Here is a 144179-nt window from a genome sequence, read left to right on the forward strand (position 1 = left end):
CCACACGGCATTGGCAAAATATTTGATTTAAAAGCCTGACGGTATCTGTTAGTATTTGTTTCTGTTTCTGTTATTACAAATAAAAACTGAAGGTGTGAAAAACATGTACATTTAGAGGGCAGAGAAGGTCTAATGAAAGATGCCCTTGAGTTGCATTATGGGAATTGTAGGATCCAGTGTTTTTGGAACTTGACCTATTTGAAGTCAGGATATCTCGTCCTCAGATGAATGATTGTGTTCGTTCTTTTTTTATCTGTCTCCTGAGTCTTTGGTTGTCACTCTAATTGATTTCTGTCACTTCTACGCTGTTGTTTTTTTTAGTGCTAAGCTATTGTCAATGAACTCATTTCCTGCTGATGTTTCACATTAAAAGCCAACCATATACGGGAGGGAGTATGCCCTTTGAGCTACAGTAAGACTTGTTTTGTTACCTGGGTAAGTAACCATGAGTCAAGTCCCTTTCATTAGCGGGTGAGAAGAGGAATACTTATGTTATGGCATGACTCTGTTGTTGTACTGACTGAAGTGATGCACAATAAATAGCTCAACCCAAACTGGGTTTTTGAGACTATATGAGCGTCAATACTCAGTTATAAAGTTTAAAAAATCTGAGAAAGATTCCTCTTTTCTAATGTGAACACATAACACAAAGATGTTGGGAAGTATTTATTTATTATTGTGACTTGTTGAGTTTGCACTAACAGCAAAGTGGAGCAGATCAAAAAAAATCTGTTTACTAAATGTTTTGCAAATATACTTCAATGTCTTCAAATACTTTAACAATCAAATACATTTTAATTAGGATTAAGACATTAAGACATTTCTTCAATATAACGCTGTTTCAGATAAAGGCCTAATTCTATCTCCAGTTTCTTCTTTTTTAACCAAACAAACATGCAGTGGCTGTTATGTGTTGCATACAACACACAAGAACAAATATCAACAGACCATAAATACACTGTCGCACATTAGAAGTCTGGCAGTAGGCAGCCGCTCCTAGTTGTCACTGGGAACACCTTAGATTGAGACATAGAGCTCCTCCAGAAGATGTTCACACAGGCTCCAACACACTCATCCATCCAAACTGGATGGAGGATCCATCTCTCTGGCTGTTTAACTGCAAATGAGTCTGAGAGGCCCTGGCGTGACAATTGGCTGATACTCGACAAGACACAGCTGAGGAAACTAAGATGTGATCGTCAGTATGTCAATTATTTGCCAGTAATTTGCCTCTAGTGGAATCCCCCTCATTTATTTCAGTCACATTTGTTTTCTGCCGTATTGCTGCTCAGAGAGGTACAGTAGTGCTGCGCCGTCGCCCCCTCTTCATTTTTAATTCTGAGCACTTGCTTGTTGAAGCAAGCTTGTTGTGTTTGTCATGTTGTGTTTGGTCTATTTGTGTGTTAGCAATTACTAATAGCTTGGGGCGAGGAACAAGTTGGAAACAGAATGGTGTCATCTCCCACTCTCAATTTCACAACCATCAAACTAATAATGTCTGTCACCGGAGAGGTCACTGGAGGGAAAATGCCGCCATAGTTTATCTGCCATCGACTTTCAGATTCAACATACATATTTTCAGGTTCATAGTAAGACATAATTAATGGATACCGGGAATGAAAAATGGACATTGCTGGAACAAAAGAAAAAAGACACATCCTCCTCAGCAGTGTTTACACATGCATACATACATGTGTGTAGTATATTATATATGCATGCATGTAGCTCATTGTTATGGATCAAGGGGTTAGGAACAAAAATGGGTTTGCCATTAAATATTTTTGTTTTAGTTTTGGAAATTGAATGATTTGATGTAAAGCCATTTTAGAGCCACAATTAATTTTTCACCATTTTAAAAATACCTTTAATTTTATTTTCATAGATGATTTTCAGCAGGCGTGCAACATGTTGCATATGTTTATGATAAAAGATACAAAACAGAAATGTAATTAATAAGTATATAGTATATACATCATGAATACTCTGGGTACTTTGCAGTCTCCAAATTTGCAAAACACCTAGACATACCATTAGAAAAACATGTGTAAAATATTCATTTTCTGTAGTATTGTTATCTGCTTTTTACTCGCTATGATCCCATTGTGTTTTCCAGTTCATAAATCCCAGCTATACTCATTTGCAGGGTTCTATTTGTAAAAGAAATTTCAGGCGGAAATAAAAACCTTATACTTTAATGTGTTCAAACTTATATAACTCAGTGTCAGCAGCACTTAAAGTGATTCTGACTATTGAGGGGGGAAAGCTTCAGAGGGTTACCTTTCAAAAGAGACCAAAACCATGCGTTTACTCCAAATGGTTCAATTACAGCTTGCAATTTACTTTGAGTATGCCTTGGATAGGCGTTTTTGGCAAATTTGACAGGAACGCCAACAGGTTAAACCTCTACAATGACCCTGTATATATGAAACTAGTGAGCTTACATCATTTTAAGCAGCGTTTTAGAAAGGAGAGGTCCAGAACCCTCCCCCTTCCCAGTAAATGTTTTCAATTTCATTTTTCTAAATATGTTTGGATTGCAAAAATTGGATAATAGTAGCTTTGAAACCATGTCAGCGGGCAGTAGAATAAATGGGCTGTCAAGCAGTAATACATGAGAATTAGATTACATTTGGCAATGAATGATCCACACAAGGTAAAAGCAAATTCACACAACTCTTCTCTACCACCCTCTGTATTATAGCTTGACACTTAAGCTGGACAGGCAATGCGTCCGGTCCGTTCTCGTGAACGCATTATCTCAACGTCCCCTCGGACTCAAGGAACTGATTCGATTTGGGTTGTCAAAGTGGGCCCACAACGTATCGACATACTGACAAACATATCAGGATGTCATTGCTTTTCCTTGGTGTGCCGTAGAGCTTGTTGAACTCGTCTACGGCAAGAGTAGTCTGCTACACGGGTCTTTTCTCACACGTCGGTCCAGGACTAACACACATGCTGTACCAAATATCTAACAGCACCCTAATTCTGTCACCCTGCATCTCTGTGTCCGTCACTCCTGTTGCCCCTGCTGCTCTTTATGCTCTCTCTCTCTCTCTCTCTCTCTCTCTCTCTCTCTCTCTCTCTCTCTCTCTCTCTCTCTCTCTCTCCCCTACCATTCTTTTCTTCATTTGCCCAATTTCCTCTCTCGTACTCACAGGCCCAGCACCTTTGCCGTCTCTTCCTGCTTCTCCATTTTCTCTTTCCTCGCTCGTTGTCATATAACACTCCAAACCAAAAGAGAAAGAAGGAGATGCTTAGACCATCTTTAAGCTGATAGGAAGGAGGCAGAGTTTCTGGGTTGGGTTCTTGTCAGCACACAGACCCTTATTCACCGCCTGAGGAAAAGCTTGTCACTCTTAATCTCATATTATGTTAGGCCGTGTGACTCCGTGTGTGTGTGTGTGTGTGTGTGTGTGTGTGTGTGTGTGTGTGTCTTTTAACTTTGGGTTCATGCGTCTGTGTGTTTGCATTTGGAGATACAGTATGTGATCGCTGCATCACCCTGTGGCCATCTGCGTGGTTTCAGGGACATCCTGTCATTTGGAGACGCAGCTGCGCTACAATATTTTCTTTTGTATCCATCCATTTTATGTATTTTTTAAATTGACGTAAGACAAATGAATTCCTTGATTTGGACATGTTTTTAACATGTTTGAGGAATTCAGTTTGTTAAATGCCAAAATTGTAAAAAGCAACAACAGTTGAAAAATGAATCACAATATCAAATAAATCATACCAATTGGCTCTTAAAGAATGAGATGCACTTTTCTCAAAATGGACAGTTGGTGTTCCCGTACTCCAAGATAATGAGAGGTTTCAGCTCAGAAACTGTTTTCAAAACATATCGGTAAGCCTGCGCGATATGAGGAAAATCTGCATGTGCTATGACATTGTTCAATATTGCGATATGAGTCGCAATAGAGAAACAAATATTGAAATGTGCATATTAGCGACACATTTCCAATGTCAGCCTGGTTGTCTTTAAACTCGCAACCAAAATAGAATTGAATGTTTTAAATATAACTCAGCTGCATATTTTTCATAGCGCAGCAACAGTTATGTTCACAACAGCAAAGTCACTATCTAAACTCATTCACATTTCACTGGAAACAAATCTAAAATGTTAATAAAATAAATCGCATTCCTGACATCAAAATACCGAGTAAAGTTTGTAAAGGATGAAGAACATAGACAACATATCTGTCTCAGTCCTCCTCCCTCTGCAGATGTGATTCACTACAATATCTAACTCACTCGGGTGGCCGTTTAATCCCAGATATCGTTAACCATTCATAAATAAAATAATTTTCATGCAAAGTCAGTTTGTTAAAAGTAGCTTGTTTGTGTGACATTGTATTGAGTTTCATACTTCACCTTAAGATACATGCTGTGTTTTCTGAGGTGTTCCTTTTCAAAGTGTGAACAGTGTAACCATCGTCTGAACAAAAGGGCCTAACATGCAGAACATCTTGTAACGTGATGTCAGTGAACCTTACACAACACGCAGTTTGTTCCAAAGTTCTGAAACCTTTATTTTGTTGATTTGGGCAAATAGGGCAAATCAGTGTGTGAATAGGAGGATAGTGCTTGATGTGTACTTGATGTGAAGCCATGCATTCTGTGCAGCTTGGTGCGGGCAGGTCTCGCTGACTTCAGGCATTCATACTGCAGCGGATTGCGTTTCGTAATACATTTTAGTTTTGGTTTGCAAATCCTTTGTGAGCGAGCCTTTGCTTTTGTTTTCTATATGGGTGATTCAATAGTTACATTAACTCTATGGGTGGAGAAAATACATTGTGGAAGAGTTGGATGAGGAGTAGGAGCTCCTGTATCTAGAATGAATCAGGTGGATGTTTCGAATGTAACAATCTGCAGCTTTCTGTGAGCTCCTCACACCATCTCTGCAGCTCTGCGAAAGCTTTTCTGCAGAAGTATAAATAACGCACAAGGTAGTTAGTTGTCGTTCTGTAGTTTTACATAATCATTTGAACTGCGTTTTCTAAGATTATTGTCTTTATTGGTGCAATTAAGAAGAGAGAAAGGGGGAGAGAGAGAGAGAGAGAGAGAGAGAGAGAGAGAGAGAGAGAGAGAGAGAGAGAGGATGACACGCAGCAAAGGGCCTTGGGTTGGAATCAACGTGGGCCGCTGACAAGGACTCAGCCTACGTAACGCACACACTCTGCCGGGAGGGCTCCCCCCAGTTACCGCACTTTAAATAGAGAAGCAAGCCCAAACCGTCACTGGCACCAGCTAATCGATTGAGGCATCAATGATAGCAGCGTGTGGCACAGTGAGAGCAAACGTTAAATTCCTCATCCCACATTTAGCGAATGTACAGGAGAGTTGAACAAAATTGAATATTAAACAACTCGCAGCTTGTGTCGTTGCCAGATGAATGCTTTCGCCCTCTAGATTCCTATCAGAGTCTACTGCACAGAAGGAGGACAATCAAACCGGGCTCCTGTGACATTATTGTTTTACATCAAAAGAGAAACAGCCATTCCTGTCTGTTCACTGCTGATGTTTATTCACCAACATTCACTTATTGTAGGTGATTCTGCTTTGGCATGCGTAGTGAAGAAGGAAATAAAGGAAAGTCACAGCATCTTGAGCTCATTAAAATATGACAGCAGGTTTTAAAGATGACTCTGAACCTGTCACTTCTCTGTGTTTCCATAGGTCGGTATCGACTTCACGGCGTCTAACGGGAACCCTCGAGAGCCGTCCTCCCTCCACTACATTAACCCGTTGGGCAGCAACGAGTATCTATCTGCCATCTTAGCTGTGGGACAAATCATACAGGACTATGATACGTGAGTATCTTCTTCTTTGTTATCAGATAGGACTTGAGTTATCTTAAATGTAAACAAAAAGAAATTAAGACATTTGGACACTGGTATATACATATTACAAAGCAGAGAGAAGCTTAGATTACAACACACACTCAACTCAACACCATTACTCAACCATATCTTCACAAAGTAAATACTTGTCTGCTGCCATATTAATGCTCTGAATCTGTAATGTAGCACCTTTAAGTGAGTTAGCTTCACTTTAATGTTGTAATCTGCATTCTAGGGGGAAGGGGCTGATTGAATACAAAGTTGGATATTTCCACTGAGATGGATCATTTGAGAGAAGAAAAAAAAACACGATGATACAGAAGGTCTTTGCAAACAAACAAGTGACAGATTTTTATCAGGTTAACAGTGACATTAATTCTTTCCTGCCATTTCTATGCAATGTGGGCTTTGCAGTAGTACTTAAAGTGGTTTATCAGTTCTTTAATATCCATCTGAATCCTTTCACACACAAGACAAGGCTTTAGAATGTGTGTCAGCCAAAGTTGAATATTTTATTGTCAGCCTTGATTCTTTATCTTAGTGAGGGTTGCACAAGTCATAATCTATGCATGGCCACAACTATGTTTCTGGTCAGTACATTTCAGTTTTGTCATAAACTGAGGTCAGTCTTTCATCCCTCAGCTCAACTAGAGACTGAAGACTAGTCGTGTCAACAACACTGAATTGCAGCAGAAACAAATGCAAAGAACTGCTGTTGCTCCAGCTTCTCTGCTAATGTGCTAACATGCTAACAGACAAACACACACACGGTTCCATCAATGTTGCTGCTGTTCAAAGTAAAACAATTATAAAACGTGGCACCACCCGAGTACGTTCCCACTACTACAGTTATGATTGGCATGTCTGAACCCAGGACAAATTAGGGTCATAGGCTTTATTAGCTTGGTCATAAACCGGGCCACACGGCCATGACAGAAGACACACAAATAAGTGGGTTAACAGAAAAGGGTTTATTGAATTTGCAAAATTCAGAGACAAACCATAGTCTTGAACACCAACCCAACTGGTGTCTCTGGGCAGAGAGAGAGAGAGCTGCAGCTCAGACCAGAGGCCTTTTAAGTGAGTGCTGCCAATCAACACAGGTGTCCCCACTCCTGAGGCCCTCTGCCCCGCCCACCTGCAGGCACAATGGCCAGTGGCAGAGAGGGTCGTCACAGCGGCGTGAGACCACCAATAAAAGCATTGCCTGCTGACCACAACCATCTATTTCTTGACTGTTTTACAGAGTAAAGGCCAAATTTTGTGTCACTGAGAAATTACTGACGGCCACCAATAATTCATAGATTTAGATGGCGTTTGTAAGATAATGTAAATGTATTCTTTTGTCTGAACAGGTAGTTTGAAGAGTGAGACAATCCGTCAAATTAAAAAAGATAACAGAATGTTTGCGTGTCCTTCCCTTCAGTAAGAAGGTGCTTCTATAGTGAGAAGCCATTTTACAACATTGCTTCATTTTCCTGCCAGCTCTCAGCTAGTTTTTCTGGAAGTGTCTTTGAATTTGTTTCTTTGAGCGGAAGGTAACAGGATTTCCTCTGCTGTCTAAATCCAGTTTGTTGAATTTAGATGAAAAAAAAAAGGTTTAACTAACAGTCCAATCTGTTGTCATGGTTTCCTCCTCAGCGACAAAATGTTTCCTGCTCTGGGATTTGGAGCTCAACTCCCACCAGACTGGAAGGTATGTGTGTGTTTGTCTGTGTTGTTGTTGTTATTGTTGTTTGTGTATATGCATGTGTCCTAGACACATATATGAGTGATACATATATGTATGTGTGTGTGTGTGTGTGTGACAGAGAGGAGGGCTTGTTATATGCAAACTCTGACACACACACACACACACACACACACACACAGATAAAACTGTAAGCAATATACATGCATATTCACGTGATTACGCAACTGTCAACCCATCTGTGTTGCCATGGCACTGAGCTGATGAAAAGGACAAAGGAGAGAGAGCGTTACAGAGAGAGAGAGAGAGAGAGAGAGAGAGATGGGAGGGTGTGGGAGAATTGTATTGTAATAGTATTTCTCAACAATATTCTACAGTATAGTGAAGGAAGAATATCAAGTTTGTCGTGTGGGTTTCTTGTCTCCTCAGGTGTCACACGAATTTGCCATCAACTTTAACCCCACAAACCCGTTCTGTTCAGGTGAGTTACTGTCACCGATACCATCCATGACCTTGCTGCTACATTTGAAAATATCAATGTATATACATGTTCACTGTATATGCAGATACAGATACCAAAAACATAATATTGTCCACTAGAGTGCTGCAGGAATGAGTCCCAAAACCCTGAAATAAGTTGACATTTGCACTTCCGTTAATTGTTTTCTTGTTTTCTTTTGGGGCAAATAAGACTTCTGGGGTTGCAGGGACATTAAACGGTATCACGCCGAACACGAGTCTGCTTTCAGCTTTGTGACAGTGACATTGAAGTCCTGCAACAGCGGTGTCGTTTGCTTCAGCACAGTGGTTCTCAAACTTTTTTTTGTCACGACCCACTTTGGAGGAAAAACATTTTTCATGCCCCATCGTCCCAACTAAATTGTGACAAAATGGTCCATGCTGAATTTTTATTCAAATAACTTTTTTGTGACTCCTCCATCTGTGTTTTTTCAAATAATAGAATACAGAAAATTGAAATCACTTTCAAGTAAACCGGATTGCTCCATCAGAGAAAAATGTATGTGCAATCACTTTGTTAGAACAAAGCAAATAAAGTTGTATCTGTGCAAAAAACAACAAATATTTTTAAAACAGGGTTGTAGATTGTAGATTTGATGCGACCACTCTCAATCTGTAATCGGCTTTGAGAGACGCAAAAGCAGAAAAGATGATGTCACGGAGATCTCACTGAGCTTTTGGCAAAACGCCAAGAATCGGCGAGCCGCGCATGCGCAAGTGTAACCTGTTAACGATGTAACGTACACATTTCCACGAAAGTACAGGCATTTCGCCATATATTTATAATGACGTTTTATGTCACTGTACTTTTGTAATATGTGTAGTTCTCAATTAAGGTCTTGAAATAAAGCAATTCTGCATTCCCCCTATTGACTTGTTTTCTGTTTTCAACTCTATTCCATTTATAATAGCACAAGCTGAAAACACTCTCCCTTATCTAAACATATAGGTTGATGGCTTCTTTGTGGCCCAGAGCTACATCTTCCCCGAGCAAGCTGCGTTAACAGATAGAAGTTACTAAGCTGTTCTTTCCCTATGAAGATGTAAAACATTGTCTTATTTGTCTACAAACATCCTGTCAGGCCCGTATTTAAATACGACTACACTAGTATTGCAACAGCAACAAGGTTGCCAGCACTGTTTGAGAGACTGAAACAGAATTAATGTTCTCTACATATATTCACATAGAAGGCTGCAATGCAAATGTGACTTTGTGGATATAAATACAACACGACAGAGAAAGAGATAACACATCTCTGCAAGAATATTCTTCGGTTTTACAGCAATGCAGCACACCTTGTTGAAAAAAAATAAAAAATCTCAAGATCATGTGACAGCAGAGTTGGCAATTTGTTAATTTCTAAGAGAAGAGTGATCTGTATTTTAGATTGTCCAGTACTTTTTTTATGAGCAAATACCTGCATCAGTAATGACATTCCCATCAGCCTGAGCTGAACCTTCTGTTTAGCGATCGAGCAAATGAGGATGTTAACATGCTTAACTCGTGTGGCGGACGTGGTAAACATTGTACTTGCATGTCACCTGTGTTATGATGAGCAGCCTCACAAAGCTGCTAGCAGTCAAACGTTTACTCAGCAAATACACACTGGAACTAATATTCCCTCAGTATCTTGCACCTTGTTGTGAAGAACAGTGCATCAGTTAACGCACCATTAGCATTTGAAACGTGCAAATGTGTTAATTGCCAAACGCATGACTTGAGTACCGACTGCTGAGAGCCCAACTGTGCGACCCAGAAGGAAATTGTGCAACGCCTATTTTAGCAGGAACTTCTGTGTGTTTCTTTAAAATAGATGCACAGCATGTAGTTATTAAAACATGTGCCTCCACAAACGCCCTTTCTTTTTCAGGCTAGCTGGTGAACTGCTCCTCTACAAGCTACGTAAGAGAGCATCAGCTCAGCTTTTCTTGGAAAGGTCAATTCAGCCTCCAGTGCACTCTAAAATTAAAAGTTCCGGCAAAAACAATAAAACCTGATTTTGAAAGACTGCAGTCTCAAAGTGCTGCTATAGCTGCCATATAAAACAGTGTTATATATAGAGAGATATAACTGAAGAGAACACAACTTTTAAATCAAGAAATAACCGGTGGAACCAGTGTTTTAAGCTGGAATGTTGACTTCCCAGTTCCCAAAATAAAAATAAAAAGATGCAGGTGACCAATGAAGTCATTCACACATTCAATTGTCTGGTTGTTTAAGCTGATTGGAGTCTGGCACCGCTGATGAGAAACAGTGATTTTCATTAGAAAATGTCTCACTTGAGATGTGACAAAGACATTTTTTCCACGTGTCCCATCACAAACGTCTCTTCCTCCCCCACTCACTGTCTCTCTCCTGCCTTCTTCATCTGTCTTAAATTTAAGGTTTGTTGGAATTTAAATTATTCCTGTCTCTTTCTCTGTGCAGGTGTGGAGGGTATTGCCCAGGCCTACTCTGCCTGTCTCCCTCACATCCGCTTCTACGGCCCAACAAACTTTTCTCCAATCATCAGCCACGTGGCACGTTTCGCTGCCCAGGCACTTCAACAAGAGAACGCAGCGGTAGGTGGACACACCCTACTTATTTATCTTCCTTTCCATGTTTTAATTATTCTTCAGTTGCCATGCCATGGGAATGTCACTATTCCACTTTCCATTTAGCTTCACATTGGACTCTTTGGTTTTGTACTGCTGCTTTTTAAGAGGTATATCTACTTTTTTGATATTCCTTTGGGATGATAATAAAGTCGAAGTTAAAGTTTCTGTGGATTAATTGGCGGAGACTAAACCGTTGGATGAATGTGCTGTTTCAGTTATGTCCCTGAGAGCCTTTAGGCTGCAGTTATCTGTAAGAGGGTTAACTTATTTCAGGAGCTTTCTGTCCTGTACCATCAGCCTCTCCTGCTAAACTGCCTATTTTCTTCCTTTGGTTGGAGCAGGCACCATTGTGGTCATATCTTTTGTTTTTAGCCACAAAATGGTGGTGATGTCAGGTCTGTCTTTTGATTGGTATGAAATATCGGATATGTTGATGAATTTTATGGAGACATGCATGTTCCCAAGAGGATGCATCCTGATGATTTGGAGGACCTTTCCTCTAACTCCACCAGGAAGTTGACCTTTTTGTTTTCATTATGAAATGGCTCAACAACTGCAGCGTGGAACGCCATGCAATTTGATTCCGGTATACATACATGCCCCCCTCCGGATGAATTGTAATCATTTTGCCGATCCCCTGACTTTTCTTCTCACATGTGGTTAGTTATTACTGTAACAGAGTAATCATTTAGTTGTTTGGTCTATTAAATGTCAAAAAACTGAAATATCTTGATCAGTTTTGTCCACAGCCCAGAGATGTTCAGGAGCAAAGAAACCAGAAAATATTCACATTCAAGCAGCTGGAATCAAATCATTCTGACAAAAAAATGGACACAAACCAATTAATCAATAATCTAAATAGTTGCAGATTAATGTATTAGTCGACAACGTATTGATTAATAGTTGCAGCTCTAATACGGTGTGCCTTATTGTAATCATTTCTCACAAAGTCTTGGGTTTTAACTAAAATTAAAGGTGTATTTGCTACTTTTGAGAGTGGCTGCTACCTGACTCCATTGAAACCGATGAATTAATTAATGCATCTTTTAAATGCACACAGAACAGTACAGTTGTTCTGACTGTGGATACTTGTAGTAGGATTCATCATGTTCTTTACACATTTCTTAACAGTATCTCAAACTCTTCTTTTTCTCTTCAACGTTATTTTTTCTCTCCCGCTCTCGTTGCTCAAAGACTACTGCTGCGCTCCTCGGTGAACGATGATTTGACAGCTAACAGATTGTACAATGCTCCACTACCTTCTTCTATTTCATCTCTTCACAGGATTCTCCGCCCTTCTCAATCCTATCAAACAACTATTATAGGTCTACCTGGCACCTCCACTTACATCCTCTTATTATTTTGCTTTCTTTGTGATCAGCTTTTTCCTTTAGCCTGTCTAGAGGCCACTTTCAAATCAGTATTTGGGGATTCCCATCATTCTCTCACTGGCACCCAGCATTTCCCTTGAGGATTCTGTCCAGTGATGTTTTCCTTTGTTGCTTCATCCCTGCTCTCTACGGCTGTTTGTTGTCCAGACTCCTGTGTTTCTGTGTTATGAGCGGTTATGAACTATGAGCTACTGTAAAGTCATACTTTGACCTCCGATGCAGTATCAGGACACCAACCTCTCTTCTTCTTGGCCTTTGTAGACATCCTTTGTCTCTGTAATCCTTCACATGACCAAGGTTTGATCATATTCATTTTATTGATAATTCAACACACACATGACACTAAATAGTTATATTTACTCACCAATAGAGAAGCAGTAGTGAGCAGTGAGTGCCTGTCAGTGTCTGTCTGTACTCGTAATTTATCCAGTCTGATGGCTGACTGGACAAATAAGTGTGTGCATCTGTTGGCTCCGAGTCCTGTCATATTGACCAGAATGCAAGGGACGAGGGTGACAGACTGGAGTGACAACTTCTGTCCTCTCTTCTTCTACATCACACCTCTTTTCAGCTGAGACACTGACCAGGCATTTCACACATTGTCGGGTTAAGCAGCACGATAGTAGAGCGTCCTCCATCTCATTTTCTCTATTTTTATGTCCGTTTATCTGTAGTTTCCCTCCTCTCCTCTCCAACCTCTCATGCGGTTGACACTTCCCTGCTAGTGGCGTATTGCTCTACGGAGGGTAATGCCCATCAACCTGTCCACTACCTGATCACATTCATCACTGGATGGGTTGTCATGAACATGTTAGCATTGACACATACTAAACTAAGACGAGGAACATGTTAAACAGCATAGCACTGCCACTGTGAGCCTGTTGGCATGCTTATGTTAGCATTTAGCACTGTTGTGGCTAAATATTGCCTCGCAGAGACACCGGCGTGACTGTGGACTCTTAAGATGCCTTCCCATGATAAGAAATTCTTGCAGAGGCAAAGAGCAGGTACAATATGTCATGGAAAAGTACGCAGGGAGGCTATTCACAGTTTCTAGGCAACAACAACATTTGCAGTTGTTATCTCTTTGGTTGTACTTTGAAAAAGGTCAGCGGCATCCATGGTCCTCATTGAAATAATTTGAACTTTGAGCACGGCAAACCGCTGGCAATTTCTCCCTTCAGGAAAACAACGGCACAGCCAGCGCAGAGTGATTTTACCGCTGATCATATGTGGGTGGCTTTAGTCTTGTTTTGACGACCTGCAGTTATGACTAAATATGACTTGTTTCTGATTCTTGCAGCATTGTAATCCTTGTTGCTTTCACCTTCAGAGCCATGTTGTGGTCCTTTTGCATTGCTGTGATTTGTGTTTCCAGCTATACACGTCTGACATCAAATTAGTGGCACACCTGTCATCTCTTCTCTTCTGAAGACCTTTTTGGAAAAAGAAGAGCAAATCACAGCTCAGCCTGTTGGATCTGAGTAGTTTTAGTTAAATGGATTTCAGCATGATGTGCTTCCATTTGCTGGGCCCTTGTGTTATGTATCTGAGGCTGTTACACATAAAAATACAAATCGAGAACAAGCCTAAGGCGCTGTCTCACACCCAAGAAGGCTTTCTATTTGTGTAGCATTTCTTGGTAAGAAGTCAGTTTTCCTCGGGCTGTGCCCTATGCAACGTTTTCAATGAAATGAAGTCTCAAATGAGCAATAGGCCCTTCACTCAGCAGCCCTTTTGACAGGTCATAGCAGGGTGACCACAGGGGTAAATGAGAAAATTAATTACGGTCCCGTTATGGTCTACTTAGTGAGCCAGCATGCACAATACCAGGGCCCTCGCCCACCTAAATGGATCAGGGCCATAATTAATGTTAATAATTACACTGGTGTTTACCCTGCAATGACATGTTAAGAAAGGCCTGTCTAGTTTGTAGCGCCAGCTAATGTGCTAGTCTCTCCCAGTTCAACCAGCCTGGACCAGTCCACCGGCTAGCAGTGGCTTATCTAAACCATATATTTACATTTATATGGTTGGTAATTGTGTGTGTTCTAATTGAGTAGTGACGATCAATTTTTCCCCTCTTTGAAACCTCATACGTTTTGTGTGTAGATTGGAACACACATTCGTGAATAACGTAAATTACGCACAAATCGTTGTACACACTTGAAAATCTTATTTTTTGTTCATAGATCCTGGAAAACACATTTGTGACTATTTTTAAGTCTCACTGATGCAGAATCAAGTCAAGCCAGTTTATCTATTTAAATTTCCAATTGCATGTTTCTATTTCAGAGCTAGCAATGCAAAAACAAACAGAAGTAGCGGCCTCATATTGTGTTGCTGACGTTTATAAGGCAGGAAGACTCCGGTTAAATTACCTGTGAAGCTCAAAACCATGTTACCACTTTGGTTTTTCATTTTTTTTTTTTTTAAAACACAGATGTGTGACACTGGCAGGCGCTTCGGATCTCCAAACTGTCAGCAAATGGTCCATTTTGCCTTCTTGTACTGTATCCAGTCTCCTGCTTAAATCTGTAGAGAGTGCAGTGTCTGAGTATCATTATACTCCCACGGTGCTTTTTGTCCCTAATTGTATCCTGTCACCCTGTGGAGAACAAATACAAGAGCAAAATACACAAAGGATTGTACGCGTCTGTGTTGTGTGCCAGAATCCTTTTGTTTCTGTAAGGAAATGATTGCAGGCCCTTTTCTTGTTTTATATTACAGTGAGTTCAAACAGGGGGGGAACATAGGAGTGACACACAATGAGATCTGACAGCCACGGCAGAAATGTATGTGGACCACATACTGGGGTGGTGGTTAGACAGGTGTGTGTGTGTGTGTGTGTGTGTGTGTGTGTGTGTGTGTGTGTGTGTGTGTGTGTGTGTGTGTGTGTGTGTGTGTGTGTGTGTTGGGCTAAGGGGTTGGGTAGGTAGGCCGCACAAATCGGCTGCTGCTCTGCCTCAATCTTCCTGTTCCTCAAATAATGAGAGAACCTGCGACGGAAGACTGTGTAACTGTGTACAAACACACTGCCGTTACTAACACACTCACACACCGGCTGCAGGCCAGTGCAGTTTGTGCGTGTCCCAGTGTGTGAGAGACCCTGTCGATCTGTGTCATAATGATTCTCTAATGAGCGCTGCTGTTAGCACATTAAAGAGACAGGCTTCAGAGCCCTCCCTGTGTGTGTTTGTGTGTGTGTTTGTGTGTGTGTGTGTGTGTGTGTGTTTGTGTTTGTATGTGTGTGTGTGTGTGTGTATGTGTTTGTAACATAAAAGTGTGATTTTTTCCGGTTTAATGTCAGTGTGTGTCTTCATGTTTGTTGTTGTTATCAGAGGATACAAATTTGCATTCTAGTACGCAGAACCGATGCACGTATGTGTGTGTGTGTGTGTGTGTGTGTGTGTGTGTGTGTGTGTGTGTGTGTGTGCGCGCGTGCCTACATATGATATCAGACAATATGAGAACTCAAAACTAGTTATTTTTCAACAAATGTAACTTTATAACCATTTTCTAGAAATGGTCAATTCATTGGTATAAGTAGGGACTCTGGCTGATCAATATCAATATGCTGTACAATGATTGGCTCATTCACACCTGTGTGGCCAGTATATGGAATACCATATTCTTGGAGGTTTTTGGAGATTATAACCCAACAATATCTCTGTTTACTCTGATGATCACACGTATGCCTCCACACAACCTCCACCTCATGTGGCAGTTTGTGTCGTTTCACAAAGATTGAATGTTCTCTTATTCTTCACGCTTGGCGGGTGTATTGCAGAGGACCCATAGAAGTGCCGGGTCATCATCATTTTATTAGTATAAAAACCTATGGAAGCATATTCTGGTTCTTTTCCCTGTTGTTAGTGCATCCCACCACAAGGCAGCATTATTATGTTGTTTGTGAGCAGAAAAAAGTGACAAAGAGTCACCTTCACACAATGCAAAGTCAATGGAGTCAATGGATTAATTGTTATCCCTCCGGTGTGGGCGGGACTTATTCACACTGTCTTTATACTGGAAGATAGCTGGCTAGCCCACTCACTTCAGGCCTCTGGTGTTGGGGATGAAATTGGTTTCCAATGGCTCAGAATTAAACACACACTGTACCCTTGTTTGTACTGTGTGTGTGTTTGTGTGTTTGTGCAGTCAGATGATAAAGAAAACTGTATTATACGCATTACAACTATAGCTTTCTTGAATTGTGGTCGATGAGTTGTTATTGATGATGTTAGATAGTATATTCTGATTCTGATTCTATAAGGCTCTAAGCACAGTGTTTAAACTTGTCACCTCACCAAAAATCTGTACATCCTCCCCTCTCACGCTGTGCTAATTTCCTCATCAGTATTTCGGCACTGGGTTTAGTTTGCTTTCTTAATACTCCAGAGCTTGTTTGCTTAATATGCCTCATAATTTATTGAAGCACTGCTTTTTAGAATAGAATTTGGTTTACGGCCGGTGACTTTTCAATTTGGTTCCCTCTCGTCAACGCTGTTTCAAGCAGGCATTTGTTTTCATCTAAAAGCCTCTGATAAACCAGCTGTATGCTTCCTGTCCAGCACCAAATGACACATGCAGAGTTATAGACTCGCTGATGAACACATTGAAGCGTTTACCCGCTAAAGAGCTCAGGAGTTGTTGGAGACCAAAACAGAGCCAGAAAGAGAGTTAATATTGGACTTACATTTTTCAGCTGTCCAGAAACACAACTCATGACTGATGTTAATGCTGCTCTATGCCGATTGGATACATAATAGGAATAGTGTTTGGCAAAAAGCAAACCGTAACAACTTTAAAATGATATGTAACCTTTGTAGCTTGTAGCTTTTTGCTGCACAAAAGTGGACAAAAAAGTAAATTAAACAATCGTACTTTACTTCTGTGTGTCGGTATGTCCTTAGTACATCTCAATTATCTGAACTAATTTACTTCACACTTGCCGGGTGTGGATGGGGATCCAATGAGTGGGCGTTCAATATTAACACTGCGGACTGAGTCGAGTCAATGTCTGAATGCAAAAACACATAATGATAATTGTTTCCTAAAGAAAAAAGATCCTTCTATTTTATGCAATCATTCATGTATGTATTTATGGTGTATTTTATAGAAATGGTCTCCTGAAAGGGCTTTATTTATCATTTGTGTATGTTTGTTTATTGTAAATAAGAGACAGGATGAGTGACATCTGTGTGCACAGTCCATCTCCAGACTTGTGAATGAAACACATTTTTCTAGTTTAAACAGACGTAAATATATGCATGCCCTTTATGCATTCATGATGTGCCACTCATTTATTCAGGTTCGTCCTGACAGAAAAAAATCATCCAATGATAAACTTTAACACGTATGGATTGGAGCGTGATGCAGGATATTTCCGTCTGATGCTGAAGCATAATCCCTTTCGCTTCTGATTCATTGCAAATGATTTGCTATTTGAGCCTCCTTTTTTTTTTCATCTCGTCCCCTTGTTCATCTGTCGATTATGTTTTTCCCAGGAGCAGATGGTGTTATAAGAATGTAGCCCAACTTGCTGTAATGCAGAAAAGCTTTCATTCTGGTTTCTATATTTTCTCTCTCTCCCTCGTGCAGTGTCTTCAAGCTCTCTCTTCCTCTTGAATGCTTTCTTGTCTCTTCTTCACCGTCACTCCCAACAATCTACATTTTGTTTTGTATCACTTCTCCGCCTCCACAACACTGTGTCACCCTGCTCACCATTATTGACAGCATAATCATAATGATTTCATCTTATTGTGCCAGTCTATTTTCCTCATGCAGATTTCTCTTCAAGTGACTTTAGAGGAGATTCAAGATGTAGTAGTGCCATCACATTCAGAGTGTTTCTCATTCAGCTTTGTGTCTTCTCTCCTTAATTTCTCCCTCCACAATCTTCCCTTCCACCACCCCTCTTTCCCCCGTGCAGCAGTACTTCACTCTCCTCATTATAACAGACGGCGTCATCAGCGATATGGACGAGACGCGTCACGCCATCGTCCAGGCGTCGAAGCTTCCCATGTCCATCATCATCATCGGTGTGGGCAACGCGGACTTTGTTGCCATGGAGTTCTTGGATGGAGACGCCAGCGTTTTAAGGTCCAACACGGGAGAGGAGGCTGTTCGCGACATTGTGCAGTTTGTCCCTTTCAGAGATTTCCGAAATGTGAGTACCGGTCTCCGAAAACCAGCAGGGCGACATGGAACCTGCCTTTTGAAATAAATATATATATATATATATATATATATATATATATATATATATATATATATATATATATATATATATATATATAACGGCTGCAAGTCATGGTCAATGTTTGCTGTAACAGAACAATTAAGAATTTGAATTGTCCTCAAGTTGGTCAAGTCTTTGCCTTCCAACTACTTTTTTCAATGTGATGTGTCACAAAGTCTAGTTTGACAAAAAAACATAAAAGCTATACTGTAATACACATATACAGACACAAAGCTAAAGTCCAGTCTGAGGTGTATTGTATCCTAAATGGTTGATGCTCTCCTCAAATCTGATGTAGTCAGGTCATCAGTTCCATCAGGACTGTGTGGGTGTGGTTTGATCAGATTTGATTGACAGTTGCCTCACAACTTAATCAAACAACCACAAATATTTGGAATAAAATACAGCAACCCAACAGCTCTTAGCAAAGTTTGACATCTTTCGGTCAACATTTGCCGAGATGCCACTTCAGCAAATGTTTCGCCTTTCTGCTGGGATTTACAGCGTCTCTTTGACTCCATCTTAGTTCTGCGTTAGAGGCTTCACCTAATGACACGATGCCATGCTGTCTGAGTGTGAACGTGTCACCAAATGGCAGCCTGTCGCTACTCAGATTGTAACTGCTCACACACTCCACACGTGCAGGGTCTGCGAGATGATGAGAGCTGCCTGGTTATCTCAGACTCGACAGAGACACTGTGAGCGTGTGTGTGTGTGAGTGTGTGTGTGTGTGTGTGTGTGTGTGTGTGTTGATGAGAGCATACATACAGCACATTTAAGACGCTGTAGTGTGAGTGTCCAAACATGTGTGCTATAGATAAGCCCATGGGTTATAGTGTGTGCACATTTGTAGTCAGCACAGCAGAGGACTCACTTTGCATTTTTTTTTCATTTTAGTAAATATTTTGTGTGTGTGTGTGTGGGCGCGAGTGGTGGGCGAGCTAACTTCCTTTGTAGTGGGAGGAACACAGTGTTTGCTGGCTCCATTCCAGTTTATCGGTGGAAGGGTGAGAGACAGCAACAGCCATAATGGACAGGGAGAAATTAAGCTGAGACCGAGAGGAAACGTAACAATGGCAGTGTCCTGAAATGATGAGCTGATGTGTTGGCAGTGTCTGGTCGCTATATATTTATTATCTTCATAGAGTTGGTGGTGATTAGAGACTTAGCAAGTTGGCCGTAATTATTGTGAGAGAGTTTATTAGCGCAAATCACGACAAGATGGGATCAATAATTAGCAAATACGTAAAGAGTGTCCATAAACTACACTTCTACAGTAGAGACCACACCACCATCGGTAAGCACTGATGCACTGGACCTGCAAATACCAGCTATAGTCAGGAAAAGTCACAGGAAGCAGAACCAAAATAGACCACAATCACCAGTATTCTAACCGATTTTCTTCAGCCTTCCTTTTACTTTACTTTTTGTGTTTTTGTTTTTTTGTTGAAATGAAAGTGCTCTCTTGCTCTTTTTCTCTCGCAGGCGCCCAAGGAGACCCTCGCCAAGTCAGTCCTAGCAGAACTGCCTCAGCAGGTCACCCAGTACTTTAAACAGCGGAATCTACCGCCCACCAACACAGCGGCGAAGTGAGACGCCCCGAACACCAGAGCCCACACGCTGTACAATAGCTCAACAAAACTTCTCTTCTCATTAACGGCAAATGATACAGAATGAAAATGTGTATATTGGCTGTGAACAAAAAAAATCTAACATTGAAAGACATCCCTGCCATTATATTTACAAGGTTGTTAGTGGATGTTTGGTCAGTATCCATCAGTAGCGATATTCTCTGTTTCTTAAAGCTTTCCAGCACACAGAACCATGAAAAATAACATTTAATAAAGGACCTCGCAGGTCTATAGTGATGACAGGTGTCTCCAAATGATATGGATGTTTATGAATATGCAGGTAAAACACTGGCGTTTTTGTAAGATAAATGAAAAATATCTTGATTTATCAGGATGTCATTTTTGCATGTGTCTGTTGTAATTGATACCATGTGATAGATACAACTTCTTGGTGTAGAGTCCCTTCTCGGCTGAAATATATCAGTGGTTGAATCCCCTCCCATTGTCTTATGGATCCTTTTCAGGTAGCGGATGAGACGAAGGCGGTTTGCTTTTGTGCTCACGTGTGGCCGACTCACAGACTGAGCCTGAACAGGCCCCTATTTCTTCACCCCGACTCGGTCGTTGGGGCGGGGAAGGCATTTAATTTGAAGTTTTATTGGCCAGTTGTCTAAAGGGCGAGTTTTAATGCTCCACTATGCTTGTTTGAGTCAAGAGGACAGACTCAGAGGAGTTTGAGGCCGTAGTGGCAGCTGTAGCACTAACGCAGGATAGATGTGGGATACTTTGTGAACTCATTAGGCTTTTAAATATGGGGCCATTTTGCTAGCTTCTGCAAAATCCTTGTATTTCTTATGACTTCAGTTTATCCTGCATGATGCCAATATCTACGCACTGTTTACAAACTGATGCTGATGATCACCAATGCATGTTTGTTAATATGTTTTCTTTTTTCCAAATGATGTATTTATCAGATTTTGTAAATATTTTATTGAGATTCTGTGGAAAGGGAAGGAAGTATATCACATGGCAAACACAGATGTGTAAGAGAAGGCTGTTACTTTCAGAGTTTTAATGATGGGAATTAAAAGAGTTTCTGATATGCATATATATCGAATGTATATTTATATGATGCTGTTCATGTTCTGATAAGCCAATGTTTCTGACATGTTTTTAATGTACTTTTTATGCAGTGCTGAATTGTGTACCTACTTCTCTGTGTATTGCCGTGCATCTTTGTACTAAATGTGTTGCTCTTAATTTTCTAAAGTTGTGTCTACGTCCTCACTCAGGTTAATAAACTGAAGGAACCATCGTGTCCTCTTTGTGTCTGTGGATATAAGAGCAGCACACCACAAAAACACGCACACAAATACACAACCGCAAGAGACGCAAAAAAAACAAAGAAAATCTGGAAAAGTTTGTTGTCTGTTGAAAATTGATGGAAATGTCTTTGTTTTGGCGTTGCTCACACAGGTGCACATAGAATGTGTTTTTGTGTTTCTACACACAGGAGCCCCGTCTCATAATGGTCGTGAATAATGACACATAACGGCATCACGACGTCATTGAGCAACCAATCGACCTGCGTGGAGCAACTTCCCCTGAAAATGAGTTGTTAACAGCGGACAGACTGTCAGACACTGCGTGAGACACCGTAGGGAGAGGACCTAACTTAGGACCTAAGAGAATGAAAACACAATATAATGTTGTTAAATGTGAATCTTAAAACCTGTTGAGCCCCTAATTAGGGGAGCCTGTTATATCAGGTCACAAGGTACAAATCAAGAAAAAAACATGGTATAAATCACCCCCCCACAAAAAAAAATAAAAAGAACATGTTAGGTATCAAATTAAACATAAAGGTCAGGGCTACAATAATATATATTCCCCATATACAACCTCTAAACACAACTTAAACAATAAATATGATTAGGGTTATATACTTTATTTAGTGCCACCCCTGTTTGAAAAGGTGAGCCACTGGCTCACTGAATAAGTAACACTATGCGAATGCAATGCTAAGTCAGTGAGTTAAAGTGAATAGGACTGAAGTTAACAAAGTATGCATTAAGTGATGAGCAGTGCAATTAGCTGACTGCAGTGGTGGGCTACTTGCCTCAAAGCTTAAATCTGTGTATAATCATCTGGTGAAGAGGGCACGGCCCTTAGTGTGTGGTCTTGTTTCCCTCATCACGATGTATCTCACTGAGTAGCTTCACGCTGTGGTAAGGCATTTGGCTCATGTGGTTCAACATGATGCTGGTTGTTCATTTTGTGTCTATTTGCAGCTTTTCCACTTGTTGTGGGAGGGTACAGTCAGCCATGGGAACGCATATGATTCGTTTACCTAATTATTGCATGAAGATATTTAGTTTATAGCATAATAGTGAGTGCGGGCCTCCGTGTTGTCCATCTCTAATCTTGCATTCCGCAGCAGCAGACTGCATCATATTTTGGGTTTCCAGTTATGGCTGCATGCTCAAGGACCACTTGTGATTAGGTACCAGCTGTGCCACAATTACACATATTGGAGAGGTGTGTGCCAATGCAACAGAATAAAAAACTATCAAACAAAGACTATCAAAACAAAGTCACACACACATCTCTTTAGTAAGATCCTCTATCACTCCAGGGACAACATATTTTGTGACTGATTGTTTACAAAACAGATAAATGGCTGATTGATTGAGTAATTCCACCACTGTATCTGACAGGAACATAGTTAAAATTCTGTTTTTAATTTGATACAAAGACTGACTATTATTTAAAAACATTTGTGCAGATGCCAGATCCCAATGTCACATGAATAATTAATTTAGTTTCCTAAAAACACACTTTCATCCAAGCTTATGTGTACTTCAATTATTAATAACTGAGCTACAAAATAAATAGAAATTAATGTTTAGTTTGAATGTGTGCAGCATGGTTCAACTTAATTTAATGTAACAAATTTCTGTTGACTTTACTTATTTTTTCACGTGTTTTACTGTATATAATAGATGGTTGCTGGTGGGGCGTTTACTGGTCTTCAGGTTTGTCCATGTCCTGCGTATCTTTGTCATTTCATTCATGACCATCATGAACTTCCCCATATGTAGTAATAATCATAGGATATGGTCCGTAATAGACATGGACATTCAGACATCATTCCATGCGATTGAATTCAAATACATTTTATTTGTATGGACCATTATCACAAATCATACATTTGCCTCAGGAGGCCTTACAATCTCTACAACATACGACGTCCTCCGTCTTTAGATCCTCACATCGATGAAGGAAAAACTCATAGCATCCCTAAAACAATAATGATCGGAAAAGAAAGAAAGGAAGATACATCAGGGAGAACAATTAAAGAGGGCTCCCTCTTCCAGGATATGATATTCGTATAGATTAAAACAGCGTAATCAAATTGTGGGTGTCAGGCAGGACCACGGCAGCAGGTACGACACACGAGGTGAGCGAGCACGAAGCCAGGTTAGTACATGCGTTAATGGGACACGGAGCGAGAATCATAAAGTCCCCCTGCATTTGAGGCCGTGAGCTACATATCTAACCACAAGAACTATCGAAGAAAGAAGTCTTGAGCCTGCTCTTTAATGCAGAGAGGTTGTCTTCCATTTGTATTAAGGATAAGAGTACAACAAGTAACAAAGGCTGTATAACATGCCATGTTCCTTCTCACAATAAGATTTAAATTCAAGTGAATTGGATCGATGGGTGGTGTTTTATTCTCCCCAGTCAAAGACGTTAGTGTAAGTTAACATTGACTTTGTTTGCTTGGCCGTCTAGCCTCTGACTGACCTCATGATTCACAAGAAACCTGTTGTGTATCTCCAGGTTCTCTCCTCTTACAACACCTCTTTATAAAGAAGGTTCATGGGGCAGCTGTTCCTGCCGTGTAGCTTGAGCGGGGGCAATTTCCTCGTGGTCCAAAGTGTTTTGTGGTCCGTTTCTTTTGCACTTCTTCTTCATGTTTTACGTAACGCTCTGTGAATCCCTTTGTTGCTGAAACGTGCTGTATAAATAAACTGGCCTTGCTTCAGAAAGAGACGCAGAACAACCACAAAGAGAAGCAACATGTTTAACTATTTATTCATATCAGAATATTTAAAGTTGTTTATTTTGCATTTGTTTATTACTCTGAATAAATTATGTAACTATAAATAATGTACAGTGTGTTGCTGCCCCCCGTTAATAAGTAAATACATGGATGTAGAGAAACAGACCAGCCTGAACACACTGTAATAATTGCCAGACGGATATTAATTTGGTTGTAAAACATTTGTTTGGTACACTTCAAAACACAAATCCTGGACTCATTTTCTTTGTGCAAGTTGGTAATAATATTTGTCGTCATAGCAACACTTTTCACAGCTACACCAGTGATACTGAGCTTCATCTGTCGGTTAAAGCGAGCAACCCACGGCTCTCTTGATGTCAGTGAACGGTCCTCAGACAAACTGAAACGCTCGTTACTGGCCTTGAACACCAGTCTCACCATCGCCGTGTTTACCAAAGGCTCATCGCTCTCATAAAGCACCTTTTCTCCACTAAAGATGATGACAAACATTGACACCGACAGACTTCAGTATAGTTTTGAGATCGTACCTTGAATGCCACCCTGGCTTTCTATCTCAATCAGCTACTGAACTCGGCTTCAGATGCAAATTTCCCCCTGCTACGGTTTTAATGAGGACTGAATAAACATCCCACAAATCAAATTACCCAAATCAATCTCAACCGAGTCCAATTTTACACTTAAAATGTGTGACCCACGTAGGTCTGGCTCTAAACCCCACCAACCTAGCGGTAGCCATCCACGTCTTTCTTATCAGTGAGAGCATAGACAGGTCATTTTACATTTCATCTTGCATATCTTTTCATCTTTCAAACCTGGTAAAACTACTTAATTTGTTGTTGCCTGGTTAATTTTTTTTTTTTCTTCTAGCGAAACACTGCATACTTTTACCTCCTCATGCCTCCATCCATTCAAATGAAACAACTTTGAGTCATTTCTTGGTGCTCGTTAAATCATAATTCATGTCCACATGCGATACCTGTGATGAGGTGTGAGATATACAGACTAAAGGAAAGTGGTTCCTCGTGAGTACTACACAAAGAAAGGCTGAATTCATGCAGCATCCAGTCCATAATGGGTAAAATAAATGTTTCCCCACTAGCTTGTACAAGCTATTTGATTCTCTATCTCTCTCTCACACACACAGGAATAAACAGAGCAAACACACAGCACAAGGGACAGCTCTTTATTTCACGCTGCTCAGACTTTGACCAACAAAACAAAGCTCCAACGTCTGAGACACCGGCCAAAAGTCCAGCATCTTTCCAGCACAACGCGACTTTAAAAACAAACTACTGATGACACACACAAAAAAAAAAAAACATTACACATACAAATAAAAAGATATTTTTTGTTTTCAGACCATTCAGACTTTGCATTCAACCCGAACAGAGAGCGAAGCGTGTCCTTCCTCGGCTCTCTCCTTTGCCGTAGATCGCTAAAAGGTGTGAAGTCATTTGACGCAGTCTAAAGTAGTCTCTTCGTGCTCCACAGCTGTCAATCACTGTTCCCTCAGCCAACAGCACAGCCTGCAGTCGCTGTGGCTCGGGTTGGGAGTAGGGTTGGGTGTAGGGGGGCAGGATGTCGTCGGGGTAGTCAGTGCGGGATTGGTCGCTCGGCTTAAACTGTGTGAGATGTGATTGAGGGAAGGAAGGGTGGAGGGGTCATGTTTGAGTGCCACAATAGCAAAAACAACAATTAGATACAAATATTAAGTTGAGTAGAGTTTAAACTGATCTCAATGTTACCATTTATGAACATAAACAACAACTCAGCTGTGAAAACGAACCGTAGACTAATAACGTCTGCTCGGTGTGTCCATGTTGCTAGTGTATGACTCTAACATGATATGAACTTGTGTGGCCTGCAGGTACTTTTATATCAGTGTGTGTGTGTGTGTGTGTGTGTGTGTGTGTGTGTGTTTGCCCTTTAAATCTGTCTATGTGTGTAGATACCTTTTCTGACTATTTGCTAGCCATTCTAAAGCTATACAGACTTACTTTGTGTGTGTGTGTGTTTTTGTGTGTGTGTGTGTGTGTGTGTGTGTGTGTGTGTGTGTGTGTGTGTGTGTCTGTCAGTCAGTCTATCTGTAGGCCCTGCTGTGCCGGGGGTACGGCAACATGATTGCGTCCACGCTACCTTCGCTGTCCGAGCTGCTGTCAGAGTCGCTGCTGCCGGAATAAACCCAGAGTCCCGGTAAAACCCCCACACACACGGCGGCCGACGGCAGGTGTAACACGCCTTGACCGGAGCTCGGGGGAGCCGAGGGGGTCTTCGCCGTCAGGCCGGGGACTGTTTGTTGATCTTTAGCTCCGCCTGCTGCCCCTGCTCCATCCTCCTGTTCTGAACAGCACAACATACAGTCAGATCCAGAGCCTGCACATGCAAACTGCCCATGAGTTAATATTTTTTTTTTTTAAAGGTCATTTGGAATCTGAATTATGTAACCAAGGACCAAGAGAACTGGAAAAACATAGTAGACATGTTTTTAACAACTGTGTGATGGGCTATTTTTTTTATTACTATAAAACTACTAAAAATAAGACACACTGATTATATAATCCGATTTCCTAAAACAACCTGGTAGACAGTTTAGACACAAGATACAAGATGGATGGAACTGGTTGTGAAGCGATGAAATCAGCTGTTTGTGAACAATTCCACTGACTTCATGAGTCCGATTAGAGACATACATAAACTGGTAGACCATCATTTACTAAATGAACATCATGTTATATTGAAAAAACCTTGACCATTAAGTCATGTTTACTGAATAATATATAATAAATCAACTGAGAAAGAAGGATGGGTATCGTAAGGATTTTATAAATATTAGTACTCTCATCGATACTGCTCATCGGCTCCTAATCAACACTCTTATTGGTTCTTTTTGATTATTTTGTGAGAAGAAACAAAAGCCAAATAATTTAGAAAGGAATCAACATTGCTTTATTATTATTAGTAAACAAATAATCTTTCTTGAGCAGCAGTACAACAAGTTATGAATCTGCTCAGTTTTGATTTTTCTGTTCTGCTTGTTCGCCAAATGTTGCGATAACTTGCTGGTTTTACCTCTCCTACTTGTGAGGGTTGTATTGTGTTTGTGACAACGAGAGTTCTCAGCATCTACTAGCCATCTCTGTAGCTACACTTCCGATCTTTTAGTTTTCTCTGCCATGACGTGTCTCATGAGCCGAAGACGTGGAGGAGGTTAGAGAAGCTGCTTTTTTTCCACGGAGATCTCACTCCGTCATTTTTAAAGTACCGATAGCAGAACCGTTAAGTCCGGGCCTCATCGATGTGGTTTTAGGGGTTTAGAGAAGTAGGGTCATTTTCTCAGACTCAGTTTAAGACGTTTCCACATTGTCTTCACTCGTCAGAACCTGAGGTTGCCGACTAGTCCGATACTGTTGTTCATTAAGCAATTCCAGAAAGCGTCAAAGAAGTGCAAAACTAAATATGTCGGACATTCCTACCTTTTAAGCCTCAGGCTGCCACCCACCTGTGTGTTTGTCTCCATTTCCCGTCGTTGCTGTTGTGGAGATTTCCACCTTCTGTTTCTTGCTGCTGTCCGAGGACTGGGAGGAACTGGGTCACAGAACAAAGAGAGACTCAAGATTTAAGTCTGCTCAAATCAAGATTGTCACAGTAACAACAGGTCTGATGGCAGAATCACCAACCGCACAACTTAATCATTCCTCAAGCTGTCTGCAGGTGGACCGGGGATGCGTCTGAAAGCTTCAGGAATACTTAAGTAAGCAGACTTTGAGTTTACATTTAAATCACCCACTTTCATCAGCAATGGTACCGGACAGTGTATGAGAACATACATAGTGGATAGAAGTGTATTTCTATCAGGAGTTGGTGAAGATTAAAACAGAACTAAAAGGAGAGCGACAGTTGGACTCCGCCCTTTGAATCCAAAGCAGTTTCCGGGGATTCTACGTCGCATTTTACTCACTGCGGCCTAACTTTTAAGATGAAATACACAAGTCCTGCACGTCTATAGAAACCGCCAAATCATGACTGGAAGTAGAAATACAAACACATGCTGTACATATTGAACCATTTACATTTTTACAACCTATACTTATGCCTTTTTGTGGAGTTCAGATAGTTCAATTTGCCGCAACAGACAACTTCAAATGAATGATAATGTTGCTTTGTGTCTTCTGGATATGCAAGTAGGCAACTGCTGTCTAACACATTATTGTTATCAGGCCAGTGCTGCATTGACAGCTTGTTCTGCTGACCCCATTCCAAAACAAAGTCAGCTAAATTTAAAAATGATATGTATCTGTGTGCCTACCTGCGTCTCTTGACGGCTCCAGCCAATAAATGGGCCTGAGACAGATGGCTGGTCTTTTGCTCCACCCCCGAGTGTTTCGGTGCCGCCTTCTTTTCGGGCTCTCGGCGGCTTTCCGTGGCCGCTTGCTTCACCACAGCGCTGTGGCAGTACAACGTTAAAGTGAATAAGCCATAATGGGTCATTGTGGAGGGAACAAAGAGTGTAGCTGCGGGGCAAGCAGAAGCAAACTATCCCTTTCAGCAGCAGTCCATTACACTAGTTAGTTCTCTTCCCCTTTGGGGAGGCATTATGTCTCTCCACCAGAGTGCTAGAAAAAGTGACACAGTTCTGAGAGGCTAAAAAAAGCACTCATGCAGAGAAGCAGAGAGAGGTGACACAGATATGAAGCCAAAAAGTACACCAGGAGATGGACAGAGCTCAGGAGACATGAAATTGGGTCGAGATGCAAAGACGGAGGGAAGTGGACAGAGAAACACACGAAGAGAAAACACACAGGGTGTAAAACAGTGTCAGATGAACGCTACAGATGAGGTACATCCAGACAGTCGGGAGTTTTCACTGCATTAACTAAGGTTTGCACCTGTGTGTGTGTGTGTGTGTGTCTGTGTTCACGTATTTTGTGTTCACAGCAACAGCTTTAAATGGTCACCGTAGTTACCAGCCTATGATACAGTTTCCACGACAACCCATTCTGTACTTCATCTGCAGACAAACCTGTCTGTCACAAACCTGTCTGTCCGCAAAGACAAAAGTGAGAGTTTACAGAGAGGAACAGAAGAAAAGCTGAGACCAACAACCAATTTCACACAGTGTGGCGTTCACACTCATGTAGGCATCACAGGAGCTCTGTCCATGAATTCGGTGGTCTGACCGAAGTACATACGTACACTATTCTCTTGCTTCTTTCACGGGTTAAAATTTGAGGTTATGTAATGCAGCGGAATGATCCAGATGGGATTAGGCAAACAAAATAGGCTGGTTCCTGACCTGTGACCCGCTGCCCACATCCAAGATTTGTTCAGCAATTGTGCCCACTCATATAGCTGCTTTCTCCAGTTGGAGAAACTGTCAGCCAATCATAGCTTAGGAGGCGCTGTTAAGAAGCCCGCCAGGCCGATATATTTCTTGGTATTAGCTTATTGCAGACATACAGATATAAGTATGTCCGTTTACAATTAACAATATATACAAGTACAGAAATGCCAAACTAAAAATTCAATCATTTAGAAACAGTGTCGCAATTACATCGTTTGTCCACCAGAGAGCACTGATGAGTCCTTCGTTCAGCGAACACATTTCAATCATGAAAGATAAACTTTCCGAGTGGCTGACACAGAAAGCCAAAACTATTTCAGGAGCCGCACACAGCCCAACGTCTCTTTACCAGGACGCCAAATACCGGACCCCAGGCATTCAGATTCTGAGGTAATGGCATAATTTTGCAGTCTTGTCCAGGTTGAAAAATACTAAACTTACTTAAATAAGTTCACTTTTGCATGAGATATAAAATGTGTATGAGGTTTAGGAAAGTTGGCGTTGGCTTTTTAAAAAAGGGATGTAGTTGATACATCTTTTTATTTTTTTGTATTAACTCTTTGCTCTGAAGGCCGTGTGAGTGTTTAATGTTTTGTTTGAATTTGTACTCGTTTTGATATATTGCAGATCGTGCTCAAGACTAATGAAGTATATTGACACTCTTCACCAATTCTCATTTCATGAACCAAATAAAATAGACACACTGTGACTTCAACTACATCTCGGTGCTTATTTTAAACCTGAAAAGTTTGTTATCGTTCACAGAAAAGGGGGATAACAGATTAATATAATCCCAAAAGTGATACTAGCTCATTTAAAATGTTATTTTTAGAAACCAAAACACGTTAAAAAAAAAAAAAAAGGATATTCTGTATTCCAACAGTTCCTGTTTCTCCTCATCTCTGCGTTGCTTCTCCACCAGGCACTGTTGCCGGGAGACCTCGTCCAGGAAGCTGGACTCCTCCTCGTCCAATCCCCTCACCATGTTGCCTGTCACCATGGAAACAAACATGCTCTCAACACATGGCCGTACATTGATTGCATTTTTCAGAAGTGGTTTCTGGTGAACCTGCAGGATTTTCGCCTGATTTCTCACGGAACCACGGTGGCAAAAATGACAAGAATAACCATATAGAAATAGCCCGTCTTCTCACTGACGGCCTGGTGTATTTACATGGGGTATGGGTATATATATATATATATATATATATATATATATATACATATATACACACACACACACACACACATCAGTATTTAAAGTATTATTTATGATGTATACTATAGTCTTACTGGTACTTTAAAGTGCCTCACAGTAACATTAGAGTACCATTAAGGCTATATAAAAATACTCCATTTGAGGGTCCTTCATTTAAAATCCTATTTCAGTAAAAGTACATAATGACATCATCATGTTAAGTTTGCCAGACCAGAAAGCTCCCTTGAGACATTTTACTGTTGTTTCTGCAGGCTGATGCTGGTAACTGTGAAGATTAAACACATCTTAATGTAAGAAATTGGTGGAGTTCCTCTTTAAATATGAGAACATTGTATAAAGTTAAGTAGCTACACATCCAAACTGGCTGAAACTTTGACATTAAGCATTTAAAAGTACTAACGGGTACGGCTGGAAATAAATCCTTGTATTTACGGTGGATCTTTACAGGACAGAGCGACTGGCTATATACACGGTAGAAGCCTCAATTCACAACTCGATGACAAAAGACGGTAAAAGTCATATCAACAGATACAACAAAGAAAGACAGAGAGACAAAACTCACTGAATTTAAATTGCTCGTCATATTCCTCTTGTTTCTTGTCCTTCTGCTCCTGCAATCGCTCAAAGAGGGAACGTGGGTCGTACTTCTCCTCGGGGGCCTCTGAGGAGTAATGAACACAAATGTGGATGTATGCACGGCGGTGTGTATTTAGAAGTTATGATGCGTCTGGAAAACGTGTGCCAGTGTGTGTGCTTTTCTTACCCTCTGGGTCGTCGGGTTTCCTGACTTTCTCCCATTCCTCCTGTCTCTTCTTCCTTAGCTCATCAAGCTCAGATTCCGACACAAACTTCCTGCTGAGGTCAACGCCCGTTGTTGCCCCTCCCTCTTCCATTACAACTGACCAAAAGAAAAAGAAAAACCTTAATGTGGGACTCCAAAAAACTGCTGCAATGCACTTTTTTGGGGGGTATAACTCAAGACGGCTCACAGTCGATTTCTGTTGAACTCTAGTTGAAGAAGTCAATGGCAGTGGTTTTCAATGGTTTTACTCTGGGGATCTGCACACATTATTAATATTCAATTGATTCATTATTTTTCTATGTATTCCAGCAAATGAATAAATCAGCCATCAATACGCAGTTTTGAACAAAACCCACATCTCGACTACTGCACTATAGCCGCTAGAACCTGCATATATGAATTAACCAAAACCGCCCGAGATGTGATGCATCTGTTGAATGAATGCAGCTAATGAAGTTTAAACATGCATGTGTAATCCCCTATGGAGAAGGCCATCGCATAATGCTACTATATATGTGAATATATGTATATATTCACTCTTATTCATATGTATTCTTTCTTCATATGCTTTTGTATTGGATTTCTGTAAAGGTGCGACTAACTGTGATTGATGTGGAAAATAGAGGTGAGGTGTATGTTGGTATTTATTTGTTTTATATTTTACGCGGTGAGAGACTGCTGCAATGTGATGACCCAACTGCATAACCACAGACTACATTAAATGTGTGTTTTTTATTCCGTTATTTCAATAGTGGCCTAAACTTGAGTCAACATGTGTTTTGGCTCCCCCCTGTGGTCATCTTTAATCATCACAGGTAACTGAGACGCTCGCATATTTTAAAGAACCTTTCGTCAAGGACGACTGCTGGAGGAAAACACACAATAATGGCACAACGGGTGTTCAATGGGAGGAACGCGTAATGGGCCGACGCGTTGCGTTTGGATCGGCGGGCCTGTTGATTCACCTGAGGCGGCGACAACCACGAGGAATCCTTTTAAGGACACACTCTGCGAACGACACGACGGTTTCTAATCAACGCAGCAACCGATCTGCAACACAACCGCCCGGCTCATTAGCTCAGGTTAGGCGCTCGAGCGGTGAAGCTGAGGCCGCGCAGGGGGCCGTGTGCGCTGCGCCTCCCCGGCTAGCGGTAGCTTCTTCGCCGTGTGAGCGAGCGGACGTCCCCGCTGACGTCTCGCTGTAAGACCAGAGCTTCTTGCTGCCGCAGGATCCGCCTATGACTAGTTATTACCGAGCGAGTTCATTTCTGTGGCACTTGAACTTACCAAGATCGTGTAGTTGATATGATGTTACTGCTCCAAAGCAATGACGTTTTGTGTCACAGTGAAAACACCCCGTCGCGCTTTCTTTCAACGTGCGACTTTGGTTCCGACCTCGTTTTCTGCCGCTGAAATCACACGCAAAGGCCTGCAAACAAAGGCAACAGTGCCATCGAGTGAAGACGACGGAAACAATTGCTATACAAAATAAAAGGTAAATGTAAATTTGCTTTAAAAAAATCAACGAAAACTATGTTTTTCTTGGTAAAAAAAGAAAAGACAATACATGTTAATTGATGAAATAAGAGGCCTTGTCTTTATGATGTAAAAGGAAATGGTACATGTTTTGCATTAAATCATTAGCTATGAAGGATTTTTGAGTTTATGTATTCATTGCAAGGTCCAGAATAAGTGAGAGACAGTTTCAGGTTGCAATTTACATAAATAATACGTTGATTAAAAAAAACATTTCACAGAATACAACTAAAACAGCTCAACCAACTAAAATAAATTGATTCCACCTAATAAGATATGAAAAACACAATTCCAATATGATACTACACAGCTGGCCTCAAAAGTCTTTTCATCTCAGTGTTCAGTATCATTATTCATTGTTGCCAGAAAGACACATCTTGCAAACCAGACAGTCCCCATGATCAGAAAGATACTCTTAAATCACAAGGCCATTACAATATAATAATCAAGACACTAATATTAGACCCCTTTGGAATGGGGATTTGTTTGATTAGAATATTGCAATTGTTCCAAGTTGTGAGGTGCAAATGTATATTCATAGATTAATGCCAAAGCAAATAAAACCTATTTGTGGAAATTAGAGAGTTTGATAAGGACTTAATTACATAATGAGACACATAAGAGATATGTAGATTCCCATGATAGACTTCTAATGTCATCTTTAATTCAAGGATCATAAATTGTTATGAGGATCTGTAATATATAATAAATAAATAAATAGAAAATGAACCACAAGACACACAAGGTCATTATTTCAGAAAGACCTGTGTCATTGTATTGTAGCTGAATTAAGACATGTTGGGAATGTTCCTCATTTGCCCATTGCGTTGACAGTTTGAGCATTTGCCAGTTCAGAATGAAAACAATGTCATTGTAATTATGGATTGTGTATATTTGCTGAAAAATAAAAACTACGTCATGTCTGCATTTGGACAAGTGAAACTGAAACCCAAAATATTTGAATCCATATCTCACCCAGCTAACAGCAAAACGTACTGAATATAGATTTCACGTAACATGAGTTAGGCTACATGTCGGCCTTTATGCCTTTAGTTAAATGCATGGGTTCTCACTGGCTATATATATATATATATATATATATATATATATATATATATATATATATATATATATATATATATATATATATATATACTACAAAAATAATGTTTGTGTGTACACATGTAAATAACTGGTAAATATGTGTTGCATCTATAGCACCTGTAGTACTACCTGTATTCAAAGACAGTATTGAGAAAGGAGGTATTCAGAGTACAACAGCAGATAACTTGTATTCTGTCTGTTGTAATAATTTCAATTTAGTTCATTTTGTATAGCCCCAACTCACACAAATTTGCCTTGGAGGGCTTTACAATCTGTACACACAACATCTGTCCCAGGACCTCACATCGGATCAGGAAAAACTCCCCAAATAAAGATAGTAAAAACCCTGTCACAGGGAAAACAGAGGAGGTTCACTCTCCCCAGATGGACAGAAGCAATAGTTGTCATGTGACCAGAATGAATAACGTAACATAACATGAATATGACAAAGTATTCATATAATGAGTAGGCATGTCACAGAGTCTTTGTTTTCTCTACTCATTATTTTACTTATCTTCATGTTATAATCAATGATTGAATGGGGGCATTTACAAAGGGTTGTTTTAATGCATTTCTAGTCTGTGGGAAGTCAACAAAATATGAAATCAAAGTAAACAAAACAATTATTTATGAGAAGAAAAACTATTCTAATCTTTGAAGCAGTTTCAGGCTATATTTCAGGTGATTTCCCTTTTACGTCATAAACGGACACGAGGTCTATGAACCTCGTGTCTGCTGAGACCCACGAGGCTGCATCCTGACTGAGGGCCTCTGGACACAAGTCGCAATGACGAAGGAAACATTTGTCTACGTCAGCGAACCATTATTTCCAGATGAATAAACTTTAATATATGCCATGTGTTCCCCCACATGACAAACACAATGCGAGAACTACATTTAATCTGATTATAAACACATGGCTTCTGTTTTTATGCCGTCAAATTATATTTTGTAGGATATTACGGATCTATTTACGGTAAAAGATGGCGTGAGGAAGGAGCTCTTCAGAGAGTGAGGTGGCTCTTAAAAGAGCCGTTGTGGGTCGTGGGTGAGCAGACGGTTTAAGCTCGCTCTCCGCGGATGCGACGGGCCAGCTGGATGTCTTTGGGCATGATGGTGACCCTCTTGGCGTGGATGGCGCACAGGTTGGTGTCCTCGAACAGGCCGACCAGGTAAGCCTCGCTGGACTCCTGCAGAGCCATAACAGCGGAGCTCTGGAAGCGCAGGTCGGTCTTGAAGTCCTGAGCGATTTCTCTCACGAGACGCTGGAAGGGCAGCTTGCGGATCAGCAGCTCCGTGGACTTCTGGTAGCGACGGATCTCCCTCAGGGCCACGGTACCGGGCCTGTAACGGTGAGGCTTCTTCACGCCGCCGGTGGCCGGGGCGCTCTTCCGGGCAGCCTTGGTGGCCAGCTGCTTCCTGGGGGCTTTGCCTCCGGTGGACTTACGAGCGGTCTGCTTGGTTCTTGCCATGACTTCTTCTTGTTTCTGTGATCAGGAGGAAGATGCAGCCGGAGAGGAGACGCGCTGCTCTTAAACTGTGGGACCGGCTGTGAAACGATGACGCGGCTTCAGAGCTCCGGCTCCTGATTGGTGAGGGTTTCCTCCTGGAGCTCAGCTCCGCCTCGAGCAGCGACCCGCCGCCCGAGTCTCGCTGCTCATTGGAGGAGAATTATTTCGAAATGTCCGCCAAAATATCAGAGTGGGCGGCTCCTGCTCCTCTACAAGGACTGGAGCAAAAGTGTAAAGACAAAGGACTTTTTATTAGTGGCCTATGTTACGCTTTACAAGGGTTTAAGTCAGCAACTATGAGCTGATCTAATAAAAGTATAGTAGAAGTGTTTTATTCAGTCATCACACACAATACAATGAGTAAAGCCTAATTACAATCGATATGACTGAAAAGGCATAGTCAGAAGCAAAATGCTTATATATTCCTGTCCTACATTCTTGTCAATTAGGTAACGATCAAGACAATTTGATATAAAAAGAAAAAATAACCTTGTAACTTTTAAAAGTAGCTTTATAAACAATAATTTTGAAAACCAAAAATGAGTTACACATTAATGTTGGTGTTGTTCTATAATTGAACAATAGAGATAAATCTCTTTATACAACACCTTTTAATCCCTTTTTTTAGGTTTTGTCCAGTAAACTTACAAACATCTTTCAAATCCTATTCACACGTGTGTATTGTACTGTATTTGTACACAGTCTGGTGTCTTGTTTGCATTATTGTATTATATACCAAATTATTAAATTTCATGAGATTTTACAAACAATGGATTTGTGTGCTCATAGTATCTTATTTGAGCCTTATTTATGATACGTATAGCTTGTTTGTGTAAAACGACTGTTGAGTTTATAAATGTTTTATAGGTTGACCTCCACACAGTAAGATGTGTAAGAAGTAAATGAGAAATACAGGATATGCACTTCCTGAGAAGTTTGTACATCTCTACAGTATTGCTATTGACTTTGACATTTTACCATTAATATAATCAATATGTTGTCTCCATGTCAATTGCATCAACACATATTTGTTATACAATATCCCCATCTAAATATATTTGATTTCCAAAAAACAAAAATTTTGTTGCCTTTATATTTAGAGTAATGTATTAACATCAAGCCAAGATCTGTTAATTTCTAGCTCCTTTTCAAGAGCAAACAAAAGTTCCTCTAAACGTTTTCCTGAGCAAAATAAGTTTGTATTGTCTGCATATAATAATAATTTTGTAAAATATTTGTAAAAATATTCTTTATGATCTCATAATGGAAGTCAGTTAATTATTATACAACTTATAATTTGCTTCACTTTCATTGGTTCTAAGTTATACATATTTATTGTGAAGTAAATGTTTCTTCATTTCCTTTGCATACTTTTAGTCATCCATGTTTTTCCTTCACCCAGCAGCTCCTAATAGGACAATGTTTATTGAATAACTCCAAGAATGCGAACACAAATGCATCATAGGCCTGATTAGGATCATCAACACCTTATCCAGCTGTTGTTGTGAAGTTCTTTCTTTAAAGCCTCAATCATCTGAGGGGTTCCTATCTTACAGGAAGACTCACTGCCTCTGCTCACATAATTAACCTTTAACTTATGTAGAATCAAAAATAGGACGATAATCACTGAATATTCTCTTAAAGAATTAGAATGAAATATAATTTTGAAACTCTCCATAGCATAATACAATATTGGTCTTACACTGGTTTACTGCTACTTTATAATGTCTACTCAAGGAGCGTTTGATTCATTTTTTATTTGCATTCACATGACAGATACAACACCAACATTGAACTCTGATTACTGCATTTCAAAGAGCAGCAGGCCTGAAAAGCAACTGCATCCAGCTAAATATTAGGCAACAAGATTATAACTTTGCCTTGAAATTAATTTAAGCCCGGGGTGCTACACACATTTCAAAAGCAAACATTGTAAGAACAAGTTAAAGGTTGTTATTTGTGATATGCACAACAATCCTGGTGAAGCTGTTGTTGGCAATTACATTCTGTGTCCTCAGGCTCCAGCAAAGCTCAAGACAAGGCAGAATTCACATAAATCCAGTTAATTGTTGTTGTCAGTCGATGAATCACTTCCAACGCCTTCTGAATTCATTTGAACCTGTTTGTTTTATTGGTTTGTATCAATGACATGAATCAAGTCACGCAGACAGCAGCTACTTCTGCTTAGAAGCGGTCTGTGCGACACATGCGCAGTCCCGCCAGGCAGACAACCAATCCTGTGCGAGCAACAGCACAGCCTCATTTGCATCAAGTGGATATAAATAGATCGTTTTGAAGCGTCGCCCCTTACCTTGGTCCGTGAACTCAGTTTACTAATCATGCCTGACGCCAGCACCGTGAAAGCGCCCAAGAAGGGCTCCAAGAAAGCCGTCTCTAAGACCGCCGCCAAGACCGGCAAGAAGAGGCGTAAGTCCAGGAAGGAGAGCTACGCCATCTACGTGTACAAGGTGATGAAGCAGGTCCACCCCGATACCGGCATCTCGTCCAAGGCCATGGGCATCATGAACTGCTTCGTGAGCGACATCTTTGAGCGCATCGCCGGTGAGGCCTCTCGTCTGGCTCACTACAACAAGCGCTCCACCATCACTTCCAGGGAGATCCAGACCGCTGTCCGCCTGCTGCTGCCCGGGGAGCTGGCGAAGCACGCCGTGTCTGAGGGAACCAAGGCCGTGACCAAGTACACCAGCTCCAAGTAGACCTGCTGGAGACAACAACACAACGGCTCTTTTAAGAGCCACCCACCTCTTCTAATGACAAATTCCTAATTCTCTTAAACTGATTCACTCTTGACTATAAACACCACATGGTGTCCAGGGCCCAGTTTCTCGTACCTGGCTTACTGAGTTAGCGGGCTAATTGCCAGGATAAGATGACGTAGGTCAGGGTTTCTCGAAGCAAGCTTAGATAAATCACCATAGCAACACAGCCAAAAATGTAAACCTGCTCCTGGGCAGGCTCATTGAAATTCACTGGATAAGATGGCCACTCCCACCGGACAAAAGACGGTGTTATTAGTACACCATACATATCATTATTGTAGAACATGATTAAGGTGATCGTGATAAGAATACAGAGCATCACACACGTATTTTCACTGCTTCAATTGATTTAATTTCTGATTATGAATAATGCATACGTACTGATCCGCCCATGCACATATTCAAACTCCTATATATCTATATAGATATATAGGAGTTTGAATATGTGCATACAGTACATATATCCTCATAAATATATATTAATTCGTAAATATAATCTGATTGATTTGGGTGATGAAGCACTTAACATTTGCCGATACATTTCTCAACACTGACGCATTTAACTTGTCTGATATATTTGCGACGCTTGTGTCTCGCAGCGGGGGCGGAGTTAAAGTTGCGTTCACGGCAACAACGTTGCAAAAACGTTGGAATATTCGCAATGCGTTTGCTGTGAATGACTACGGTATTGACTTCCTCATATGCCTTCATGATCATTTCCTGCTTCTCAGCAGATAATAAAAAAGAGGTTCCTCTGAGTTTATTTGCCATTGTACTGTTAGAACATCGTGGTGTCAGTGCTCGATTATTATCCCTTCTGAAGAGGAGCGGGCGCGCGCATTTATCCAGATGACTGACGTCTGGCTAGAATTAACGAGACCGTTTCAGCGCGGATCAGCCGTATATATATATATATATATATGTATATATATATATATATATATATATATATATATATATATATATATATATATATATATATACATATATATATATACATATATGTATATATATATATATATATATATATATATATATATATATATATATATACGTATATGTATATACGTATATATATATATATATATATATATATATATATATATATATATATATATACGTATATATATACGTATATATATATATAATTATATATATAAATATATATATATATATATATATATATATATATATATATAATTATATATATACGTATATGTATATATTTATCCAGATGACTGACGTCTGGCTAGAATTAACGAGACCGTTTCAGCGCGGATCAGCCGTATATATATATATATATATATATATATATATATATATATATATATATACGTATATATATACGTATGTATATATATATATATATATATATATATATATATATACGTATATGTATATACGTATATGTATATACGTATATATATATATATATATATATATATATATATATATATATATATATATATATATATACGTATATACATATACGTATATATATAATTATATATATATATATATATATATATATATATATATATATATACGTATATGTATATACGTATATATATATATATATATATATATATATATATATATATACGTATATATATATATAATTATATATATAAATATATATATATATATATATATATATATATATATATATATATATATATAATTATGTATATATATATATATATATAATTATGTATATATATATATATATATATATATATATATACATATATAATTATATATATATAATTATATATATATATATATAATTATATATATATATATATATATATAATTATTATTTTTTTCCCCACCATCCCGAAATATGTCAATTGTGGCACGTCCAACTGGTAGGAGACCCCGGGGAAGACCAAGGACACGGTGGAGGGATTACATCTCCCGGCTGGCCTTGGAACAACTCGGGATCCCCCAGAATGAGCTGGAAAGTGTTGCGGGTGAGAGGGAAGCCTGGGTCGGCCTGCTGAACCTGCTGCCACCGTGACCGTGATCTGAACATGGACTGGACTGGTTCTGCCAAGAAATATTTACACAAAAATAAATTAAAAATACAAATGGTGCCCTGGTGGAATTATAAATGTTTATCTGAGGTCTATAGATCAATAAAATACTGTTTAAAAACCTTTGTGACCCAGGTGGGTCTATGCAAGCTGATTTCCATAAACATACTTCCTGTCAGAGCGTTCGTTCACCGAAGCAGCTTGATCCTGACTGAAACGTGTTACAGGTGAATGATAAAACATTTTAGCATCTGCTGCTACAGAAATATAGAGACAACAAGGACAATTGCCTTTTGCTTTAACATCCAATCTGATATAAATCATGTATGGACTTTTTAAAGAGATATTCATGCACTCAAAAAAAGAACCAAAGTCATTATATAGACTTTAGTCTTCCAGACCTCTACCCTGGGAGTCTTTGGTCTCTGTACTGAGGTCCCACAATGTTTTATTTTTTGTTTGTGCTATGCATTATTGTTGACATATCATTTAATAAAGAGAGAGAGATAAAGTAATAATGTATAACTGCATTGGTCGTATAACTGATGTTATCGTAATGCTTTGGTAATGTTGTCTTTTTTAAACATTCATGCCAATAAAGCACTTTGAATTGAATTAATTGATAAAGTAGTACAACAGATATAATATTAACATATTATCGGCTTGTCTACATCATGATTGTCCTTTATACTTTACTTTAGTAACTTACATGTTAAGTACAATATTGATTACCAAACGTTTCACTCTCTTGTTTATAATAAAAAAGTCAGACACCACGTTGCTGATTAATGCTGTTGTCCAGCAGGTGGCGCTAAAGCACCAAAGAGTTTAATCGTCAACCTTCATGAAGCGAAGAAGAACAGCCTTCATGTCCTCTATCACGTCCTCAGACAGCATGTAAATATGCGTGAACTCCTCCTCGTTCTCCACTTCGTTGAATTACTTTGAGCAGTGAAGATGAGCGGAAGAGGCAAAGGAGGAAAAGGACTCGGTAAAGGAGGCGCTAAGCGTCACCGTAAAGTCCTCCGTGATAACATCCAGGGAATCACCAAGCCCGCTATCCGCCGTCTGGCTCGCCGCGGTGGAGTGAAGCGTATCTCCGGTCTGATCTACGAGGAGACCCGCGGAGTGCTGAAGGTCTTCCTGGAGAACGTGATCCGTGATGCCGTCACCTACACCGAGCACGCCAAGAGGAAGACGGTGACCGCCATGGATGTGGTGTATGCTCTGAAGAGACAGGGACGCACTCTCTACGGCTTCGGGGGTTAAACTCTGACTGACCAACATCAAACAACAACGGTCCTTTTAAGGACCACACACTTACTCAATATAAAGAGCTGAGTTCTGGATCACAATACTGAATAAATTCTCTAGCGATAAAAGTGTGTGTGCAATAACAAAGTGTACATTTCAAATGTAGCTTTTTGTCGCAACAGTTAGATTTCTTCAGGTTGTTAATGTATATCCATATCTTCTACTTTGACTCTGGTCTCATTTAGCTCTTTACTTGTATTCATGTGCACTATAATATAGAAATGCATTAAAGACAACAGATTTAATAAAGAGAAAATTAATGACTTCAGTAGTGCAGATTCTGGTTAATTCATTAGAGTGACGGCCAGAGGAAAGAAGCTGTTCCTGTCTGGTGTTGGCATACAGAGCTCTGTAGCGCCTCCCAGAGGGGAGGAGTTGGAACAGCTTGTCTCCAGGGTGTGAGGGTCTGCAGGGGTCTTTCCATCCCTTACCTTTTCATTTCAGTTGAATTAACTGTTATGAAACTGTTTCATAACATGGATTTAATTCATACAGCCACATCACAAATCAATGTTTTTAGGAGCACTAGATGGTAGTTTTGGACACTATCATTTCATAGTTGCTAATTATATAATATAATACACCACCATAAATTTAGGATTACATTGATTTGTGATTGAGCAAGGCCAGAGTGAGACTCTTTCCTCCCAGTGACATAACCAGGGTAGAAGTAGTGACTCAATGGGTCCAAAGCTCTGAAGTGAATCATTTGGGTTTGTCAAAAAAGTCAGTCAGTTTTATTGTCAATTATGTGCAAACGTGCAGAAGATTGATAGTATGTTTCTCTTCTGTCCAACATATAGAGAATTGTGCAATGTAATAATAATAATAAAGTGCAAAAAACAGTTTAAAAGTTTAAAAAAAAAAAACATAGACAACATAAATTAGGAACTACAAAAAAATGTTTAGACTGTGAAGGACTAACTTTAAAATAAATGACTGTGACTCTTTAGCAGCATCCAGACATGTGAGTCTAGAGAAGAGGACGGAGTGGGATGGTGGGGAGAGAGTTCAGCTTCCTGACAGCCTGGTGGTGCGAGCTCGGAGGCTCCGGTATCTCCTACCAGAGGGCAGGAGGCTGAAGAGACCGTGTGAGGGGTGACAGGGGTCGCTCACAATCAAGGTCACCTTGCGGGTGAGGCGGGTGTCGTATATATCCTGCGGGGAGGGAAGGGGGGGGGAGTGAGGCACCGATGATCCTTTCAGCTGCATTCACTATGCGCTGCAGGGCTTTCCTGTTGTAGTCTGTGCAGCTTCCGCCCCACACAGTGATGCAGTTGGTCAGGATGCTCTCGATGGTGCCACGGTAGAAGGTGCACATCATGGATGGGGGGCTTCCTGCTTTCCTCAGCTTGCGGAGGAAACCTCTGGGCTTTCTTTGCTAGCGATGTCGTGTTGGCTGTCCACGAGAGGTCCTCGCTGATGTCCACCCCCAGGAATTTGGTGCTGCCGACCTGCTCAATGTCCGCACCGTTGATGGTCAGCGGTGGGTGTTGAGTGTGGCCTTTCCGGAAGTCAACAACAATCTCCTTGGTCTTGTTGCTGTTTAGCAGGAGGTTGTTGTCTCCGCACCACGTGGTCAGAAGGTTGACCTCCTTCCTGTAGAGGGTCTCGTCATCCTTGGTGATGAGACCTATCAGTGTTGTGGCGTCTGCGAATTTGACCATGTGGTTGGTGCTGTAGCTGGTTCTGCAGTCGTGAGTCAGCAAGGTGAAGAGCAGAGGACTGAGCACACAGCCCTGAGGGGCCCCTGTACTCAGTGTGATGCTGCTCGAGGTGTTGTTGCCGACGCGTACTGCTTGTGGCCTCTCACTGAGAAAGTCCAGCAGCCAGTTACACAGCGAGGTGTTGAGCCCCAGCTGGTCAAGTTTGCAGACGAGTTGTTGTGGGATGATGGTGTTGAATGCTAAACTAAAGTAAAAACTAAAGTCAATGAACAGCATTCTCACATACGAGTCTTTTTTGTCCAGGTGGGTGAGGGCTGAGTGGAGAGCGGAGCAGATTGCATCCTCCGTGGACCGTTTGGCACGGCATGCAAACTGGAAAGGGTCCAAGGTGGGGGGGGAGAATGGATTTGATGTGTGACATGACTAGTTGTTCAAAGCACTTCATGATCATGGGGGTCAGTGCCACTGGACGGTAGTCATTGAAGCAGGACGGAGTGGGTTTCTTTGGCACAGGTATGATGGTGGTGGCCTTGAAGCATGGCGGAACAACAGCTTGTCTCAGAGATGTATTGAAGACATCCGTGAAGACGTCCTTAAGCTCTGCTGTCTTGAGAGTGACGGGTTATCTTATTTGTGTGGTCTTGTTTAGCTTTCCTGATCCCGTGGGACAGGTTGGCTCTCGCTGTTCTCAGGTCCGTTTTGTCCCCAACTCTGAAAGCCTTGTTTCTGGCCCTCAGCAGCCGATGAACTTCCCCTGTCAGCCACGGCTTCTGGTTAGCCCGAGTGGTGATGGTCTTTACGTGGGTCACATCATCAATGCACTTACTGATGTAAGAAGTAACAGTGTCTGTGTACTCCCCAATGTCTGTGTGGTTATTGTTTGTGGCTGCCTGCTTAAACATTCCCCAGTCTGTTGAGTCAAAGCAGTCTTGGAGAGCGGAGGAGGCCCCCCCCTGCGGCCACACCCGGACCTGCTTCAGAACCGGTCTGGAAACTTTCACCCTGGGTCTGTATGCTGGCAATAGCATGACGGTGATGTGGTCAGAGAGTCCTATGTGGGGGAGGGGAGAGGCCTTGTACGCTCCTTTGTGTGATGTGTAGACCAGATCCAAAATGTTGTCTCCTCTTGTTGGGAAATCAACATGCTGATGTAGTTTTGTAAGTTAATATACAATAAATAAACACAAAATGTGTGTTATTGTTTAACATATTTCAATACATTTCAAAATGACAGTCCTTCCTCACCTGAACCTCAACAGAATAATTGATCTTCTTCTGTATTTGAATGGATACATATCAACTTTAAAAGTGCATGCTGTGTACGGTACTGAGTGTAATGTCTCTATGACAAGGCTATTGTTCTCATTATAAAGAATATTAATGAAAATTTAATTAAAATAGCATGACTTTATAAATAAGTTATATCCTGTATATTTAACCTGTTTCATTAAAAAAATATATACTGTACTTTGTCTCCTTATCAGTCTTTAGATGCTCCACTCCCTCATATCTCCAACCTGCTCTCCAGTCTGTTTCTTCATGGTGTATAAAGGGCCATTGAGTCCTGTATGTCCAAACCATAATCCAAAAAAAGTTAAATCTAAATTTCTGCTCAGTGTCCTTATTCCCAATTTCCTGCCAATCTTTAATTTCACGGTGCTGTGTCATTTTACATTTTCCCCCTCGAAAATATTATCACTTTTGTTTAATGCACATCGATCCCAACATGAATCGGTATTGGAACAGAAATAAGCATCTATTCCTAATTTTTGTACATTTAATAATGACAATAATGACATAAACCTGAGTTATACGATCATCTGGAGCTGTTTGATCTGAATATATTGCTACTTTAATTGGTTTAACCTCCTCTACCCACTGAAGACTATTGGTGTCAGTTCTGCTGTGTACTGATCAGCTGTTTGCAATTATTTTAAAAGTTCCTTTGTCAAAAACTGCTGTTTGACACTTTTAATATTCAACACTGGTATATGTATCAATATTATAATAACTATTCATATGAAAAGTATTCATCAGCTGAGGACATGTTCACATCAAGCAGCTCTGATAGGAAGTCTGGCTGAACTGCACCATGAGCCTCGACCATCATCAGTGTGTTTGCTGCTCCCAGAATAACTTCAGTTTATTATGAAGTGATCAACACCAGACGGTTGTTTTTACATCGAGACCCTGAACAAACATGTGGACCAGTTGGAAAACGTGTTTTGATGGAGATCGGATACATTTTAAATCATTTAAAGAGAGAAATGAGTCGGAAAAGCCGCTGATCAGCGCTCTCCACGGCGGTGAGTAGGTGAGGTTTGGAGGCTCCTCAAACTAAATACAGAGATCATCGGAGCTCTACGTGACTTCAAGATGGAGAGAAACATTTCCTCTATCGGCTGCCTTCACCGCCAGCCTTCAGTACTTGTTCCACGTGTAGTTTTTAGTCTTTTATCAGTGAAGAGAAAACACAAGTGAGTCGGCTTTCAGGCTGCTCAGAGGAGTCTCGGGCTGGGTTGAGTCTCCACGGTTCTCATGTAGTGTTCAAGTACCGCCTCCTGCTCGGAAATCTCCATCAGTCAGACTCTCGTGTTTTCTCAGGACAGCGGATCAACGGAAGAAAATGGCAGAAGTAGCTCCAGCTCCAGCGGCCGCGCCGGCCAAAGCAGCCAAGAAGAAGGTGACCAAGCCGAAGAAGGCTGGTCCCAGCGTGGCCGAGCTCATCGTGAAAGCTGTGGCCGCATCCAAGGAGCGCAGCGGCGTGTCTGCTGCCGCCGTCAAGAAGGCTCTGACCGCCGGAGGATACGATGTGGACAAGAACAAGTCCCGCGTCAAGACCGCCATCAAGAGCCTGGTGACCAAGGGGACTCTGGTCCAGACCAAGGGGACCGGGGCCTCCGGCTCCTTCAGGATGAGCAAACAGGCGGCCGGCAAACCGGCAAAGAAAGTCGCTCCCAAAGCCAAGAAGCCCGCAGCGAAGAAACCTACAGCGGCCAAGAAGCCCAAAGCAGCGGCAGCAAGGAAACCTGCGGCCGCCGCAAAGAAGTCCCCGAAGAAGGCCAAGAAACCCAAAGCAGCGGCCAAGAAACCCGCCGCAGCGGCCAAGAGCCCCAAGAAGGCAGCCAAGAGCCCCAAGAAGGCAGCCAAGAGCCCCAAGAAGGCGCCGAGGAAGGCCCCCGCAGCCAGGAAGACCCCCGTCAAGAAGGTCGTCAAGCCCAAAGCCAAGAAAGCAGCACCCAAGAGGAAGTGAGCTGCTCTCCGGCTGAACCACCAACGCTCCTATAAAAGGCTCTTTTAAGAGCCACCCACTCCACCTTTAAGAGCTGTTTCCTCCTTTATTATTGGCATTAACAGCAGACATGACAGTTAAACTGGGGTTTTAATTTAGACAACAAAGTCGAAACTGTGGCTTATTCTGCTCCAGATAAACTGCCTCAAATAACTCGTGTAAAGTGTGATGAGGGACGGCAGTCTATAATGGACGTGCGTTTGTTTTTTTGGAAGAACAAATAACATGAGAAACATCCAAATTAGACACTAATTAATGTTTAACTTGGAAGTACAAATTAACTTTGGCTCAACAGACGTCCCATTGCTTAAATATAGTTCCAAGTACTTTAACAAATCTAAATGTGAATAAACACCTAATTTAAATAAAAGATGTAATACATAAATTACAAAAAGTAATCTAAGAGCATTAGAGATAAAACTCAAAACCAGTCAGGAGATCCAATGAAGTTCACCAAGCGCCTACATTAAGACCCTGATTATTTTTGATCTACATGTTAACTTCTTGCCCTTTTACATTTTATGTATTACATTATTTTTTATATATAATAATATATAAACACGTGTTTTGAATGTGTCATTATCAGTAATGACTCAAGTTGATTTTGTTTTGCAACTCAAATGCCTGGAGAAGTCAAACCCAGATATTTATTTAGAGCAAATTTAAGTGAGACAATTCTGTTTAGAGTCTAACAAGAAATGGAGTACATGTAATATACAGACCAGGTTTACATATTGATATATGGACATTAATGGTAAATACATATTTTACTATAGTATATGACTAACATACAGTGGTTGTGAATTGATTCTTTATCATTGGAAATTTAACCAATTGCCTTTAGATCTTATTTGTATACACATTAAATAGTTGCTGATATGTGCATTTCTTAATATCAATAATTGGCTTCAGAAACACTAGGAATGTATCCCTCCAGACTAACACTGGACACTATGTAGTGTTTATAGTCAGTGGATCAGATTGAGAGCATCAGGAATTGATCTTTAGAAGAGGTGGTGGCTCTTAAAAGAGCCGTTGAGTTGTTGTCTCCAGCAGGTCTACTTGGAGCTGGTGTACTTGGTCACGGCCTTGGTTCCCTCAGACACGGCGTGCTTCGCCAGCTCCCCGGGCAGCAGCAGGCGGACAGCGGTCTGGATCTCCCTGGAAGTGATGGTGGAGCGCTTGTTGTAGTGAGCCAGACGAGAGGCCTCACCGGCGATGCGCTCAAAGATGTCGCTCACGAAGCAGTTCATGATGCCCATGGCCTTGGACGAGATGCCGGTATCGGGGTGGACCTGCTTCATCACCTTGTACACGTAGATGGCGTAGCTCTCCTTCCTGGACTTACGCCTCTTCTTGCCGGTCTTGGCGGCGGTCTTAGAGACGGCTTTCTTGGAGCCCTTCTTGGGCGCTTTCACGGTGCTGGCGTCAGGCATGATTGTTGGACGATTTCTCCAGCAGCTCAGGACGGTGACTATTTATATCCAATGTGATGCAAATGTAGCTGTGCTGTTGCTCGCACAGGATTGGCTGGCTGCTGCTCGCACAGGATTGGCTGTCTGCTGAGCGAGAGAGCATGCGCATAGACGTAAACGTTCCTGTGAGCAGATGTATTTGAGTGACCAAACTGTTAGTAATACAAAGTTGTAAACCTGTATGTTTTATAACTTTTTATCAATCTAGAGTGAACAGATGGGGAAACGTGATTTCTTGACTGACAAGAACATGAACTAAGAAAGATGCAACATATTCTAGTTATACTATACTAGTGTAATTGTGAGTGATGAGAGGTGTTGTACTAACCTGCTTTTATGAATAAGCATTGTTGGAGGGAGCCCAGAAAAAAACATGTTAATTGCCAACAACTAAATAAAGAATAAAGAGCTTTAACGGTTCTTAAAATGTTCATAATTACTGAATTATTTGGCCCGTTGGGTCGGAAAGTGGAGCAGGAAGAACAAAACAGCCGCCAAGAGTAGAACGACGGATGCCAACATGCTGAAGCAACGTACTGCTCTTACAAATAGGACCTCTATAACAACTCCACAGACACGGATAGTAAAACAAGTGTTATCTCTTTCTTGAACTGCTTCAGTTTCAGTAAATCTTTTTCATATTTAAAATTGTAACTATGACAAAACATATGGGTTCCTTTAATGTTAAGCCTGAAGAGAACGCTCTGGTTTAGTGCTGCTTTTGAGACACGACTACAAAGAGAAACAAAACAACCATGAAGACAAACAAATCAACTAAAAAGAGACAAATCCACAAAGAGAAAAAGAAAAGAAAAAAAAGACCATGAAAAAAAAAACAACCATAGACAGAAAACAACACATATAGGCTGTTCTAACGCTTGTGGAACTGTATGAACTGCCCGTGAGAGTCCAGATGAGGACCTGAACTTCAGTCAGAGGGAGATGGATGCCTTCTACTCAACCTTATTGTGGAACACTCAATAGATGTATTTTGTCTCTAAATATATACATAATGGGAATGTAATGTACAAAATCCCTTTGAATGTTTTTACCCAAATATGTCCATGTGAGGGAGCCATTAACTACCTGTTGTCTTGTCCTTTTCCCTCAGATTTAACCAATTTAAACAATCATATGGTGTTGCTAAAACAAACCATCATTCATGTTTACACCATAATGGTGGATGTCTAGACACAAGGGAGAAGTAATTAACTTAAAATACTACTTTAAACACACTTTTGCTATACATGCTTTGTACAGTCTATGGTTGAACCAGCATCATTTTAGTCTCTTTTATTGACTTGTAAGAAAGCCAAAACACTAGAAAGAAGACGAAAACTATCACATGTATTGCCGTTAGCTAAAACATTCTAGTTTATTGGTTACAAGAACTCAATTACTCCCGTTAGATACACTTGTGCAACATAATGCAATCTATTAGAACAGCCCCATAGTAAAACTACAGGATTAATTGTTTTGCCATTTGGAGTTTAATGTATAGTCTTAGCAACAAAAAACAACACTTTGGGAAGACTAATTTGTGAATATTGCAGTTTATTCTTTATTGTTAAACTCATAAAAGCATCACCATAATACAAATATTACCTCAGACTTAAAATATATTTTGTTTGCAGAAAGCCTCAATCATATCAATCCCATATAAAACAATTACATATCAAGCATAATAGGATGCACAATTAAGCACTAAATATATGAAAGCATGATATTTTAGGTAATTAGTAAGTAAACCTATCAATGCATATCTTTTGAATAAAGAGGCAGTAAGTTGTAATCATACATATGAATCAGGAATTATAAAATGAAGTGACAAAATCCTGTCTATTATTTCCAAAACGATTACAAATACTTGTTGAAAAATGCATCTGTTTTATGATGTCACACCACTGTGTTTAAGGTTTGGTTAGATTTATGCAGAAACACATATTGGTTCAAATGATTTGTTGAGGTTAGGGGAGCTTTGTTGTCATGGTTACAGAAATACACATGTTAATCAGGTAGTTGGTACCAACCGAGAGCCACTAAGCAAGCACTAGTAGTGAATGAGTAAATGATATTGGACACAGCTTATATCTACTAAATGGAATACACAGTACATTAAAGCACATTGTAGCTTAACCTAAGCAGATATAATGTAGGCATAATCCCTGTTTGCATTGTTAGGGGTCATAGCTAGTAATCAGCTAGTGACAGCCTGAAAAGAGACGGCCTGTGGTCTGGCAATCCTTGGTAGCAACAGCCTAGTTCGTTAGGCTGGACGATTTACGACAAGAACGAAATGAAAACGGTTTTACTCTGAGAGGACGCCCATAAAAAACAGTTAGAGGCTGAAGAAGCATACAGATAAAGAGAGCAGGGATAGACAGGAAGTTGAGATAACACCTAGACATGCTACCCTTTGGGGTAATACACCACCAAATGGATGAAATAGTAGTTCAGGGAGCAAGGTCAGCCATGGGGCCTAATGCCTATAGGCTGTACAAAACAAGCCAGCCTCAAGGGTGATGCAGCTGCTGAAGTGTCAATAGCTATTGAGAACAAGATGATAGTCATTGCATGAGCAGACCTATTCCCACAGTGCTGTGTCGGCACTGAAGAAAGGTCCAGCTCCATACATTATCATTCTGGTATCGAAGAAGAAGAAAAAAACACTCTGGCTGTATTTCTTTAAACCAATTAGAATTGTCTTGGGTCAAGCTAAGCCCAGGATTCAGCGACAGTGCCCTTAGATAGTTGAAGGTGAGGCTTCTGGTGTGAAAGCAATTTTAAACAGGCATGAGGTAGGACAGTTAAAGGCAGGGAGGGACTGGAAAATGAGACTAGATTTCTACAAGAGTAGTATGCTTCCTCAGGATATAGCTACCACAAATAACAGATCTTGTTTTGTGTTCAGATGGCATTAGCAGATACTGCTATTGAAAGAAGTGCATGTTTTATTGATTGCTAACGTGGATTTATGGAAGGCAACGGAGGTTATAATGTGTTTGGTGGCAGCAATGTGAACAGTGAAGGCCACATGATAGGTAGCTCAACATGTTGTTGGTTCATTGGTCATCCATTAATTTGTTGTCCTATGTTGGACTTTCATGCGATAAGGCTTGGGAGTCAGAGTGACCCCATACACTGGAGTGTAGTCTGGCTCTCCTGCATCCTCAGGCCAGATGAACTTATACTTCCTCAGCAGCGTCACCATGATGAGGAAGAGCTCCATACGAGCCAGACTTTCTCCGAGACACATACGAGGACCTGAGACATTAAACAAAGACCTCATAGTTATTGTTAGAAAAATTCTACTAAACACCAATTGTAAAATCATCAATCAGGTAATTTATTCTTGCAAGACGGAACAGAGTAGAAATCACGCACAAGTCATATTTCCAAGTTGCTGCTCAAAGATCATCTCTGAGCATCTGTCTTTTATACAGTGTGACACACAGTAATGGGAGGAAATGGTGAAGGTCCGAACCGGCCTAAACCAGTTTCTTATCTTCCCCAGAAACAGGCATCATTGTCTTTGTATGGGGACTCTAGATAAGCAGATGAGTTCTCCTCTCTTAGAAGTTCCTGTGGTCAACTTATTATCAGTGATTGGAGGAGAATTCTCATTAGTATTTGGACTTCCTTTACATAAATACGCGCATGACGGGATGCTGCGTCATTAACGGACAATGCATTTTGTTCACATCAACAAGAACCAGTCACATTTAGTTATGTAGCCGAGGGTTTATCTTGCGCTTATACTTCACTTTATTAATAAAACAACAACACGATGCTGCTTAGTTTGCACAAGACGGCAACCACTTTTATTCTCGTTCCACACTTCACTCAATCATTTCAGAACACAGCTTCATAGACAACTGTTCAAGTACTCAATATAATAGCTTAGAGTTATAACAAAACATGACAAAACAATCCAACAAAACCACGGCACTAAAACACCGCACCTCTCTGCAGCAGCAGAAGCATCCCAACTCCCAGCTGTTCTCCCCGCACCACCTCTCAGCCAGCCACCCCACCGGCACCCACCGCTCACCCAAGGTGGCTTGATTGAAAACAGGTCTAGCAGCGAGCACTCTCCCACCACTTCCACAGCGCGAGCTAGCTTAGCTGGTGAGCTAAGCTAGCTCGTGCCGTCAGCTCTGTGGAGGTGGGAGCCAGTGGAGAGCCAAGCGGGGGAAAAACAAACAAACACAAAAAGCTGAAAAAGCTATTCACTTACCAGATGCCGTTTACTTAACAAAGACAAAGTCCATCCACCTCTTTTTGTTAACACAGTTCAATGACGTGGTTGTTCAGTTCATCGGTGCGCTTCAGTGAGGATGTCAATGTCAAACATGCACAACCCTCAATGAGAAAGGCTTGAAGTAAATCCGCCACCAAGTCTGTTTCTCCTCCTCCTTCAGGCATTGAGTGTTAAAACAAGCAAAAACACTAAACATGTTATAACTTATCTTATGTTTCAGCCTGAACTCTATTAGCTCATACGAAGCTCTGCTGCAAGGTTGACAATCCCTGTTGAAACACTGACCAATCACAGCGCAATCACACGTCCACGCCATTTCGCGGGCGCTGCACGTCAAAGAATACACCCAGATTGTCAAACTAAAGATCTGATTTGTTGAAGTCCATGACAATCAACGACAATGTCCACTCTCCGTGTACTTTAATCTGCAAAGGCCAGCTTTAACTGCTTTGCCTCCATAGAGACACAGGAGGAAAACATCTGATTGGATGACTGTAGGCAGAGCAACAGAGGAAAACAGGAGCTGTGCAATGAGAAAATGAGCTGATAGGAAAAAATAATTATAATACGTGTAGTGTATTTGTGAAAAACAACTACATTTTAAAATAGCTATAACTTGATAACGTGATTCTGTTTAGGCCAGCATAGAAGGCGTAGCCGGCCCTGTACCACTGGTAGTTAGGGTTGGCTCAGGGTTAGTTATGCTGCTTTATGCCAAGACTGCAACAGGACTTCCTAGATTACGCTGAGCTCCTCATTTTCCTTATGAGGCAATTGATTTGACTAGAATTGGCACATACCTGCAGAGAAAGGCATGAAGGCCTCTTGTTTGACAAACTCTCCCTGGTCATTGAGGAAGTTTTCAGGGTTGAATTCATTTGGGAATTTCCATAGTCCCTCCTCATTCAGCACTGAGGTAAGGTTGGGGATGATCACCGTACCCTGTTGAGAAAATGAAGCAAAAGAGAAAAGGGCAAAGAGGAATGAAGAGAACCTTTTTAAGAGCTTAATATTTACTTAAGAATAGGGAAATAGAGACAACACAAAGTGATACAGAACATTAACATGATGGTGATGGGGTGCGTTGCCCGCCAGTGGTGAGTATGTTTCATAGTTTGCTGGAACATACATATTATCACCTCTACTTACAACCAATGCTTTATAAAAGGTGAAGTAAGTGTTTACTTGTTTTTGACCATAGTGATAGTATAGGTAAGACCAGTTGCGTCGTACCTTGGGGATGGAATATCCCATGAGCTCTGTGTCTTTAGTCGTACAGTGGAAGACGCTGAGTGGAACAGTGTTGGCTACCCTCTGCACTTCATGGATCACGGCCTGGATGAAGAAAGAGTTAAATATCATGTTCCCATACTTTATCTGAATGGGGCCTACAGGAAAAACAATACCGCAGAAGTTCAGCCTCAAAAACAGAGCAGCAATATGATGACAAAAGATGGAGGTCTTTCAAAAGCAATGATTACAATGAATCTACCCCAAGGATGTACCCCAACGTAAAGAGATTCACTCACCAGATTTATTCTTTGATTTTAACAATTTTATGAATGACCCCTGCCATGTATGCTCTAACAAACAAACTACTCAGACCTGTGTGTACACATGAAATGAAAGTGAAATAATGAAAAAAGTGATGATTTACCTGCATGTAGGGCATATTATTTCGGTCCTCAGAACAGGCATGTTCCTTCCCCTCCAACACCTTGTCTATCTCCTGCTGACAACGCTCTGAGAGAAACAGCAGAGACAACAATATAATTCGATACAATTGAAATGTGAAGACAAAAACATTGTCTTATCAATATGATTGATAGTGGATGAAAGGTAAACCTAAGCAAGGGTGGACGTTAATGAATCCTAATGTGTGGTGTCCCTGATATATAAAGTAAATAAAGTAAGAAAACGTTGGAAATGGCCTTTTTTAACTTACAGACCGAAGTCTCATTCATTTTTAAAAGTTGATTTCATAGGTGGAAATGTCAGTCTTCAGTTTATTTATATCAGGTGAAGCAGAATAAGGTTAGTTCTCTAAATAGTAGGTGTCTCTGCTTTAGCCCGAACAATGCAGAGATTAATATTTGACGTTTAAAAATCCAACAATGACATATCAGTCAATTTCCACATTCCATAACATAAAAAAAAGTTTTTTTGAAAAGGCTCCCTCAAACTTTGAGCAAGAAATTTAGAGCAAAAAATAAATACATCTTTTCACTTCTCTGGTTGCCATTACTGCACTTGTTCTTGTGATTTACCGTCTGACATACACAACGATACCGATATATTGTCAATGACCGATCTATCAGTCGGGCTCTGATCATTACTTTTTAATTTCAACCGAAGATGTTTTATGAAGAGAAAGATACTTAAAAAGACCAACAGAGTGAACTCAGTCTTTCCTAAGAAAAAGCACTAGCTGATTACGGCCCTAAACCTAAACTGCCAGCAGCTAAATGGAATTCAGCCATCATTCATTTAATTTTTTAGAGCTGTACTTTTCTGAATATGTGAAAGAGGCTGCCTTCTGTGTTGGACAGCCTCTGCCACATTGCTAGAAAGAAAGCTTCGCAAACTTTAGCAGCAAGGACCAGCTCCTTGGTCTTGCAAGAATCCTGGCGGGGTAGAGAGTACCCGATCACTGTACGGGTGCTTTCTGGAATTTGCGGAAAAACAAGCCTATACTGCAAAAATATGGGATACCTGAGCTATTGCTATGACTTAAACACTTAGACACTAAACCCCAAATTGCTCCCGAAGGCTGCGCCATCATAAATGAGTTTAAATCCTGATGAGCAGGTTGCACCTTGTCAATCTGCCATCAGAGTATGAATGGATTTGTGAATGTTGACTTGTAGTGTACAGCGTTTTGATCAGAGGAATCAGAGGAATAGAAAGATGCTATATAAATGAAAGTCTATTTTACACAATAGACAGGACGTCATCCACAAAAAAATACCACTTCAGTTTCTGACTTTCACAGAAAGTATTCCTGCATGAAAAATGTATGGATGAATAGATACAATTCTTAGATGGCAAGACAACGGTAGAACCACAGAGCCATGATGTGCATACCTTGTACGTGTGTGTAGTTCATAAGGTAGAGGAAACCAGTAAGCAGGGTGTTGGAAGTCGTGTCAGTCCCAGCAAAGTGAAGATCTAGGATGAACATAGTCAGCTGTGCTTCTGAAAAGGAAGACAGATCATCACCTGTCTAAAGAGAGGAGAAAGGTTGTTTAAGAACAAGAGTGGTCAAACTTTTGATTGTAGGCCATATACAGAAAAATATCTGGAGTCACAAGCTAAATAATAGTAAATGTGTAGTTTTCAACTACTGCAAGAAAGTCAGTGGTTATGGGCCATAAAACCCCTCTAGCCATATTAAAATAATGTTCTATAAAAGCACTACTAACATTTAACATATCAGCCACATTTAATTGTTGAGCCCACAAACAAAAGTAACTCTCTTTTTCCTGATTTGAAATCTTAATGAGAAAAATAAAATACCTTTATACTTAAATACAGTGCATGCCTTGGGACATGACATGTAAATTGTAAATGGGTAAAGTTATCACAGGTGGACCAGACAGTGCCAAATATTGGTTTCTAAGTGGTCAGTTAAAAGATTACGATGCAAATGTAAATGTCAGACGTAAACCTTTCATTTATTGTCATTTATGAATAATTCACTCAGTTTCCTAACTTTTTTGTGTTCTAGGATTCACCTTATCCAGCCGATCCAGATAACAGTCAACCAAGTCTCGTGGATCTCCAGGGACTCTCGTCTGCTTGTGCTCATTCATCCAAGAAATCGCAAGTTTCTGACAAGTCTGAAAAACATTCAAGTCAACATTCATAATATTGTATACACATATATATATATATATATATATATATATATCTATATATATACATATATACATACATACCTCTACATTCTTAAAGGCCTTTCTGAAGGGCAGCGGCAGGCTTCGAATGATGGGAAAAGAGTCATAAAGCTGTTTAAAAAAAGAAAAGATATATCTTTAGTTGTTTTAAACCAAGCAGGATTTGGCATCCTGGCGTGGAATGCTCTGAATAAATTGTTGTATCTTCACATATAGGCTAAGAGTCTGTGCTTAGCTATACAAAATAAGCTCCTAAATATCTGTGAGGCCAGCTGAGTATAAGTTTGTTATGCTGTATGAATGAAAAGTTCGAGGGACAGACAATTCAGAGTCAAGATGTTTATTCTGACCAGCAGTACCTTTAATGGGGGCTCTGAGCTTTATGAAAAAGTGCATAATATTTTCAAATTTAATGCAGGGAGAGCGATTTCCAGCCTGTCTCAGCAGGTCAACGTGGTAATTTCTGAATCATGACAAAACGCGCACAAGACCAGTGGGTCTCATTTACACAACAACGTCTATAGGAACCACACAACATGTTTGCGTGTATAACAATTAGGAATATGGTTGATCAGCATACTTGCTAAACTTCAGACATCGTAGTCTAAATAATGCTGATTAATCACCTAACAAAAGAAAAACCTGTGGAAACATCTTTAAAATGTAACATCCTGCTAAATGTAGAAAAGCCAGCAAAGCTAATTTTCTCAGTCAAACGTGTCTGTATGCAAACTCCCTGAATTCTGATTTGTGATTTATTATGTTTTCCATCATTTCTATTTGATGAAATTAAATCCTGACATGACACATGCTGTTGTACAATTGACTTTGCAAACATGCTTTAGTATGGCAATATATGTAATGAAGTGTATTTCTGTGAGAGCAACAGTAACTTTACAAACTGATATTTCTGTCAGTGGTTATGGCATTAATGCCATCTGTAGCAGAAAAAAACTCTAAACTCTAAAAAAACTCTAAGCTTTATGAAAAAGTGCATCATATTTGCATCAAATGTCTGTCATGACAGTTAATATACTGAGGGCACTGGCCCAAATTGCCAGTGTGTCATGACGGGGATAGCGTTCATAATAATGCGTCTTTTCTGATGCCACCTCGGACCCAAGACAAGTGCGCCACAGGTGAGCTAAGGGGGCCTGGCCACAAAATTACTAAAAGTGCATTTGGGATGCTCCAGACGCACTGGGCAGGGCACACTGGACTGCTATCTGCCTGGCCACACTGTGGGTTCCTGAGATATAATCGACTTGTGGAGGAAAAGAGAGTGTGTTGCAAGTTTTAAAAAATCCTAGGTCATTTGCTTTTTCCTCTGCGTGAGTAAAGGAACGTGTGGCTTTAAAGCGTGTGAAAAGTGTCAACTGGGTAACTCTCGCAGTCGATGCGTGACAGTTGGCAGCCCTGCTAGTGACACTCCCAATAGGCCCAGTTGGAGCTTTTTGATTGGTGCCAATTGCCAAATGCTAGCATGCAAACATGCTAAACTAAGATGGTGCCTATCGTGAACAGTATACCTGCTAACTATCAGCCTGCTAGAGTTAGCTCTGAGCACCACTGACCCTAAACCTGACCCTGTCTAAGCTGAAGTCTGATGTTGCTGATATTTCAGAGCCAGGTTTTGAAGCAGAAACATTTTGACTCACCATAGCCCATGGTCCATTGGATATCTTGGCATTCTCAGTAAAGCATTGAACAATCACTCGGATGACCTCATCATCATACTCATAGCGTTTTCCAAACAGAACCTGGCAGATGATGTTGGAGGCCGCATTATGAAACATAATTCGAGGACTAATGGATTTGCCTGTAAAATAAATAATGTTGACTAACTTACAACACAGTATTGTGCAAGAATGCAAACAAGAACATGACACTATCAATGAACAAGCAAAACTCAACATTCAACATTAATTGAAATGTGTGATCAAGATCCACATTGTGACATTATTAAACAATAGAGTATTAGTAGAGTATTTGTGCTGCTCAGAAGTCAGTGTCACTGACTAAAGTGAACCCAGTCAGCCAGTCAGGACTGTGGGCCCACAGATGACATACCAATGCTCTTCTCCAGCGTGTCCATGGTGTATTTTATCTCTTCATGAATCCTCTCCTCCATGCTATCTTTCCCCATACCAAAGTTCCTCAAATTCATCAGAGCGAAGCGACGTTGATCCTTCCAACTCGAACCATAATCTGCCAGAATCACTCCTACGACAGGCGAAGTGGCACAAAAGCAAACGGCTTAAAATAGAAATGTCTCAAGATACCCCGTCCACTATGATATGATAGCAGTGTTTTTCCAGAGCTCATCTACTTTTGCAGCATGTTTTATTATTTACTCTCCTCAGTACTTTAATGTAGCTTCTTCATTTATTTTCATTTGGCATTGATGTTTACCGTTCATTACAGTCACTGGTCTCGATTTTCAATGATTGATAATCTTTTTGAATTAGTCTTGAGCAGATGGATGGTTCTTCCAATGTATAACACCACATTGGTGTTATACATTAGAAGAACGCGAGTGTCTTTGCTTGTCACTCTTTTGCCAAACATTGAAGTTCCATGTCAACACAAAGTATAACATTTAAACAACGATTCTTCCTCACCATTTTAAACCCAATAAGAATGTATCTTATTTGCATTCCAACAAAATAGTTAAGAAAATCACTGAGCAATGGATAACTCCACATTGTTTGTATATTTTATCTGGAATTATTGATAAATAGTAGCAATATAAACTTAGCAAAGGTTGTGGTATCAAAGTAGTTGGACCGATTTGGAATTTTGTGCGCGGAAAGTGGTTTCCCTGCCAAAGGTATTGAATGGAGTCACACTTTTAAGAGAAGAAAAGAGGAGCAGCATGTTTTTTCTCCAAAAAGACTCGTGGTTAGAATAATGTATAGAGCCGCTTAACATGCGAGTCGGCAGCTGCTTTTCTAAAAGACTTCTACAGGGCGAGTGCAGACAAGTTTGATGATTGATTAACTGCCTGGTTAGACGTCATGTTTTTGACTATGAGAGACAATAAGTAAGCGCCAGCCCTACCTCCTTTTCTCTGGTGAACTGAATAGGATAATGTAAACATACATCTGTTACATAACATATGCTTGTTCCCCTCCTTTTGAGATGTGGAGTGATGCCAAACAAAACACAGCTGCTCGGCTTTACACGAATGCTAAAAGGCAACAACATATCAGCCCTGTTTTAGCCTCCGTTCACTGGTTACCAGTACGTTTTTTTTATTTGATTTACGGGTTTTATTGATTGCTGAAAAAGCACTTTGTGGTTCGTCTCCTAGTTATATTGCTGAATTGCAGCGCCCCTATGAGCCACAGCGTTCCATTTAGAGATACAAGGTGACCGTCATTTCTAGCCCAGGTGATAACGGTCGAATCCCTATAGAGATACTCTGCAGAATGTCGGATTACTTTCTTTTTTTTCTTTTTTTTAAATCAGCAAGGTGGAAGATAAATTCACTGCACTTTGAAACATCGCGTCTGTCCTACCTTTCCTCTGGGTGGTGTCATTGACAAACAGGTCTTGCGGTCTTCCAGCAAATTCAACGCCCTTGGTCACTAAAGCCTCCTTCATGGTCTTCATCCCATTGATAACGACTACTGGTTTGGGACCGAGAAATATGCTGTAGACATTTCCATACTTCTTCCTCAGCTGGGAGAGAAACAGGTAACTTGTCAGTGTTTTAAATTATATAAATCATGTAACTTCAGATGGATATTACTTGCAGCAATTCAATGAAATTACAGAAAAAGATGTTTGTTCATTTAGTTCGGTCTTTATCGTCTAACATGGGAAATTTGGCTGGCAGTGGGAAACATATTAGACACACCCGAGCAGACTCCGTCAGTAAAACAGATTAAGGTGAAGAAATGTAATTGATAAAGAGCATCATAAAATAACGCTGCAGAGATCTCACAATCTCCTTGCAAGTATTTTCTTGTGTGTAGGTTAGACACTGGCATATGTATGTATGGCCTGTGTCACTGGTTGGCTACGGTCCAGTAGTTAAGTACACAGGCAGTCAACTCTGTCAGTATTCGCCTTTTGTGAGTACACGTTACCCGAGAAGCACGCCTTTCAGTGCAAAGCATTTCGTGCAAAGCATTTCGTGCACGTGTTTTTATTTTACACTTGCAGCCGATAGGTGTCCTTCATAGTCTCAAAGTGCAGTGGCACAGCTACTTTTAAAGCTATTACTATCAGGGAAGGCAGCAGAGTTGCCACACGTCTCAGTATTTAAACATTTAAGCACCAATGAAAGTGATTACATCAATACAATAACAAGTTAATGCATTGGAAGAGCAACATGGTTCCTTTCAGTGTATGTCTCACCCTCTCAAAGTCCTTCAGGGGGTTATTTATGTTCAGCTCCAATATGTTCCCCAGTATCGGCAGGACGGGGGGTCCTGGTGGAAAGTTCTTGGGCCTCCGGGATTTGAGTTGAATGATGATAAAGACAACGCAGATCAACAGTAGGATGATTGACGCAAACATGGTGGAATGGATTGAAGAGAAGAGAAGAGCTGATCGACTTTGCTGTCAGAGAGTAGCTCACTTCTTAGTGCGGCAACCTCTGGTTGTACTTTGCTCACCTGTTTGAAAAAAAGGTGTGTGGGAACATCAAACAGAAACAGGTCATAGACTTTGAGAGGCACTCTGCCAGGCTTTGGCTTGAATTGTCCACTAAAATATCAAAATAGCTAAATTAGTTCCATAGTTTGCTGCAAAGCCAGCTGTTTTTTTTTTTTAATTCCACTTCCTAATTTTACTCCACTACATTTTAGAGGGAATTATTGCATTTTTTGTTTGCATTCAGATTTTTGCATACAAAACTTATTAGGAGCCTATAAAATATGTTCTTTTTTTATAAATAATGTTCAGCCGCTAAACATTGTACAGTCCCAATTCCTCAAATATGCTCATGCTTTTCATTCATTCAATTCATTTCAATCATTTATATGAATTTATTTTGTTAATTTTGAGATTTGGACTGCATGATAAAGAAACAATCTAATCATACACATGGTCAGGCCCATAGAGATTTTTATGTTTTATTTTTTTAATCCAACACTGCCAGCGGACTCGGCTGTATTGCGGCTGAGTGTCGGCTGACTCACTGTGTTCCGACTCGATGCGGCCAAAGGTGAGCCACCTTTGGCACATTTCATTGTTGCCATGTCTGGCCCAGGTGTAGCTGTTACGGACATGGGCAGATTCTGTCTGAGACATGGCAACCAGTTTATTAAACCTATGCTCTCACTATACCCCCTGCGCCCATTATCGGACCGTTTTTTAACGTTTCCTTAATTATCTCCACAACCACATCGTTGTTTAACTTCATTTCATGTTGTACAACACTGCAACTTTTTTGAGAAGACAACGGCTCTGTACAACCCGTTTAGTTTATGTACTTACGTAAATTACAACCACTCGCCGTGAGCCCCGTCAACTTTCCGCGGCGCAAGTAACGTTTCACAAAATCGCTCGTAACTATCCTTTAAAACAACGGATTTCAATAATAAACACATATCAGTGACCGTCCAGGCATGTAGGAGTCGAACGGCGCCATCTAGATCCTTACCAGCCACCTATAAGTAACTTTAAATTCCGTCAACCGTCGGAGATTTTTTTATTTTACATTTCTGGGTCCAGCATTTCCCCTGTCAAATGGACGATCTTTGATCCACCTCAGACGGCACATGCGCAGTCTACTGAAGAGAATGCACCACCGGGCTGGCTTCTGGGAAATGTAGTTTTCTTATAGAACTTTGACGTTTTTCATTTTTGAACCGATTTACACAGTTTTTCCCCTGAAAAGCCTTCAAATGACCCCAAAACTTTTTCTGTGGTTTTCATTGCATTCGGGTTGCTATTAGTATGTGAGACCTTGGTAAGGGTCTGAAGCACACATTTTGAACATGTCGGAAACCGCTCGAAAAGCATGATCATGCTGGATGTTCATAGTTATCATCAAAATATGTTTGTTTTTTTAAATATACATTTTCTGACATCAAAGTATTGATGAGCAGATTTCCGCTGAATATAAAAAGAAAGTCAACTTTTGGTCAGGGGTATTAACAAGAATTGTTGATGTTACGTTGACACTTGCATCATGCAATGTTGCATTTCATGCAGATCGTGAGAAACTAGGAGAAATCAATAACGGAAAATTGTATCCGTTATAGAACTTCTCGACAGATATGACCCTATATTACAGAGGTTAATTTCCAGCGAAAGTAAAACGAAATACTTAAGCCCACAAATTCAAAATTAAATTATTTCTATTATGGCACAGAGGGTTCAAAACAAGATAGTGAAAGAGGTCCACGACGCAGAATTTTATTCGGTAATAGTGGACACAACTCAAGACATTTCCAAAGTAGATCAACTCCATCCTCAAAAGAAAAGCTTGGGTCCTGTTTGTTTATTTTTGGATAATGACCGCCGGACAATACATTATCCCTTACATATGGGAGAGGGGGGGGGGGGGCTCTCAGGGTTTTTCTGCAGGGGGGCCTCATGTGTTTTCGTTACGGCACTGCACATGGTTTATAATCACGACCGACATCGACAGTGTGTATTATTACTGTCTGCATTGAGATTACTTTTACTTTGAATACTGTACATTGTCCACAGTATTCATCGCGCAACGGCGTATTAATCACATTTGGAATGCGTGACTTTTACTCCGTCGTATGGGTCACTTTTACTTAAATGATTGGAATACTTCCTCTCCCACTGACCACAGCGTTATCTGCTACTCTGCACTTTGGCCGTTGTCTGACTTCCACACTATACAACATAAAAACATTGTTTGTGGAGGGATTTGCTCAGATTCCAAGAGCAGGTGAAAGAGGAACACCTAAAATAGACATTGAAAGGATTAGTTGGATTCAGGCAATTGTGTTTTACAAATGAGGCAATATCAAATCATACATCCCAGAACAGAAATCTCAACATTGGATAAAGCCAGAGCCAAATCTAACTTGGAAATCTCACTTGTTTAATCAGAAAACACTGCCAACAAGCATAAATAAAGAAAAGAAGACTTGCCATGTTTTTCAGATATTTAAATGTTCTGTGAAAAAAGGCAATTGCATGCTAAATATGAACAAATCCCTTGATTAAACACCTTGAGAATATAGATAAGAATGAAACTGGAGTGGAGAGGATGAGCCACTTTAGTGCCAAATATTCCTCACTAGTCGTGCCTTAATTATCAGTCCTAGAGGATGTGATTAAACTGAAGATACTGTTAGAAAAAAAAAAAACACCACTCTCAAGCTAAAGCATTTTCAGGTAGACAAACAAAACATCTAAACAGAGACAAACCCACAAAGAGAACAAAAACAACAAAATTACCATAAAAAATACAATCACAGACAGAAAACAACAAATATAGGCTGTTCTAATGCTTGTGGAACTGTATGAACTGCCCTTTAGAGGCCAGATAAGGACCTGCACCTTCTTCTGATCTTCAGTCAGAGAGAGATGGATGCCTTCTACTCAACCTTATCGTGGAACACTCAATAGATTTATTTTAAATCTAAATATATACATAAATGGCTTTTTTATGTTCAAAATCACTTTAAATGTTTTTACCCAATTCTGTCCACGGGAGGGAGCCATTAACTACCTGTTGTCTTGTCTTTCTCCCTCAGATTTAACCAATAAATGGTCTGAGGAATCTAAATATATTGTGTTGCTAAAACAAACCATTCTAAATGTTTATACCATAATGGTGGATAGTAATTAGAACTCAAAATACTACTTTTAACATACTTTCTCTTTTATTGACTTATAAAGAAAGTAAAAACGGCAAAAAGAAGACAAAACAATTGCACTTATTGGCAAGCTTTGTGGTTGGTTAAAAAATTAAAGTTTAAAGATTTAAAGTTAACTAAATTACTCCCATTAGATACACTTGTGCAGCATAATGCAATCTATTAGAACAGCCCCATAGTAAAACTACAGGATGAAGTTGGGACCTTTGTCACAATCACTCCAACTGTTCAGTATTTATTTATTTGGCATTTGGAGTTTAATGTAAAGTCTAGCAACAAAAAATGACATGTTGGGAAGACCAATTTGTTAATATTGCAGTTTATTTTTTATTGTTAAACTCATAAAAGCATCACCATAATGCTTTTGCAAGACATATTACCTCAGACTTAAAACATATATTGTTTGCACATGTTAATCAGGTAATAGGTAACAACCGAGAGCCACTAAGCAAGCACTAGTAGTGAATGAGTAAATGCTATTGGACACAGCTTATATCTACTAAATGAATACACAGTACATTAAAGCACATTGTAGCTTGCCCGACGCAGATATAATGTAGGCATAATCCCTGTTTGCATTGTTAGGTGTCATAGCTAGCAATCAGCTAGTGACAGCCTGAAAAGAGACGGCCTGTGGTCTGGCAATCCATGGTAGCAACAGCCTAGTTTTGCTGGACCGTTTACGACAAGAAAAAATGAAAACGGTTTTACTCTGAGCGGACACCCATAAAAAAATTGTTAGGAAAAACAGAAAGAAAAGGGGACGTGCTTGGACAGCTTTCTACAAAGGTTCTTTGTCAAAGGCACATTGAAAGGAACAAAGAAACAGTTAGAGTCTGAAGAAGCATACAGATAAAGAGAGCAGGGATAGACAGGACATTGGGATTACCACTAGACATGCTACCCTTTGGGGTAATAAACTACCAAATGGATGAAATAGTAGTTCAGGGAGCAAGGTCAGCCATGGGGCCTAATGCCTATAGGCTGTACAAAACAAGCCAGCCTCAAGGGTGATGCAGCTGCTGAAGTGTCAATAACTATTGAGAACAAGATGATAGTCATTGCATGAGCAGACCTATTCCCACAGTGCTGTGTCGGCACTGAAGAAAGGTCCAGCTCCATACATTATCATTCTGGTATCGAAGAAGAAGAGAACAAACACTCTGGCTGTATTTCTTTAAACCAATTGGAATTGTCTTGGGTCAAGCTAAGCCCAGGATTCAGCGACAGTGCCCTTAGATCAGGGGTGTCAAACTCATTTTCACCCCGGGCCACATCAGCATCATAATCGTCCTCAAAGGGCCGGTTGTAACTGTAACACTGTATACATTTAACTCCTCCCAAACATAATGTTAACTGTCTTTGTATTAGATTATTGTTTATTCAAGTGTAAAAATATTGTACATGCATTTATATAAATGTAAAAATATATGGAAGCAAATTTCTCTATTACTATGACAGAAGTCCATTTAATTTAGGGTTAAGAAACCCACATTGCTAAAGATCAAACTTAAAACAGAAGAAAATAACAAAGACAAAGATCAAACGCATGTTATTATATTAACTTTCTTCAAAGCTTTTTTGTCACAGTTGAGAAGGATTCGGCCCGCAGAGCCTTGAGTTTGACATATGTGCCTTAGATAGTTGAAGGTGAGTCTACATCTGGTGTGTAAGCAATTTTAAACAGACATCAGGTAGGACAGCTAAAGGCAGGGAGGGACTGGAAAATGAGACTAGATTTCTACAAGAGTAGTATGCTTCCTCAGAATTTAGCTACCACTAATCAAAGAACAGGTCTTGTTTTGTGTTCAGAAAAACACTGTGCCAATGTTAGCAACATGTTCCATGGCTCAACATGTTTAAGCTCATGGCATTAGCAGATATTGATATGGAAAGAAGTGCATGTTTCATTGATTGCTAACGTGGATGTATGGAAGGCAACGGAGGTTATAGTGTGTTTGGTGGCAGCAATGTGAACAGTGGAGGCCACATGATAGGTAGCTCAACATGTTGTTGGCTCATTGGTCATCCATTAATTTGTTGTCCTAAGTTGGACTTTCATGCGAAAAGGCTTGGGAGTCATAGTGACCCCATACACTGGAGTGTAGTCTGGCTCTCCTGCATCCTCAGGCCAGATGAACTTATACTTCCTCAGCAGCGTCACCATGATGAGGAAGAGCTCCATACGAGCCAGACCCTCTCCGAGACACATACGAGGACCTGATACATTAAAAGAGACGTTAGAAAAATTCTACTTGACACCATGTGTAAAATCATCAATCAGGTAATTTATTCTTGCAAGAAGGAGCATAGTTGAAATCAACCACAAGTCATATTTCCAAGTTGTTGCTCAAAGATCATCTCTGAGCATCTGTCCTTTATACAGTGTGACACACAGTATCGGGAGGAAATGGTGAAGGTCCGAACCGGCCCAAAGTAATTTCTTATCTTCCCCAGAAACAGGCATCATTGTCTTTGTACAGGGACTCTAGATAAGTAGATGAGTTCTCCTCTCTTAGAAGTACCTGTGGTCAACTTCTTATCAGTGATTGGAGGAGAATGCTCATCACGCCCTGGTACCCCCCTCCCAGCAAGGCCTTCACCATAACAGTCAAACATCCAGAGTTGTAAGATCACAGTCCTATTGAAATTATTATTTTTCAGTTATCTACAAGAGTTTGAATAACCCTCTCTGTGCATGTTGTTTGTTTTCTATGCTCACATGCCCCCACTACTTCGTCTCCTCTACTAGAGTCTCCACAAATAGAATGAGAGCCATAGAACTTCAGCAATAAAAGTTCCACTGAGGTGAAACCAGCTTCCAGTTTCAGTCCAGGAGACAGACTCTAGCCCCACATTTAAGGGTAGGCTTCAGAATTTCCTCTTCAATAACGCTATCCGTTTTACGGAGATAAGCCAGACGCAGTTTCTGGAGGAGTCGGTGAAATTCACCGAGCTGTGTGTGGCTACGGATGGTGTTATGAATCCAAACACGAGGGCATTTGATGTTCCGACATGTTTGGGACTTCCACAACACAGTAGTGTGACGCAGAAATAATGGTTAAAAAATTGTGTCGCGTTTGGTGTGAACGCAGCATTACAGTTAGGGTTGGCTCAGGCTTGCCTTCGACCAGCCCCTAGTTACGCTGCTTTAGGCCAAGACTGCAACAGGACTTCCTAGATTACGCTGAGCTCCTCATTTTCCTTATGAGGCAATTGACATGACTAGAATTGCAACATACCTGCAGAGAAAGGCATGAAGGCCTCTGGTTTGACAAACTCTCCCTGGTCATTGAGGAAGTTTTCAGGGTTGAATTCATTTGGGAATTTCCATAGTCCCTCCTCATTCAGCACTGAGGTAAGGTTGGGGATGATCAGCGTACCCTGTGGAGAAAATGAAACAAAAGAGGAAAGGGCAAAGAGGAATGAAGAGAACCCTTTTAAGAGCTCAAGATTTCCTGAAGAAAAGGGAAATAGACACACCACAAAGTGATACAGAACATTAACATGATGGTGATGGGGTGCGATGCACAGTGGCACAAGTGGTGAGTATGTTTCATAGTTTGCTGGCACATACATATTATTAATTATGAGTATCTAGCTATCACCTCTACTTATAACTGAGGTGGCGCGTGCATGTCTCAGGACCTCTAGATAGTGATGAGCTTCCTAGCAGGCTTATAATCTGGTTTATAATCAATAATATGTACGTACCAGCAAACTATGAAACACTCGTGCCACTAACGGGCATCGCCCCTCATCACCATCATATTAATGTTCTTTATCACTTTGTGTTGTCTATTTCCCTTTTCTGTTGAGAAGATAACTGAAACTTGTGTTAGCTTTGAGGCACTACTGGCCTTTCAACGTAATTTATTAATGCGTTGTAAAGCATATACTCCTCACTTTAGATCGGGTCACACAAAATACTTAACTAATACTTAACTAACCTGAAATAATCATGAATTTCAGTATAAAACACATTTATAAAGCACATCTTAACCTCTTAACTTAGTGCATCATCTATAAGCCCTTAATAATTGGTTTGTAATTTATTTATATTACTTAATTCACAAATGGGGAATCCATCATTTATAAAGTATGAAAACCCAATTATGAAATATATAATACATACATAATAGTCAAGCTTATTAATCAAGAATAAAACATTTATAACTGTGCATACTAATGAGTTACTAATGAGTGTTAATGTTGGAACAAGGCTTTATAAATGGTGAATTAAATATTTACTCATGCTTTACTAATGCTAAATAGCGTGTAATTATTATAAAGTGTTACTGTTTTTGACCATAGTGATAGTATAGGTAAGACCAGTTGCGTCGTACCTTGGGGATGGAATATCCCATGAGCTCTGTGTCTTTAGTCGTACAGTGGAAGACGCTGAGTGGAACAGTGTTGGCTACCCTCTGCACTTCATGGATCACGGCCTGGATGAAGAAAGAGTTAAATATCATGTTCCCATACTTTATCTGAATGGGGCCTACAGGAAAAACAATGCTGCAGAAGTTCAGCCACAAAAACATATGCTGACAAAAGATGGAGGTCTTTCAAAAGCAATGATTACAATGAATCTACCCCAAGGATGTACCCCAACGTAAAGAGATTCACTCACCAGATTTATTGTTTGATTTTAACAATTTTATGACTGACCCCCTGCCATGTGTGCTCTAACAAACAAACTACTCAGACCTGTGTGTACACATGAAATGAAAGTGAAATAATGAAAAAAGTGATGATTTACCTGCATGTAGGGCATATTATTTCGGTCCTCAGAACAGGCATGTTCCTTCCCCTCCAACACCTCGTCTATCTCCTGCTGACAACGCTCTGAGAGAAACAGCAGAGACAACAATATAATTCGATACAATTGAAATGTGAAGACAAAAACACTGTCTTATCAATATGATTGAGAAAGGATGAAAGGTAGACCTAAGCAAGGGTGGACGTTAATGAATCCTAATGTGTGGTGTCCCTGATAAATAAATTAAATAAAGTAAGGAAACGTTGGAAATGGCTAAGAAAAAACATTAGCTGATTACATTACACCATTCCCACGCAGGTAGTTAGCAGCTAGCTAGGCAGAAGCTACTATGAGAAGCACGGCCGTTAACTAATTACAATAACAACGGCCATGAACCTAAAGGAGCTAAATGGGATTCAGCCATCATTCATTTCATTTTTTTACAGCTGTACTTGCCACATTGTTAGAAAGGAAGCTTCGCAAACTTTAGCAGCAGGAGTAGCAATGCAGGTTTTCTGTTTTGTGCAAGGACCAGCTCTTTGGTCTTGCAAGAATCCTGGCGGGGTAGAGAGTACCGGATCACTGTACGGGGGCTTTCTGGTATTTGCGGACAAGCCTTTACTGCAGGAATATGGGATACCTGAGCTATTGCTATGACTTGCACTATACTATCCTTGGGCAAGACACTAAACCCCAAATTTCTCCCAAAGGCTGCGCCATCATAAATGAGTTTAGATCCTGATGGGCAGGTGGCACCTTGCATGGCAGCGTCTGCCATCAGAGTATGAATGGATTTGTGAATGTTGATGTGTAGTGTATAGTGTTTTGTGTAGTCGAAGGAATAGAAAGATGCTATATAAATGCAAGTCCATTTTACACAATAGACAGGACGTCATCCACAAAAAAAATACCCTTTCAGTTTGTGACTTTCACAGAAAGTATTCCTCCATGAAAAATGTATGGATGAATAGATACAATTCTTAAATGGCAAGACAACGGTAGAACCACAGAGCCATGATGTGCATACCTTGTACGTGTGTGTAGTTCATAAGGTAGAGGAAAGCAGTAAGCAGGGTGTTGGAAGTCGTGTCAGTCCCAGCAAAGTGAAGATCTAGGATGAACATAGTCAGCTGTGCTTCTGAAAAGGAAGACTGATTGTCACCTGTCTAAAGAGAGGAGAATGGTTGATTTAGAACAAGGGTGGTCAAACTTTTGATTATAGGCCATATACAGAAAAATATCTGGAGTCACAAGCTAAATGTTAAATGTGTAGTTTTCAACTACTGCAAGAAAGTCAGTGGTTATGGGCCATAAAACCCCTCTAGCCATATTCAAATAATGTCCGATAAGCAGTACTAACATTTAACGTTTGACATAACAGCCACATTTAATTGTTGAGCCCACAAACAAAAGTAACTCTAATTTTCCTGTTTTTAAATGAGAAAAATTCAATACTTTTATACTTAAATACAGTGCATGCCTTGGGACATGACATGTAAATTGTAAATGGGTAAAGTTATCACAGGTGGACCAGACAGTGCCAAATGTTCGTTTCTAAGTAGTCAGTTAAAAGATTACGATGCAAATGTAAATGTCAGATGTAAACCTTTCATTTATTGTCATTTATTGATAATTCACTCGGTTTCCCAACGTTTTTGTGTTCTAAGATTCACCTTATCCAGCCGATCCAGATAAGAGTCAACCAAGTCTCGTGGATCTCCAGGGACTCTCGTCTGCTTGTGCTCATTCATCCAAGAAATCGCAAGTTTCTGACAAGTCTGAAAAACATTCAAGTCAACATTCCTAATATTGTATTTTACTTTTTTTCCATTGACAAAATGCATGTATTTTGATAATTCTGTTTGAGGTGAGAGTACCATTATTATATATACATACATACACACAAATATATACTTTAATATAGATATACACATACCTCAACATTCTTAAAGGCCTTTCTGAAGGGCAGCGGCAGGCTTCGAATGATGGGAAAAGAGTCATAAAGCTGTTTAAAAAAAGAAAAGATTTATCTTTAGTTTTAAACCACGCAGGATTTGGCATCCTGGCATGAAATGCTTTGAACAAATGGTTTAATCTTCATATGTAGGCTAATAGTCCGTGCTTAGTTAGCAAAAAAAGAAGCTCCTAAATGTCTGTGAGGCCAGCTGAGTATAAGTTTGTTAGGCTGTATGAATGAAAAGTTCGAGGGACAGACAATCCAGAGTCAAGATGTTTATTCTGACCAGCAGTACCTTTAATGGGGGCTCTGAGCTTCATGAAAAAGTGCATAATATTTTCAAATTTAATGCAGGGAGAGCGATTTCCGGCCTGTCTCAGCAGGTCAACGTGGTAATTTGTTAATCATGACAAAATGCGCACAAAATGACTAGGGGTCTCATTTACACAACAACGTCTATAGGATCCATACAACATGTTTGAGTGTATAACAATTAGGAATATGATTGATCAGCATACTTGCTAAACTTCAGACATCGTAGCCTAAATAATGCTGATTAATCACCTGACAAAAGATAAACCTGTGTAAACATCTTTAAAATGTAACATCCTGCTAAATGTAGAAAAGTCAGCAAAGCTAATTTTCGCAGTCAAACGTGTCTGTATGCAAACTCCCTGAATTCTGATTTGTGATTTATTCACAAATCAGAATTTATGTTTTGTGACATCATTTTATGTTTTCCATCATTTCTATTTGATGAATTAGAATCCTGACATGACACATGCTGTTGTACAATTGACTTTGCAAACATGATTTAGGATGGGAATATGTGTAATGAAGTGTATTTCTGTGACAGCTACAGTAACTTTACAAACTGATATTCCTGTCAGTGGTTATGGCATTAATGCCATCTGTAGCAGAAAAAAACTCTCTCTGTCATGACAGTTAATATACTGAGGGCACTGGCCCAAATTGCCAGTGTGTCATGACGGGGATAGCGTTCATAATAATGCGTCTTTTCTGATGCCACCTCGGACCCAAGTCAAGTGCGCCACAGGTGACCCAAGGGGGCCTGGCCACAAAATTACCAAAAGTGCATTTGGGATGCTCCAGACACACTGGGCAGGGCACACTGGACTGCTATCTGCCTGGCCACACTGTGGGTTCCTGAGATATAATCGACTTTTCGAGGAAAAAAGAGTGTATTGCAGGTTTAAATCCTAGCTCATTTGCTTTTTCCTCTGCATGAGTAAAGAAACGTGTGGCTTTAAAGCGTGTGAAAAGTGTCAATTGTGTAACTCTCGCAGTCGATGCGTGACAGTTGGCAGCCCTGCTAGTGACACTCCCAATAACCCCAGTTGGAGCTTTTTGATTGACAATTGACAAATGCTAGCATGCTAAACTAAGATGGTGCCTAATGTGAACAGTATACCTGCTAACTATCAGCCTGCTACAGTTAGCTCTGAGCACCACTGACCCTAAACCTGACCCTGGCTAAGCTGAAGTCTGATGTTGCTGATATTTCTATAGGCTATAGGCCTAAACTGCTGGGGGACATCTTAGGATACACTGAGCTCCTCTTCTCCTCTTCCTCACTTCCTCCTTCGCTCCTCCTCTCCTCTTCTCCTCTTCTTTCTAAAGATAAATTATTGTCTCTTCAATGCACATTACTAACTCTACTTTATTTTTCCATGGATTCATGGCTGCCTGGAACCGGTCCTGCCTGCTGCCATGGACCTGCTGATGCCTCCCTCCTCTCTACCTCCTTCTGCTTCATGGATCGTGGTTATCTGGACCATGCCTACTACTCATTATATGAATAATTTCTGTTATATTCATTGAATGTGCTGTAACTCCGTTACAATATTCATTCTGGCCACATGACATCTATTGCTTCTGTCCATCTGGGAAGAGGGATCCTCCTCTGTTGCTATCCCTCAGGTTTCTTCCCTTTTTTCCCTGTGAAAGGGTTTTTACTATCTTTTATTTGGGGGAGTTTTTCCTGATCCAATGTGAGGTCCCGGGACAGGGATGTTATGTGTACAGATTGTAAAGCCCTCCGAGGCCCTCCTGGTAGGACGTTATGTTTTTGATGATGAGAGACGATAAGCGCCAGCCCTACCTCCTTTTCTCTGGTGAACTGAATAGGATAATGTAAACATACATCTGTTACATAACATATGCTTGTTCCCCTCCTTTTGAGATGTGGAGTGCTGCCAAACAAAACACAGCAGCTCGGCTTTATATATTATATTTATATTATATTACGTTATATTGCTGAATTGCAGCGCCCTTATGAGCCAGAGCGTTCCACTCAGAGATACTAGGTGACCGTTATTTCTAGCCCAGGTGCTTGCTTCTCCCTTTTCACCATTTCCACTCAGGCTGCAGCATGCGCCTGTGTAGAGGCCACCCATTTCCACTTCCTGTAATAATTCTGGCAATACAAACTTTAACTGCAGCATGAGAATTATTTTAACACCATGTATAGTAATGTCCCATCCCTATAGAGATACTCTGCAGAATGTCGGATTACTTTTTTTTTTTTTTTTTTTATCAGCAAGGTGGAAGATAAATTCACTGCACTTTGAAACATCACGTCTGTCCTACCTTTCCTCTGGGTGGTGTCATTGACAAACAGGTCTTGCGGTCTTCCAGCAAATTCAACGCCCTTGGTCACTAAAGCCTCCTTCATGGTCTTCATCCCATTGATGACGACTGCTGGTTTGGGACCGAGAAATATGCTGTAGACATTTCCATACTTCTTCCTCAGCTGGGAGAGAAACAGGTAACTTGTCAGTGTTTTGAATTATATAAATCATGTAACTTCAGATGGATATTACTTGCAGCAATTCAATGAAATTACAGAAAAAGATGTTTGTTCATTTAGTTCGGTCTTTATCGTCTAACATGGGAAATTTGGCTGGCAGTGGGAAACATATTAGACACACCCGAGCAGACTCCGTCAGTAAAACAGATTAAGGTGAAGAAATGTAATTGATAAAGAGCATCATAAAATAACGCTGCAGAGATCTCACAATCTCCTTGCAAGTATTTTCTTGTGTGTAGGTTAGACACTGGCATATGTATGTATGGCCTGTGTCACTGGTTGGCTACGGTCCAGTAGTTAAGTACACAGGCAGTCAACTCTGTCAGTATTCGCCTTTTGTGAGTACACGTTACCCGAGAAGCACGCCTTTCAGTGCAAAGCATTTAGTGCACGTGTTTTTATTTTACACTTGCAGCCGATAGGTGTCCTTCATAGTCTCAAAGTGCAGTGGCACAGCTACTTTTGAATCTATCAGGGAAGGCAGCAGAGTTACCACACGTGTCAGTATTTAAACATTTTGGACACATTTTAAGCACCAATGAAAGTGATTCCATCAATACAATAACAAGTTAATGCATTGGAAGAGCAACATGGCTCCTTTCAGTGTATGTCTCACCCTCTCAAAGTCCTTCAGGGGGTTATTTATGTTCAGCTCCAATATGTTCCCCAGTATCGGCAGGACGGGGGGTCCTGGTGGAAAGTTCTTGGGCCTCCGGGATTTGAGTTGAATGATGATGAAGACGATGCAGATCAACAGCAGGATGATTGACGCAAACATGGTGGAATGGACTGAAGAGAAGAGCTGATCGACTTTGCTGTCAGAGAGTAGCTCACTTCTTAGTGCGGCCACCTCTGGTTGTACTTTTCTCACCTGTATGAAAAAGGTGTGTGGGAACATCAAACAGAAACAGGTCACACACTTTGAGAGGCACTCTGCCAGGCTTTGGCTTGAAATGTCCACTAAAATATCAGTTTACATGTTACTAAATTAGTTTCATAGTTTTCTGCAAAGCCAGCTTGTTGTCATGGCTTGTCAATAGAGCTGAAGAAGGCTAACCAGTCACAGCCAGCGGTGGAACGTGACCAAGTACATTTATTAAAGTATTTAAAAATCAGATGTCTTTTTTTTATGCCACTTCCTAATGTGGGGAATTATTGCACTATTTTAATTTTTGCATTCTGATTTTTGCATACAAAACGTATTAACCGTATTACTATTGCTATTTTATATAATGAGTCTCTTCAATGCAAGCAGATGTCTTTTGGTCATTTTACTTCCTTTGAATATGTGGCTCTCAATTCCATGCAAGTTTTATTCCTCAACATTTACAGACCACCTAAATACTGTGCAACCTTCTTTGATACGTTTACTGAACTGCTGTCTATAATCTGTATTGATTTTGATTGTGTTGTCATTGTTGGTGATTTTAATATCCATGTTGATAATCCCCAAGACAGAGGGTCTATAGAGCTATGTGGTGTCCTTGATAACTATGATCTGACTCAGCATGTAACAGGTCCCACACATAACAAGGGGCACACTCTAGACCTAATCATCACCAAAGGTCTGGACATTTCCAAGGTTGCTGTGACTGATGTTGCACTCTCTGATCATTCCTGTGTTTTCTTTGAGAGTGCAATCTCTCTACACACAAATGTCCAAACCAACTTGTGACAAAGCGTTACATCACTGAAAACACCAGTTAGCTATTTATTCAGAAGTTCTGCTCCACACCAGGCCTCTCTTGCATCTCAGTCAATGAGCTTGTGGATGGCTTCAATTCTAAAGTAAAAAATGTTATTGATGCCATTGCACCCATTAAGGTGAAGGTGGTCTCGGGCAAGAAAAGATCCCTTTGGAGAAATGCCACGCTGGTCAGAATAGAGAAAAGAGAGTGTCGGAAAGCTGAACGCAGGTGGCGAAAAACTAATCTCCAGGTTCACTGTGGTATCTATAAAGAGAGACTTCACAATTATAATTTGGAATTTAGAAATGCAAGACAGGCCTTCTTCTCTGACATCATAACCAAAAACAATACATGCGCCTTATTTGCTACCGTGGACAGGCTAACAAACCCTCCGGTGTCGGTAACGGCTACGCTCCAATCCACCTGGGCATGCAATCAATTTGCCTCCTATTTTGCTGATAAAATTCAGAGAATTAGACAAGCAGTCGGTGGCTCCACACCAACCAAAGGATATGTGTTGTCCCCATCTTTCCATTCAAATATCATGACACAATTTCACTCAATTAACCAAAGAAGCCTAGAAGACATTATACAACATCTGAACACATCTTCCTGCTGCTTGGATATTCTACCAACACACTTTTTCATCACACTGCATGACCGCTGATCTTTTACAAATTGTAAACACATCCCTTCTATCAGGTGTCTTCCCACAAGCCCTAAAAACTGCAGTTATTAAACCACTTCTAAAGAAGGCTAGTTTAGACGCCGAAATATTGAAAAGCTATAGACCAATGTCAAACCTCCCATTCTTAAGTAAAATAATGGAAAAGATGGTTTTTCAACAGCTGAACAACTTCTTGGCCGAAAATAACTGTTTTGATGTCTTCCAGTCCGGCTTTCGTCAGCACCACAGTACTGAAACTGCTCTTGTTAAGGTTTTCAACGACTTCCACTTAAACACAGACAGTGGCAGAACTTATGTCTTAGTATTACTGGATCTCAATGCTGCATTCGACACGGTCGATCATGACATACTACTAGACAGACTGAAAGTCTGGGTAGGACTCTCTGGCGCAGCACTTAACTGGTTTGAATCCTACTTGAAGGACCGGCAATACTTTGTGTCGGTAGCTAATTACACATCAGAGCTGACTAGGATGACATGTGGTGTTCCCCAAGGTTCAATACTGGGGCCTCTTCTGTTCAACATCTACATGCTTCCACTGACTCAGATTATGAAAAACAACAATGTGTGTTATCATAATTATGCAGATGACACACAACTCTACATAACTATATCACCAGGAGACTATAGTCCCATACAAGGGCTGGCTAAATGCATTGAAGAAATCAATAACTGGATGTGCAAGAGATTTTCTTCAATTAAATCAAGATAAAACAGAAGTAATTGTTTTTGGTCCCAAGGACGAACGATTGAAAGTCAGCGCTCAGCTTCAATCACTAATGTTAAAAACCTCAAACCAAGCCAGAAATCTAGGTGTAGTTATGGATTCAGACCTCAACCTGAACAGCCATATCAAGACAATTACAAAATCAGCCTACTATCACCTGAAGAATATATCAAGGGTTAGAGGACTTATGTCTCAACAGGATTTGGAGAAACTTGTCCATGCATTTATCTTCAGTAGACTTGACTACTGTAACTGTGTGTTCACAGGCCTCTGTAAAAAGTCAATCAGAAAGCTGCAGCTGATTTAGAACGCTGCAGCTCGAGTCCTCACTAAGACCAGGAAAGTGGATCACATCACTCCAGTTCTGAGGTCTTTGCACTGGCTCCTTGTCAAACAAAAAATTGACTTTAAAATCCTGCTGCTGGTTTATAAAGCACTGAATGGTTTATGGCCTAAGTATGTTTGCGATCTACTGCTACCTTATGAACCATCCCGACCCCTCAGGTCGTCTGGGACGGGTCTACTTTCTGTTCCAAGAGTCAGAACTAAACATGGCTCCTTTAAGTCCACATTGAAGACTTTTCTGTTTGCTGCTGCCTTTAACTGAACCAGATTCAATTACTGCATCTCACTACTGCATTTTATTTCTTAAAATGCACTGCAACTTTTATTTTTTATTTTGCTTTTTCAACTTTGATTTTGCTTTTTGACTGTTTTAATGATTTCTTAACTGTTTTAAATCTGCATTATGTTTTGATGCTTTTAATGGTTTTATGTGAAGCACTTTGAATCGCCTTGTTGTTGAAATGTGCTATACAAATAAACTTGCCTTGCCTTGCCTATCAAAACGTTTCATACAAAAGACGCCAAACAACACACAGTCCCGATTTCTGAAATATGCTCATGCTTTTCATTTTAATCGTTTTAATCATTTCTATGAATTTATTTGGTTAATTTTGAGATTTGGACTGCATGAGAAACAATCTAATCATACACATCGTCATCGACAGCGTGTATTATCACTCACATTATCGCTTTGAGATTACTTTTACTTGAATACTGCACATTGTTCACAGTATTCATCGCGCTAAGGCGTATTAGTCAGATTTGTAATCGGGACTTTTACTCCGTGGTAAAAGCGGGTAACGCTGCCACAGCACAGCTGCGCTCCACAGTCTCCTCGAGCAAAACACGGGATGCCTCCTACAGAAAATGGAGGCATCCCGCATCGGGCTGCTTCTTTACCGAGATGGAGAAGTTAGTGGCGAAGCGAACAACTTCCAACCAACCAGTTGGTCTTCATCGTCCCAAGTGTTTTCTTGTAAACCCGAAAATAAAGCATATATCTCACCTTAGTATCGTTGCTTGCTGTTACCGTGTGGTCTGGACTCAATGGGGTGGGCTATAGATAAAACACATCCTTAGGGGAAGGCTGCTCAACAGGCAACGACTGTTTCCTTGTGATTATATAAGTGTTCATTGTACTGAGTTGACCGCCTCTACACGTGGACTACAGCCAGCCATGCACGCACTAGTGGCGTCTGTGGAGGGATTTGCTCAGATTCCAAGAGCAGGTGAAAGAGGAGCACCTTGTGGTGATCAATGAATTCAAATATATAAAATAGATATTGAAACGATTAGTTGGATTCAGCCAATTGTGTTTTCTGAAAACGTATATTTACATTTTCAAATGAGACAATAGGCTCGTTAGAGCTGCGCCTCGCCTGGAATCCAGACGAGAGCAGGCGGCGTTATAAAAAACTGAAGTCAAGTCAGACAGTTTTAGGCTGCCTTCAACGTATCAGTACTGTACTTAAGTCGTTGTTTTGGATATCTGTACGCTACTTCACTATTTATATTTATGTTGACTTTTACTGGATATCCAAAGCAAACTGATACTGTTACTTGAAGACAATATTTTCACGGATCGGGTCCCATCTCGGCGTGACGGGAGACAACGACAGACGTGTGTTCGTTGTGTCCAGTCTACTCCGTTACTCATCACCCGCTGCACAAAGACAGGATGTTGGAAATGGACGCAGATTTTCGTGCTTTCTTTTGGCGATCTCAGGATACTCTGCCTTGGTTTTAATCCAGAACACTGGCAGAGTTGAAACAGACTTTTAAGTTTCATATTTGGGGTAATTTATCAAGTTACGTCTGAAGTTACCAAGGGACCCACGGACCCACGGACCGGTACCGGGCGGAATGAGCATACTTATAAACTCCTTCATAGTGTCATATTGCTTTTCGGAGAATTATGATGATAAGTTCATAGTAGATGCAAAAGTATACTTATGTACAATATATTATGTTGAACATTGTTGCTCCTGGATGGATCACAGCCAACACAATTATGTGCAACACAACTCCTTGTCCTTGGTCATGGTGGCCACAGTACTTAAAAGAATAATAATAATAATAATAATAATAATAATAATAATAATAATAATAATAATATACAATCAGCTCTCTGATGTGGCGCCTGGATGTGGCGCCTGGCTCTAAAATCGGCGGCCGCCTCGCTCTCGTGAGATTATCGTTGACCACGTATGCATGACGTCAGAGCAGGTCGGGACCTAGTCGGACACAAATCTAATCGGCGCCGATCGGCGGCCATCGATTCTGCGCAGAACTGGCTCATCTCGAACGAACCTATTATCATATCATACATCCCAGAACAGAAATCTCAACGTTGGATAAAGCCAGAGCCAAATTATTGTTTCATTATGTTGACATGAGTAAAATGGTTGTGACAGGGAATTTGGGAAATCTCACTTGTTTAATCAGAAAACACTGTCAACAAGCATAAAGAAAGAAAAGGAAATGTACATTTTCTATGAAAACCAGCAATTGCATGCTAAATATGAACAAATCCCCTTCATATCAACAAAACTCTTATTTCAGGTGTTTCATTATCACCATACTTCCTCGAAGTGTCACAACCGTCACTAGACGGTAGTGCTTTTATTTTGTTGTCTTGTCACTTCCTGTTTTACTTTGAAATCATCCTCCTGTGTCATGTCTGCTGTCTTTACTTCCTCATGTGTGATTACCTCTCCCTGCCCTGATGTGTTTCACCTGTGTCTCGTTAACTCCCCTCCCAGTGTGTATATATACTCTGTACTTCACTTGTCTCGTTGCCAGTTCGTTTTTCTTCACCTGTGAGTCAACTTACCAGCGTTTTTCCTGCCTGATATCCTGTTCTGATTCCGACGTCCCTTCGTTTCCGAGTAAGCCTGATCCCTGCCTGTACCTCTGCCGAGTTTGACTGCCTTCCTGTGAATGACCCTGGACTGTTTACGTTGGCGATTCTACTCTCCCCTGAGTGAGACAGCTGCTCTCACCACAGCGGGTCAGAGCCTTGCCGACCGGCCTCAGTCCCTCCCCAGTTACATCGGGAGAACCTTCGGCGGTCCTTCTCCAGAGACTCTATCCTGTTGCAATATTACCTTTATCAATAAAGGAATTCTTGTGAACTTTACTCTCTGCCTCGGGTCGTGCATTTGGGTTCTTTCATTAGTGCTCCGGCGTGACACGAAGAGACATCCGTCCACCATCCATCTCACGTGGATGAGCCCTCGTGCCAAATCTAGATTGAAATTTATACAAGCATTGGTGATTTTCTTAAATAGTATACTGTTGTATTTTCATCTTTTATACGCTTATATACTTTTAAACACCTTATCAAGTTGGTTTATGCCAGTAATATTATCTTCTGATGTACTAAAGATATTATTTAGTACTTACAAAGGTACTTTTGTTTGTATTTTGGCGCTCTCTTTCAGTTCAAAAATTTAATTAATTTCCTCTATTAAATCCTGCCAGACACAATAGCATGTCTGTTGCTTGGAGAATGCAGTGCTGGAGAATATAACGTCAAGCTAGCTGTACAGCTTAAAAATGTGTTGAATGCCACAACGTTTAGTGAGGAAAGCATGCCCGTTATACAGTATATAAAAAGCCCTCTCTTGGGGATTTTGATATACTGTATAACAGGCATGCAGAAATATTGTCTTCTTAAAAAAAAAAGTGTCCCCTCACTCAGCAGGTCCGGAAAATTTCAGAGCCGGTTCTCTCTCCAGGACCAATTCGTCAACTAATCTGTTAGAGGCGACCAAATTATAGCACAGCAGAAACAAACAACACCTCCAATTGGAACGCACAAAGCTACATGCAGAGCTGTCTGGTCCTAAAAACTCAGAGTGGCAGATTATTTGAGCACAGTGACTGTCGAGGTAGTTCTTTGTTTTGTGTCAAAGTACAGGGGTCACTGGGGACTAGGAGGTCAAAAGGTCACCATCCATCATGATCAACATTCCTGAGTGACAGAAGGGAGTTTACTTACAGTCTCAGGGAGCAAAAAAAAAAGTAAATCACGCCTCCCTGAAGAACAGCGCTCCTCCCAGCTGTGCAGGGAAGAGATATTGGAGACAGAGCTGCACTTTAAGTCCATCCTGAATTTGACCACATGCAGCAAACTAAACAAAGTCCTCTTCCTGTTGGGAGAGCCCACCGAGAGCTGCAGTCCAGCAGCAAAGTGTGTCTCTAACTGCCACACTTTGAGCGCCAGTGAATGAAGAGACAGTGAGTGTGATTACTAGCAGCAGCAAGTCTGTGGCAAATATATGTCATCACTCCACCACTCTATACCTCTAGTTATTTAGTATACAGTCGGCTTTATGCCGCAGCTGACTGTTGGCAGTCATGTATGACCTGGCTTTGTGACTCGGGTCGTCTGAGAAAACAGGACCTAACTTTCAAAGAGAGAATCATACCGCTGGACCAGTGTGCACACTTTAAAATCTATTATAGTCTATTATTAAAGTCTTCTCAGAGGTGATGTGGCACGTGTCCTGTCATCTAGTCAAACAACACCCTCTGTGCAATATTCACTGCGATAGTTAAGAGTGGCAAGTTAGATAAATAACTATTGCTTTCTTCTTCTATGCCAGGAGTAGATACAACGTGTTAAAAAAGATACACATTGTTTGAGAAAATAACCCCAGAGGTTAAAAGAGGGTATTCATGGGATCCGAACCAAATAACTCCCTCACCTAAAACAACAATCGTATCCCTACACCAATACCTGCACCTGCGTCCAATTTTTAATTTTTTTTTCGTGCCCATGAGCAACAAGTCATAAAGACACGCATTACGTATTAATGCTGTTGTCCAGCAGGTGGCGCTAAAGCACAAAGAGTTTAATCGTCAACCTTCATGAAGCGAAGAAGAACAGCCTTCATGTCCTCTATCACGTCCTCAGACAGCATGTAAATATGCGTGAACTCCTCCTCGTTCTCCACTTCGTTGAATTACTTTGAGCAGTGAAGATGAGCGGAAGAGGCAAAGGAGGAAAAGGACTCGGTAAAGGAGGCGCTAAGCGTCACCGTAAAGTCCTCCGTGATAACATCCAGGGAATCACCAAGCCCGCTATCCGCCGTCTGGCTCGCCGCGGTGGAGTGAAGCGTATCTCCGGTCTGATCTACGAGGAGACCCGCGGAGTGCTGAAGGTCTTTCTGGAGAACGTGATCCGTGATGCCGTCACCTACACCGAGCACGCCAAGAGGAAGACGGTGACCGCCATGGATGTGGTGTATGCTCTGAAGAGACAGGGACGCACTCTCTACGGCTTCGGGGGTTAAACTCTGACTGACCAACATCAAACAACAACGGTCCTTTTAAGGACCACACACTTAATCAACAAAGAGCTGAGTTCTGGATCACTTCTCCAGATAAAACTATCTGCATTAAATAATCAAACTGTAAATGTAGCCTCAATTGGTGTTATGCTGCCTTTAAAAAAAAAAAAAAAAAAAAGCCTTCAGGTTGTGAAAATATATCCATATATTCTACTTTGACTCTGGTCTCATGGAGCTCTCCTTACAATATGACTAGAAAGCCATTAAAGACGACAGATAATAAACATCTCAGTATTGCAGATGGAGGTGTCTGGTTAATTCACCAGTGACGGCCAGAGGAAAGAAGCTGTTCCTGTCTGGTGTTGGCATACAGAGCTCTGTAGCGCCTCCCAGAGGGGAGGAGTTGGAACAGCTTGTCTCCAGGGTGTGAGGGTCTGCAGGGGTCTTTCCAGCCCGCTTCCTGACTGGAGGTGTACAAGTCCAGGATGGACTCTTCATACTGCTGTTTTTAGTTAGTTTCCTTTTCTGCTAATGTGACCAATGCAGGATGGTCCAGATCTGTTCACAAAGCATGTAATACCCTAGACCAGTGGTGTCAAACATGAGGGCCGGATCCGGCCCGCAAGGGGGTCCAATCGGCCCACCGGATAACTGTTCACCTTTTTCTTTTTTTTGCCAATATTCGCCAAACGAGGAATACTGTGACTGATAGGATTTCCGATCTTTCAGCAGGGCTGCAGACGGTGCACCATCAATGATTGGGAGAAAAACAGGCGTTGTGACGAAATTCATGGAGAAAGTACAAGCTGCAAATGTAGAATAACGTCTCAATTTTTGGTCTAGTTTATTGTAGAAAGACCTTGAAATAGGGTTCATCATCCAAACACATTCACCAATGATTTAAACAGACATATTGTCGTTATGTATAGGTTATTATGCTGTGATTATACTGGTCTAGCCCACTTGAGATCAAAATGGGCAGCATGTGGCCCGTTAACTAAAATGAGTTTGACACCCCTGCGCTAGACTGATCCTGTATCTGTTTGATTGGTTGTTTCAAGACTGGCTTTTCTAAATCAGAAGCTGTTATGTTGGAGTAATAATCACTATTTACCTTTTCATTTCAGTTGTATTAACTGTCTCATAACAATCAATGCCTTCAGGAGCACTAGATGGTAGTTTTGGACACAATCATTTCAAAGTTGCTAATTATATAGTATAATAAATAGATTTAGGATTACATGGATTGAGCAAGGCCAGAGCGAGACTTTCTCTTTTGTAGAAAGTGCATGCTGTGTACGGTACTGAGGTGTGTAATATGTCTCTATGACAAGGCTATTGTTCTCATTATAAAGAATATTAATGAAAATGTAATTAAAATAGCATGACTTTATGAATAAGTTATATCCTGTATATTTAACCTGTTTCATTAAAAAAGTATATATTGTACTTTGTCTCCTTTTTAGTCTTTAGATGCTCCACTCCCTCATATCTCCAACCTGCTCTCCAGTCTGTTTCTTCATGGTGTATAAAGTGCCATTGAGTCCTGTTTGTCCAAACCATAATCCAAAAAAGTTAAATCTAAATTTCTGCTCAGTGTCATTATTCCCAATTTCCTGCCAATCTTTCATTTCACGGTGCTGTGTCATTTTACATTTTCCCCCTCGAAAATGTTATCACTTTTGTTTAATGCATATCGATCCCAACATTAATTGGTATTGGAACAGAAATAAGCATCTATTCCTAATTTTTGTACATTTAATAATGACAATAATGACATAAACCTGAGTTATACGATCATCTGGAGCTGTTTGATCTGAATATATTGCTACTTTAATTGGTTTAACCTCCTCTACCCACTGAAGACTATTGGTGTCAGTTCTGCTGTGTACTGATCAGCTGTTTGCAATTATTTTAAAAGTTCCTTTATCAAAAACTGCTGTTTGACACTTCTAATATTCAACACTGGTAGATGTATCAATATTATAGCAACTATTCATATGAAACGTATTCATCAGCTGAGGACATGTTCACATCAAGCAGCTCTGATAGGAAGTCTGGCTGAACTGCACCATGAGCCTCGACCATCATCAGTGTGTTTGCTGCTCCCAGAATAACTTCAGTTTATTATGAAGTGATCAACACCAGACGGTTGTTTTTACATCGAGACCCTGAACAAACATGTGGACCAGTTGGAAAACGTGTTTTGATGGAGATCGGATAGATTTTAAATCATTTAAAGAGAGAAATGAGTCGGAAAAGCCGCTGATCAGCGCTCTCCACGGCGGTGAGTAGGTGAGGTTTGGAGGCTCCTCAAACTAAATACAGAGATCATCGGAGCTCTACGTGACTTCAAGATGAAGAGAAACATTTCCTCTATCGGCTGCCTTCACCGCCAGCCTTCAGTACTTGTTCCACGTGTAGTTTTTAGTCTTTTATCAGTGAAGAGAAAACACAAGTGAGTCGGCTTTCAGGCTGCTCAGAGGAGTCTCGGGCTGGGTTGAGTCTCCACGGTTCTCATGTAGTGTTCAAGTACCGCCTCCTGCTCGGAAATCTCCATCAGTCAGACTCTCGTGTTTTCTCAGGACAGCGGATCAACGGAAGAAAATGGCAGAAGTAGCTCCAGCTCCAGCGGCCGCGCCGGCCAAAGCAGCCAAGAAGAAGGTGACCAAGCCGAAGAAGGCTGGTCCCAGCGTGGCCGAGCTCATCGTGAAAGCTGTGGCCGCATCCAAGGAGCGCAGCGGCGTGTCTGCTGCCGCCGTCAAGAAGGCTCTGACCGCCGGAGGATACGATGTGGACAAGAACAAGTCCCGCGTCAAGACTGCCATCAAGAGCCTGGTGACCAAGGGGACTCTGGTCCAGACCAAGGGGACCGGGGCCTCCGGCTCCTTCAGGATGAGCAAACAGGCGGCCGGCAAACCGGCAAAGAAAGTCGCTCCCAAAGCCAAGAAGCCCGCAGCGAAGAAACCTACAGCGGCCAAGAAGCCCAAAGCAGCGGCAGCAAGGAAACCTGTGGCCGCCGCAAAGAAGTCCCCGAAGAAGGCCAAGAAACCCAAAGCAGCGGCCAAGAAACCCGCCGCAGCGGCCAAGAGCCCCAAGAAGGCAGCCAAGAGCCCCAAGAAGGCAGCCAAGAGCCCCAAGAAGGCGCCGAGGAAGGCCCCCGCAGCCAGGAAGACCCCCGTCAAGAAGGTCGTCAAGCCCAAAGCCAAGAAAGCAGCACCCAAGAGGAAGTGAGCTGCTCTCCGGCTGAACCACCAACGCTCCTATAAAAGGCTCTTTTAAGAGCCACCCACTCCACCTTTAAGAGCTGTTTCCTCCTGATTTTTATTATTGGCATTAAACAGCAGACATGAAAGTTAAACTGGGATTACATTTAGACAACAAAGTCGAAACTGTGTGGCTTATTCTGCTCCAGATAAACTGCCTCAAATAACTCGTGTAAAGTGTGATGAGGGACGGCAGTCTATAATGTACGTGCGTTTGTTTTTTTGGAAGAACAAATAAAATGAGAAACATTCAAATTAGACACTAATTAATGTTCAACTTGTAAGTACAAATTAACTTTGGCTCAACAGACGTCCCATTGTTTAAATATAGTTTCAAGTACCTTAACAAATCTAAATGTGAATAAACACCTAATTTAAATAAAAGCTGTAATACATAAATTACAAAAAGTAATCTAAGAGCATTAGAGATAAAACTCAAAACCAGTCAGGAGATCCAATAAAGTTCACCAAGCGCCTACATTAAGACCCTGATTATTTTTGATCTACATGTTAACTTCTTGCCCTTTTACATTTTATGTATTACATTATTTTTTATATATAATAATATATAAACACGTGTTTTGAATGTGTCATTATCGGTTATGACTAAAGTTGATTTTGTTTTGCAACTCAAATGCCTGGAGAAGTCAAACCCAGATATTTATTTAGAGCAAATTTAAGTGAGACAATTCTGTTTAACAATAAATGGAGTACATGTAATATACAGACCAGGTTTAAATATTGATATATGGACATTAATGGTAAATACATATTTTACTATAGTATATGACTAACATACAGTGGTTGTGAATTGATTCTTTATCATTGGAAATGTAACCAATTGCCTTTAGATCTTATTTGTATACACATTAAATAGTTGCTGATATGTGCATTTAATATCAATAATTGGCTTCAGAAACACTAGGAATGTATCCCTCCAGACTAACACTGGACACTATGTAGTGTTTATAGTCAGTGGATCAGATTGAGCGCATCAGGAATTGATCATTAGAAGAGGTGGGTGGCTCTTAAAAGAGCCGTTGAGTTGTTGTCTCCAGCAGGTCTACTTGGAGCTGGTGTACTTGGTCACGGCCTTGGTTCCCTCAGACACGGCGTGCTTCGCCAGCTCCCCGGGCAGCAGCAGGCGGACAGCGGTCTGGATCTCCCTGGAAGTGATGGTGGAGCGCTTGTTGTAGTGAGCCAGACGAGAGGCCTCACCGGCGATGCGCTCAAAGATGTCGCTCACGAAGCAGTTCATGATGCCCATGGCCTTGGACGAGATGCCGGTATCGGGGTGGACCTGCTTCATCACCTTGTACACGTAGATGGCGTAGCTCTCCTTCCTGGACTTACGCCTCTTCTTGCCGGTCTTGGCGGCGGTCTTAGAGACGGCTTTCTTGGAGCCCTTCTTGGGCGCTTTCACGGTGCTGGCGTCAGGCATGATTAGTAAACTGAGTTCACGGACCAAGGTAAGGGGCGACGCTTCAAAACGATCTATTTATATCCACTTGATGCAAATGAGGCTGTGCTGTTGCTCGCACAGGATTGGTTGTCTGCCTGGCGGGACTGCGCATGTGTCGCACAGACCGCTTCTAAGCAGAAGTAGCTGCTGTCTGCGTGACTTGATTCATGTCATTGATACAAACCAATAAAACAAACAGGTTCAAATGAATTCAGAAGGCGTTGGAAGTGATTCATCGACTGACAACAACAATTAACTGGATTTATGTGAATTCTGCCTTGTCTTGAGCTTTGCTGGAGCCTCAGGACACAGAATGTAATTGCCAACAACAGCTTCGCCAGGATTGTTGTGCATATCACAAATAACAACCTTTACTTTAGATTTAATTTAGCAGTGCATTCAACCATGAGGTCAAACTCAAGTACAATTTCTTCAAGAATACCGAATTACAAAGTGCAATAAGTAAGTGCTACTAAGGTGCTACTTTCCTTGAACTTGTTCTTCCAATGTTTGCTTTTGAAATATGTGTAGCGCCCGGTCTTAAATTAATTTCAAAGGAAAGTTATAATCTTGTTGCCTAATATTCAGTCCTGCTGATCTTTGAAATGCGGTAATCAGAGTTCAATGTTGGTGTTTTATCTCTAATGTAAATGCAAATAAAACATGAATCAAACGCTCCTTGAGTAGACATTATAAAGTAGAGGTAAACCAGTGTAAGATCAATCATTTATTATTTATGCAATGTAGAGTTTGACAAATGTATTCTACAACATTTTAGAGAATATTCCTGATATCAGTGATTGTCCTATTTTTGTTTCTACATAATTTAAAGGTTAACTGTTCAGTTGGCGCAAGTGAGCCTTCCTGTACATTGGTATAGTCTCAACAATATAAGAGACATTATGTCTGCAACAATTGGATCTCTTTAGGAGAAAAAAATGACTTATTAAGTGAACATTAGTATGGATTTAAAACAATTTGAACTACAACCTCAGCAATAATGGAGATGGTGGAAGGAATAACAAAGGCAGAAGGTTTTATTGAGGACGTGTGGGTTGAGAGGGACAGCTCACAAAACTACAAACAAACATTTAAATGAACTTTGGTTTTCTCTTAAAAAGGAGCTAGAAATGATAAAATCTTGGTTTGATGTTCATACATTATCTCTTAATATAAAGACAATAAAATTCACAGATTTTGGAAATCAGAAATAATTAGATGGGGATATTGTATTAAAAAGCTATGATGATAAAATGTAAAGAGTTTTTGAGAGAAATGTCAGCAACTTGTTCTGCAGTCAGATCTTTTTTTATTTTTAATAATGGTTAGTTTGATATGGGGTCAGTGCACAATAATTTAAAAAAAATCTGTAATTGAACCATATAATATTGGTGTCCCCTTTAAGCACTGGAAGTAACGGATCCTATCAGCCATACACCTGACCATGTACAGTTGTGTTCAAAATAATAGCAGTCCCACATCACTAGCAAGATAAATCACTTTTTTTGTTAGAATTTCAACTTCTACATTGCAAGTAAGTTTCTAGAAGGTTTAGTTAAGGTATAGAAAACCAACAGACCCAACAGGCATGACATGCATGATGCTGATTCTGTGAAACTGAATAATTTACTGAAAGGGGCATGTTAAAGAAAATAGCAGTGCCGAGTTCAATTAGTGAGGTCATTGATTATGTGAATAAAATAGGTGTTAAACAGGTGGCCCTTATTTAAGGATCAAGGCAACCGACACTGCATATGCTGGCTGTGCATTTGTCCTTGAAAAACAGTAAAATGGGTCGTTCAAGACACTTTTCAGAAGAGCGTTCTTTGATTAAGAAATTAATAAAAGAGGTGAAAATTTATAAAGTGCAGAAAATGATAGGCTGTTCTGCTAAAATGATATAAAACGCTTTGAAATGCAGCCAAAACCAGAAAGGCAAGGAAGAAAAAGGAAAAACGACTATTTGAATGGATCGGAGCATAACCAAAATGGCAAAGGCTCAGCCAATGATCAGATCCAGGGGGATCAAAGATTGCCTGCGAGTACTGCAACAATCAGACGACGTCCATGTGAAGCCCCCGCAAAGTCCCATTGTTAAAAAAAAGACGTGCTGAAGCGGAATATGCCAAAGAACACATTGACTTGCCTAAAAAGAAATGGCGTAATAGTTTGTGGACTGATGAGTAAGATTGTTCTTTTTGGGTCTAAGGGCCACAGACGGTTTGTCAGACGTCCTGCAAACACTGAATTCAAGCCACAGTGAAGACGGTGAAGCATGGTGGTGAAAGCATGATATGGGGATGTTTCTCGTACTACGGTGTTGGTCCTATTTATCGCATAACAGGGATCATGGATCAGTTTGAGTACATCAGAAGACTGGAAGAAGTCAGGTTGCGGTATGCTGAACAGGAAGTGGATGTTTCAACAAGACAATGACCCCAAACACACCAGCAAGCATGTCAAAACTGCTATTTTGTTGATTATTTTTCTTGACTTTATTTAAAATATTATCAAATTCAATTACTTTTTCCAATTTTCTTGCTTTGAAATAGAATGTGCAGTGTCCCCAATGCATTTGTGCTCATTAAAATACAATTTATTTGAAGAATTTTACTCACCTTTTTAAACGCATTTAAAACTGTTGAGAACTTACTTTTCCGACATACAAGACTCAATGGCAATACATGAAAACACAGACTGAAGAGCAGAAGGTGGATATGAGGGAGTGGAGCATTGAAAGAGTAGAGGAGACAAACGGTACAATATTTATATATTTTGAATGAAATATACAGGATATAACTTATTTATGAAGAGTACTGTTGTATACAGCCAGCAGTGTTGAAACAGTCGTTTATGTTTCTTCAATGCACATAAATATCACTTGAAGCTCTGGATAATTGATCAGGAAATCAGCTTTTTATTGATTAAGTGTGTGGCCCTTAAAAGGACCGTTGTTGTTTGATGTTGGTCAGTCAGAGTTTAACCCCCGAAGCCGTAGAGAGTGCGTCCCTGTCTCTTCAGAGCATACACCACATCCATGGCGGTCACCGTCTTCCTCTTGGCGTGCTCGGTGTAGGTGACGGCATCACGGATCACGTTCTCCAGGAAGACCTTCAGCACTCCGCGGGTCTCCTCGTAGATCAGACCGGAGATACGCTTCACTCCACCGCGGCGAGCCAGACGGCGGATAGCGGGCTTGGTGATTCCCTGGATGTTATCACGGAGGACTTTACGGTGACGCTTAGCGCCTCCTTTACCGAGTCCTTTTCCTCCTTTTCCTCTTCCGCTCATCTTCACTGCTCAAAGTAATTCAACGAAGTGGAGAACGAGGAGGAGTTCACGCATATTTACATGCTGTCTGAGGACGTGATAGAGGACATGAAGGCTGTTCTTCTTCGCTTCATGAAGGTTGACGATTAAACTCTTTGTGCTTTAGCGCCACCTGCTGACCAACAGCATTAATACGTAATGCGTGTCTTTGTGACTTGTTGCTCATGGGCACGAAAAAAAAATTAAAAATTGGACGCAGGTGCAGGTATTGGTGTAGGGATACGATTGTTGTTTTAGGTGAGGGAGTTATTTGGTTCGGATCCCATGAATACCCTCTTTTAACCTCTGGGGTTATTTTCTCAAACAATGTGTATCTTTTTTAACACGTTGTATCTACTCCTGGCATAGAAGAAGAAAGCAATAGTTATTTATCTAGCTTGCCACTCTTAACTATCGCAGTGAATATTGCACAGAGGGTGTTGTTTGACTAGATGACAGGACACGTGCCACATCACCTCTGAGAAGACTTTAATAATAGACTATAATAGATTTTAAAGTGTGCACACTGGTCCAGCGGTATGATTCTCCCTTTGAAAGTTAGAGGTCCTGTTTTCTCAGACGACCCGAGTCACAAAGCCAGGTCATACATGACTGCCAACAGTCAGCTGCGGCATAAAGCCGACTGTATGCTAAATAACTAGAGGTATAGGGTGGTGGAGTGATGACATATATTTGCCACAGACTTGCTGCTGCTAGTAATCACACTCACTGTCTCTTCATTCACTGGCGCTCAAAGTGTGGCAGTTAGAGACACACTTTGCTGCTGGACTGCAGCTCTCGGTGGGCTCTCCCAACAGGAAGAGGACTTTGTTTAGTTTGCTGCATGTGGTCAAATTCAGGATGGACTTTAAAGTGCAGCTCTGTCTCCAATATCTCTTCCCTGCACAGCTGGGAGGAGCGCTGTTCTTCAGGGGGCCGTGATTTACTTTTTTTTTTGCTCCCTGAGACTGTAAGTAAAGTCCCTTCTGTCACTCAGGAATGTTGATCATGATGGATGGTGACCTTTTGACCTCCTAGTCCCCAGTGACCCCTGTACTTTGACACAAAACAAAGAACTACCTCGACAGTCACTGTGCTCAAATAATCTGCCACTCTGAGTTTTTAGGACCAGACAGCTCTGCATGTAGCTTTGTGCGTTCCAATTGGAGGTGTTGTTTGTTTCTGCTGTGCTATAATTTGGTCGCCTCTAACAGATTAGTTGACGAATTGGTCCTGGAGAGAGAACCGGCTCTGAAATTTTCCGGACCTGCTGAGTGAGGGGACACTTTTTTTTTTTAAGAAGACAATATTTCTGCATGCCTGTTATACAGTATATCAAAATCCCCAAGAGAGGGCTTTTTATATACTGTATAACGGGCATGCTTTCCTCACTAAACGTTGTGGCATTCAACACATTTTTAAGCTGTACAGCTAGCTTGACGTTATATTCTCCAGCACTGCATTCTCCAAGCAACAGACATGCTATTGTGTCTGGCAGGATTTAATAGAGGAAATTAATAAAATTTTTGAACTGAAAGAGAGCGCCAAAATACAAACAAAAGTACCAAATAATATCTTTAGTACATCAGAAGATAATATTACTGGCATAAACCAACTTGATAAGGTGTTTAAAAGTATATAAGCGTATAAAAGATGAAAATACAACAGTATACTATTTAAGAAAATCACCAATGCTTGTATAAATTTCAATCTAGATTTGGCACGAGGGCTCATCCACGTGAGATGGATGGTGGACGGATGTCTCTTCGTGTCACGCCGGAGCACTAATGAAAGAACCCAAATGCACGACCCGAGGCAGAGAGTAAAGTTCACAAGAACTCCTTTATTGATAAAGGTAATATTGCAACAGGATAGAGTCTCTGGAGAAGGACCGCCGAATGTTCTCCCGATGTAACTGGGGAGGGACTGAGGCCGGTCGGCAGGGCTCTGACCCGCTGTGGTGAGAGCAGCTGTCTCACTCAGGGGAGAGTAGAATCGCCAACGTAAACAGTCCAGGGTCATTCACAGGAAGGCAGTCAAACTCGGCAGAGGTACAGGCAGGGATCGGGCTTACTCGGAAACAGAACAGGATATCAGGCAGGAAAAACGCTGGTAAGTTGACTCACAGGTGAAGAAAAACGAACTGGCAACGAGACAAGTGAAGTACAGAGTATATATATACACACACACACACACTGGGAGGGGAGTTAACGAGACACAGGTGAAACACATCAGGGCAGGGAGAGGTAATCACACATGAGGAAGTAAAGACAGCAGACATGACACAGGAGGATGATTTCAAAGTAAAACAGGAAGTGACAAGACAACAAAATAAAAGCACTACCGTCTAGTGACGGTTGTGACAGTACCCCTACCCTTACGGCCGGCACCTGACGGCCCAGGGCCATCAGGATGGGACTGGTTGAATTCGTGGATGAGGGAAGGGTCAAGGATGTGCGAGGCGGGCACCCAGGAACGTTCCTCAGGTCCATAACCTTCCCAGTCCACCAGGTATTGAAACCCGCGGCCACGTCGGCGAGAGGACAGGAGCTTGCGGACGGTATAAACAGGACCACCATCCACAAGTCGGGGGGGAGGCGGGGGCTGGGCAGTGGGCACCAACGAGCTCTCCTTAGCGGGTTTGATCTGGCTGACGTGGAAAGCTGGGTGCACTCTCATGGTCCTGGGGAGTTTCAGACGCACAGTGACAGGATTAATGATTTTAGAGATGGGAAAAGGACCAACGAACCTGGGTGCCAGTTCTCTGCTCTCCAAATGTAGGGGAAGGTTGCGGGTGGACAGCCAGACACGTTGGCCGTTCTGGTACTCTGGAGCAGGAGTGCGGCGGCGATCCGCGGCCTTCTTGTAACGCTCCGAACTGATGAGAAGGGAGCGCCTGGCCCGACTCCAGGTGCGTTTGCACCGCTGAATAAGGGCTAGAGCAGAGGGGACAGCAACCTCCTTCTCCAAGGACGGGAAGGCGGGGGGCTGGTACCCGAACACCACATGAAACGGGGATAAACCAGAAGAGGAGCAGGGTAAAGAATTGTGTGCATACTCCACCCACACTAGCTGCTGACTCCAGGCGGCGGGGTTCTGGGTGACCAGACAGCGTAGTGTGGTCTCCATCTCCTGGTTGAGGCGTTCAGTCTGTCCATTGGACTGCGGATGGAAGCCGGAGGACAGGGAGACGGAGGCACCGATGAGGGAGCAGAAGGCCTTCCAGAATAGAGCAGTGAACTGGGGACCTCGATCAGAAACCACATCAACAGGGAAACCATGAATGCGGAAAACATTAGACAGGAGTGCCTCAGCAGTCTCCTTAGCAGACGGAAGCTTAGGCAAAGCAATGAAGTGAACCATTTTGGAGAACCTGTCTACCACCGTTAAGACGGTGGTGTTACCCGCAGAGGGAGGCAGTCCAGTGACGAAGTCCAGGGAGATGTGTGACCAGGGTCTCAGGGGGACAGGCAGAGGGTGAAGCTGACCCACAGGAGGCACAAACTGGACAGGCCGCAATGAACTCGGTGATGTCTTTCTCCATGGCGGGCCACCAGAAACGCTGTTGGGACATAAATAAGGTCCGTCGGACCCCGGGGTGACATGCCAATCGTGAAGCGTGGGCCCACTGGATGACTTGAGAGCGGAGGTGAGGTGGAACAAACAACCGATTGGGAGGGACGCCGTCCGGCGGTTGACAGGTCTGAAGAGCCTGGATGGCCTGTTCCTCCACCCTCCACTTGAAACCCCCAACCACACAGGCTGCAGGCAGGATAGGTTCAGGCACGGCAACAGGACCCTCTGAGGACGGAACTCGGGACAGAGCATCAGGCTTGCCATTCTTCGACCCTGGTCTATAGGAGAGAGCAAAGTCAAAACGGGTAAAGAACAGGGCCCAACTTGCCAGCCGGGAATTCAGCCTCTTTGCGGTCCGAAGATACTCCAGATTCTTGTGGTCGGTCCAGACAAGAAAAGGTAGCTCCGCCCCCTCCAGCCAGTGACGCCATTCCTCCAGAGCCACCTTGATGGCCAACAACTCCCGGTTCCCGATGTCGTAATTTTGTTCCGCCGCAGAAAGTTTCCTCGATAGGAAAGCGCAGGGGTGCAGCTTATTGTCGGTAGAGGACCGTTGGGACAGAACGGCCCCAACCCCGACATCCGAGGCGTCCACCTCAACTATGAACTGGAGCGTAGGATCAGGAACAGAGAGAATGGGAGCGGTGGTGAAGGACACTTTAAGGCGTTGGAAGGCCCCTTCAGCCTTATCACACCACCTGAAGGGGAACTTAGGAGAGGTGAGGTTATGCAGGGGTGAAGCGACAGCACTGAAGTTACGGATGAACTTGCGGTAGAAATTGGCGAACCCTAAAAACCGCTGCACCTCCTTGCGGGAGTTAGGGGTAGGCCAACTTCTGACGGCACTGACCTTGTCGGGGTCCATCTGAATGTTGTCCTCCGAAATGATGAAGCCCAGGAAGGAAACCGAAGGCTGGTGAAACTCACATTTCTCTGCTTTGACAAACAGCTGATTCTCCAGGAGGCGCTGAAGTACCTGACGGACATGCTGAATGTGGGAGGACTCATCAGGAGAAAAGATGAGGATATCGTCCAGATACACAAAAACAAAACTGTTCAGCATGTCACGTAACACATCGTTGACAAGAGCCTGAAACACAGCAGGGGCATTGGTTAATCCAAACGGCATTACTAAGTACTCGTAATGTCCACTGGGGGTGTTGAAGGCAGTCTTCCACTCATCTCCCTCCCTGATCCTCACGAGATGATATGCGTTGCGGAGATCCAGCTTGGAGAAAACCTTGGCACCATGAATCAGCTCGAAGGCAGAGGACATGAGAGGAAGAGGGTACCTATTGCGGACCGTGATGTCGTTGAGACCCCTGTAGTCGATGCAAGGGCGGAGGGATTTATCTTTCTTTTCTACAAAGAAAAATCCAGCGCCAGCAGGAGAGGAGGACGGGCGGATGAGACCGGCAGCCAGGGATTCCTCCACATAGCTCCTCATGGCAGCAGTTTCTGGAACAGACAGTGAAAATAGTCTCCCCCGGGGAGGATGGGTGCCGGGACGGAGCTCAATCGCACAGTCATATGGTCTATGAGGAGGAAGTGCAGAGGCACGGGCTTTGTTAAAAACTTGCTTTAGGTCGTGATAACAAAGAGGTACTTTGTCCAGTGCGGGGAAGGTGTCCAGAGAGCCGGATAGCTGGGAGGTGCAGACCGGAGCTAGGCAGAGATCAGGAGGTCCTGGAGCCGAAATGGGTGCCACCCTGGCCCCACAGGAACGTGCACATCGGGGACCCCAGGTGAGGATTCTCCCAGTACTCCAGTCCACATGCGGGTTGTGCAGTTTCAGCCATGGGAGACCTAGGAGCAGGGGATGCGAGGGTGAGTAAAACAGGTGAAAAGATAGTGTTTCAGTGTGCTTGTCCGGGAACAGGAGGGTGACCGGTGAGTGACCCTGCAAATGAGGCGGCCATCCAAGGCACGAGCCTCCAGGGGGCGTTGAAGACGGAAGGCCGAGTCTCTTGGCGAGAGCATATCCATGAGATCCGCATCGGAACCGGAGTCCACCAGAACCGGTTGCTGGAGCGAGGCAGAGGAAGAGCGAAGAAGAACCAGGGGTTGTAGGCGAGCGGGATTGGACAGGGTCAGGGTGCGGCTCACCAGTGCCCTCTCCTTCACTGGTGAGCCCTGGCTTTTACTGGGCAGGAGGAGATGATATGTCCCTGCTGACCACAGTAGAGACAGAGACCCTCCGTCATGCGCCGCCGGCGTTCTTCCGGGGTGAGTAACAGCTCTGGGGAACTCTACAGGTGGTGCAGAAAAGCGAACAGCTGAGTCTTCAGGATTCCACTGCGCCATCTGGTCGGAGATCCTGATGGCAGAGGCAATGGCTCCATCCAGCGACTGCTGCTCCTCCCGTAGGGCGATCTCCCTGCCGATGGACCGATTGAGTCCGCTCTGGAAGGCGGTAAGTAGAGCCAGGTCATTCCAGCCGGAGTCCACAGCTAGGGAGCGGAAGTCGCTGGCAAATTCCCTTACTGACTTCTTCCCCTGCCGGAGCTTAAGCAATCGTTGACCCGCCTGTTGTCCCCGGATGGGATGGTCATAAATCCTCCTTAATTCTGTGGCAAACAGTTGAAAAGAGAGGACCGGCGGAGCTTGCTGCTCATATAGGGCATTAAAGTAACTTAGAGGACCATCCAACAGGTTAGCTATGTAAGCTATCTTGGCTGACTCATCACGGAACCGGGAAGGCTGGGCCAGAAACACCAGACGTACCTGGGTAATGAAATTTCGGCAAGTGTCTGGGTTACCGCTGTACTTGGTGGGTGAGGGGATGTGAGGCTCGGAGGTGGATCCACCCGGCAGCGCCGGGGAAGCAGCAACAGGCGGGGGAGCTGGCGGAGAAGCGCCGCGACTTAGCTCAGCGAGCTGTGTCGAAATCTGGGCCACGTTGTCGATGAGAGATTTCAACATGTGTTCGTGGCTGCCCAAACGCTGAGCTTGGCCGGAGATCTCCTCCTTCATGCGGTCGAGGTCGGCTGGGTTCATGATAGGCCAGTTCGTCCTGTCACGCCGGAGCACTAATGAAAGAACCCAAATGCACGACCCGAGGCAGAGAGTAAAGCTCACAAGAATTCCTTTATTGATAAAGGTAATATTGCAACAGGATAGAGTCTCTGGAGAAGGACCGCCGAAGGTTCTCCCGATGTAACTGGGGAGGTACTGAGGCCGGTCGGCAAGGCTCTGACCCGCTGTGGTGAGAGCAGCTGTCTCACTCAGGGGAGAGTAGAATCGCCAACGTAAACAGTCCAGGGTCATTTACAGGAAGGCAGTCAAACTCGGCAGAGGTACAGGCAGGGATCGGGCTTACTCGGAAACGAAGGGACGTCGGAATCAGAACAGGATATCAGGCAGGAAAAACGCTGGTAAGTTGACTCACAGGTGAAGAAAAACGAACTGGCAACGAGACAAGTGAAGCACAGAGTATATATACACACACTGGGAGGGGAGTTAACGAGACACAGGTGAAACACATCAGGGCAGGGAGAGGTAATCACACATGAGGAAGTAAAGACAGCAGACATGACACAGGAGGATGATTTCAAAGTAAAACAGGAAGTGACAAGACAACAAAATAAAAGCACTACCGTCTAGTGACGGTTGTGACACTTCGAGGAAGTATGGTGATAATGAAAAACCTGAAATAAGAGTTTTGTTGATATGAAGGGGATTTGTTCATATTTAGCATGCAATTGCTGGTTTTCATAGAAAATGTACATTTCCTTTTCTTTCTTTATGCTTGTTGACAGTGTTTTCTGATTAAACAAGTGAGATTTCCCAAATTCCCTGTCACAACCATTTTACTCATGTCAACATAATGAAACAATAATTTGGCTCTGGCTTTATCCAACGTTGAGATTTCTGTTCTGGGATGTATGATATGATAATAGGTTCGTTCGAGATGAGCCAGTTCTGCGCAGAATCGATGGCCGCCGATCGGCGCCGATTAGATTTGTGTCCGACTAGGTCCCGACCTGCTCTGACGTCATGCATACGTGGTCAACGATAATCTCACGAGAGCGAGGCGGCCGCCGATTTTAGAGCCAGGCGCCACATCCAGGCGCCACATCAGAGAGCTGATTGTATATTATTATTATTATTATTATTATTATTATTAATATTATTATTCTTTTAAGTACTGTGGCCACCATGACCAAGGACAAGGAGTTGTGTTGCACATAATTGTGTTGGCTGTGATCCATCCAGGAGCAACAATGTTCAAAATAATATATTGTACATAAGTATACTTTTGTATCTACTATGAACTTATCATCATAATTCTCCGAAAAGCAATATGACACTATGAAGGAGTTTATAAGTATGCTCATTCCGCCCGGTACCGGTCCGTGGGTCCGTGGGTCCCTTGGTAACTTCAGACGTAACTTGATAAATTACCCCAAATATGAAACTTAAAAGTCTGTTTCAACTCTGCCAGTGTTCTGGATTAAAACCAAGGCAGAGTATCCTGAGATCGCCAAAAGAAAGCACGAAAATCTGCGTCCATTTCCAACATCCTGTCTTTGTGCAGCGGGTGATGAGTAACGGAGTAGACTGGACACAACGAACACACGTCTGTCGTTGTCTCCCGTCACGCCGAGATGGGACCCGATCCATGAAAATATTGTCTTCAAGTAACAGTATCAGTTTGCTTTGGATATCCAGTAAAAGTCAACATAAATATAAATAGTAAAGTAGCGTACAGATATCCAAAACAACGACTTAAGTACAGTACTGATACGTTGAAGGCAGCCTAAAACTGTCTGACTTGACTTCAGTTTTTTATAACGCCGCCTGCTCTCGTCTGGATTCCAGGCGAGGCGCAGCTCTAACGAGCCTATTGTCTCATTTGAAAATGTAAATATACGTTTTCAGAAAACACAATTGGCTGAATCCAACTAATCGTTTCAATATCTATTTTATATATTTGAATTCATTGAGCACCACAAGGTGCTCCTCTTTCACCTGCTCTTGGAATCTGAGCAAATCCCTCCACAGACGCCACTAGTGCTGCATGGCTGGCTGTAGTCCACGTGTAGAGGCGGTCAACTCAGTACAATGAACACTTATATAATCACAAGGAAACAGTCGTTGCCTGTTGAGCAGCCTTCCCCTAAGGATGTGTTTTATCTATAGCCCACCCCATTGAGTCCAGACCACACGGTAACAGCAAGCAACGATACTAAGGTGAGATATATGCTTTATTTTTTTCGGGTTTACAAGAAAACACTTGGGACGATGAAGACCAACTGGTTGGTTGGAAGTTGTTCGCTTCGCCACTAACTTCTCCATCTCGGTAAAGAAGCAGCCCGATGCGGGATGCCTCCATTTTCTGCAGGAGGCATCCCGTGTTTTGCTCGAGGAGACTGTGGAGCGCAGCTGTGCTGTGGCAGCGTTACCCGCTTTTACCACGGAGTAAAAGTCCCGATTACAAATGTGACTAATACGCCTTAGCGCGATGAATACTGTGAACAATGTGCAGTATTCAAGTAAAAGTAATCTCAAAGCGATAATGTGAGTGATAATACACGCTGTCGATGACGATGTGTATGATTAGATTGTTTCTCATGCAGTCCAAATCTCAAAATTAACCAAATAAATTCATAGAAATGATTAAAACGATTAAAATGAAAAGCATGAGCATATTTCAGAAATCGGGACTATGTGTTGTTTGGCGTCTTTTGTATGAAACGTTTTGATAGGCAAGGCAAGGCAAGTTTATTTGTATAGCACATTTCAACAACAAGGCGATTCAAAGTGCTTCACATAAAACCATTAAAAGCATCAAAACATAATGCAGATTTAAAACAGTTAAGAAATCATTAAAACAGTCAAAAAGCAAAATCAAAGTTGAAAAAGCAAAATAAAAAATAAAAGTTGCAGTGCATTTTAAGAAATAAAATGCAGTAGTGAGATGCAGTAATTGAATCTGGTTCAGTTAAAGGCAGCAGCAAACAGAAAAGTCTTCAATGTGGATTTAAAGGAGCCATGTTTAGTTCTGACTCTTGGAACAGAAAGTAGACCCGTCCCAGACGACCTGAGGGGTCGGGATGGTTCATAAGGTAGCAGTAGATCGCAAACATACTTAGGCCATAAACCATTCAGTGCTTTATAAACCAGCAGCCGGATTTTAAAGTCAATTTTTTGTTTGACAGGAAGCCAGTGCAAAGACCTCAGAACTGGAGTGATGTGATCCACTTTCCTGGTCTTAGTGAGGACTCGAGCTGCAGCGTTCTAAATCAGCTGCAGCTTTCTGATTGACTTTTTACAGAGGCCTGTGAACACACCGTTACAGTAGTCAAGTCTACTGAAGATAAATGCATGGACAAGTTTCTCCAAATCCTGTTGAGACATAAGTCCTCTAACCCTTGATATATTCTTCAGGTGATAGTAGGCTGATTTTGTAATTGTCTTGATATGGCTGTTCAGGTTGAGGTCTGAATCCATAACTACACCTAGATTTCTGGCTTGGTTTGAGGTTTTTAACATTAGTGATTGAAGCTGAGCGCTGACTTTCAATCGTTCGTCCTTGGGACCAAAAACAATTACTTCTGTTTTATCTTGATTTAATTGAAGAAAATCTCTTGCACATCCAGTTATTGATTTCTTCAATGCATTTAGCCAGCCCTTGTATGGGACTATAGTCTCCTGGTGATATAGTTATGTAGAGTTGTGTGTCATCTGCATAATTATGATAACACACTTTGTTGTTTTTCATAATCTGAGTCAGTGGAAGCATGTAGATGTTGAACAGAAGAGGCCCCAGTATTGAACCTTGGGGAACACCACATGTCATCCTAGTCAGCTCTGATGTGTAATTAGCTACCGACACAAAGTATTGCCGGTCCTTCAAGTAGGATTCAAACCAGTTAAGTGCTGCGCCAGAGAGTCCTACCCAGACTTTCAGTCTGTCTAGTAGTATGTCATGATCGACCGTGTCGAATGCAGCATTGAGATCCAGTAATACTAAGACATAAGTTCTGCCACTGTCTGTGTTTAAGTGGAAGTCGTTGAAAACCTTAACAAGAGCAGTTTCAGTACTGTGGTGCTGACGAAAGCCGGACTGGAAGACATCAAAACAGTTATTTTCGGCCAAGAAGTTGTTCAGCTGTTGAAAAACCATCTTTTCCATTATTTTACTTAAGAATGGGAGGTTTGACATTGGTCTATAGCTTTTCAATATTTCGGGGTCTAAACTAGCCTTCTTTAGAAGTGGTTTAATAACTGCAGTTTTTAGGGCTTGTGGGAAGACACCTGATAGAAGGGATGTGTTTACAATTTGTAAAAGATCAGCGGTCATGCAGTGTGATGAAAAAGTGTGTTGGTAGAATATCCAAGCAGCAGGAAGATGTGTTCAGATGTTGTATAATGTCTTCTAGGCTTCTTTGGTTAATTGAGTGAAATTGTGTCATGATATTTGAATGGAAAGATGGGGACAACACATATCCTTTGGTTGGTGTGGAGCCACCGACTGCTTGTCTAATTCTCTGAATTTTATCAGCAAAATAGGAGGCAAATTGATTGCATGCCCAGGTGGATTGGAGCGTAGCCGTTACCGACACCGGAGGGTTTGTTAGCCTGTCCACGGTAGCAAATAAGGCGCATGTATTGTTTTTGGTTATGATGTCAGAGAAGAAGGCCTGTCTTGCATTTCTAAATTCCAAATTATAATTGTGAAGTCTCTCTTTATAGATACCACAGTGAACCTGGAGATTAGTTTTTCGCCACCTGCGTTCAGCTTTCCGACACTCTCTTTTCTCTATTCTGACCAGCGTGGCATTTCTCCAAAGGGATCTTTTCTTACCCGAGACCACCTTCACCTTAATGGGTGCAATGGCATCAATAACATTTTTTACTTTAGAATTGAAGCCATCCACAAGCTCATTGACTGAGATGCAAGAGAGGCCTGGTGTGGAGCAGAACTTCTGAATAAATAGCTTACTGGTGTTTTCAGTGATGTAACGCTTTGTCACAAGTTGGTTTGGACATTTGTGTGTAGAGAGATTGCACTCTCAAAGAAAACACAGGAATGATCAGAGAGTGCAACATCAGTCACAGCAACCTTGGAAATGTCCAGACCTTTGGTGATGATTAGGTCTAGAGTGTGGCCCTTGTTATGTGTGGGACCTGTTACATGCTGAGTCAGATCATAGTTATCAAGGACACCACATAGCTCTATAGACCCTCTGTCTTGGGGATTATCAACATGGATATTAAAATCACCAACAATGACAACACAATCAAAATCAATACAGATTATAGACAGCAGTTCAGTAAACGTATCAAAGAAGGTTGCACAGTATTTAGGTGGTCTGTAAATGTTGAGGAATAAAACTTGCATGGAATTGAGAGCCACATATTCAAAGGAAGTAAAATGACCAAAAGACATCTGCTTGCATTGAAGAGACTCATTATATAAAATAGCAATAGTAATACGGTTAATACGTTTTGTATGCAAAAATCAGAATGCAAAAATAAAAATAGTGCAATAATTCCCCACATTAGGAAGTGGCATAAAAAAAAGACATCTGATTTTTAAATACTTTAATAAATGTACTTGGTCACGTTCCACCGCTGGCTGTGACTGGTTAGCCTTCTTCAGCTCTATTGACAAGCCATGACAACAAGCTGGCTTTGCAGAAAACTATGGAACTAATTTAGTAACATGTAAACTGATATTTTAGTGGACATTTCAAGCCAAAGCCTGGCAGAGTGCCTCTCAAAGTGTGTGACCTGTTTCTGTTTGATGTTCCCACACACCTTTTTCATGCAGGTGAGAAAAGTACAACCAGAGGTGGCCGCACTAAGAAGTGAGCTACTCTCTGACAGCAAAGTCGATCAGCTCTTCTCTTCAGTCCATTCCACCATGTTTGCGTCAATCATCCTGCTGTTGATCTGCATCGTCTTCATCATCATTCAACTCAAATCCCGGAGGCCCAAGAACTTTCCACCAGGACCCCCCGTCCTGCCGATACTGGGGAACATATTGGAGCTGAACATAAATAACCCCCTGAAGGACTTTGAGAGGGTGAGACATACACTGAAAGGAGCCATGTTGCTCTTCCAATGCATTAACTTGTTATTGTATTGATGGAATCACTTTCATTGGTGCTTAAAATGTGTCCAAAATGTTTAAATACTGACACGTGTGGTAACTCTGCTGCCTTCCCTGATAGATTCAAAAGTAGCTGTGCCACTGCACTTTGAGACTATGAAGGACACCTATCGGCTGCAAGTGTAAAATAAAAACACGTGCACTAAATGCTTTGCACTGAAAGGCGTGCTTCTCGGATAACGTGTACTCACAAAAGGCGAATACTGACAGAGTTGACTGCCTGTGTACTTAACTACTGGACCGTAGCCAACCAGTGACACAGGCCATACATACATATGCCAGTGTCTAACCTACACACAAGAAAATACTTGCAAGGAGATTGTGAGATCTCTGCAGCGTTATTTTATGATGCTCTTTATCAATTACATTTCTTCACCTTAATCTGTTTTACTGACGGAGTCTGCTCGGGTGTGTCTAATATGTTTCCCACTGCCAGCCAAATTTCCCATGTTAGACGATAAAGACCGAACTAAATGAACAAACATCTTTTTCTGTAATTTCATTGAATTGCTGCAAGTGATATCCATCTGAAGTTACATGATTTATATAATTCAAAACACTGACAAGTTACCTGTTTCTCTCCCAGCTGAGGAAGAAGTATGGAAATGTCTACAGCATATTTCTCGGTCCCAAACCAGCAGTCGTCATCAATGGGATGAAGACCATGAAGGAGGCTTTAGTGACCAAGGGCGTTGAATTTGCTGGAAGACCGCAAGACCTGTTTGTCAATGACACCACCCAGAGGAAAGGTAGGACAGACGTGATGTTTCAAAGTGCAGTGAATTTATCTTCCACCTTGCTGATAAAAAAATTAAAAAAAGTAATCCGACATTCTGCAGAGTATCTCTATAGGGATGGGACATTACTATACATGGTGTTAAAATAATTCTCATGCTGCAGTTAAAGTTTGTATTGCCAGAATTATTACAGGAAGTGGAAATGGGTGGCCTCTACACAGGCGCATGCTGCAGCCTGAGTGGAAATGGTGAAAAGGGAGAAGCAAGCACCTGGGCTAGAAATAACGGTCACCTAGTATCTCTGAGTGGAACGCTCTGGCTCATAAGGGCGCTGCAATTCAGCAATATAACGTAATATAATATAAATATAATATATAAAGCCGAGCTGCTGTGTTTTGTTTGGCAGCACTCCACATCTCAAAAGGAGGGGAACAAGCATATGTTATGTAACAGATGTTTGTTTACATTATCCTATTCAGTTCACCAGAGAAAAGGAGGTAGGGCTGGCGCTTATCGTCTCTCATCATCAAAAACATAACGTCCTACCAGGCAGTTAATCAATCATCAAACTTGTCTGCACTCGCCCTGTAGAAGTCTTTTAGAAAAGCAGCTGCCCACTCGCATGTTTAGCGGCTCTATATATTATTCTAACCACGGGTCTTTTTGAAAAAAAACATGCTGCTCCTCTTTTCTTCTCTTAAAAGTGTGACTCCATTCAATACCTTTGGCAGGGGAAGCACATTCCTTGCACAACCTTTGCTAAGTTTATATTGCTATTATTTATCAATAATTCCAGATAAAATATACAAACAATGTGGAGTTATCCATTGCTCAGTGATTTTCTTTCCTATTGTGTTTAAAGTGGTGAGGAAGAATTGTTATTTAAATGTAATACTTTGTGTTGACATTTCTATTTTAAGATCAAACCGTTTGCTTTTGTGCCACTTCGCCTGTCGTAGGAGTGATTCTGGCAGATTATGGTTCGAGTTGGAAGGATCAACGTCGCTTTGCTCTGATGAATTTGAAGAACTTTGGTATGGGGAAAGATAGCATGGAGGAGAGGATTCATGAAGAGATAAAATACACCATGGACACGCTGGAGAAGAGCATTGGTATGTCATCTGTGGGCCCACAGTCCTGACTGGCTGACTGGGTTCACTTTAGTCAGTGACACTGACTTCTGAGCAGCACAAATACTCTACTAATACTCTATTGTTTAATAATGTCACAATGTGGATCTTGATCACACATTTCAATTAATGTTGAATGTTGAGTTTTGCTTGTTCATTGATAGTGTCATGTTCTTGTTTGCATTCTTGCACAATACTGTGTTGTAGGTTAGTCAACATTATTTATTTTACAGGCAAATCCATGAGTCCTCGAATTATGTTTCATAATGCGGCCTCCAACATCATCTGCCAGGTTCTGTTTGGAAAACGCTATGAGTATGATGATGAGGTCATCCGAGTGATTGTTCAATGCTTTACTGAGAATGGCAAGATATCCAATGGACCATGGGCTATGGTGAGTCAAAATGTTTCTGCTTCAAAACCTGGCTCCGAAATATCAGCAACATCAGACTTCCGCTAAGCCAGGGCAAGGTTTAGGGTCAGTGGTGCTCAATTCAATTTCAATTCAGTTTATTTTATATAGCCCAACATTACAAATACAAGTTTGCCTCGGAGGGCTTTACAATCTGTACACATAACATCCCTGTCCCGGGACCTCACATTGGATCAGGAAAAACTCCCCCAAATAAAAGATAGTAAAAACCCTTTCACAGGGAAAAAAGGGAAGAAACCTGAGGGATAGCAACAGAGGAGGATCCCTCTTCCCAGATGGACAGAAGCAATAGATGTCATGTGGCCAGAATGAATAACGTAACGGAGTTACAGCACATTCAATGAATATAACAGAAATTATTCATAAAATGAGTAGTAGGCATGGTCCAGATAACCACGATCCATGAAGCAGAAGGAGGTAGAGAGGAGGGAGGCATCAGCAGGTCCATGGCAGCAGGCAGGACCGGTTCCAGGCAGCCATGAATCCATGGAAAAATAAAGTAGAGTTAGTAATGTGCATTGAAGAGACAATAATTTATCTTTAGAAAGAAGAGGAGAAGAGGAGAGGAGGAGCGAAGGAGGAAGTGAGGAAGAGGAGAAGAGGAGCTCAGTGTATCCTAAGATGTCCCCCAACAGTCTAGGCCTATAGCCTATAGAAATATCAGCAACATCAGACTTCAGCTTAGCCAGGGTCAGGTTTAGGGTCAGTGGTGCTCAGAGCTAACTGTAGCAGGCTGATAGTTAGCAGGTATACTGTTCACATTAGGCACCATCTTAGTTTAGCATGCTAGCATTTGTCAATTGTCAATCAAAAAGCTCCAACTGGGGTTATTGGGAGTGTCACTAGCAGGGCTGCCAACTGTCACGCATCGACTGCGAGAGTTACACAATTGACACTTTTCACACGCTTTAAAGCCACACGTTTCTTTACTCATGCAGAGGAAAAAGCAAATGAGCTAGGATTTAAACCTGCAATACACTCTTTTTTTCCTCGAAAAGTCGATTATATCTCAGGAACCCACAGTGTGGCCAGGCAGATAGCAGTCCAGTGTGCCCTGCCCAGTGTGTCTGGAGCATCCCAAATGCACTTTTGGTAATTTTGTGGCCAGGCCCCCTTGGGTCACCTGTGGCGCACTTGACTTGGGTCCGAGGTGGCATCAGAAAAGACGCATTATTATGAACGCTATCCCCGTCATGACACACTGGCAATTTGGGCCAGTGCCCTCAGTATATTAACTGTCATGACAGAGAGAGTTTTTTTCTGCTACAGATGGCATTAATGCCATAACCACTGACAGGAATATCAGTTTGTAAAGTTACTGTAGCTGTCACAGAAATACACTTCATTACACATATTCCCATCCTAAATCATGTTTGCAAAGTCAATTGTACAACAGCATGTGTCATGTCAGGATTCTAATTCATCAAATAGAAATGATGGAAAACATAAAATGATGTCACAAAACATAAATTCTGATTTGTGAATAAATCACAAATCAGAATTCAGGGAGTTTGCATACAGACACGTTTGACTGAGAAAATTAGCTTTGCTGACTTTTCTACATTTAGCAGGATGTTACATTTTAAAGATGTTTACACAGGTTTATCTTTTGTCAGGTGATTAATCAGCATTATTTAGGCTACGATGTCTGAAGTTTAGCAAGTATGCTGATCAATCATATTCCTAATTGTTATACACTCAAACATGTTGTATGGATCCTATAGACGTTGTTGTGTAAATGAGACCCCTAGTCATTTTGTGCGCATTTTGTCATGATTAACAAATTACCACGTTGACCTGCTGAGACAGGCCGGAAATTGCTCTCCCTGCATTAAATTTGAAAATATTATGTACTTTTTCATGAAGCTCAGAGCCCCCATTAAAGGTACTGCTGGTCAGAATAAACATCTTGACTCTGGATTGTCTGTCCCTCGAACTTTTCATTCATACAACCGAACAAACTTATACTCAGCTGGCCTCACAGACATTTAGGAGCTTCTTTTTTTGCTAGCTAAGCACGGACTATTAGCCTACATATGAAGATTAAACCATTTGTTCAAAGCATTTCACGCCAGGATGCCAAATCCTGCGTGGTTTAAAACAACTAAAGATAAATCTTTTCTTTTTTTAAACAGCTTTATGACTCTTTTCCCATCATTCGAAGCCTGCCGCTGCCCTTCAGAAAGGCCTTTAAGAATGTTGAGGTATGTGTATATCTATATTAAAGTATATATTTGTGTGAATGTATGTATATATAATAATGGTACTCTCACCTCAAACAGAATTATCAAAATACATGCATTTTGTCAATGGAAAAAAAGTAAAATACAATATTAGGAATGTTGACTTGAATGTTTTTCAGACTTGTCAGAAACTTGCGATTTCTTGGATGAATGAGCACAAGCAGACGAGAGTCCCCGGAGATCCACGAGACTTGGTTGACTCTTATCTGGATCGGCTGGATAAGGTGAATCCTAGAACACAAAAACGTTGGGAAACCGAGTAAATTATCAATAAATGACAATAAATGAAAGGTTTACATCTGACATTTACATTTGCATCGTAATCTTTTAACTGACTACTTAGAAACGAACTTTGGCACTGTCTGGTCCACCTGTGATAACTTTACCCATTTACAATTTACATGTCATGTCCCAAGGCATGCACTGTATTTAAGTATAAAAGTATTGAATTTTTCTCATTTAAAAACAGGAAAATTAGAGTTACTTTTGTTTGTGGGCTCAACAATTAAATGTGGCTGTTATGTCAAACGTTAAATGTTAGTACTGCTTATCGGACATTATTTTAATATGGCTAGAGGGGTTTTATGGCCCATAACCACTGACTTTCTTGCAGTAGTTGAAAACTACACATTTAACATTTAGCTTGTGACTCCAGATATTTTTCTGTATATGGCCTATAATCAAAAGTTTGACCACCCTTGTTCTAAATCAACCATTCTCCTCTCTTTAGACAGGTGACAATCAGTCTTCCTTTTCAGAAGCACAGCTGACTATGTTCATCCTAGATCTTCACTTTGCTGGGACTGACACGACTTCCAACACCCTGCTTACTGCTTTCCTCTACCTTATGAACTACACACACGTACAAGGTATGCACATCATGGCTCTGTGGTTCTACCGTTGTCTTGCCATTTAAGAATTGTATCTATTCATCCATACATTTTTCATGGAGGAATACTTTCTGTGAAAGTCACAAACTGAAAGGGTATTTTTTTTGTGGATGACGTCCTGTCTATTGTGTAAAATGGACTTGCATTTATATAGCATCTTTCTATTCCTTCGACTACACAAAACACTATACACTACACATCAACATTCACAAATCCATTCATACTCTGATGGCAGACGCTGCCATGCAAGGTGCCACCTGCCCATCAGGATCTAAACTCATTCATGATGGCGCAGCCTTTGGGAGAAATTTGGGGTTTAGTGTCTTGCCCAAGGATAGTATAGTGCAAGTCATAGCAATAGCTGAGGTATCCCATATTCCTGCAGTAAAGGCTTGTCCACAAATTCCAGAAAGCACCCGTACAGTGATCCGGTACTCTCTACCCCGCCAGGATTCTTGCAAGACCAAAGAGCTGGTCCTTGCACAGAAAAAAACCCTGCATTGCTACTCCTGCTACTAAAGTTTGCGACGCTTTCTTTCTAACAATGTGGCAGAGCCTGTCCAACACAGAAGGCATGCAGCCTCTTTCACAGAAGCCACTTTGAAGTGTCACAGTAGGAAAAGTACATTTGTAAAAAATTAAATGAATGATGGCTGAATTCCATTTAGCTGCTTTAGGTTTAGGGTCGTTGTTATTGTGGTTAGTAACGGCCGTGCTTCTCATAGAAGCTTCTGCCTACCTGCGTGGGAATGGTGTAATGTAATCAGCTAGCGCTTTTTCTTAGGAAAGACTGAGTTCACTCTGTTGGTCTTTTTAAGTATCTTTCTCTTCATAAAACATCTTTGGTTGAAATTAAAAAGTAATGATCAGAGCCCGACTGATATATCGGTCATTAACAATATATCGGTATCGTTGCGTATGTCAGATGGTAAATCACAAGAAAAAGTGCAGTAATGGCAACCAGAGAAGTGAAAAGATTTGTTTTGTTTTGCTCTGTACATTTATTGATCAAAGTTTAAGGGAGCCATATCAAAAACCTTATTTTATGTTATGGATTGTGGAAATTGACTGATATGTCATTGTTGGATTTTTAAACTGTCAAATATTAATCTCTGCATTGTTCAGGCTAAAGCAGAGACACCTACATTCAGTGAGCACACATTTCGCCAATTTAGAGAACTTATTCAGCTTCACCTGATAAAATTAGAAAAAGATGGTCATTTCCACCTGTGAAATCAACTTTTAAAAATCAATGAGAGGACTTTTAGGTCAGTAAATTGAAAAAGACCATTTCCACCGTTTCCTTACTTTATTTATCAGGGACACCACACATTACGATTCATTAACTTCCACCCTTGCTTAGGTTTACCTTTCATCCTTTCTCAATCATATTGTTCTTTGTGTTTTTGTCTTCACATTTCAATTGTATCGAATTATATTGTTGTCTCTGCTGTTTCTCTCAGAGCGTTGTCAGCAGGAGATAGACGAGGTGTTGGAGGGGAAGGAACATGCCAGTTCTGAGGACCGAAACAATATGCCCTACATGCAGGTAAATCATCACTTTTTTCAATATTTCACGTTTATTTTGTGTGTACAGCCTGTCACAGAGTTAGTGTCCCAATGTTTTGAGTTCATGGTTTTGTTTGTTTGTTTGTTTGTTTTGTTTTTTAGAGTTGCCTGCCTTGTTTTTTTAGCTTATTTGTTAGAGCATACATGGCAGGGGGTCAGTCATAAAATGGTTCAAATCAAACAATAAATCTGGTGAGTGAATCTCTTTACGTTGGGGTACATCCTTGGGGTAGATTCATTGTAATCATTGCTTTTGAACAGAGGTGTCAAAAGTATTCACATTCATTATTCAAGTAGAAGTACAGATTCTAGGGTTTAAAAATACTTCTGTAAAAGTTGAAGTATCAACTCAAGCTTTTTACTTAAGTAAAAGTGTAAAAGTAGTGGTTTCAAAACTACTTAAAAGTATAAAAGTAAAAGTAATGTAAGGGGAATTTTTTTCTCCATTAAGAACAAACTCTTAAGCCGCGTCTTAGGGGCCTATAGTGCACTACCCCACCTCCCCCCAAAACAATCATTTTTCTAAAGGCCATAATGACTATAATGTTTTAAAATGTTATGTTGAAAAATGTGGGATGCACTAGGCTACCCGTTTCAGCTGCATATATGCTCATTGAAAGGCGTTTTTTCATTTTGAGACTGAAAATATCCATGATATATATATATATATATATATATATATATATATATATATATATATATATATATATATATATATTAAAAAGGCTTATAGTCTTGCAAACTTATAGAGGTACTGTTCATATTTACTACCCGTATTGCTGACACAGAGAAAATGAAGTATAAATGCATTTGCATGCTAATTCAAGGTCAAACTGAAGCTCTATCAGCAGCTGTCTCTTCTCATCAAATTGAAGGCTGTTGGGATTACCTGCCCCCCCTCTTCCTGCTATTCGTTTTTTACGCAATTTCATTGGCTGTACGAAACGCCTGTCATCTGAACCGTACGACGTGACAGGCTTGATCCACGTAAGGAGACAGGGGTTGACTCTGTTCTTCAACGTAGCTTCTGGTTGGGTAATGTAGCCTGTCAGTCAGGACATGAAGCTCCTATTGGTTAAAGTGGGGTTCATTGTAAAAGTTAGATTTCGTTTGTAGCTGTGCTCTCATGCACACTTGCTTTTTCTAAAAACAAAACGTTATTCTTTCATATCTTCCAGCTGATATGAAATGATGCAACACCAGTTGGTGGATATTTATGGATGAAATCACGTGTTTTGGACTAAATATTTTATGGGATTTTTTTTTATTGGACCTTTACGACGTAACAACGCCGTTTTTGTTGGAATGTTATGGATTTATGGATAAATATAAGGCGTCATCGGTGAGTTGTCTGGCTTTTGCTATCATTTGTTTGTTTGTTGTTGTCTGACAAAAGTTGTGTTTGTAGCTGCTGTGGTGGTCTGATCTTGAAACGGATTGCATAGCTGGAATCAAAAGAATCGTAAGCTTCCAAAAACATATGGCACTCGTACCGAACTATAAATAGGGGGTACAGTGTACACTAGAATGTCCAGTAAAGGACGCCCGAGCATTAACCCCAACAGAGCATTAACATGCGTTTCATGGAGCGGAAGACATGATAACTAGTTGCCTATAAAACAAACCAAAATGAAATAGTAACGAGGCAATTTTTAAAATGTAGGGAGTAGAAAGTACAGATATTTGCGTGAAAATGTAAGGAGTAGAAGTAAAAAGTCGTCTGAAAAATAAATACTCCAGTAAAGTATAGATACCCAAAATTTCTACTTAAGTAACGTACTTGACACCTCTGCTTTTGAAAGACCTCCATCTTTTGTCAGCATATGTTTTTGTGGCTGAACTTCTGCGGTATTGTTTTTCCTGTAGGCCCCATTCAGATAAAGTATGGGAACATGATATTTAACTCTTTCTTCATCCAGGCCGTGATCCATGAAGTGCAGAGGGTAGCCAACACTGTTCCACTCAGCGTCTTCCACTGTACGACTAAAGACACAGAGCTCATGGGATATTCCATCCCCAAGGTACGACGCAACTGGTCTTACCTAAACTGTCACTATGGTCAAAAATGGTAACACTTTATAATAACTACACGCTATTTAGCATTAGTAAAGCATGAGTAAACACTTTAATTCACTGTTTATAAAGCATTGTTCCAACATTAACGCTTGACTGTTATGCATTTCATAATTGAGTTTTCATACTTTATAAATTATTTTGTGAATTAATCAGAATCAGAACCATGTGTTGCCATGTATGTTTTCACATAAAAGGAATTTGTCATGGTGGGTGGTGCATAACATGAAACAACAAACAGAGTACAAGAAATGGGAGCATGAATATTTACAATTAAATCTACAATAGAATAAAAAAAGACAACAGATAAAAGAATTTAAACGTGAAATGCACGTTTAATCTTATAAATTAAGTAATATATATTACAAACCAATTATTAAGGGCTTATAGATCATGTGCTTTATAAACGTGTTTTTATTACTGCAATTCATGATTAATTCAGGTAGTTACTAGTCATTAGTACTATTAGTTAAGTATTTTGTTTGACCCCATCTAAAGTGAGGACTATATGCTTTACAATTCATTCATAAATTACGTTGAAATGCCAGCAGTGCCTCAAAGCTAACACAAGTTTCAGTTATCTTCTCAACAGAAAAGGGAAATAGACAACACAAAGTGATAAAGAACATTAATATGATGGTGATGAGGGGCGATGCCCATCAGTGGCACGAGTGTTTCATAGTTTGCTGGCACGTACATATTATTGATTATAAGTATCTAGTCTAAAGTAAATCTTAAGCTCTTTCCTCTTTTGCGCCACAGGGTACGCTGATCATCCCCAACCTTACCTCGGTGCTGAATGAGGAGGGACTATGGAAATTCCCAAATGAATTCAACCCTGAAAACTTCCTCAATGACCAGGGAGAGTTTGTCAAACCAGAGGCCTTCATGCCTTTCTCTGCAGGTATGTTACAATTCTAGTCATGTCAATTGCCTCATAAGGAAAAAGAGGAGCTCAGCATAATCTAGGAAGTCCTGTTGCATAAAGCAGCATAACTAGGGGCTGGTCGAAGGCAACCCTGAGCCAACCCTAACTGTAGGCGTTGTTGAAGAGGTAAGTATGAAGCCAGGGGCGGACTGGGGGGAAAAAGTGGCCCGGGAGTTACTGTCAGACCGGCCCACCAATTTGCCTGAATGGACACATGGAATAAAATGATACTGGCTATTGTAACACTCCAAGGTAGGTATAGTTTGCTAGATGAATATGCTAAAATCTGGGCTAGTATCAGATGGTTATATGTATAACTACAGAGCCTTAAGGAATGAATGGAAGCAGAGAAAGACCACACAATAAAGAAACTGGAATCAGAGGGTAGAATTAGTATGAACTACAGTGTTTACCCTAGGTTTACAGCTTTTTCTTTTGTGGGGTCTTGAGGTCAGCTTTTGGCAATAAGCCAAGAATTGGTGAGTCGCGCATGCGCAACCGTAACCTGTTTAACAGCGTAACGTAAACATTTAATAGAAAGTACAGGCTGCAAGAGCGTCTCCTTGCAGCCTGTTGCGGAGGTTTGTCTTGACCTGCATATAGCGCCCCCCTAATATTATGGTAGGGGGAAGCAACTATATTGTAGAAAAGAACAGAACATACAATGGGGCGGGAACAGCAGGTGTGTGTGTGTGTGTGTGTGTGTGTGTGTGTGTGTGTGTGTGTGTGTGTGTGTGTGTGTGTGTGTGTGTGTGTGTGTGTGTGTGTGTGTGTGTGTGTGTAGGGGTGTTTAGGGTGCATAAAAACGGCTCAAAAATGTCTTCGTCTACGAGCGAGTGACACAAGTGTTGAGTAGGTTAGAGTGATTGACATTTAATAACACCTAAAACAAAGACTGACGGAAGAGATTAGATGAGTAAAGAAGATGGAAACCATGAGTGTGAATACAGATTGCGAGGAGTTGTATAAATATTGGTCAGTGGTCATTTTTTTAAGGTATTAGATAATATATATATCTATAATATAAGCGGGTGCGGCAATGTCCGAGGGAAGACCGGGTGGTGATGGAGGTGGGCCGGTATTGGACCAGCCCAACCCCGTCGGTCTACCGGGGATGTTCCTGGTATCACCCATGGCCAGTCCGGCCCTCTATGAAGCCTACTCCTAAATGTGGAGATAGTGTCTGTCTCCTGGACTGAAACTGGAAGCTGGTTTCACCTCAGTGGAGCATTTATTCCTGAAGTCCTATGGCTCTCATTCTAGTTGTAGAGACTCTAGTAGAGGAGGGGAAGTAGTGGGGGCATGTGAGCATAGAAAACAAACAGCATGCACAGAGAGGGTTATTCAATCTCTTGTAGATGACTGTTGGAAAAACCTTACAACTCACAGGATGTTTGACTGTTATGGTGAAGGCCTTGCTGGGAGGGGGGTACCAGGAAGTCCAAATACTGATGAGCGTTTTCCTCCAATCACTGATAAGAAGTTGACCACAGCTACTTCTAAGAGAGGAGAACTCATCTGCTTATCTAGAGTCCCCATACAAAGACAATGATGCCTGTTTCTGGGGAAGATAAGAAACTGGTTTGGGCCGGTTCGGACCTTCACCATTTCCTCCCGATACTGTGTGTCACACTGTATAAAAGACAGATGCTCAGAGATGATCTTTGAGCAGCAACTTGGAAATATGACTTGTGTTTGATTTCAACTCTGCTCCTTCTTGCAAAAATAAATTACCTGATTGATGATTTTACACTTGGTGTCAAGTAGAATTTTTCTAACGTCTCTTTTAATGTATCAGGTCCTCGTATGTGTCTCGGAGAGGGTCTGGCTCGTATGGAGCTCTTCCTCATCATGGTGACGCTGCTGAGGAAGTATAAGTTCATCTGGCCTGAGGATGCAGGAGAGCCAGACTACACTCCAGTGTATGGGGTCACTATGACTCCCAAGCCTTATCGCATGAAAGTCCAACTTAGGACAACAAATTAATGGATGACCAATGAACCAACAACATGTTGAGCTACCTATCATGTGGCCTCCACTGTTCACATTGCTGCCACCAAACACACTATAACCTCCGTTGCCTTCCATACATCCACGTTAGCAATCAATGAAACATGCACTTATTTCCATATCAATATCTGCTAATGCCATGAGCTTACACATGTTGAGCCATGGAACATGTTGCTAACATTGGCACAGTGTTTTTCTGAACACAAAACAAGACCTGTTCTTTGATTAGTGGTAGCTAAATTCTGAGGAAGCATACTACTCTTGTAGAAATCTAGTCTCATTTTCCAGTCCCTCCCTGCCTTTAGCTGTCCTACCTGATGTCTGTTTAAAATTGCTTACACACCAGATGTAGACTCACCTTCAACTATCTAAGGCACATATGTCAAACTCAAGGCTCCGCGGGCCAAATCCTTCTCAACTGTGACAAAAAAGCTTTGAAGAAAGTTAATATAATAACATGCGTTTGATCTTTGTCTTTGTTATTTTCTTCTGTTTTAAGTTTGATATTTAGCAATGTGGGTTTCTTAACCCTAAATTAAATGGACTTCTGTCATAGTAACAGAGAAATTTGCTTCCATATATTTTTACATTTATATAAATGCATGTACAATATTTTTACACTTGAATAAACAATAATCTAATACAAAGACAGTTAACATTATGTTCGGGAGGAGTTAAATGTATACAGTGTTACAGTTACAACCGGCCCTTTGAGGACGATTATGATGCGGATGTGGCCCGGGGTGAAAATGAGTTTGACACCCCTGATCTAAGGGCACTGTCGCTGAATCCTGGGCTTAGCTTGACCCAAGACAATTCCAATTGGTTTAAAGAAATACAGCCAGAGTGTTTGTTCTCTTCTTCTTCGATACCAGAATGATAATGTATGGAGCTGGACCTTTCTTCAGTGCCGACACAGCACTGTGGGAATAGGTCTGCTCATGCAATGACTATCATCTTGTTCTCAATAGTTATTGACACTTCAGCAGCTGCATCACCCTTGAGGCTGGCTTGTTTTGTACAGCCTATAGGCATTAGGCCCCATGGCCGACCTTGCTCCCTGAACTACTTTTTTATCCATTTGGTAGTTTATTACCCCAAAGGGTAGCATGTCTCGTGGTAATCCCAATGTCCTGTCTATCCCTGCTCTCTTTATCTGTATGCTTCTTCAGACTCTAACTGTTTCTTTGTTCCTTTCAATGTGCCTTTGACAAAGAACCTTTGTAGAAAGCTGTCCAAGTACGTCCCCTTTTCTGTCCGTTTTAAAACCGTTTTCATTTTGTTCTTGTCGTAAATCGTCCAGCCTAACGAACTAGGCTGTTGCTACCATGGATTGCCAGACCACAGTTTCTCTTTTCAGGCTGTCACTAGCTGATTACTAGCTATGACACCTAACAATGCAAACAGGGATTATGCCTACATTATATCTGCTTAGGTTAAGCTACAATGTGCTTTAATGTACTGTGTATTCATTTAGTAGATATAAGCTGTGTCCAATAGCATTTACTCATTCACTACTAGTGCTTGCTTAGTGGCTCTCGGTTGGTACCAACTACCTGATTAACAAGTACATTACTGTAACCATGACAACAACACTCCCCTAACCTCAATAAAACATTTGAACCAATGTGTGTGTGCATAAATCTAACCAAATCTTATACACAGTGTTGTGACATCATGAAACAGATTTATTTTTCAACAAGTATTTGGAATCGTTTTGGAAATAATAGACAGGATTTTGTCACTTCATTTTATAATTTTTGATTCATATGTATGATTACAACTTACTGCCTCTTTATTGAAAAGATATGCATTGATAGGTTTACTTACTAATTACCTAAAATATCATGCTTTCACATATTTAGTGCTTAATTGTGCATCCTATTATGCTTTGATATGTAATTGCTTTATATGAGAATGATATAATTGAGGCTTTCTGCAAACAATATATGTTTTAAGTCTGAGGTAATATTTGTATTATGGTGATGCTTTTATGAGTTTAACAATAAAGAATAAACTGCAATATTAACAAATTAGTCTTCCCAACGTGTCGTTTTGTGTTGCTAGACTTTACATTAAACACCAAATGCCCAAAAATAAATACTGAACAGTTGGAGTGATTGTGACAAAGGTCCCAACTACATCCTGTAGTTTTACTAGGGGGCTGTTTTACTGGATTGCATTATGTTGTGTATCTAATGGGAGTAATTTAGTTCATTTTAAACCATTAAACTTACATTTTTTAGCCAACCACAAAGCTTGCCAATAAGTGCAATAGTTTGCAGGTCCTCATCTGGCCTCTAAAGGGCAGTTCAAACAGTTCCACAAGCATTAGAACAGCCTATATTTGTTGTTTTCTGTTTGTGATTGTTTTTTATGGTCTTTTTTTGTTTTTGTTCTCTTTGTGGGTTTGTCTCTGTTTAGTTGTTTTGTCTGTCTACCTGAAAATGCTTTAGCTTGAGAGTGGTGTGAGGAATATTTGGCAAAAAAGTTTGAATTGCTTTATCTACTGCTAATCATTGCAAAAACACTGCAGGCCACATGACTGTGCAAAGGTTGTTTGCATTCGTAAAGCCAACAAAGTCGCAGAGAAGGAATATAAAAGAGTCAATCAATCAGAACCACTGCTTCAGCATGTTTGCATCCGTGGTTCTACTCTTGGCGGCTGTTTTGCTCTTCCTGCTCCTCTTGCCGACCCAAAGGGCCAAAAACTTCCCTCCAGGCCCTCGACCAATCCCTATCTTTGGAAATGTGCTGCAGCTCAATCTGGAGAGCCCCATTGCCGATATGGAGAGGGTAAAGTTAAATCATGTTACCAAGACAAATACTTGCTTCCGATATGTATGTCATTGAATACATCTCCTGATGGATTATGTCATGTTTCACAACCTTAATGAATCAAATTCAATGTTTTGCATCTTTATTTATGCTGTGTCTGCATTAATCTATTCCTCTAGTTTTAGTGAAGGATTGAGAACATTATGGATTTTGTTCAATGTCATTCCTTTAATAGCATTTGTTTCACACCAGCAGCACAACCTGTCAATGATTTAACTGTATTGAAATCCAGAGAAATAAACATGCTTTAAAGTGTGTTCGTTAAGAAATATCTATGAAAGTGAATATATCTATGTGCTTAAAATAATGTCTCATTCCACTGCCACTCCTACTGATATTAACTTGTTTATCATAATTCATGACTGTGTCCCCAGCTGGCCAAGCGCTATGGTAACGTCTACAGCCTTTTCCTCGGTCCCAGGCCTGCGGTCGTCATCAATGGGCTGCAGGCGTTGAAAGAAGCCTTGGTCAAAAAAGCTGCTGACTTCTCTGGCAGACCACAAAACCTCCTGGTTAAAAATGCCATACAAGTGAAAGGTTGAACAAATAACTTTCAAACATGTTCAGTTTAAAAATCCCTATTATGGCACCACTTAGTGGAGGCAATGGAAGAAGTCTCAGCAAGAATTATCAGCAGGATGTCAAATGTTATGCATAAAAATGGCTTCTCTAACTGATGTGTTGTATAAGACATTATCAGATTGTTAATGCTGGTGAATGAAAATGTATGCAGGACTTTACTGTTTTATTTGTTTTGTATTCAGTTAGGTAGTTTAATCCAGTGGTTACCAATGTATAGGCCCCCTTCAAAGCGGTCACAAGATACATTTGCAGAAGGAACCAAGAAAAACCCTACAGCTACACAAATTTATTTGAAATATTGGATATTTGTTATTGTATAAGTCCTTTAAGAAGTTTGAAGAGGAAAACACTCCTAGGAACTGCTAAAAATGTTTAACTGAAACATTACTCAGAGCATTTCGAATATGTAACTGAAAGTGAATGCACTTTTCCTTTCTGCATGTAGCTCATGCTCCCGGAGTGATTCTAGCAGATTATAACTCTGGCTGGAAAGAGCAACGACGCTTTGGTCTGATGACCCTGCGAAACCTTGGTCTGGGGAGCCAGTCAATGGAGCGCAGCATTCTGGGAGAGATACATCATATCATAAAGCTGTGTGAGCAGAGTGTCGGTATGTCCATTTCGTCCACAAACAGGACAAAGGGATTGTCTGTTGTATGGCTTAACATTGATGTATTGACCTTGACATTTGAATTGCTGAAAATTGCTGTTTTTCCAGGTAAGACCATGCATCCCAACAAGATGTTCCACAATGCAGCTTCCAACGTCATGTGTCAAGTTCTGTTTGCGAGGAAGTTTGACTATGACGATGAGTTCATGACGTTTTTTGTTGGACTTTTCCAAGAGACTTCTAAAATAATCAACGGGCGCTGGGGTATGGTGAGTCATCAGAAACACTCAATAACATTGCTTCACTACCAGTGTTAAAACTATTATGTTTCACATAAATTGTCAGGATGAGCTCATGCGCAATAGGCCTACTGTACATGGAGGACAAAAATAGGTGGATTTGGTGAACGATCTAAATACTGCAATACCTTGTACCTTTTATTATTGTTATATAGCTAAGCCATTTCTCAAACCAACCAATTTATCATCATATTAAGCATTTTCATAAGACATTTTGACTTGTCAGAGTAAAGGCACAGGTGTAAACAATTAAAGTATCGGTAATGAAGTCATTCTTATTCCCTATTTAGTACAAAATTAATGTAAATTGTAGGTTTGAACCGCAAAAGGACCACAAACAAGATGTCTTTCTGCAAGAAACCCTTTTTACCTCATTTATCATCATTTCCAGTCATGTGAGACTGGTGTCGGGTTCGATGTGAGTCACATCAGTTACATTTTCCCCGAAACATTTATACTAATGCATAATTCCAATGTTCAAAACACACCATAATCATATTCTGGGTTTTAACAATGATTTTTCGGTCAGAAAAATAAATAAATAAAGACACAAAAATAAATAAATAATATAAACTCATTCTGCCAAATGTGATGATAGGAATTGTGTTACGATGTTGACCTTGTATTCAACATTTCTGGTCACTATGCACTTACTCTCCGTCTGTGTTCATATTTACATGGTCATACTCTGCCAGTATTTACTTTATCTGTCTTTCTAGGCCTCTTGTATTCAGGACGCCTCACCTTCCCCTTACTGTGTACTCTGTGTCTGCTCTTTATGCCTTGGTGCAAAAGCGGGAACAAAAATAAGCTAGTTAGAAAATGGGAATACATGAGTGCAAGCACACTATTGCATAGTTGTTGTTTTTCTCATGCTAAAGCCCACCACCTGCATAGTCTAATGTGTGCATTGTGCGAGCAAATTAAAGAGATTTAGGAGCTATGGGGCACAATATAAATGTATATTTCTTAAGTTGGATAGACATCATATTATCATTTTTAGATCACCTCTCATCATTTGTAATGAGTCCCACATGTGGCTTGTTAGGATCTGGTCACCCTCATGACAAGCCAAAACGTCTGCTGTGAAAAAGGCCTCCTGTCACTGAGAACTGCACTAACACAGATGTCTTAGGATAACTCGGCATTGCAATGCTCAGAAAACTTAGGTGGTATTATAACTTTGTACGTTTTCATGTTTCTCTCCCATAAGATTTATGATGCTGTTCCCATGGTGCGAAACCTGCCACTGCCCTTCCAGAAGGCCTTTAAATTGTTCAAGGTACGTCTTGAAGCGTTCATTTCACAATCTGGCAAACAACCATTAAGTCTTGTTTCATCACAGGGATAATAGCCTCTGGGTTCAATTGATGGAGTTGCCAAGTTCTGTGTTAAAGACCAAGGAATAACAAAATGACCTGCAAAGCAGGAAAAAAACATCACTTTGCATTGCAGAAAAAGAATGACCCTGCTTCATGAAGTAAAAGAGAAAGAATGAATGAAAGTAGAAAGGAAAGATGAAATACAAGCAGCTCTTTGCAGCTGCTTTGAGCGAGAAAATAAAGCATTACATGATGTGTCCTTAAAAAACCTTCAATCATTCATTAAAATATATATATATATTTTTTTATATATATATATATTTGTAACTTGATCACCTTTTTAGTTCACCAAATCTTTCTTTTTTCTTATCAGGCTGCACATGAAAGACGTTTGGAGGTGTTGGCTGAGAGCAAAAAGACCAGAGTTCCTGGTGAACCGCGTCATTTCATCGACAGCTATCTGGATGAACTGGATAAGGTGTGTGAGTCATTCTTGTTAATGGAAAGAATTCTGATCGGAGCAGCTGCAAACTGGCATGTTGTTGACAACAAGCAGCGGTTGTGGTGGTGACAGAGTGGACAGTGATTAATGAATGAATGAATATATACTTCATGAATCCCCAAGGGGACATTTTTTTGTCGTCATCCGTAGCGCCTTACAGCTTGAAGATACAAACACACAAGATAAAAGATCAAATATATAAAGAAGCAACAGGGATGAAAGATATATACAAATTAAAATAAAGTAATATATATATATATATATAGATATATATAGATATATATATCTATCTATATCTATATATATATATATATATATAGATATAGATATAGATAGATATAGATATAGATATACAGAGTGTATTCATTAATTAAGTAAATAAATTAGATAAACAATAGACAGTGCAAAATGCAAAGTATGTATGGTACAGTGATTAATTAATCCACAGAGGAACTAGCAAGCGGTGACTTGTTGTATAGCCGTATAGCTGTCGGCAGGAATGTTCTCCTGTTGCGGTCCTTATTGCAGCGCAGCGTGAGGAATCTGTTAGAGAAAGTGCTCCTCTGTATGGACAAAAGTTTCTTCAGCAGCTACTGCGACAGGCAGCCGCTGGCACGGCGCCATCTTTCTCACTCATTCTCTCTCTTGTCTGGCCGCATAGAGAGGCGATGATGGCTCCTCATTTTCTGAAGACCAGCTTTGTGCATTTATTTTGGATCTTCACTTTGCCGGGACTGACACGACTGCTAACACCCTGCTCACTGGCTTCCTCTACCTCATGAACTATCCACAGATACAGGGTAAGCCTTCATCATCTGTCCGTCTCCACTTTATTTAAGACTATCTCTCAAAAACTATTGAATGGATTGAGATTACATTTTGTTCAGACATTCGTGGTTCCCTGACAATGTATCCTCTTGATTTTGAGGACACCCTGACTGGTCCTCTAGCGCCACCATGAGGTAGACATGTGTGGTTGTGAGTGAAAAATCACAACAACTATTGAATGAACAACCAGGAAATGTGGTACAGACATTCATGGTCCCCAGGGGATGAAATGTATATACTCTGGTGATCCCCCGATTGGTCATCTACCACCATCATCAGGTATAATACCTGCAAAACTAAGGACACCTTTATCAGCTTCAACTGTACTTTGTGCTCAGTGCTAATGAGCAAACATTAGCTGAGATGGTGAATAACGGTGAAAAAAACTGCATTGTTAGCATGTTAGCATGCTGACGTTAGCCTGACAGAGGCACTGGAGTTAGTCATGTTTAATAAGGGCTGACTCTTTTTTCAGAGGTTCAGCCTGAGACAACGACATGGTAAACTGAATCTGATCAGATTCAGTTTAATAATAGAGTGATATTCTAAACATACTCTATTTGTTCAAATGGCCACAGAACACACCTGTATCAGGGCTCTCAAGTGTCACGCATTTCGGCCTTAAGTCACGTCCTCCCGCCACACATTGTATTTCTCACGCTGAAAAAAAACTAGGCTATTTAATGTGCCGCAGCGAGGAGGATATGTCACTCTCACCTGTCTTAAAAACTTGAGAGCCCTGCTGTATGTAATGTACTTTTGACAAATTGCACATAAACTTGCACTTGCACATAAACTAAGAACAATCTTGCATTGCTCTTTCTTTCTGCTAACTGTCTTCCTCTTTGTCCATGCTGTCTATCTCTCTGTATTCCTCAGAGCGCTGTCAGCAGGAAATAGACAACGTTCTGGATGGGAAGGATGAAGCCAGTTTTGAAGACAGACACCAGATGCCCTATGTGCAGGTACATCCTGAATTATTTCAGTACATCTGAGATGTTACTATGGTGCAGTTTGATGACAGCGGCCTATATCATGCAGGCCGTCATTCATGAGATCCAGAGAAGGGCTGACACTGCTCCCCTCAGTGTTTTCCACTGCACCACTAAAGACACAGAGTTAATGGGATACTCCATACCCAAGGTAAGTAGAAAATATAATGTGTGTCAAAAGATAATATAGAAAAAGGCTTCATATCGTAGGGGTAGCCCTCTGAGCACTTACAAGTAAGAGGAAATAGTTGAACATCTTGATGCTAGCATTTCCTGTTCCTGTTGTTGCTCTGTGGAGCACTATTCCAAACCTCTGGAAGTTGATTTTGAACTCAGGTGGAGATTTATGTGTATGAAATAATTCAAAGGTCCTTGCTGCAGTGGCTTGGGTTCAGGCCCTTTGCTGCATGTCCTCCCCTCTCTCTCCCCCTGCCGTCCCTGTCTGTCTCTCTCACTGTCAGAGAAAGCATAGATGCCAAAATAAAGTGCAAAAAGAAGAGTTTAAGATTTTATTTTATTCTAAATATTCCGCATGGTTTGTTATGTGCCTTAGAGCCTCTGCCCTATATTTCTCTTCTGTCACAACTCTCGCTAAGAAGCATTTGTAAAAGTAGATTATTTTGGCATGTTTCATGCCTTTCCTAAGTGTTGATGTGACAGTACTTCTTGTTACATCTTGTAAAACATATTTTTGACAGTAATACCTTGATTGATTGCCATCGATTGGCGGCTCTTGTTTTACATGTAACTGATACACACAGGTGACAGCACAGGAAATAGGGTCTACAGTAGTGAAAGTCATAGTTATGTATTGTTTTTATTCTTTGTTTGTTCTCCAGGAAACCATTGTCATCCCCAACCTTTCCTCATTGCTGAACGAGGAGGGACAGTGGAAATCCCCCCATGAATTCAACCCTGAAAACTTCCTCAATGAGCAGGGGGAGTTCGTGAAGCCTGAGGCCTTCATGCCTTTCTCTGCTGGTGAGTGAAAGAGTTATCACATTCATATAGATTGACGGATTAATTGACCAAAAATGTGTGTGTGTTTTGACCTGCAGGTCCTCGTATGTGTCTCGGGGAGGGTCTGGCTCGTATGGAGCTCTTCCTCTTCGTGGTGACTCTGCTGAGGCGGTTCAAGTTCGTGTGGCCTGAGGATGCTGGAGAGCCAGACTACACACTGATTTTTGGGACAACCCAGACCCCCAAACCTTATTGTATGAATGTCCAAGAAAGAAAAAATGTCCCAAGACAAAAGTTACCTTGATACTTTAGGTATTATTCTTTCGGTATCTCACGATTTTATCTTGAGACTTGGGGTCAAGATTAAATTCAAAATCTTTTCCTGTTTCAAAATGCATTCCTCATTCATTCGGCCTACTTATGGTTCTAATTTCGGGATCTACTCCGGTCCACCATGTGCCAATAAAGGCGGTTAATTATGGCATGAAAGCAAAATATAAGATTGTGTAGGTTTTATAGTTAAAAAGGTTATAAACACACAAAGCCAAAATGTAACATTCATTTATGTTCAACCTGCACAAATAAACACATTTTACTTAGAGGTTTTTGGTTTTCCTCAATTTTCGGTAACTTCAGGAATAATAAGTTATACAAAAAATGAAAATGCTGCCTTAATACAATTGGAAGGCTTTTATTTCTCAGAAATATGTCAATTAATTGTACACAAAATAACATTGTGAAACTGGCATTGATAAATCAGGTGCATTATGCAAATGTTCTAATTGTTGGCGAGCAGCACGGTGGGTGTGACTTTTTCTGAAAAGTTATCAATACGATACATCTATATTACGTCCATATTTCACAACAAAAGTAAGGTGGCAGCTGGCTGAAGGGTGTCGTGGCCTGTTCCTTGTTCCTTGTCTTATTCCGTGCCACGCTACGGGACTCCTTTTCCTGACTCACGTTAAAATGTTCCAAAAAATGACTCTCGAGACGCTGATTCAATTTTCATCATTTTGTCGATTTTATTTTCTGGGAGATCACTTGAAAGTGTCCTACTTGTTCACTACATTGCATTTAATTTCCTGTAAACAATATAAAATGTATGTTTTCTGTGTAAACAGTACAGATATCAAAAGATGGCAAGTCCTACTCAGACAGCTGATAGGTACATGCTTACATGACATAATATAATTATAATATAATAACACTAATCTAGGGTTTTTATAGAGAGAAAACACTTTTTTGAAATCATTATTTGGAAGTTGTGTATCAATTCAGAATCTTTGCCGATAAAAGTCACGGTTTTAAAATTATACAAAATTTCAACTAATAAAAACAGTTTTGTTTTAAGCTGTACTAATCAATATTTTCATATGAACAATGGATACATTATAGTGACAAACCCACAGCACTTCCCTCGGCTCTACGGATCTGTAGCTCTGTCTCTGAACCCTAATGTTTGTGAGGAGCAAGTTGTATTTAAAACCATAAACAATGTGTTTCTACTGCCTCCAAGTGGTCAAAGAAATTATATAAACTACGACTGTGACTTTTATTCAATGCAACAAATCTGTTAGTTGCAATCATTGTGTAGTTTACAGAATGTTAATTATGCAGTAGTAGTATATCTTATCAGATTAAACTATAAACTCTGAAGTATTTTTCCATTTATCACTTATAAATAATCAGACTTTCAGCAGTATTATACTGCAATGTTCCTTTTTTGCCAATGTACAATCTAAATCACAAAATGATGTACATTTATATCAGATGTATTGTCCCCTCAACAAAGAATGTGAATCCGGCCCTTTGGTATTCATATAACTTGTATACAAGTGGAAATGTTGACGCGAGGGTGGCACTAGTGACTAGAGGAAAGGTCACATCACCAAAATCACTGTGGGGACTCTACATGCCTATGCTGTTCTAGACCTAAATCAGAGGAATACGTTTACTAAGCACTCCTGAACTGTAAACCTGTGAGCTATAGCACTCATCCTCTCTCTAACCCAAATAAAAATGAATAAAAAAGAACCTACATTGAACCTACTATAACATCTGAAGTGGGCCGACGTATTTCAAGTACTGCACAAACAGTACAGTATGTCCCTTCATAACAACGTCAAGACGTGTATGATGTCTGTGAGTTGACAGAAATGAGAAGGGACCCTTTCTACCTGGCATACAGGTGCACTGGACCCTGCACTATTCAGTTTAACCATGTAGCCTTCTGATGGATGGACAGTGGTGTATTATTGGAGCTTTTGTGTGGATGCTGTATTGTTTTACTGGGCGGTCTCTTGCTTGTCAGCGGGAGGCCTGGGGGTAACAAGGGGGGGCTTGAATGGTGTGTGTGTGTGTGTGTGTGTGTGTGTGTGTGTGTGTGTGTGTGTGTGTGTGTGTGCGTGTGCGTGTGCTGACATGGACCTTCTGTGATGACATTCAGTTAGATGACTGGTGTGGCAGGGAGGACAGAGAGAGAAGAGCAGAAGAGAAAAATAAACTGAGAGCAGCCGGATTAAATGACAATATTTTGAACAGGAAAAGAGAATTTGAAAATCAGAGACAAGGTGAGATTGTGTCAACAAGTACAAACAGTTGGACCGAATGAAATGGAATCAAAGAGACTGAGACAAACTTGGGATTATCAGTAACGGATCATCAGAAGTGGAGTTTCCCGAACATGGACTAGTCTGGGAGTCTGCATTCACACACACACACACACGCGCACACACACACAAACACACAAACACACTTTCTACCCACACACACATTTGGTTCCCCGTTGTGAGCCGTCTCGGTAGTGGACAGGTGTCAGCATGCAGGAGTCTCCGGGTGCCGTGGGTGTAGATGGCAGCTACGCCAGCAACGTTCCAGCCTTCCTCACCAAGCTGTGGACCCTGGTGGAGGATCCAGATACCAACCACCTCATCTGCTGGAGCGCTGTGAGTCCGTCCTCAGGACATGCTGTACATCACACTGTAGTTACTCTGTGAGGAATGTCATTTCAGTTCCCCAAACATGTCCTCCAAACCAGTCTTGGTGAACCTAGTGTTCATCATCTGCCTGCTGTTCTCTCGGGCACTGAAATGACATTTTCTTATGACGTGAGCAGAAAAATGTTGATGAAAATTATATTGAGCTTGTTTCTTTGTATAAAAACACCTGTTTAACACCTGTTCAGCGTGCTAACACTTGTTGAGCATGGTAACTCGCAGGAATAGCCCCAGAGAAAAAGAAAAGCTCTATCGGCAGGTCTAATTTGTCTTTTATATTGAAGTTTCCGACTTCCGACCTCCAAGTGTCCCCGGTACACAACGGAAAACATAAACAAAAACAAGGCCTGACCTTGACAAATTGTTTTTTCTTTGAAAAGTGTACACACAATTGAACTCTCAGCAGTACAGCCTCCGCTTTCAATTGTCATTTTTTACGTTTTCCCGAATAACATTTGTACAGAGAAGATAACTTTCAAGATGTTGTTTACTGTAACCAGCTACCCAACAACATAGCATCATATTTTGACATTTAGCTAGTTTAGATTTAGATTTAGCTAGTATGTATTATTTTCATTAAAAACTTGATGTGGCCTTTTGGTTGATGGTATAACGTCAACCTCCATTAGTGGAGGGAGAAAGTCCACAACAGTGGTGGAGGAAGAACTTCGATCCTTAACTTCAGTAAAAACATCAACGCTGTCAAAGTCCTTTAGTAAACGAGCAGAAGTATTATCAAGTAAAATAAAATGTGAATTATATATCATTATACATGTAATTGTTGCAGATGCATTCATGTGTACTGTTAAGGTGGAGCTAGTTTAATTACTTTATGTTAGACTAATAAGCCACCATAATGCATGCATACATAAAACCCATTCAAATACAACTTGTGTCAGGTTGTCTGAGAGGATTATTTATTTGAATTAATGAAATTGTTATCCGATGCTTTCTTTGGTGTTAAAAGTGCATTATGAGTCCCACACTTTTACTGCAATCTTTAGCACGTTTGACCTTTAACCCACAGATGAGCAGCAACGTGTTTAGTTCCGTGTGCAAATAGAAGTGCTTCATCATTGTTTGATTATTTAAAAAATATACAATTTCGCCAGTTAAATTTGACAACATTGTCCATATCCAAACAGAGACCATATGTGGGTTTCAACAGGGTTTTCTCTGTTTGTCCTCACGGGAATGAGTTGTGCAGGATTGATGTGTATGCTTCACTGATAAACGGGAAGAGGACAGCTTCTGACAAACATTCTGACAGATGCTCTTCAGTCCCATGACATCAGCTGTTGCATTGTCTATTAGTATTCAAGAGAGCATTACTACATACATGGTAACAGCAAAGTCTAATTAGAAATGTCTAAACTTTATGAATTTCACACCCAAATGGGTTTTTGCTTACCCTCAATGTAAAGTATTTACAACACTTTACACAATGCTGCTAGTTGCTTAGAAGAATGCATCGTTGGGAGAGAGAGAGCGTGACTCATCACACACAGTGAGAGAGAGAGAGAGTCTGTTTGATTGGCTGACTGAGCTAAATTTGGCTGAATAGATCCTGCACAAAAATGGATTACCTCCTTACAAAGATCATTTCAGTACTAAGGTAGCATTAATCCATATATGGTCTCAATGACAAACTCAAGTTACATGGTTTCTGGCAACTTTTTTTTTTTTTTTTTTTTTTTCTGGCATACAATTAATAATGTTTTCATTTGCTTCACGTATCATAAAAGCATCAGTGAGATTTGTATGTCACCGTACAGTTAGTGTTGATGAACAAATGAAATGGCTGCAAAAGTGCTCTTTAGAATCCAAATAGCGTGTAGAAAAAGCGTTTCTGAATTCATGCAGATTAATAAACAGCAAAACAGTGTTCTGAAGCCGAACCTTTCTGCTTTGGGTTCAGAAGTTCAGCATTTCCTTGTATATTTAAATGCCCATTAGTATAAAAGTGATGACTCTTATCCTGTTTTGGGGTTATGAGTCAGATTTTCTCAACCAGTATTTATGATAACACAATGCATCATTTACTGAGAGGTGCAATAGTAGTAATGAGTAACCAGACAACTGAAGTTGTTTTGTTGATTGTAAATCAACAAAATGAAGTAAAATATAAAGTAAAGTAAAATATATCACCAGACGGGACATCATAGAACATTACTGTGATTGCATCCATCATTGACAGGCTGATGGGCTCTGTCTGGTCTGTCTTGACTATAGATTGAGCTTTCCTGACTCTTCTCTATTTCAGTCTGGGACCAGTTTCCATGTGTTTGACCAGGGACGCTTTGCCAAGGAAGTCCTGCCAAAGTACTTTAAACACAATAATATGGCGAGCTTTGTTCGACAGCTCAACATGTGTGAGTAGCCTACACGTCTCTCCTTGTCTCCTCTGCTCTCAATTACAGAAGGCACTGATACTTTGTGTGTGTGTGTGTGTGTGTGTGTCTGTGTGTGTCCTCTAATATGTGTGTGTCTAGATGGTTTCCGTAAGGTGGTGAACATTGAGCAGAGCGGCCTGGTGAAGCCTGAGAGAGACGACACAGAGTTCCAACATCTGTATTTCCTCCAAGGACACGAACACATGCTGGAGCACATCAAGAGAAAGGTATGGACAAACACACACACACACACACACAAAATAACCAAAATATTGTAACAGTCTTTATATTTATAGAGTCTAAAAGTCTTTAGTTTGGAATTATGCAGCTGCCCATTTACACTGCTGTAATAACACCCTGGGGAATTACTTTGCTTGCTTATGATTTCAATCATAAATCTCGATGATAAAAGTGGAATTCTGCACAGGAAACGTAAGATATGAGAGCTATGATACACGGTAGTGGCTCAACATTGGCCCTTTGTAGGCAGACCACCCTGTCTATAGCGTCCCTGGTCATTCCATTCATTCAGTACATTTTTCCATTGTGTCCTTGTGATGGCCTTTTTACTTGCGAGTATCAGGATTTTAAAGAGATAGAAGTCCTTCTTTTTAATTATGTCGTCCGGTATCAGTCCCAGGTACATAGTCTGTGGGTCCCTGGGAATCGTATCATAAGATCTCCACCAGAGTCTGAATAACTCTGTCCCAGAATGTTTGTATTTTTATACATGTATACAGAAAATGTGTGAGTGGTTGGCATTCATCTGCCCACACTCTCCAGCATAGCTGCTCTTTACCCAATTGTTTATGTTTTGTGTGGCGTGTAATAAAAAAGCGGATTAAGTTCTTCCAACCAAATTCCCTCCATCTTCTAGAGCTAGTGGAGGTTTGTTGTGTTCTACGAATGACAATCACTCTTCAACAGTTTGATGTTCAGTTCTACTTCCCATTTCAGTTTTACATAAGTGGATAGACCGTCTGGAGCCACGCTGCTAGTGTGGCTAAAACACGCAAAAAACACGTGGTTGCATGTCTGTTTCTGAGTAAGTTAACAAATCAGGCTGTTCTGTGTGTTCAGGTGTCCATAGTAAAGAGTGAGGAGACCAAAGTGCGTCAGGAGGACCTCAGCAAACTGCTCTATGAAGTCCAGCTTCTCCGAACACAGCAGGACAACATGGAGTGTCAGATGCAGGACATGAAACAGTGAGCATAGAGATGTGTGTGTGTGTGTGTGTGTGTGTGTGTGTGTGTGTGTGTGTGTGTGTGTGTGTGTGTGTGTGTGTGTGTGTGTGTGTGTGTGTGTGTGTGTGTGTGTGTGTGTGTGTTTCCGTATTTGCAAAGTTAGCGCGTCGTACCAAATGGACTAACACAAGTCCTGCATCAGTCCACTTTCTTGAGGCCCCGTCTTGTAGTAATCTAGTTTTAAGACGTGGATTATTTGGGTTAATATTTTATTTAAGTTGCATTAAACTGCTTCCCTATCAATGACTCACAGTGAACCCGGACCAGGTAGTATTCAGGATTACTGGTTGGTGACGAGATGTCGACACAAACCAGGGTGAACTTATGTAAATGAAATTCACTGGACTGTAATATGTGCAGCGCAACCAGCATGCAATATTTCTACAAACAAATCTCAAAAGCTCATTTGATTTGACCGTTGACTATAAGTTATGCTTTATAGTTTACATTCACCCCCTGTTTTTGAAAAACATATTTCAAGGGGAAAATGGGAGAAGAGCAGTTGACCTGTCTGTTATTCCTCTTGCTAAGTTGGAACAAATCACCCAGTGAATGAACTGACTTTTTCTCTAGAGGCCATTGTTGCTGAAAATAGCTGCCGTGTGTCTATTGTGAGGTGAAGCTCCTTTGTGCTCCGTATTGTTTGCGAACGCGAGGAGAGAATGTTCACCTGCTCACCTGACCAACGCACACACATGCACACACCAATAACGACCTTCTTAGAAAGGATGACCAGATGCGTGCACATGTACGGCCATGGATGCAGGCGTGGACAACGCTCTCTCAACATATTCCACCACAGATCTTTGTCTTCAGCATTTTGTGCACACATGAAACTAATTCTCCATTTCTTAAAAAAAGATGGACTGAGCTGCTTCATTTTGAAAGTCCGGTCGCTTTGTATTACATTGAGAGGGTTGGACTGCACATGCACATCCTAGAAAGTATGTCAGACAACCCTAAAAACACAGACCGTATCTGAAAATAGCTGAGTCATTTGCACCTACCGTGGTGCCATCACACAGCGGAGAAAAGTAAAATAACTGTGAGGCTCTTCTTTACATTCCATGTGCTCCACCTTGGAGTGGCAAGAGAATATAGGCCGACCCTCTGCATGATGGTGTCTGACATAAATAAAATATGGCTGATTGTGAGAACTAATGCCTGATTTGTCCTCCAGCGGCTGTGCGTTATGTGCCTGCTGGTTCATTTATATATAAATACAGTCTTTTGAAAACAGGCACCTCAAAAAAGAAAAGAAAAAAGGGGGTCAGAGGATACTGGTGTGTGCGCTCGCAGCGCTCAATGAGTCTGGGTCATTATATCTGGGTCAAAACACAACAACTTACAGTACATGACATGTTGATCGTATTGATCTTCTAGAGTGCAGGGTTAAAGGGGAACTACAAATCAAAGGCCTTGGGGAGTTCAAACAAGTTGTGTTTTTGTGCGATTTGGATGCATTAAAAACAAACTTAATTAGCATGGGATTTTTAACCAGGTGAAAATGAAAGCAGCTTTTACAACTAATGAAGAAAAGCATGATCTAGTTTTCTCTGTTTCTTCTGTTGCTCTCCACCTCCTCCCTCTGACATCTTCCTCCTCCTGTGTGCAGGCAGAACGAGGTGCTGTGGAGAGAGGTGGTCTCACTGAGACAGAATCACACACAGCAACAGAAAGTCATGAACAAGGTCAGTCTATGTGTGAAATATGGAATACATATTTAACAGCAACTTTGATTTTACATAAAAAGCATAGATCAGATAAACCTATAACATAGCATAACCCTATCATAGATGAAAGACCCTGCATACAGGTGTTCTGAATTCAGTATATTTATTTTAACTGTTTTTGTTTTGTTTTGGCAGGAGTACTACTTAACCAAAAGGAAACTTTTTTTTTATACAAGCTTTATTAAATCAAAGTAATTTATGTTCTTTCTGGTTTACAGTGTAATATAGAATCCAAAAGGTTCGATGTGTGTCAGACATTTCATATTAATATTTTTTTTAAATAAAATTAAACAGGGTGGATTACAGGTAACGCAGCTTAACTCCCTTTTCCGGCCTTTATGTTTCAAGCAGGAAATATTGTGTCAGTGTGTGTGTGTGTGTGTGTGTGTGTGTGTGTGTGTGTGTGTGTGTGTGTGTGTGTGTGTGTGTGAGGATGCTGATTCATGCTGTGCCTTTTTCTCTCTTTGCCAGCTGATTCAGTTTCTGTTCAGCCAGATGCAGTCCAACACACCCAGCACTGTGGGCCTAAAGAGAAAGCTGTGAGTACATGCACGCGTGAGCACACACACACACACACACACACGCACGCACGCACACACACACACACACACACACACACACACACACACAGTGGAGAAATCAACAAAAGTGAGACAAACAGTGCAGCAGAGGGAAGGGCTGGCTCAGCTGACAAACTGAACAATCTAACTCAACGAGCGCTGTGAATGGAGTGCTGAATCAGTCAGACACGCACACGCACACACACACACACACACACACACACACACACACACACACACACACACACACACACACACACACACACACACACACACAGTGCATGACTCTGCTACAGCCTGTGTGTGTAAAATGCTGGTTCAGCTTTGCTGCTGAGTGTGAACAAGGCCGCCATGAGAAAGGAAAGGCACGCTTGAGCACAAAAGTGCTTTAGAAACGTGTATTTCAGGGTCCGTGGGCTAGTTAACAAAAGTTGAAATTTTGTCCCATGTTTTAATGGTAGTCATCATGTGAGGCCTTCTGGCTTTCATAACCTCTCTGAATGTCCACCATCTGTGTTTGACATCAGCCCACTTACTCATCCCTTCACTCTCCCCTTATCAATTAATGTCACATCTGTAACGCAGCGAGTGCTCGGAAAAGATTTAGCTCAGACTGGCTCAACCGACCTGAGTTCACTTTAACGGAACCAAACGGAACAAATGGCGTTGTTGAAGCACCTTCGTTTAAATCAAACGCTCATGTTAATGTTGATGTTTAGAAAGTATAATGTTGACCATCTTAGTTTGGGAGATTAGCATGCTAACATTGTAAATGTAAATACAAAGTAAAGTTAAAGCTGGTGGGAGTGTTATTAGTTTTGCAGAAATTGCACCGTTCCTGAGCCGTGAGGCTAAAAGTTGGCCCTGAAACTCAATGCATGTGTACCGACCTCAAACTTTGCTTTTAAGGCCCAGTGTGTGAGATGTAATGACATCTAGTGGTGTGTTGAAGATTGCAACCAACTAGATACCCCTCTGCTCGCCCCCCTCCCTTGTGTTGGAGAACTACTGTGGTCTTCAGGGAGAGGAGTTATCTTCAAGATTTTAGTACAACTAGCAGCTACTCTTATCAATGCTCTGCTTTTCTACATGACTAAATAATTGCTTTTAACATATATTTTAACATACATACCATTTTAAAAACAGGATTAGAATTTATATTTAAAATATATCTAAATAGAGCAGCAACAGATATGTTTACAACAAAGTCACAAATGTTTAATGTTAATAAAACAAATAACATTTATGAGTAAAGTGTATAAAGAATTAATTTAGTGTCAGTCGTTCCTCCTGTTCTCTGTCCACCTGGTTGCTTTGTCTCAGCCAGCAGAGAAGTTTACCAAAAGAAAAGCTGTTGGCCAGGTGTGCGTGGTGTTAAGTTTCACTGTTGTGTACATGTTCACAGGTGTATTAATAACGTATTGGCTTTTTACTCGCACATATTCTTTTATACGTACAGTAACCAGTGCACCAGAGCCCGTTTAATACTGGGTTTCTTAACGCATCGCTACTGTCGGACAGCGTAAACCGTGAAAGGCACAATTACCAACAATTACCTCAAAGAGTTGATGGTTTCTCACGAATGCTGTCAATGTTGACATTCAGCATCAGCAATGATAAACAGCAGTTTAGTGGGGTAGTCATATACTCGAGACAAAATCTAACATGTGCACCATTCAGAAACTTCATAAGATGCTAAAATGTATTTCATAAAATTAATAAAAGCTTCCATTGCGACAGCTTCTATCTATTCATTTGTTATACTCTGACAATGAATCCCTGCTGCGTATCGCTGTTATGAGTCAAGATGCGTAACTGATTGAAAACTAATGTTCCCTCCAGGCCGCTGATGTTGGACGATGGCTCTCCCAGCCCTCCTGCCTCCAAGTTCAGCCATAGTCACCCAATGGAGCCCATGCATGAGCCCTTCTACATCCAGTCGGTGAGAAAATATGACAGTAATCCCTAAAGTCCAGTCAACAAGCCTTTGTACTCTTTATTTGTAAAATAATCTTAAATTTGGTATTTTTTTTTTAATTGCTAAGATACATCTGTAGAATTATTACTGCTCTGCCATCCTTGTCAATGACACATTTTGCTGGGAACTATACAAGTAAGCCACTGAACTCCCACATTCAGCACAAATGGTACTGGCAGGCTCATGCAGTAAACATCAACTTCGAGGTTAATGGCTGGCCTTCCTAAGTGCTTGGCCATGTTGGGATTTTAAATGCATCTATCGGTTGATTTACCACACACCATCCCTTATACGGAAGATATCCTTCAGCAGATCAAGACATTTATCTTAATCTGTTCCTCAAGCATGGCAAATCCACCACATTGCAACGAGAATCTTATGCAGACTGTTCTTCTTGAACCCGCTGCCACCAGTTTAGCTATTATGTAACATCCCCACTAGAGGGAAGCAGTGTGCATTGACAGTTTTGGAGGGCTATAATGTGAGCTGTGTAAATATCTAAAGCCTTGGATTGAAGTGAAGTGATTATTCTTGTTGTAAAGAATCACAGAAAGGAAACATACTGCCCAACAAAGGGGGAAAGAGCAGTACCTATACTGTGAGCGTGGTTTATCTCACCAGATGACTTCATCGTGACTCTTTTGTCTCGGCTGTGGTTCTCTGTAGGAGTACAATAAGTGTGACGGTGGGTTTTATAGCCCAGCTATTAAACACAGTAAAGTTATTGCTTCCTGAGCCGCAGTTACTGTGGTTTGCCTTGGTTTCTAACTCTACTTTTGTAGATGTAGTTAAGTTTTTGTGTCATGGAAATACATTTATGTGCCATATTATTTTCATATGGTAAAACTAATGTTTGTTGATTCTGGAGTGTTCTAGGGCAGTTCAAGCCTGTTGACCTGTAATGCCACATTACCAGCAATGTATACATTCTAAATGAGCGACACAGTGGGCCTAAAGAGCAAATTTGTTTGGAAAATATATAATTTACTAGAGGAGATAAAAGCCAAGAGCAAAACCCACATCCCAGTCACCTCCCCTTCTTCTTCCGCAGCCATCCAGTGATACTGCCTCTTGCTCTAGTGGGCTGTCAGGAGGACCAATTATATCCGACGTTACTGACATGTCTCAGGCCAGTATGGCCCTCCAGATGCAGCCTGATGAGACCAGGTGAGTGATGCAGCATCCCTATTTCCAATTATCAAAGTAACCTGTAGTTGTGCAAGAGATCGCACAACTCATTGTAGGGAAAGTGTAGAATGAAACTCAAAATGTGTTGTCACAGTATTTGACTCCACCGACAGGGAGAAATGCATGATGCTTATCAAAGAGGAGCCTGTGAGTCCAGGAGTGAGAGGAGGAGGGAAAGGAGGCAGTGCAGGAGGAGGAGAGGCCGTAGCGCTGGCCTCCTCCTGTGAGGTGTGCTCTTCAGAGCCACCTGTCCTCCCCGTCGCAATGGTCCAGTCGGTTCTGGAGGGAAGGGGCTCTGTGGCCTCGATGGTGGAGAGGAGGAGTAAGAGACCGGCCCTGGACAGGTGAGCGCTCACACATGATCACATCTCACACAGAGGGACACACAGATGTTTGCACGGACACAAAACTGATGCAAGTAGTAAGCAAGTGACCCTACGTCTGTGTGTATGTGTGTGTGTGTGTGTGTGTGTGTGTGTGTGTGTGTGTGTGTGTGTGTGTGTGTGTGTGTGTGTGCTTAGAGTGGAGGTTTCAGATGCAGTGGAGAATGTGGATATGAGCCTGGAGGAGCTGCAGCAGCTGCTGCTCAGGAGCCACCAGCAGAGCACTGTGGAAGCTGGGACCAGCGCTGTTCTGGATGTCAGTAGATCTGTTCTGTACAGAAACACACTGACAACGTATTTAACTGCACATACATTCAGTGGTGTCTGAAGTGGTATCTGTCTCTGCTGATACAGCTCACTCTCGTTTCTCTCTTTCTCACTCTGTAGCCCTTCAGTTTAAGCCTTCCTCTGACTGAGTGGAACTTCACAGAGATGGAGTCCAACCTCAAATCAGTAAGTCAAGTCATATAGTGTGAGAGCTGTGTTTTTCTACTCAGAAGTGACCGTCTGCTCTTAGTAATCATGTGATGGCAGCTTCTCTACTTAACTACATTGCTGCCATCCCAAAATGTATGAATAATGAACCCTGACATATTACTTGCTAAAACACTCTCTAAAGCCGAAGGGAGACCCAAATTCAAGGAATAATTATGTGTGGGTTCGTCACGTTCCACTATCTTTGGTTCCAACAACCGTGAAGTAAACAGAAGTTCAACGTTAACCTTACAAAGTAATCTACCCGGAATGTGTGCTTGCATGTATTTGCGCTGTGCCGGACAACCATGCAATGTTTTGTCAAAGCGCTCTGCTGTGCCAACACACTGGTCTTATTGAAATGAATGAGGGTGCTGCGTTTTTTGATGCAGTGTTAGCGTCGGTATGGACACAGAGGCCTGTCTGATCCACTGATTGCATAAATACAATACTATATAAACAACACTAACACCAGTGACAGAGATGTGCCACCAGGTGGAGGTTTCCTGTCAAACTAGAATAGTGATTCACAAAAGAGTCTGATGCTGGTGGTGAAGATCAAATTGTCCAATGTGACTCTTGGATTCAGGATCCGGGGCATTGCTAAAAGATTCTGCCCGCCCTACTACCCTCTTTTTGCCTGCTAAAGCAAAGTAATCAATAATGCCCTTGAAGTCCAATTTTCTGGCCACCTTGTATCGCACAGACAGGATGGTGAGGCAGTTCAATCTGTCTTGACACTTTGTGGGACTTAAATAGTCTTTCATGCGGCTCACCTTGTGAACGGCACAGCCGCAGGCAGAGTACAAAACAGCCTAATACAGTATGGAGCGCCTCTCTAAAACTGCTTAGCATCTGCACTTTAAAGATTGCATTTAACAGCTGAAGTAGAGATTAGTTCGGTGGGGAGTTGGTGCCATAAAGTGATAAATAAATTATAAACTGTTTTCAAATCATTGAAGACTTGTTTGCCTGATAAGCAGGAATGGGTCCTCTTCAGGGGCCCTGCATGTCAAACAGCAGCTATAGTTCCCTAAATGGAGTTGAAATCACTGATCATGTTGTTGCGACATCTAACGCTGTGTTGCAAAACACAATCACTGGACTCTCTTGAACTCCTCTTCGCCAGCCTCTTTACGAGAATGTCCTCTTTCCTTTAATCTTTGTCCGCTTGACGGAGCTGGCGCTCTGTTAATTACGTCATCTCGTTTCGCCTTCTCTTCTGCATTGGCCCACTGGACAATTACCCCAACAAAATATCCCAACCAGGAGACTCCAGAAAATCCCACAGCCACTAGTCGCCAAGAAATAGTTTCAGACCATAACTCTCCGTGACACCACAAATTGTAATTTCCACATAATTGGCTGAGCTCATTTTGGGGTCGGAACTGAGATAATAGCAAAGAATTCCTTATTTATCCATCATCCAGAGTCGTAGTAATGCTTCCAAGAGGCAGATGCTTAATGTAATATCTCATCTTAAGAAGAGTGAATTTCTCCCCTGTTTGGTTTAGTTTTCGCAGCAGACAGTCAATACTACTCGCAGTAATTACAGGGTGCTGCAGGTTTTTCCACTTCCAGTCAGTCTGTGTGCGCCTTGATTGCCCCTTGTTCTGTTAATACATTCTGTGCCATTTACCCACAGACATTCAGTTACCTTGTTAAGGACCCTCTGCAGTACTTGAACATGTTTCGCTCATGAGGGAAAATCTAATATGAGAGGCAGTACAATGCATCGGTGCTTTCACAGAATTTGTTCCAGTCCTATTACTTCTTCCCTCATCCTCTGGTTGACTACATACACTCAAATATTGCTCAAGAAATGACCTTCCTGAAGGGGTTTATTCATATCCATCACTGTCGTCTACTCTATCTGGCCACTACAGACCCAGGAGGACTCTCTCTCTCTCTCTCTCTCTCTCTCTCTCTCTCTCTCTCTCTCTCTCTCTCTCTCTCTCTCTCTCTCTCTCTTTCTTTCTCTCTCTCTCTCGCCAATTTAGTGCAGCTGAACCAAAACACTTTAATGCGAGAGGATGTGGTGGATAAAAAGAAAGGAAAAAATAAATGTATGTTGATGTACACACGACATCTATTGTACTTCAGTCCATCCGATGAGAGGGATCCTCCTCTGTTGCTTTCCATACGATGTCTTCCCTTTTTCTTCCTGTTTAAGGTTTTTAAGTTCCCGGGACAGAGGATGCTGTAAAGCCCTCTAAGGCAAATTTGTGATTTTGGGCTATACTAAATTAATTGAATTCAATTGACTTGAATTTAATGTAATTGAATTGATGTGCTTTGGGAAAATAACCATCCAGTCTTTGTGGGTTGGAATCATCAATGGTTAAACTACCTGATGACCAACACCAGGGCTCACCTTCTCAATTAGTAACAAAGTTGAGCAACAATTGCTGTACCGGGGTCAGGAGTTGCTCTTAATATTGCTGGTACATGTGTTGACAACCAAGCTTCTGTATGAAGTCGTAGGACTTTTACCATCACATTACTATTCAATTCTGCTGAATGAACAACAAACATGTTGGATAATAGATATCCAATGTATAGATAATGTTCTATCAATTGGTATGACAATCAGGATTAGAGTATTAAAGGTATTAAATGTGTTTTCTTTTCTTCACAGTACATGTTCCAGAACCAGGAAGCAGAGGCTTTTCCAGCTTCTGGCTGTGAGGATCAATGATTCATCTGAGCTGTGGACTGTCTTTTCTCAAATGGAAGGTAATGATCCTGTGACTTAATTTGTTAGTGAAGCAGTCAGTTTTTCAACACCTGGAGGATATAATATGTACTAATGCTAAGCAGGATGCAACACACAATGGGTCTTGGGCTTCCTGTCCTCTTGATTGACGCGTGAGACCCCCTCAAAGCGTTAATAGCAAGTTTAGGGGGTCTCTGGAAAAATCTTTTAAAACCTGTTTGTCACTTCATTAAAAGCTTGCTATGTTCATCAGTATCTGTTATTCACAAATACATTGATTTGGTTAATGCCCACGCCTCATATAAGAAATGAAACATCCCAGTTGTCCAATGCTGTTTGTTGTGGTGTGTACACTTCATTAAACCAACAAGTAAACAAACACATTATACACAACCAAATAGTGTTGAAAAATGAAGGTGAAATCGGCAGTTATTCAAATGGCCACTTGAGGCTGGCTCCAAAAGCCAGTCAATCCCAAAAGAAACCCATGTTAAAATGTCCAACTTTAAAACAGAAATAAACATGTTTACACCTTAGTTACAAAACACGGTTTCTACAGCCAATAGCCCTGTGAATAACAACTGTACAAGGGGTACAGTCTTAATTATATAAAAGCTTAAGTCAGGCATATTTGAGGGCATGCTCGCTTCGAGTGATTACAACTCCCAAGTACAACTCCCTTGGATCATAATTCCCTTCCATTACTGAGCTAATAGCAAACATCATAACAAGAAAATTTGCAAAGTACTGTACAATCTTGTCAATTGCATGGCTTACTTACACTTCAGAATTAGTTTTTGCGAGTACTAGGAATTTCAATTTTTTTATATAGGGAAAAGGGATCCAATTTCCTATCCGTATGGAGAGAAGGAATGAATATAGCAACCAGTATATAAAACGGTATAAAAGCATCATATTAGGATAGACTTGAAAAAATCCAGACCTGTTTTTAAAATTACATTTAAATCAATTCCATCTGTGCCTGAGTGTACTATTACATCTGCTTAGGGAGAGATGAACACTTGACTCACTGATCCTAATGATGGACATACAGTGTCCCAAGTGTGTTTGCATCCAAGAGCTGCAGATTATTCACTGAACTGTAGTTTTTCCTCACCTTCATTCCTCCATGTTTAACTATGAAGGTGCTATGCGTGCCCACAGACAAACTGTGTCATCTCCTCTTGTTTCCCTCCTCAGGCCACCTCATAATTCCACTCTGCATGGGTTTGATCCCACAGCTCTGCCAGGCCGCTTCTTACACGTGGCTTTCTTTTCTTCCGTCTTTCTTTCTTTCTTCCTTTCTTTCTTCCTTTCTTTCTTTCTTTCTTTCCATTCACACACCTACAAAATGCAGCAATGAAAAAGCCTGTATCCGTACATTTCCTTGCCCTGCCGATGGGCCTATCAGCCGGCAGCTGTATGGACATGACCGCTTCTTACATGAGAAAAGACGCTGGTCAAAGTTTTCCAAAGTTACCCAAACAAACAAGTGTGGTCTGACACAATTATAGCGAGACTCTAATATTAAGCCAGCTGGATGTAGACAGGGCATTCTTGGCTCCGGCACTTTAGTCTTTGTGTGAGAGGAAGTTCCTGCTTGTGGAAGTGACTTTTTCTTCCTCTACTGTATAAAGAATCTATTACTGCTGTACAAATGAATATTTTTATTATTTTATCCATATTACATTTTTTATTTGTATCCAAGAGGAAACTTTGGTGAAAAAGTCGCAGTGAAAACATATCTTGGAGTGCAATGGAGCATACTGTATATTACAAGTTCTGTTGTTTTTCAGTCTGTGTAAGGGTGTTGAAAATGTAAGGGCTCCACAAATATTTCATGATAAATGTGTTGAGATGGATCAGAGGTGATTTAGCCTTCCATGATAGCAAAGGTTCTTCTTGCAAAAATTTGGATTCAAGCCACTCTAAAATCTAAAACGTTAAGAAACCTTTAGGTTTTTTTAAGCATATCATGATTGGAGGTTTTACACACTGAAGCACCCATCTAATGTATCTTTGCACAGGCCTGACATGTAGCTAGAGACTTGGTTACTTCTCTTCTGTCCATTTAAATGTGAAGTTTAAAGGAAATATAAAAAGATAGACTTCTCATTTGACAAAACCATTAACACCACTGCATTTTTGCACAATCTGTATCACTAGTTTTATATAGTCATGACAACAGGTCATTTATTTTTTGTTTGTAGATGACCAACACTTTGTCGCTCTACACATGCCTGTCTAAGAGAGATACTGGCCTCAATAACAGGGTTCTTGAAAACATGAAGGCACATTTTAGTCCTGGAGACAAGATGTCTCCAGGATTTTACTTCAGTTTTTATTTGGAAACAAAGGCCACACTTTGAGTTGATACTTGAGTGTGCATAGAACATACAAACCCTGATAGAAAAGTCATGACTGCTACTTTTCATACTTTGTAGAAAGAAGAATACTCGACTGTCCAGGACCCAGTCTTTAAAAATATTCATGATTATGATTGACTGTGTTTCATTATATGGTGGGATGGTTATTTGAGAATTGAATCTGTTACAGAACCACAAACACCTACTTAAAGGACTGCATATTCATTCTCTGGATTATTTAAGATAATCAATAACCATTCAATGTCAAATATGTGTCCTCTGCACTGGTTGCAGGCAACAGTTTAAAGGTTAATTGATGCTAAATATTGGAAATATCCTGGTGATGAGTTGAATCGTGCAATACTGTACAGAACTGTGAGAACTCACAAAATTGCAATACATGGATGACCATAGGAATGTAGGAAACAGCAACTGTGAGTGGTGACACCCTGGTAAGATGTGCTGCAGAAGGATAATGTTAGCCTGTGAGACTAAAAGCCCTGCTAGCTCTTTCCACGAGTCAAACAAAAGCTTCAAACGCTAGTTTCAGTTTTGGGGAGGCGTACGCCCGCTACAACTTAGCCTTCGGCAATGCTATGGGGGCTACGTTGTAACGCCTTAAAGTGACTATGAATCCTGCTTTACAAATGTCGTTTTGCACAGAATAACTGGACATCTTGTCCCTTTTGTGAATCTAAAAACCCCGCTAGCTCCTTTCAGGGAGTCAGAGCAAAAATAGTTGAACTAACTGACCCGCAACTTCATCGTCAGAGCTACACGCCGATGCTAGCAAGGTTAAAACTCAGGGTAGCGATTTGCATTAGCCTTTTAAAAAGGGCATCGCGTTTTCTCCATCATGTACTTTTCATTTATTAATCTGTGTATTTCTACCACTACTTATAATTATGACTACAATTGCTAAAAGTATCCAAGAAATTCCTCTCACAATTTAGATTTTTATGTCTGCATTGAAATGCGCTAAGAAAGACCAGCTCGTGGCTGTGTTCCTATTTGGGTCGATTTACCAAGACATTACATTGGATTTGCCGAATTAAACAGCTAATGCAAACTGCACCCTGCAGATTAACATTTATTGTGGCAGAGCCTCCTTCTCAGTGCATACTTTGGGAAGAAGGGAGAACAAACAATCTGTGGCGTAGAACAAGTGGAATTGCACTAAATCACAGTTGTATGATATTTGAGAGTATACAGTACATTTTAGATATAGCATTTATTCTTGTTCCTCATGATAATATGAGTGTTAATGATTTTTTTTCAAGGAGTGATGAATACACACATTCAGTTGCTGTTGTGTTCTTAATTTATTTTGTTTTCAATTTTTAACATTTGCACTGGAAATGAACGGATGTGTGTTCAAATGACATTTATGCTTGTCAGGATTGCAGATAGATAAGGAAGTACTATTGTTAACTGAGTGAAAATATCTCTGCTGTAGAAAAGCTTGGTATCCCAAAAGCTCTGCTACAAAGCCAACAATACATCAATACATATACAATAAACAAAAAAACAGACTTTCTTGTTTCAACAAAGTTTGCTTGCTGTCCATAAAGACACACAGGCAATTTTAGTGCCGATGCCTTCCTTTAAAGCGGGCCACAACCTGCTGAAAATGTGAATTGTTTTTAATGGTTTTTTGCAAAGACTAAAGTGTATTGTTACAAAGAGTCAAATGAACTGAACATGTATTCCATCTGTATGAAATATTTAAATTGTTAAAACAAATAAAAGTGAAAGACATTTTGATTACTTCTTTTGGATTTGTACAACTGAATTGCTCTCCATTTACTGCATGTCTTTGTGCACGCAATTGACCGTTAGCTTAACCCCCTTCCCCAAATACCAAATATTCAACTTAGCAACTTTAACTGGGCGCAGAAGGTCTATCAAGCTTTGGATTTCTCCACATACTCTAAAAAAAGATATGGTCAGACGTGTGCTCTGTTGCACTTGTAACCACACCCAACAGTGATGTCACAGTGCATCGACACATCTTGAAGTACACTTCTACTTTTACTTCAGCAAGGTGACACGTTTTAGCACCAGAGGTAAGCAAAAACAAGATGTTGCTCTCTGAAATGTAAGCAAAAAAATAAATGTACCATTTTGAAACAATTTAAGGAAAAGTGCGAGGTAAGAAGGTTAATATAAAAAAAGAT

At 41.0% G+C, this 144179-nt stretch overlaps 15 protein-coding genes across 15 annotated transcripts in view; 9 read left to right on the plus strand and 6 right to left on the minus strand.

The window, feature by feature from the left end:
- Positions 1-19878, plus strand: part of cpne2 (copine II) — a gene marked incomplete at its 3' end in the record, with an annotated part of 39359 nt that extends 19481 nt beyond the window's left edge. The window contains exons 11-16 of the mRNA XM_079223760.1: positions 5683-5816; positions 7488-7542; positions 7966-8017; positions 10484-10617; positions 17977-18213; positions 19771-19878. Of these exons, the coding sequence (XP_079079886.1) occupies positions 5683-5816; positions 7488-7542; positions 7966-8017; positions 10484-10617; positions 17977-18213; positions 19771-19878 (720 nt within the window). The remainder of the gene's footprint in view (positions 1-5682; positions 5817-7487; positions 7543-7965; positions 8018-10483; positions 10618-17976; positions 18214-19770) is intronic.
- A 5310-nt stretch (positions 19879-25188) lies between these two features.
- On the minus strand, positions 25189-32652 carry psme3ip1 (proteasome activator subunit 3 interacting protein 1). Its single transcript, XM_079223535.1, has 8 exons — positions 32593-32652; positions 31267-31401; positions 31066-31164; positions 30152-30274; positions 28250-28388; positions 27443-27528; positions 26080-26283; positions 25189-25565 (listed from the first exon to the last, which is right to left on the minus strand). Exons 2-8 carry the CDS (start codon positions 31394-31396, stop codon positions 25561-25563), a joined length of 786 nt encoding a protein of 261 aa, XP_079079661.1. The 5' UTR covers positions 31397-31401; positions 32593-32652; the 3' UTR covers positions 25189-25560.
- Positions 32653-35006: 2354 nt separating this feature from the next.
- LOC306741929 (histone H3.2) lies at positions 35007-35510 on the minus strand (the record flags this gene model as incomplete). The annotated part of the gene is made up of 1 exon (XM_079224265.1): positions 35007-35510. Exon 1 carries the CDS (start codon positions 35415-35417, stop codon positions 35007-35009), a length of 411 nt encoding a protein of 136 aa, XP_079080391.1. The 5' UTR covers positions 35418-35510.
- Positions 35511-37795: 2285 nt separating this feature from the next.
- On the plus strand, positions 37796-38173 carry LOC306741251 (histone H2B 1.2-like; the record flags this gene model as incomplete). Its single annotated transcript, XM_079223512.1, has 1 exon — positions 37796-38173. One exon carries the CDS (start codon positions 37796-37798, stop codon positions 38171-38173), a length of 378 nt encoding a protein of 125 aa, XP_079079638.1.
- A 3056-nt stretch (positions 38174-41229) lies between these two features.
- On the plus strand, positions 41230-41541 carry LOC306741387 (histone H4; the record flags this gene model as incomplete). Its single annotated transcript, XM_079223667.1, has 1 exon — positions 41230-41541. One exon carries the CDS (start codon positions 41230-41232, stop codon positions 41539-41541), a length of 312 nt encoding a protein of 103 aa, XP_079079793.1.
- Positions 41542-45879: 4338 nt separating this feature from the next.
- LOC306741384 (histone H1-like) lies at positions 45880-46531 on the plus strand (the record flags this gene model as incomplete). Its single annotated transcript, XM_079223664.1, has 1 exon — positions 45880-46531. One exon carries the CDS (start codon positions 45880-45882, stop codon positions 46504-46506), a length of 627 nt encoding a protein of 208 aa, XP_079079790.1. The 3' UTR covers positions 46507-46531.
- A 900-nt stretch (positions 46532-47431) lies between these two features.
- Positions 47432-47981, minus strand: LOC306741385 (histone H2B 1.2-like; the record flags this gene model as incomplete). The annotated part of the gene is made up of 1 exon (XM_079223665.1): positions 47432-47981. The coding sequence occupies one exon, from the start codon at positions 47979-47981 to the stop codon at positions 47604-47606; it is 378 nt and encodes a 125-aa protein (XP_079079791.1). The 3' UTR covers positions 47432-47603.
- A 3115-nt stretch (positions 47982-51096) lies between these two features.
- LOC306741778 (cytochrome P450 2F2-like) lies at positions 51097-74321 on the minus strand (the record flags this gene model as incomplete). Its single annotated transcript, XM_079224095.1, has 11 exons — positions 51097-51284; positions 53082-53223; positions 53515-53616; positions 53939-54024; positions 55366-55504; positions 56016-56120; positions 56220-56288; positions 57836-57996; positions 58248-58400; positions 73324-73486; positions 74160-74321. 11 exons carry the CDS (start codon positions 74319-74321, stop codon positions 51097-51099), a joined length of 1470 nt encoding a protein of 489 aa, XP_079080221.1.
- Positions 66027-71496, minus strand: LOC306741695 (cytochrome P450 2D3-like; the record flags this gene model as incomplete). Its single annotated transcript, XM_079224010.1, has 8 exons — positions 66027-66214; positions 67237-67378; positions 68341-68442; positions 68757-68842; positions 69784-69922; positions 70430-70534; positions 70693-70761; positions 71488-71496. 8 exons carry the CDS (start codon positions 71494-71496, stop codon positions 66027-66029), a joined length of 840 nt encoding a protein of 279 aa, XP_079080136.1.
- A 7658-nt stretch (positions 74322-81979) lies between the features above and the next one.
- On the plus strand, positions 81980-82291 carry LOC306741325 (histone H4; the record flags this gene model as incomplete). Its single annotated transcript, XM_079223602.1, has 1 exon — positions 81980-82291. One exon carries the CDS (start codon positions 81980-81982, stop codon positions 82289-82291), a length of 312 nt encoding a protein of 103 aa, XP_079079728.1.
- Positions 82292-84895: 2604 nt separating this feature from the next.
- Positions 84896-87075, plus strand: LOC306741324 (uncharacterized protein; the record flags this gene model as incomplete). Its single annotated transcript, XM_079223601.1, has 2 exons — positions 84896-85518; positions 86662-87075. 2 exons carry the CDS (start codon positions 84896-84898, stop codon positions 86999-87001), a joined length of 963 nt encoding a protein of 320 aa, XP_079079727.1. The 3' UTR covers positions 87002-87075.
- Positions 87076-89995: 2920 nt separating this feature from the next.
- LOC306741949 (histone H4) lies at positions 89996-90307 on the minus strand (the record flags this gene model as incomplete). Its single annotated transcript, XM_079224285.1, has 1 exon — positions 89996-90307. The coding sequence occupies one exon, from the start codon at positions 90305-90307 to the stop codon at positions 89996-89998; it is 312 nt and encodes a 103-aa protein (XP_079080411.1).
- A 12466-nt stretch (positions 90308-102773) lies between these two features.
- LOC306741779 (cytochrome P450 2F2-like) lies at positions 102774-115011 on the plus strand (the record flags this gene model as incomplete). The annotated part of the gene is made up of 11 exons (XM_079224096.1): positions 102774-102935; positions 103609-103771; positions 104719-104871; positions 105123-105283; positions 107458-107526; positions 107685-107789; positions 108296-108434; positions 109919-110004; positions 111944-112045; positions 112860-113001; positions 114824-115011. The coding sequence occupies 11 exons, from the start codon at positions 102774-102776 to the stop codon at positions 115009-115011; spliced, it is 1470 nt and encodes a 489-aa protein (XP_079080222.1).
- Positions 115012-117669: 2658 nt separating this feature from the next.
- On the plus strand, positions 117670-124272 carry LOC306741781 (cytochrome P450 2D15-like; the record flags this gene model as incomplete). The annotated part of the gene is made up of 11 exons (XM_079224098.1): positions 117670-117831; positions 118248-118410; positions 118901-119065; positions 119174-119334; positions 120578-120646; positions 121060-121164; positions 121850-121988; positions 122896-122981; positions 123058-123159; positions 123848-123989; positions 124067-124272. 11 exons carry the CDS (start codon positions 117670-117672, stop codon positions 124270-124272), a joined length of 1500 nt encoding a protein of 499 aa, XP_079080224.1.
- Positions 124273-126790: 2518 nt separating this feature from the next.
- Positions 126791-139618, plus strand: hsf4 (heat shock transcription factor 4; the record flags this gene model as incomplete). The annotated part of the gene is made up of 12 exons (XM_079223501.1): positions 126791-126916; positions 129231-129339; positions 129460-129587; positions 130441-130565; positions 132220-132295; positions 132809-132876; positions 134740-134839; positions 135927-136042; positions 136177-136407; positions 136585-136702; positions 136834-136899; positions 139559-139618. The coding sequence occupies 12 exons, from the start codon at positions 126791-126793 to the stop codon at positions 139616-139618; spliced, it is 1323 nt and encodes a 440-aa protein (XP_079079627.1).
- Between the last annotated feature and the right edge of the window lie 4561 nt (positions 139619-144179).

The sequence above is a fragment of the Taurulus bubalis genome, assembly GCF_910589615.1.
Source record: "Taurulus bubalis genome assembly, chromosome: 9".
NCBI lineage: Eukaryota > Metazoa > Chordata > Actinopteri > Perciformes > Cottidae > Taurulus > Taurulus bubalis.

Bases quoted from the DNA above. Each gene is read 5' to 3' on its own strand.
- psme3ip1 (XM_079223535.1), bottom strand. From the start codon at position 31,396: ATGGAAGAGGGAGGGGCAACAACGGGCGTTGACCTCAGCAGGAAGTTT. The intron at 31,165-31,266 runs GTAAGAAAAGCA...ATTACTCCTCAG, and splicing joins GAAACCCGACGACCCAGAGG to AGGCCCCCGAGGAGAAGTAC. The intron at 27,529-28,249 runs GTAGGCACACAG...TCTGTGACCCAG, and splicing joins GGAGCCGTCAAGAGACGCAG to TTCCTCCCAGTCCTCGGACA.